The sequence below is a fragment of the Salvia miltiorrhiza genome, chromosome 8, assembly GCF_028751815.1.
Source record: "Salvia miltiorrhiza cultivar Shanhuang (shh) chromosome 8, IMPLAD_Smil_shh, whole genome shotgun sequence".
In the NCBI taxonomy this organism is placed as follows: Eukaryota; Viridiplantae; Streptophyta; class Magnoliopsida; order Lamiales; family Lamiaceae; genus Salvia; species Salvia miltiorrhiza.
Window position 1 is genome coordinate 57,353,646 of NC_080394.1, and position 129,576 is coordinate 57,483,221.

The 129,576-nt window shown below is 37.1% G+C and overlaps 14 protein-coding genes and 1 long non-coding RNA gene across 24 annotated transcripts; 7 read left to right on the forward strand and 8 right to left on the reverse strand.

Moving 5' to 3' along the window:
* Positions 1–8,707: 8,707 nt before the first annotated feature.
* On the reverse strand, positions 8,708–10,138 carry LOC130998811 (probable disease resistance protein At1g58390). The gene has a single exon (XM_057924218.1). It carries the CDS (start codon positions 10,136–10,138, stop codon positions 8,708–8,710), a length of 1,431 nt encoding a protein of 476 aa, XP_057780201.1.
* On the reverse strand, positions 9,641–12,197 carry LOC130999468 (putative disease resistance protein At1g50180). The gene is made up of 2 exons (XM_057924997.1): positions 10,912–12,197; positions 9,641–10,437 (listed from the first exon to the last, which is right to left on the reverse strand). Exons 1-2 carry the CDS (start codon positions 11,954–11,956, stop codon positions 10,265–10,267), a joined length of 1,218 nt encoding a protein of 405 aa, XP_057780980.1. The 5' UTR covers positions 11,957–12,197; the 3' UTR covers positions 9,641–10,264.
* Positions 12,198–29,586: 17,389 nt separating this feature from the next.
* On the forward strand, positions 29,587–37,392 carry LOC130998812 (protein Rf1, mitochondrial-like). Its single transcript, XM_057924219.1, has 2 exons — positions 29,587–31,497; positions 35,340–37,392. The coding sequence occupies exons 1-2, from the start codon at positions 29,666–29,668 to the stop codon at positions 37,282–37,284; spliced, it is 3,777 nt and encodes a 1,258-aa protein (XP_057780202.1). The 5' UTR covers positions 29,587–29,665; the 3' UTR covers positions 37,285–37,392.
* An 8,083-nt stretch (positions 37,393–45,475) lies between these two features.
* LOC130999470 (putative pentatricopeptide repeat-containing protein At1g12700, mitochondrial) lies at positions 45,476–47,929 on the forward strand. The gene has a single exon (XM_057925000.1). It carries the CDS (start codon positions 45,746–45,748, stop codon positions 47,771–47,773), a length of 2,028 nt encoding a protein of 675 aa, XP_057780983.1. The 5' UTR covers positions 45,476–45,745; the 3' UTR covers positions 47,774–47,929.
* A 491-nt stretch (positions 47,930–48,420) lies between these two features.
* LOC130999471 (4-hydroxy-tetrahydrodipicolinate synthase, chloroplastic-like) lies at positions 48,421–50,816 on the reverse strand. The gene is made up of 3 exons (XM_057925001.1): positions 50,493–50,816; positions 49,646–49,730; positions 48,421–49,547 (listed from the first exon to the last, which is right to left on the reverse strand). The coding sequence occupies exons 1-3, from the start codon at positions 50,536–50,538 to the stop codon at positions 48,620–48,622; spliced, it is 1,059 nt and encodes a 352-aa protein (XP_057780984.1). The 5' UTR covers positions 50,539–50,816; the 3' UTR covers positions 48,421–48,619.
* A 430-nt stretch (positions 50,817–51,246) lies between these two features.
* LOC130999472 (ras-related protein RABA5b-like) lies at positions 51,247–53,103 on the forward strand. The gene is made up of 2 exons (XM_057925002.1): positions 51,247–51,574; positions 52,634–53,103. Exons 1-2 carry the CDS (start codon positions 51,247–51,249, stop codon positions 52,936–52,938), a joined length of 633 nt encoding a protein of 210 aa, XP_057780985.1. The 3' UTR covers positions 52,939–53,103.
* Positions 53,104–53,351: 248 nt separating this feature from the next.
* Positions 53,352–59,998, reverse strand: LOC130999469 (uncharacterized). Of its 2 annotated transcripts, XM_057924998.1 has the most exons (14): positions 59,588–59,998; positions 58,946–59,055; positions 58,190–58,252; positions 57,906–58,089; positions 57,666–57,770; positions 57,451–57,569; positions 56,805–57,375; positions 56,498–56,563; positions 56,265–56,341; positions 55,645–55,923; positions 54,963–55,302; positions 54,724–54,876; positions 53,969–54,505; positions 53,352–53,685 (listed from the first exon to the last, which is right to left on the reverse strand). In XM_057924998.1, the coding sequence occupies exons 1-14, from the start codon at positions 59,849–59,851 to the stop codon at positions 53,497–53,499; spliced, it is 3,057 nt and encodes a 1,018-aa protein (XP_057780981.1). In that variant the 5' UTR covers positions 59,852–59,998; the 3' UTR covers positions 53,352–53,496. The 2 variants fall into 2 exon arrangements, with proteins under 2 accessions (XP_057780981.1, XP_057780982.1); XM_057924999.1 differs by lacking the exon at positions 59,588–59,998 and having other exon boundaries at positions 57,906–58,057; positions 58,946–59,021.
* A 6,938-nt stretch (positions 59,999–66,936) lies between these two features.
* Positions 66,937–70,448, forward strand: LOC130999474 (cytochrome b561 and DOMON domain-containing protein At3g25290-like). Its single transcript, XM_057925003.1, has 3 exons — positions 66,937–67,599; positions 68,583–68,837; positions 70,028–70,448. Exons 1-3 carry the CDS (start codon positions 66,970–66,972, stop codon positions 70,295–70,297), a joined length of 1,155 nt encoding a protein of 384 aa, XP_057780986.1. The 5' UTR covers positions 66,937–66,969; the 3' UTR covers positions 70,298–70,448.
* Positions 70,449–73,150: 2,702 nt separating this feature from the next.
* LOC130999475 (auxin-induced in root cultures protein 12-like) lies at positions 73,151–80,425 on the reverse strand. The gene is made up of 2 exons (XM_057925004.1): positions 80,260–80,425; positions 73,151–74,010 (listed from the first exon to the last, which is right to left on the reverse strand). The coding sequence occupies exons 1-2, from the start codon at positions 80,280–80,282 to the stop codon at positions 73,272–73,274; spliced, it is 762 nt and encodes a 253-aa protein (XP_057780987.1). The 5' UTR covers positions 80,283–80,425; the 3' UTR covers positions 73,151–73,271.
* A 4,388-nt stretch (positions 80,426–84,813) lies between these two features.
* On the forward strand, positions 84,814–86,572 carry LOC130999476 (60S ribosomal protein L32-1-like). Its single transcript, XM_057925005.1, has 4 exons — positions 84,814–85,004; positions 85,408–85,502; positions 85,970–86,151; positions 86,268–86,572. Exons 2-4 carry the CDS (start codon positions 85,413–85,415, stop codon positions 86,395–86,397), a joined length of 402 nt encoding a protein of 133 aa, XP_057780988.1. The 5' UTR covers positions 84,814–85,004; positions 85,408–85,412; the 3' UTR covers positions 86,398–86,572.
* Positions 86,573–89,880: 3,308 nt separating this feature from the next.
* LOC130999477 (serine/threonine-protein kinase OXI1-like) lies at positions 89,881–91,232 on the reverse strand. Its single transcript, XM_057925007.1, has 2 exons — positions 90,724–91,232; positions 89,881–90,636 (listed from the first exon to the last, which is right to left on the reverse strand). The coding sequence occupies exons 1-2, from the start codon at positions 91,086–91,088 to the stop codon at positions 90,009–90,011; spliced, it is 993 nt and encodes a 330-aa protein (XP_057780990.1). The 5' UTR covers positions 91,089–91,232; the 3' UTR covers positions 89,881–90,008.
* A 1,070-nt stretch (positions 91,233–92,302) lies between these two features.
* Positions 92,303–104,032, forward strand: LOC130999478 (adenylylsulfatase HINT3). Of its 3 annotated transcripts, none has more exons than XM_057925008.1 (7): positions 92,303–92,740; positions 93,815–93,870; positions 93,993–94,050; positions 102,633–102,699; positions 103,214–103,269; positions 103,409–103,462; positions 103,551–104,032. In XM_057925008.1, the coding sequence occupies exons 1-7, from the start codon at positions 92,540–92,542 to the stop codon at positions 103,680–103,682; spliced, it is 624 nt and encodes a 207-aa protein (XP_057780991.1). In that variant the 5' UTR covers positions 92,303–92,539; the 3' UTR covers positions 103,683–104,032. The 3 variants fall into 3 exon arrangements, with proteins under 3 accessions (XP_057780991.1, XP_057780992.1, XP_057780993.1); XM_057925009.1 differs by having other exon boundaries at positions 92,349–92,740; positions 103,404–103,462; positions 103,551–103,641; XM_057925010.1 differs by having other exon boundaries at positions 92,349–92,740; positions 103,382–104,032.
* Positions 94,625–102,412, reverse strand: LOC130999479 (uncharacterized). Of its 2 annotated transcripts, none has more exons than XR_009093524.1 (5): positions 101,781–102,412; positions 100,715–100,795; positions 96,293–100,354; positions 94,960–95,307; positions 94,625–94,866 (listed from the first exon to the last, which is right to left on the reverse strand). It is a non-coding gene; the product is annotated as an uncharacterized LOC130999479 (long non-coding RNA). The 2 variants fall into 2 exon arrangements; XR_009093523.1 differs by having other exon boundaries at positions 96,275–100,354.
* Positions 104,033–107,157: 3,125 nt separating the features above from the next.
* On the forward strand, positions 107,158–111,572 carry LOC130999480 (E3 ubiquitin-protein ligase CHIP). 6 transcript variants are annotated; one of them, XM_057925013.1, is made up of 9 exons: positions 107,738–108,077; positions 108,155–108,222; positions 108,344–108,407; positions 109,554–109,625; positions 109,984–110,117; positions 110,283–110,436; positions 110,514–110,624; positions 110,707–110,860; positions 111,275–111,572. In XM_057925013.1, exons 1-8 carry the CDS (start codon positions 107,973–107,975, stop codon positions 110,830–110,832), a joined length of 834 nt encoding a protein of 277 aa, XP_057780996.1. In that variant the 5' UTR covers positions 107,738–107,972; the 3' UTR covers positions 110,833–110,860; positions 111,275–111,572. The 6 variants fall into 6 exon arrangements, with proteins under 6 accessions (XP_057780998.1, XP_057780996.1, XP_057780995.1 ...); XM_057925012.1 differs by having other exon boundaries at positions 111,297–111,572; XM_057925011.1 differs by lacking the exon at positions 111,275–111,572 and adding an exon at positions 111,068–111,195.
* Positions 111,573–120,629: 9,057 nt separating this feature from the next.
* Positions 120,630–123,645, reverse strand: LOC130999481 (U-box domain-containing protein 9). Its single transcript, XM_057925018.1, has 2 exons — positions 123,002–123,645; positions 120,630–122,028 (listed from the first exon to the last, which is right to left on the reverse strand). Exons 1-2 carry the CDS (start codon positions 123,302–123,304, stop codon positions 120,940–120,942), a joined length of 1,392 nt encoding a protein of 463 aa, XP_057781001.1. The 5' UTR covers positions 123,305–123,645; the 3' UTR covers positions 120,630–120,939.
* Between the last annotated feature and the right edge of the window lie 5,931 nt (positions 123,646–129,576).

Genomic DNA, 129,576 nt, shown 5'->3' on the forward strand with positions numbered 1-129,576 from the left:
ACCTTCCCGCTGTTGTTGTACTTGTTCTTGTTCTTCTTCCAAGTTGTCTTCTTGCTGGGGCAATTTGCTTTGAAATGCCCAAGTTCCCCGCACTTAAAACATGGTCTCTCTGCAAGAGGTTTTGAACTGGATCTAGCCTTTACTCCCTTGCCTTTCTCTCGATCACTTGTCTTGCCCCTTGTATACAATCTCTGTGCCTGCTCTTTGCTCCCACTAGTAGCCATGCCACTAGTTGCAATCTTTCGAAGATCATCCGACAGGAGTGAAGTCCTAGTCTCATCCATCGTCAGAGTGTCGCCCATGAGCATCAAGGTTTGTACAAGATTTTCATACGATTTTGGCAATGAGAGTAATAGCATGAGAGCTTGATCCTCATCTTCCACCTTCACATCAATATCCTTCAAGTCCGATATGCACCTATCAAACTTGTTTAAATGTTCCTGGATAGGTGTACCTTCCTCCATCTTGCAAGTGTACAATTTTGATTTCAAGTAGATCCGATTCGTTAGAGTCTTCGTCATGAAGTTCGCCTCTAACTTCAACCATACTCCCGCGGCGGTTACCTCATTGTCCACCAAGAAAGCAACATCCCTCTCTAGGCAGAGAATGATCGACGCTCGTGCTTCAAGATCTAACTCTTCCCAATCCTCATTCGACATGTCTTCGTGCTTCTTTTCTTTTCCCGCCAAAGCTTTGTGTAGCTTTTGTGAAATTAGCAAATTCTTCATTTGCATCCTCCAATAGGAAAAATCATTCTTCCCATTGAACCTTGCTATCTCATACTTTCTTATCTTGACCGCACCACTCGTAGACGTCATTTTTCAGCTTGTTTCAGATTTTCGTTTCTCTCAGGAATTTCGTCGAACACCTGGTATGCGCCTCTGCTAGGACCAGCTCAATACCCCTCAAATCTGAGCTCAACCACCCGAATTTGATATCAAGCTCTGATACCAATTGTTGGTATCAAATGCAAATCCATACAATAATACCAATGCAGCGGAAACAATTTATAACGCACATACAACCGAGAAACGTCCCCAATCTTAGCAAACAAGAATATCTCCACAAGTAATCAAGATAATATGCAAGACGATAAATGAGACAAGAGATTTACGTGGTTCGGCAAATGCCTACGTCCACGGGAGCAACACCAATCGTAATATTGAAGAACTCCGACGATTTGCACAACCCGCGAACTCGTCACACAATGAATCAAGAATTACACCCAAGATGAGATCAACCTCTCACTCTCGTACACTCTCAAACCCACGCTGGAAAAACCCTCTTCAAATACCTCACGATCTCTCGTGTATATCACACCCCAGTCTCTCTGTAAGAGTTTTTCTCTCACAGCTCTCTCTGCTCTTTTTTCTTCTCTCGTCTCAATTTTCTCAAGGAATGAATAATTCACCACACACCCCCCTAACAACTACGACAAAGAAGTCAATAAAGAGAAAAGCAAATAGTAAAAGCAGAAAAAGTGATGTCTCCCACTTAATGAGTTTTGTCTGCCACCAACAGCATGGCTCCTGCATCCATTCTCCACTCTCTCAAGTTTGGTAATTCAGATAGAATAAGCTTTTTGAGGCGAGGAAAACTGTTTGAAGGACACGTCATCTCCTCCCCCACGAATGATTTCATCAGTAAATACAAATCTGTCAAGCAAGGGAGCTTCCCCAGTATCCCCATTGGATCATCCTCAATCTCACATTCCGACAGGGCCAAAATCATAAGTTTAGAGCTGATAAAGTCACGCCCGCACTCAAATAGCACATTTCCCAACTTAACTTGAATCAACAAGGAATGAAGATTGGGACATGTGAATGCCTTTTTCAACACTCCCTCATTTGTTCCTAACTCACAATCACCTGTGATATCAACCACACAATACACTAACTTGTTCCAGTTGGTAGCAATGGCATTCATGATAGCTGACAAGCTTTCATTGTCGTGTATGCTTGCTGAAAAACATTGCAGATTCTTCATTCTGTTCATACATTTTAATTCATGCACTCTACTATTCAACTCCCATAGGGTCTCCAACTCAACCACTTCCTCGTCCAATGTTAATCTATAACTTCCAATATTTTCCTCATCATAATCGGAAAGAAACAAGTGTTTTAAACGTAGCATCTCCTTAAAAATATTTGCAGCTCGAATATCTTCTTCCAGTTGTGACACCATCGTCCACTACAAAAAAATGCCGGAATACCGGCGAAATTACCGGCGGCGAACTTCCCGCCGGTAATTACCGGCGGCCCAACGACGGCAAAACAAGACATGTCGTTTTTTTGTTTACCGGCGGCATTGTCGCCGCCGCTAATTACCGGCGGCTCGCCGCCGGTATTTACAAAATAATTTAATTTAACTTTAAATTTAAATTCACTGCAGATTACTGGCGGCATTGCCGCCGGTAATTCTGCAATTAAATTAACGTCCAGATCCCCTTTTCACGCAGACTTCCTCTCAAACCCTTCAACCCCCTCCCTGCCGCGCCTCCCCCCGCACAGTCGCCGCCGTCAGTCCACCGCCGCCGGCCAGCCACCCCTGCAGGTATTATTTCTCTCTCTTTCTCTTTATCTCTCACTTTCACATCTCATTTTATTAATTTCTTTAACATTTCAGTTGAACGACGCCGCGCCGCTGCCGACACCGCCATCGCCACCGCTCCGCCGCCGACCACTACCGTACGCTTTCGTTCTCGTTATTTGATTTATTTATTAATTATTTTGTTAGATTAAAATTAATTTTAATTAGATTAATTTTAATTAATTTATAATATTTGAAGTATGATTAATTAATTTAAAATTTGTTTTTTAATATTATTTTGTTAGAATCTAATTAATGTTAATTTGATTAATTTTAATTAATTTATAATATGTGAAGTATGATTAATAGTAATTAGTTAAATTAATTTTAAATTAGTTTTTACAATCTAATTAATAATTTGTTGGAGTTTGATTAATTTTAAATTAAAGTTTGATTAATTATAAAGCATGATTAATTTTAAGTATGAATTTGTTAGAGATTTATTTATGTTAAATAATTTTGTTAAATGAAGTATGATTAATTGAATTTTAAGTATGCTAGTATGTGTTTATCATGAAATGATATAATATTATATATTGTGGGATAGATTTAATCAATTTCTTAAGGATCTTCTCCCAACAAATGATTGTTTTAAATTTTATTACTTTATTTTTTATTGTTTTATATGTATTGTATTATTGCTTCGACATTGGGGGGCCGGGTAGACCTAGTATAGGCTTAGTAAATTAGGACCACTATGGTCACTATAGCTGCTGGTAGAGTCGAGCACTTGGTAGTTAGGATAGTGGGGTTATGCTGTCAAAATTTCGTTTGATTCAAGAAATTTATGATATTTTATTTTATTTTTTCAATTAGAATTTGCAAGAATGAGTGATAATCGCATGTGGATGTATGCGAGATACAATGATCGTTCTGCATTTGAAATGGGGCTGGAGAGTTTCCTTGATTATGCGATAAATCAAACGGTGTATACAGATGGAGTAGGTAACATTAGGTGCCCGTGTAAAAAGTGTAGCAATGAAGTCTTTTTATCTGTACCTACAGTCAGAAAATATGTTACTAGGCGTGGATTTGTCCACAATTACACAACTTGGGTTTATCACGGGGAAGCACCGATGTGTATGGCGACAGAACATGCTGGACCTAGTAATTACCAAGTAATGGATGAGGATGATGGGTCATACAATAACTACGAAAGGATGGTGCATGATCATGCTGGATCTAGTAATTATCAAGATGTGTCAAATCTGGAGGAGCCGCCCAATCCTGATGCTCAACAGATTTACGACATGTTGAACGCGGCCGATAATCCATTGTACCCATCTTGTGACACTTACTCACAGTTATCCTGGATGACTGAATTCATGAGCATAAAGGTTGAAAGTCACATGTCAGAGAGAACTTACAATCAGTTGTCTTCGATGTTTTGAAATGCTTTACCGAAGGATAACAACTATCCAGAAGACTTCTATAGTACGAAGAGAAATCTGCACAGTTTGGGTTTGCCCGTGGAAAAGATCGATTGTTGTGTTAATAATTGTATGTTGTATTGGGGGGAAACTAGTGAGCTACATAGTTGTATGTTCTGTGACCAATCACGATATAAGGAGAATTTGCGTGCATCTGGAAGTCATCGAAAGAAACAGGTGCCCGCCAAACAGATGCACTACTTTCCTTTGACGCCCCGACTGCAGAGGTTGTTTGCATCTGCAGCAACAGCCGAGAATATGCGTTGGCATGCGACTTCAACAGACGATGGGGTTATGCGCCACCCGGCAGACTCTCCGGCTTGGAAACACTTGAATTCAGTTTATCCTGAATTTGCTCAAGAGACCAGAAATATGAGATTAGGTCTATCTACAGATGGTTTTGCCCCCTTTGCACAATCAGGACGTCAATATTCTTCTTGGCCGGTCATTGTCACACCATATAACTTGCCTCCATGGTTGTGCATGAAAGAACAATTCATGTTCCTCACAGTTCTCGTACCAGTTCAAGTGTTTTACTACCCCTATCCCAGTATGAACCAATCAAAGAAAAACTGGTGGTCAGCATGCAAGGTCAACGCAAGATCAAAGGTTCAGGTCTCTACTGACGCATCTAATTCTACATTAGATCAACCATTCCAAGAAGAGGTTGTTACTATTATGTCTACCCACACAAGTATAGACATTGACCAGCCACTTCTTCTTCATCCCCTCGATGGAATCATCGACATTGACGATGACGATGAACCAGAATCAGATGATCAACCGTTGACATCTGATGACGACGATAGTGATGATGACAGTAGTGTTGGTTAGGGAACATATTGATGATAGACATAATTGTATTTCTAACGTCGACATTGATAATGTATTTGTTTGTACCCAGTATTTGATAATGTATTTGTTTGTACACAGTATTTGACAATGTATTTGTTTGTTTGGTTGATGGATAGTGGGGGTTATGCTGTCGAAATTTCGTTAGATTCAAGTAATTCATGATATTTTATGTGTGTCAATGCTTATATAAATCAATTTGAAACAGGTAACATGTCTCGTCGTAGAAGTATATTTTCGTTTGGTCGATCTGGTCGGTCTGATCGAGATGAGCAGCCGACTGATGACACATCTGATGGGTCCGGTACAGGGATTTCTGCGACTCCTGAGACTCCCCAGGCGTCTAGTAGTTCACGGGCTAGAAGGCCCAGCGGCCCTACAGCTGCCACCATCAGGGCCAACTCGACTAGGGAAGCACATGGGAGGATTGTCTTTCAGAGGATGCCTAATGGGTAAGTATTTTAATTTAAATCATTATTTTTTGTATAGCAAACAAATCCTTAAATTAGTTTTACACAGTGCTTTGATGGAGCCAGTGGGCCTGGCCAAAGCCTGCACTAAAGCATTTAAGAGGGTGGATAACCCAGGCGGGTACACTTGGAGGTTGTGACTCCCCCGGATGTGAAGGATTCGTACTTTGCCGAATTACAGGTATAATTGAATTTATAGTGCATATAAATTTATCATTATCTATTGTAAAATGTTATATATTAAATTAACTATTTCTTTCAACAGAAAGAGTTTGCTTGGTCGCCTGAGGACGAGCTTGAGGTCAGGGGCATGTGGGAACAGAAAGCCAGCAAGAGGTACAGTGACATGATGAGCGACTACAAGAGGAAGCTCAGGGCTAGTACCGATGAAGGTCGAGAGATGAATAGACCCCTCTGGATGTCTGCCGAATTCTGGACAGGACTCCAGGCATACTGGAGTCAGGAGGCTGTTCAGGTTGTTTCCCAGCGAACACGTGCGAACCGGATGTCTGAGCCCGATGGACCCGGTACAGGGATCAGCAGGCACGTGGGAGGGTCTCAGTCCACTCGTATCCTGCAGCAGAGTCTGGTTAGTAATTATCAAATAAATTCATAAGTAATATATATATATATATATATATATATATGTATATATAATATCGCAAATAATAACTTATTTATCTTATATGCATGCATGGACAGAGCTTGGAGACTGGACTCCCCCCGACTGCACAGAACTATAGCACCTTCCTCCGCCTCCACATGCGCGAGGATGGAACTTTTCTGTCACCGAGGGATGAGTTAATTGATGTAAGCGTTAAGTTTAATCAAATATTAGTAATTCATAGTGAAATGTATTTATTTTAATACAATTTTCAATTGTTATGTCTGAATTAGGCGGAGATTCGTCGCATTGCTGTTGAGACTGGGCGAGAGGACCGGCTGCCTGAGATCTACTTGGAGGTCGTACGGCCCGACAGGTCCCGGCTCTACGGCACTGGAAGTGCCGGTAGGAGCCAAGTTAGTAGGGGGTCTTCTCAAAGCACAGGCACTTCCATGATGTCTCAGCAGCTGTATGAGACACGGATCTCCACGCTGGAAGAGCGCCTTCAGGCCGAACATGCAGCACGTGAGGCCGAACGAGAGGCTTCTCGAGCAGAACGTGAGGCCCTCGAGCAGCGTATGGCTTAATTCGAGGAGTTCATGAGGTGGTCGGGTCAGCTACCTTGAGCAGCACTTCATGTTTTGGAACTATTAATTTCATGTTTTGGACTATTTAATTAATTCATGTTTTGGAACTATTTGTTTGAACTATGTTTAGGAACAAAATTACACTTGCACTTTCTTTTTACATTTATGTTATGTTGAGCAACTATTAATTTCATGTTTTCAAACAACATTACAATTACTTCGTAACAAAGTAATAAATTCAAAATAACGACGAATGGAAATAAATTCAAATTACTTATCTTATAACAAATTATCTCCCTTGTTTTTTATAAAAATAAGGACGTATGAAAATAAATTTAAAATACAATTATCATGATAAAATACTTATGGTGTATAAACTAGATTGATTAAAAAAATTATAATAATAATAATAAAAATAAATACTTTTGCGACATAAAAATAAAGACAAAAACGAGTTCGATCCGTAATTAACAGCAACTCATCGATACCATCTCGATATATTATAAGGTTATGAATATATGATTTTGTATATTGAATTAGACTTTAAATGAATTAATAAGTACTATATATATCAATAATACGAGTATTCTGTACTGGTGACCATTCGAAAGGAACTTCAAAGTTAAGCGTGCTTGACTTAGAGCACAACTAAGATGGGTGACCGACTAGGAAGTTCGTCTAACTTATAAATAAATAAATAAATAAAAATAATAAATAAATAAATAAAAATAATTAATTAATTAATTAAATTACAAAAAAATTACCGGCGGCATTATGCCGCCGGCAATTAGCGACGGCATTTTACCGCCGGTAATGAAATAATCTCCGGCAGGATTCACCGCCGTCGTCCGGTGAATATTACCGGCGGCAAAATCGCCGTCGGTAATGTGCCGGCAGGTCTCCGCCGTTCACCGAGGAAATATGACGGCGTGACCTATCGCCGTTAATTACCGGCGGCGTGTTTTGCCGCCGGTAATTGTGTTACCGACGAGAAATTTACCGGCGGCGAGACCAATTTCCAGCGGCCGCCTCGCCATTACCGACGGCAAACGCCGCCGGTAATCAACTGTTTTTTTGTATTGGTCAATTTCAACTTGGACGATGGATCTGGAGGCCAACTCACCCAAGTAGAGCTCCGCGATTTCAGTCAAAGTTTTGTCCCTGTCTTGAATATTCTCATATGAAACCATGCCCTGTGCTATCCACATCCTATATAGCTCTATAGGATGTATGGTTTCGTCCTCTTGAAATAATCTCATATAGCGAAAGCAAGGCTTCAAATAATAGGGTAGACTTTCATAGCTTAAATTCAACAGTCCATCAATCTCGCTTTCATCTCTATATATGAAATCTTTGATATCCTCATTTACTAACTCCCACTCCTTTATGGAATTTTTCATTCTCATAACCCCACCGAGTAAAGAAATTGCCAATGGCAAATTCCCACATTTCTTCACCATTTCTTTCCCAATTTTCTCAAAATTTTCTTCCAATGGCAACATTTTCTCGATATCATCATATTATGTGATTTTTTTCAAATGGATTAAATTTGCATAAGCTAAGTTAATCAGATTGGGGCTTTTGAGTTTGATTTTGTAATTGGACTCATCTTTGCAATTGGGCCAATAAATGAAAGTATGAATAATTCTATTTGTAGAACCTATTTTATTCAGTATAGTTCATTTTTAAAATATATGTTTACAGAGGTATATTTGGGGCATTTTCGTTAATCTTTTGGACCTTAAATCATTATTATTCTGAGCTTAGTACAGTATAATATTTATTTATTTTATAATAAATATTATTAAATTAGTAAATTAGTAAAATTAATAGGGAATGGAATATATATGGCCACCACGCCCATGTACAAAAGAAATATACACATTTATTTGAAAGAAAGTGATTAAAGCGAGACAAGGTTGCAGAGAAAAGAATGCAAATAATTAAAGAGAAACACTTGGGACATGGAACAACAAGACTGTAGCTCGAAGGGGGGGAGAAAAGTACCCTGCAACCAAAACCAAGACGATACAAGTTTAGAATGCGTCGAGCTTTATAGTTAAAACCTTATCGAGATACCTATCTTTTAGAGAAAAACGACAATTGAAGAAACATAATTGGGAATTGAGAATGAGATTTGTACAAGCATTACCCGGTGGAGACTAGACTAGTTAGTCATCGATTGTCTCGGATGATAATTGAAGGGATATGGCTGACTTTGTGGAAATCCTCTCCTGATGGCGATACCCTTTTTCCCAATTCCAGCATATCAATAATTTCTAGTTCCCGAAGAGTATAAATGCCACTCAATCCATCTGGAAGCATCTTCAGACTTAAACACTCATCTATCTCTAAATGAGAGAGAAGGGGCATGGCTCCTGCCTCCACTCTCCACTCTCTCAGGTTCGGTAATTGCAATAGCGAAAGCATCACGAGGCGAGGAAAACTGTTTGATAGACACGTCATCTCCTCCCCCACAAATGATTTCATCAATAAATACAAATGTATCAAGCAAGGAAGGTTCCCCAGTATCCCCATTGGATCATCCTCAATCTCACATTCTGACAGGGACAAAGTTATAAGTTTTGAACTGATGAAGTCACTCCCGCACTCTGCCAGCGCCTTCCCTAACTTAACTTGAATCCACAAGGAATGAAGATTGGGACATGTGATTACCTTCTTCAGCGTTAACACTCCCTTATTTGTTCCTAACTCGCAACCATTTTTGATTTCAACAAAACAAAACAGTAACTTTTCCATGAGAGCAATGGCGTCGATGTTGACTGACAAGCTTTCATTGTCGTGTATTTTTGTTCTGAAACTTCGCAGATTCATCATTCTATTTGGAAATTTTAATTCATGCACTCTACTATCCAAATTCCACAGGGTCTCCAACTTAATCACTCCCTCGTCCAATGTCAATCGATAACTTCCAATTTTTTCCTCATCATAATCGGGAAGAAACAAGTGCTTTAAACGTAGCATCTCCTTAAAAACATTTGGAACTTCAACATTCATCGAATCACGTAAATCAAGGTTATCCAGGTATACCAAATTCCTTATGGACAACAGTAGCTTATCAAATTCACAATTTTCTAAATGCAAACGTCTAAGGTGAACCAGATTAGTGATCCCTTTTGGTAACTTTCTTCCTTCAAATTTGAATCCCACCATACCTAGATCTCTCAGCAATTTGAATTTCTGAAAATCAACAATACCTTGCGGGGGAAACTCAACAACACCCGAATTTATGTGACTGAACATTTGAAGAGACCTTAAATGTTCACTACTATCTTCTCCCCAAGTGAGTGTAAGCTCGTCAGGTTCCACTTGAACTTCCTTCCTGAAATGTATAGCCAAATGCCGTATTTTCCTATTCGAGGAAGCTTTCCCACTTTGATACTCCAAACTCTGCGCACCAAAATCCTCACTTCTCCCCAATTTCAAACATAGTTCTCTTACTACATCATGAAGTTTGCAGATTGTGACACCATCGTAATTAATTTGAAGTTGGACGATGGACCTGGAGGCCAACTCACCCAAGTACAGCTCGGCAATTTCCATCAAAGTTTTGTCCTTGTCTCCAATATTCTCATATGAAATCATGCCTTGTGCTATCCACATCAAATATAGTTGCCTACCATATATGGTTTGGTCCTCTTGAAATATACCCATATAGAGAAAGCAAGGCTTCAAATAATAGGGTAAACTTTCATAGCTTAAATTTAGCACTCAATCAATCTCCTTTTCATCTCTATATATGATTTCTTTGACTAACTCCCACTCCATCATCGATTTTTTCTTTCTCAAGACCCCACTGAGTAAAGAAATTGCCAACGGCAAATACCCACATTTCTGCACCATTTCTTTTCCAATTTTCTCAAGATTTTCTTCCAATGCAAATTCTGCATTGAAAAAACAAATGACAATTAATTGAATAGTAACTTGATAACTTAATCAGATCCTCTCATCTGAGAGTTCGAGGGTTTTTTAGGACAGTAATTTAGATTGATTTGGAAATTAGGACAATAACTTTCGAACTTGTAAAAATAGGACACTAATTTTTTTTTAGAGTAAAACAGGACACTAATTAATAAGTGTTGCATCCGCAGGACATTTTTTAGCCAATTATCGGCTGAGAAATGTCCTATTTTTACGACGCTTATTAATTAGTGTCCTATTTTACTCTAAAAAATAATTAGTGTCCTATTTTTACAAGTCCGAAAGTTATTGTCCTAATTTTCAAATCAATCTAAGTTAATGTCCTAAAACATCCCCTGACTCTCTCATCTGATTTGGAATCGATGATGCAAGAATAGAAACTACCAACAGGTAAGTCTAGAATATTATTTGTAGACTAGAAGTCAAATCCAACTAACCTGGAATGTTGGTGTGGGGAAATGCTTTCTTCTTGAGTAATTCCAAAGCATCTTCCTCTTTTAGAAACCCAAGTTTCACAGGGCATCCAATCTCTGCAACTTCACGTTCGCGCGTGGTGATCAAGATTTTGCTCTGCAAATCTTGGACAAGGAAGGGATGCTTAAAGTCATCCCAATCAGAAATTTTCCAAAGATCGTCAAAAACAATGAGACATCGCTTCTCTCTTTGTATCTTGCATAGTCGCTCCTTCAACTCCCACTCGCTCAAACTTGTAACATCCTTCCTTATTTTTGGCCCATCCTTCGTGTTTTGATGCTGTAGCTGCATGAGAACATCATTCCAAACTGATTGAAAACTCTGACATTGCTGACTAATGCAAACCCATGCGCAAAGATCAAAGCTGGTGTTGGTCTCGTTGTAGAGCTTTTTGGCAATGGTGGTCTTGCCTGATCCCCCCATTCCCCACACTGAAATTACTCGATGCTTTTCGTCTTCCAATAGGAGATGAAGAAGCTGCTTGAGCTCGTCCTTCATCCCCACAAAACACTCTCCGATCTCGAATTCGGGGAAGCTCTTCCTTGCTCTGTTGTTGGCGGACGAGCTTTCCCCTTCATCTGTATTGTTGATGATGCTCTTCTTTATGCCACTCTCTAACATTTCCTTGTTTATCCTTTCAAGTCGTGATTTGATCGGTGAAATCTCGGAGCCTAATTGGTGGATCGACTTGTATTCTTCTAAACTACAACTACATTTGCGGACGAGCTGTCTGAGGCCTCGTCTTCTCCTTGAAGTCACTTGATGAGCTGCGTGTCTTTCAATGGCAGCTTCTGCTATGTACACAAGATCTTTGATCTCTGAGATCCAATTGAAAATGGTTTCATTTTCATGTCGTCTTCTTTCGGCATCTTTGAGAAGACACTTCATCTCTTTGAGCTGGATCTCGAGCTCTTTCACTTGGTCACCCACACCAGATAAAAACCTTGCTTCATCCACCAACAAATCGCGCAAGGTTTCCAGAGCAGTCGACACAACAGCTTCTGCCATCGCAACAATTCCAAACTCGAATTTCTTTGGTCAAACTGATTTAGTATTGGTGAGAGTATATAGAGAGGAATAAGGATATGGAACTCGTTGTTGTGAATACAAATTCTTCAATGGAGATTGCGAAGAATTTGGATTTTCTGGAACAGAGAAATTAGTTCTTGGAGAGTTGTATGAGGAAGAAGGGAGAGGTTTGACTTTCGTTTGCGGGCAAAAGTGTGAAAGTAGTTTAGCTTATGAGAAAGCACATTATCTTATCTTAATTAACTCCACTTGTTTTTGGTTTCTACCTTGTCTTCTTCTTCTTCTTCATTCAATAATTCTCCCTCATTATTTCACTCATTCAACCACTCCGGCGGCCAAAGCTGAATTAATTTTTTTAAAAAGTATACCATCACTTTGAATTTATCAACCTATTATTATTATTAGCTAATAAAAGTGAAATTAAATGATAAAAAATAATTATATACCCTAGATTGATGGAATAAACCCTACTTAATAATCACAAAATTAAACTAAAGCATATAAAATTGAAACTGAAGAAAAAATATATAAGAAATTAAACAAAATTAAAAGTGGAACATAAAATATGGTACACTGAATCTCATTCCATATATCTATATCTATACCTATTATAAAATAGCCTTGTTTTACAAAATTTGATTTGCCTAATATGTCCCTATTTCTTAATCTATTTTAAGGACAATAGTGTAATATCATATTATTATTATTATTATTATTATTATTATTATTATTATTATTATTATTATTATTATTATTATTATTATTATTATCTTTTTTATTTAGTTGATTATTGTCATAATAATGAACATAAAAGAATTCAACTCCAATCACAATTCTAAATAAGTTTGATTTTATCTATATTTATCACATATAAATCTATTATTTAAATCCAAGACTTATTAATTTTTTTAAACAAATTTACTATATAAATTCAATAAATTTATAAAGAAAAACTCAACGAAGTATGTTATTAAGTCCTACTAAAATCTAAATCTATATACACAAAAAGATTCGAAAAATACATAAACACATCGAGGAAATATTTTTTAGTTAGATAAGTATCAAATAATAGTATTGTTATCCTTCTACGGAAATAAAATTAGTAAAGTTAAATTACGTAAATAATTTGATTGGATAAAAAGGCAAAAACATGGATGAGACTGATCGAGTGTATGGATGAGAGGGTCGGGGAAGGGTTGGAGCGCGGGTCAGCGGGGTCTGGGCGCAGGTCGCGGGTCTCAGGCCGGTTGAAAAATACGGATAATTCAAAGTAATTATTGTTGTGATGAAAAAGTAAATTTTTTTCCGCTATGATTGCCATTTTTACCCACGAGAACTTGTACTTTTCATTTATTTGGTCAAGTAATTATTATTCGTAAGATAAGGTAACCATTGATATGAAGAAATGTAATGTTTCAATAAATATCATAATATATATAAAAAAAGCAAAAAAATATTGTTGCAACTAAGAATTGAACCAACGAGAGATGATAGATGAAGGAGCGTACCACTGAGCTAACAAATGTTATTTGTAGAGTAGCAGATACTTTTTATTTATTCGCTCCTGGTAAGAATCAGTCTCATGTAAGACCAACTCATATAGAAAAGTTACACATCAATATAAAGGATATTTCATTTAATTCTATTCATCTAATTAATTCGCAATTTGGATTTGAAGTTTTTATACTGACTTCTAGGGTGTTAATTTAAGTTCTATTTTTATTCCTACAAAAATTCTATTATTATTATTATCGATATTATTTTAATTTAATACATTACATTAGTATATATTAAAAGTTTTGAATATGATTACATTACTATATATTAAAAGAAAAAATAATTTAAACCCTCAAAATAAAGATTTAAAAAAAATGTAAATACTTAAGGATATGATTATTAATATATAGGATAACATATCTTCAGAATGTGCACTTAAAAAATTATTATGGATAAATAATATAACACACAACTTTATGCGATATTTCTCTAAGTTCGACGTAGATGCTAATTAGTAATTACCATTGGAAGAAGATATGGAAAATAATTCATTAGTTTGACATAAAATAATGCACGATTGTTATGATATATTCAAAAATTACTTTAAGCAACATTTGTACATTAATTCATCAAGTAATCGTACTAATTTTTTTGTTCAACTTTCAACTTTCAACTTTCAATTTTCAAATTAAATTAATTCATTAGTTTGACAATCTTTTATGTGGAGTTATGTATTCATTTATAGCCTACATACCTAATTCTTTCAAAATAATTTAGAGCTTCTATAAATATTACTCTTAGGAGGCCCTTGCTACCTTATAGATCCATCAAATTATAAAAATATGCATGGCATTAGTTAGGAATGAGACTTTGGGAAGAAGACATAATTTTGATAGTGTAAGGGAGCGTTTACTATTGAGGGTTAACTTAATAGGAAAGATAGCATATACTCCCTCCGTCCCGGCCAAGACGATACATTTGTTTTCCGGCACAGAATTTAAGGAGTTGTAGATTAGTCTTTTAAGTGTGTAATAATAAAGTGATAAAGTAGGAGATATAATGTAATAAAGTGATAAAATAAGAAAGAGAATGTAATAAAGTGATAAAATAAGAAAGAAAATGTAATAAACTGATAAAGTAGGTGAGAGAAGGTATTAAGAGAATACTTAATTAGTGTTAATTAAGTGTTTAAAATTTCTTATTAATTTTTGCCAAATATAGAAATGTATCATCTTCGTTGGGATGACCCGAAAAGGAATATGTAGCATCTTGGACGGGACGGAGGGAGTATATGTTAACTCATTATTTATTAAGATGAATTCAAATTTTAAGATATCTCAATACCCTTGATAATTTCTATAGTTTAAGATAACCGGCTTGTGTTTTATCCAATTGAAAGGGGATTGGAGAAATCCCATTAATATGGATAAAAATTCTCAATTATGTATATTTTAAATCATGAAAAGTAAATGCATCTTAAGTTATCTACAAATATTAAAATAACCATTTTACTTAAGCAAATATTGATTCTAATAACAAAAATAAAAATATAATAATGCTAACCACTACTACCCAAAATATTATTCATGACATTTTTTTTATTTTTATTTTGACTTGGGGGAGTCGGGGAGGGGGAGCAGTGGGGTTTGAACCCAAGACCTCACTGTTCACACACAAGAGGTCGCACTGCTTGGTGTCCCCTTGGGGACATTCATGACATTTTCTAAGCCAAATATTGAGCACATATCAACAGTAACGAACTCTAGATAACTATGCTGAGGTATGTTTTTACTTTTTGGTTTTTTAGCTTAATTAGAGATGGCAGATACAATAAGAATTATTTATGAGCAGACTTAGATGGTGTTCGGTTCCTTAAAGAAGATAATAGTGAGATATCGTAATATGAGGATTGAATCTTGGCCAAGAAATGGTGGTTTTTTGGATAGTTAACTTTTATATAATTGAACATACGTGGTTCGTCGTTTTACACAAAAAATATCCGACAAACAACCGGTGTGCCCTTACTGCGTAGACAGTAGCAAGCAAAATCATCTTCCAAGGGATCGGCGAGAATTCTAAATAGCAAAGCAACAAAAGTGACAATTCAAGAAAAGAAATAAAGTTTAAAATCTCCTTAGAAATTACAAATAAATTAAAGAATCGGGGGCAAACCTCATTAATTAAAACAATGTAAAGAAATCTCTAGTAGAAAAAAGATTCCTTATCAAAACTCTAGATCTTAAACTCATAATATTATCATATACTATCAATTATCCATAAATATAATAAGAGATGTCATAATAAAAGTCAAAGACAAAAGAGTATCTTAATTCACACGAATACATTATTGTAAGTCCTGAATTCATCATTAATGTAAAACGACATTAAAATACCTTGAAAGAAGTACTGTAATATCAATTTATTTGATAATTTTGATGAACACAAAGGCTTCAAACTAAACAAATAATGAACACAAAGTCATGCCTCGTGATATCATGAACAAATAAGAAGTACTAATGCTTCAAATATAAGTTTATTTAACATTTAGTCATCATCGTCATTAATTGGAAGGGGTTTTAAAGAACATATTGTGTATTTGATTAGTGGAGAAGGGCCTCCACTATTTAGAAAAAAAGTTGAGATAGTTAAGGTTTTAAGTGAGTCCATTAGTGACTATGTGTAAATATGTGGGAAATTTAAGGGTGATGGTTTATGAGATTATTTTCCTCGACTATATTTAATTTCTTGAAATCATCATATTACGTGATTATTTTTCAAATGGATTACATTAGATTGCGCTTTTGAGTTTGATTTTGTAACATGAAATTGAAGTGTTGTTGAGCCTGGTATGTTTTGGGCCGAATTTATGTTTGTTGGATCTCTTAATTAAGAAAAGGGTCCATTTTAGAGGGAGTGGAAGAGAGAGAAAGAAATTGGGCTGGACTCATCTTTGCAATTGGGCTAATAAATGAAAGTATGAATAATTCTATTTGTAGAACCTATTTTATTCAGTATAGTTCATTTTTAAAGGCAGCAGCCCAACAATGAAAGTATGAATAATTTCTTGCCAAGGTGGAGATTGTTGTGATAGGTGGCTTTGAATTTGGCTGCATTTGAGTTTTGCAGATGAAGTTTTATAAGTCGTGTTTCTTATTAACTTCACGTATTACGTCTCTGTTGAACGGTGTCGTTTCTAGCTCAATATTGAGTGAGTTAGTTAGGGTTTTAAATTCGATTCTTTCACAGTTAGTTGACTACTGTAGCAAGAATGAAAAGAGTGTAGTTGGTGCGTGAGCTGTGTAATTTCTTGAGCTGCGTTTCTCAAGATTTGCCGATCACATTTAGTAACTCCAGCGAGCTCTCAAATTTGTCAATAAAATTTTTCTTCACCCTCCCTCCGTGGATGTAGGTCGTTAGTGGCCGAACCACGTACATTGTCTTCTTCGTTGCATTCTGTTTTTCCTTTTGTTTTGTGATCTTACAAAAACCCATGCCCACTCCTCACACTAGATAAATCCTCCACGCAGAAAGAGATGTAGCACACTAGCTATAGGTATCAGATAATGAGATTGTTGCTCTCTCAAAGAATAGCATCAACCACCTAAACAAAGAAGACAATGGTTAGGTGGTTGAGCTGGATCGGTTTGAGGACAATGGTTAGGCCGGAGTTCTTGAAATTGATCTTCCCGCTCAACTATCTTGTCTTTTATGTTTTCGTTTTAGACGAGTACTCTTTTTCCCTTTAACGGTTTTTCCCACTTAGTTTTCTGTAAAAGGATTTTAATGAGGCTCGGCCCTTAGTCTGCTTTTTTGTGCTCTCAAGGGATTTCTTAGGTTCTTTCTTTTCTTTTTATATATAATCGCATTTTAATAATATTTCGTTTCGAAACGAAAAATATGAAATATAAATATTACCTATAAAATATTTAAGAAATTAAAAATAACTAATGCAATATATTATAGTATAATATTTATGTTATAATTAATTTGTCAAGATTATAATTGATACAAAATCATAATGACTGATTAATCTTTTAAATGTTTTACATATGTTGATTAAATATTCAAGAAAGAATAAATAAATAAATATTTAAAGTCTATTTTTAATCATAAATTTTATCAAAATAAATATTTTAATAATATTATAAATATTTATTGAATGAGTTTATTTACATTTTATCTGTATGACTTACAAATACTATCTCCGTCCTATTACAAATGTCTCACTTTCCATAATGGGATTTCTCATTATAAATGTCTCATTCTTTTTTTGGCAATATATTCTCTCTCTATACCTAATATTTAAATAATTTCCACCAATCCATTTTATCTACTTTTTACACATTTCTTAATCTTTATGCCCAAAAGTAATGAGACATTTGTAATGAGATGGGGGAATATAAAATATTTAAAAGATAAAAAAAAAATTAACTAAAACTTTAATTGGAGCAATATGAAAAATTACAACAAAAAAAATCATATAATTTGAAGTAGACGAAATTAGGAACAAACCAAAAAATTTAAAAATAAAAGTTATTTCAAAAAATTGTAAGGTGATTTTGGCGGGAAAACACAACTCACTTTATGTAAGTGGTTGTGCTTTTATATATAGATATATAGATTTCCAACTTTTATCCTCATTTTTAAAAGATTTCATGGTAAAGAAATAACTAGATCTAGAGATGTGTCATGATTCAAGAGGTTAAAGCAGATGGAGCGGGAAATGATAGCGAGTTCGGTATTTTAACAGAACTCGAGTCGGCATGCATCGCGGACCGTACACGTGGCTGAAGGAGGCTTGAACGGATAAGTGGAGTCGCGCTTCCCTTTTGTAAAAGCGTTGTATCGTTTTTTTAATTAGTTTAATTAATTTCCAGTTAGTTATTGTTGTAGCATGGAGTGCGTGAGTTGTTGGGACCACTCGGGTATAAGGCCCTCGGATAGGCATGAAACATGCATTCAGAAATGAAATCTCAATTCCTCCTCTCAAATTCTCACTCTCTCTGCAACTTCTCTTCTTCTTCTTAATATCCTTGTTTACGATTTATTCATATCAGAAAATCACAAAAATAGTTGGGTTCACTACAATTGGTATCAGAGCCAAGGTCCTGCTTTCTGCGAGCGGAATTCTGGGCTAAGAGATGGCGGAGGCAACACGCATGAAGGATTTACAGGAGGCACAAAAGAAGCTCGATCAAATTCTGCAAGCTGAAACTATGAAACGAGCAGCGGCAGAAGAGAAGATTCACGAGCAAATCTTGGTTGTGGACCACAAGGTGGAACAGAGGATATCGGGTATTGATCATAAGTGTGATCATCTGTCCAAATTGCTAGCGGAAATTCAACTACAGTTGCTGAACATGAGTAAGGATAAAGGTAAGGCTGATTCACCTATCTTGGGCAAAACTCCATTTCATCTGCAATCGGGTGCGGGGTCTAAATCTGCTTTTACTCCTTACTCTTCCAAGTTTAAGTCAGATCAATCACAAGGCAGTTCAGGAAACTCGTTTCATAGGGTGGATTTTCCTAGATTTGATGGATCTAATCCTAGATCTTGGATAATCAAATGTAATACCTATTTTAAACTCACATCTGCCCTTAGTGATGAGCATATGATCCATGGATAATCAAATGTAATACCTATTTTAAACTCACATCTGCCCTTAGTGATGAGCATATGATCCAGTTGGCGGTGCACAATTTCGAGGGAAAGGCCTTACAATGGTTTCAAAATTTTGGGTATGAAAACATATTGGATATTACGTGGGCACAGTTTTTAGAGGTGGTAGCTTCTAGATTTGATGATATCAGTGATGTGAAGATTATTATGGAATTTAAAAATCTGAAGCAAACCAATTCTTATACCCAATACGTGGAGCGGTTTGAAGAGTTGAGATCTTGTTTACTGCTGAGTAATCACATGGAGTACTCTGAGGAGTACTTTGTAGCCTGCTTTATAAGTGGTTTAACGGAGGAGATGCAGAGCTTCTTGATGTTGTTTAAGCCACAAACCTTACAAGATGCTATAGAGATTGGACAGAAGCAGGTCCTTACCTTGGATGCCTTATCCAAGAGAGTGAAGCCTATCTCCAAGTTCACCAATGGCCAGAACAATAACTATAAGAGGTCAGAGGGGTTAGTGGTGCAGAAACCCCATAATACCAACAGTACTAAGGTTCCCATTAAGCTGCTTACCAGTGCTGAAATGGCAGCTAGAAGAGAGAAGGGCTTATGTTATAATTGTGATGATCCCTATGTTTATGGCCATAAGTGCAAACCTAAAGTGTTCTACATGGCCATGTCCGAGGAACAAGAATTGGCTCACATCCAGCATGAGCCAGAATATGTGGAGCTACTGCTAAATGATCACGAGGCAACCCCAGAAACTGAACCAGTAGCAGAAATTGAGGTCTCTGTTAATGCAATCACTGGTATTAATGGCACCAAAACTATGAGGATTATTGGTGAAGTAACAGGGAAACGAGTGCATTTGTTGATAGACACTGGTAGCTCTTTGAGTTTCATTAAGAAGAGTACAGCTGAAGCCTTGAATAGTGTAGTAAGTAATGAGTCTCCTGTTTTGGTGAGGGTTGCAAATGGGCAACAACTTTTAAGTACCCAAGTAGTAAAGGATTTCACATGGGTAGTACAGGGTCATGAGTTCAAGTACCCACTTAGATTGTTGGAGCATGAGGGCTATGACATTATCTTGGGTAGTGACTGGCTTGAGCATTGCACACCCATTGTTCTTGACTATAAGAAAATCACTTGTACAGTTCAGGTTGGCGGTAAAAGAGTCAAATTGCAAGCTGTGAATCAAGCTACTGAGTGTCAAGTGGATACAGGTCCAGCACTCAATTCCTTAATTCATAAGAATCTTTTGGAGGTTGAGGAAGTATACCTCATCTACTCCTCCAGCTATTCCTTACTGGAGCAGGAATTGAAGCCCGAATCTGAGGCTATGTCAGCTATTTTGGAAGAGTATGCAGATGTGTTCGCAGAGCCTCAAGGTCTTCCCCCAAGTAGAGGAGTTGAACACCATATTACTCTTAAACCCAACAGTATTCCCAAAAAGGTACATCTGTACCGATCATCTCATCACCATAAAGAAGAGATAGAACGGATAGTTGGGGAGCTGCTCAGAGATGGTGTAATTCAACACAGCAAAAGCCCATTTGCTGCACCAGTTATTTTGGTAAAAAAGAAAGACAACACATGGCGTATGTGTATTGACTACAGGTATCTAAACTCACTTACTATTAAGAATGATTACCCTATACCTGTTATTGACGAATTGTTGGATGAGCTTAATGGAGCTCAGTTTTTCTCTAAAATGGATTTGAGATCCGGCTACTTCCAAATTCTAGTAAACCCTGCGGATAGATTCCTCACAGCTTTTAACACCCATCAAGGGCACTATGAATTCCTAGTGATGCCCTTCGGGCTATGTAATGCCCCTGCGACATTTCAGTCCCTGATGAACAGGGTTTTCAGTGATTATCTACGAAAAACAGTATTGGTATTTTTCGACGACATACTAGTTTACAGCAAGACTTATGATGAACATCTGGTTCACCTCAAAGAGGTTCTGGATTTGTTGAGGAAGCATTCTTTGTATGCTAAGAAGAGCAAATGCAGTTTTGGCCAGACAAGTATAGAGTACTTGGGGCATATTATTCATAGAGATGGGGTTTCTACTGACCCTAGCAAAATCACTTGTATGGTCAATTGGCCCATCCCAAAAAATGTAAAACAGCTAAGAGGGTTCTTAAGTTTAACTGGTTATTACAGGAAATTCATTAAGGGATATGGGCAAATTAGCAGACCGCTAACATTGCTGTTGCAGAAGGATGGATTTAAGTGGAACTTAGAGGCTGAAGCTGCTTTTAACAAGCTTAAGGAAGCCATGACAACTGCCCTTGTGTTGTCCTTACCTGATTTCACTCAACCTTTTGTGGTTGAAACTGATGCCAGTGGTTATGGGGTTGGAGCAGTTCTCATGCAGAACAATAAGCCAATTGCCTTTATGAGCAAAACTCTGTGCCCTAAGAATCAAGCCCTTTCCATAAATGAAAGGGAGTTCTTAGCAGTGGTAATAGCTGTGCAGAAGTGGAAGTCCTATTTACAAGGCCAGAAGTTCATTATCAAAACCGATCAGCAAGCCCTTAAACATCTATTAGATCAAAAATCTGTTAATCCTGTGCAACAAAGATGGCTCACCAAGTTGTTGGGTTTTACTTATGAAATTCAATACACTAAAGGGGTGGATAACAAGGTTGCAGATGCCTTGTCTAGATGTGTTCCTGAAGTTGATTCTTGTTCTGCTATTTCCACTGTCACACCACTTTGGATACAGCAGGTAATGATGAGTTACAAGGATGATGATCACGTTATTAAGATTTTGTCTGCTCTAACTACTGATCCTTTTATGTATGCGAGCTATAAATTCGAGTCCGGTCTCCTTCGATATAAGGGGCGGATTGTGGTGGGGTCTGATCAAAATTTCAGAGAGTCACTAGTAGCTGAGATGCATAATACTCCGTGTGGGGGTCACTCGGGCATTCTGGGTACTTATATGCGACTGAAAAGTCACTTTTTCTGGCCAAAGATGAAGCAAGATGTTCAAGCAATGGTACAGGGCTGCGACATCTGCCAGCGACATAAGTCAGATAATGGTTCTTACCCGGGGTTACTCCAGCCACTCCCTATTCCCACTAGAGCTTGGGCCGAGATTTCTTTGGACTTTGTGGAAGGGCTACCCAAATCCCTTGGCAAGAATGTTATCCTAGTGGTGATTGATAGGCTTACTAAATATGGTCATTTTATCGGCCTTGCTCATCCTTTTACGGCGCAAGGGGTTGCAAAGTTATTTTTGGATTCTGTGTTCAGACTTCATGGCCCTCCAGAGGCCATAATTTCAGATAGGGATAAGGTGTTTACTAGTTCCTTTTGGACGGAGTTATTCAAGTTGATGGGCACGACCCTGGCCCTCTCAACTGCTTACCATCCTCAGACGGATGGCCAAACCGAGAGATTGAATCAGTGCGTGGAAAACTACTTGCGATGTATGACGAGCTCAAGCCCTAAGCAATGGTTCAAATGGCTTCCTCTTGCCGAATACTGGTATAATACCAACTATCACTCTGGATTAAAGTGTACCCCTTTTCAAGCACTTTATGGTTACTCACCGAGTCAGTTGGGCGTGGGTTCCTCTTCTGATACACTGAATATGGAAGCTAAGGAAGTTCTTGAGGAGCGTAAGAAGTTCACTCTTCAACTTAAAGAAAATTTGATTGCAGCGCAGCATAGGATGAAATTTTACGCAGACTTGAAGCGGCAAGATCGTTGTTTTGAGGTAGGTGATCGTGTTTATCTCAAGCTCCAGCCTTACCGTCAGAACTCTCTGTCCCTCCGCCGCAATCTCAAACTCTCTGCCCGTTACTATGGTCCTTATACCATACTGCAAAAAGTGGGAGCAGTGGCATATAAGTTAGATTTACCCGAGTCTTCTAAAATTCATCCTCTTTTCCATGTTTCACTTCTCAAGAGATGTTTGGGAAGAGTAATATGCTGTCACCAGAATTACCTGCTGTTGATGATGAAGGTTGCTGCATTGTTAGTCCTATTGCTGTTCTTGATCGTCGTGTTCAGACACGGAAGGGGGTAGACTGTCCCCAAGTTTTGGTCCAATGGCAGAACCAGAATCCACAACTTGCAACATGGGAAGATATCGCTTTTATTCGGCGTAAGTTTCCCACCTTCGATCCTTGTGGACAAGGATCAACTCAAGCGGGGAGTATTGTCATGATTCAAGAGGTTAAAGCAGATGGAGCGGGAAATGATAGTGAGTTCGGTATTTTAACAGAACTCGAGTCGGCATGCATCGTGGACCGTACACGTGGCTGAAGGAGGCTTGAACGGATAAGTGGAGTCGCGCTTCCCTTTTGTAAAAGCGCTGTATCGTTTTTTTAATTAGTTTAATTAATTTCCAGTTAGTTATTGCTGTAGCATGGAGTGCGTGAGTTGTTGGGACCACTCGGGTATAAGGCCCTCGGATAGGCATGAAACATGCATTCAGAAATGAAATCTCAATTCCTCCTCTCAAATTCTCACTCTCTCTGCAACTTCTCTTCTTCTTCTTAATATCCTTGTTTACGATTTATTCATATCAGAAAATCACAAAAATAGTTGGGTTCACTACAAGACGCTTTGACAATCTAGTGTTAAGAAACACCTCACTTCATACAAAGTTTTGAGACTCCATATGTTGCCTAATATATACTAGGTGTTTGGTTAAGCTTATAGGCTTTTAAAAATAATTTATAAATAATAGGATTAATTGCATATAATATTACGAACTTTGCCCGAAATTCATTTTTTCCACGATCTTTAAAAATTCCATTTTTTATCGAATACTTTGACATTTGTTCAATTTTCCCACTATTTTAATTTTACCCTCAAATTGGAATCGACGTGGTGCTGACGTGGCTCGCCAGCACACGCCATTCCAATAAATTAAACGATGTGTTTCAGTTTAAACATTAAAACTCTCGTTTCAGCAATCAGTGCCACCAATGGACGAAGCATCGGCGCCAACAATCGGCGCACTGGTTTGGAAGACTGTAAATACGAGGCAATCAGCGCCAGTAATTAGCGAGCAATTGACGCCACTGGTTTGGAAGACCTCGACACGAAGACTTCCACACTGGTCTGGAGAGGAACTCTTCAAAAGAGGTGGCGGAAAGGATAGCAATCATTTTTTTCTAGCGCCAAAAGCAATCATTGATTTCCTTTTGCCCGATAAAAACGAGAAATTAAAAGAAATTAGGGCTTTTTATTATGATTTAATATTATATGTGTAATTTAAAATTCATATATATTCTACGTCAATGTTACATGTAAAATTAAATCCACGTCACTGCTATATCATTTTTCCAATCATCAGGGAAAAAAACATGGGGAAATTAAACAAATGTCAAAGTATTTGATAGAAAATGAAATTTTTAAAGATCGTGGGGAAAATGGATTTCGAGCAAAGTTCGTGATATTATATGCAATTAACCATAAATAAGTAAGACTAATTCATGTTTATTAAGATAGATTGAAACTTTGAAATAATGCAAAAATTTTAATAATATATATCTTTTAAATTAGTTTTGCTCGATAACTAAATTTTGATAAAAACTTTCAACCAAGATTAACCCGATTGAAAATAATTGAAGGTTATGACCCAAGTTTAAATTGGATTGAACCCACAAAAGTCCTCGGGCCCAACTCTCCAAATATATGGGCTTTGGGTTCGACTTAGGCCCAATTGGATACAGGCTTTTATCATAGATTAGTATTTGAGGGTTGAATTGTGGAGATTGATCAAGATAAACTCATACTTACATATTTGAAAAAATAATTACATAGCTCTAAACAAAGATTTCTTATTCTATTTTTTTGTTCACATTCTTTCGCAAAGCGATTATCTCACTACTATTTATAGGTTGGGGTACTAGCTATTAGCAAACATGGCAAAACTTTGATCAACTTTGGAAAAAGAAATGGAGTAACGAATTTGTACAACTGAGCCTATAATAAATAAATGTATTTTACAAAATAATATTATTAAAAAAATACTTTCTTAAACAATTTAATAGCATGTTCTCATAAGAGCATCCGCATTGGTGCCTACTCGATAGCCTACTTGATAGGAGGCGACCACATTGAGTAAGGAGGCCGCATTGAGATTACTTGATAGCTTACTTGATTTTTTTAGTTTTGATTTTTATATTTTTTATTTAATTTTAATTGCTCAAATTTAAATAACACAATTTATTTCAAATTAAATAATTGTCCGAGGCTATTCCAATTTCCAATTCCCCAAATAATTTTTTTAAAAATAGAAGAACATGAAATTTTAGATTAAAATACAAAAACAATCATAAAATAAGGGAAATAGGTTTAATATAAAAACAATCATACAAAAACAATCATTTATCTAAAATATTCCACCACCGCCTCATTTTACAAAAACAATCATTTTTCGAATTTAATATAAAAACAATCATACAAAAATAGTCATCATCATTAAATGGAACAAGTTTTTCGATATATTTTTTTTAATTCAAAGCGTGCATGCACGCGCTTAACAATTCATCAAATGAGACCTACTCAATAGATCGAGTAATACTCGAGTAGACAAAGGCTGCATTGGGCTACTCGATCGCCACCTTACTCGAGTAGGGGCTATTGAGTAGCCCAATGCGGATGCTCTAACCATCTAGTTTTGATTGAAATCAATTTATTTTGTAATATAAATCGTGCTGCTCTAAACAAAGTATTTTTCACACTTCACCGGTAATTGTTTGAGTGCGGGAAATATAGTCACTTTGCTTTTTTATTTGTTTGGAGTAAGGGCATTATAGTCAATTTGCTTTTTTATTGAATTTTTTATACTTTATTCAAGGCAATTTACGCATCCGACTTTATATGCCAAATATATATATATATATATATATATATATATATATAAGAGTAGTGCTATTTATACCTAATATGTATATACATAATAGGACATTTTAGTAATTTTCATTAATTAATTATTAATACCTAATTAGTGCTAATTAACTAATATAGTATTTTACGTATCTAACCTCAGTCGATATATAGTTTATGTAAATGAGTAAAAGTCAAAGTTGTATATTTCCATAATAATTAAGGAACTTTTTTCCATAAATATATTGTCCTAATTAATTAAATAACTCACTAAGTTGGATTGAAAGGTTTCGATCAGAAAATTATATTTTACTTATTTTGATTATTTCAAATTTTTTTAGTTACATTTATTTGATTAAAAAATTGAAAAATAAAATAAAAGAAAGATAAAAGTTGGCAAAAACCATAATATAAGACTAAAGTTAAAAGTTAAGGAAAAAAAATAAAGTAATGACAATGTTGGAAAAAAAAATTAAACTAATTCAATCGTGTATGATTAATCTATTTTCTTCTTTTTCTACGAGCTTCTATATTGGTTTTGGTCCTAAAGTCAAAATGATTTAGATATTTTTTATGTTAAATAATAAATCATATGATTTTATTATACAAATAACAGTTTATTCATATAAATTATATAATTTTATGTAAGACATATTATGTTTGAATTGTTATTAAATTTTTTTTACTGAATTTCATTATCATCTATATTTAACTACTTTTAATTCGAGATTTTTAACATTATATAAAAATTTCCATAAATTTATTAATTTATCAATTAACAACAACAACAACAGCAGCAGCAGCAGCAGCAACAACAACAACAACAACAACAACAACAACAACAACAACAACAATAATAATAATAGGACATTTTAGTAATTTTCATTAATTAATTATTAATACTTAATTAGTGATAATTAACTATAAAATACAAAACTATAGTTGAAACGAAAAATATAACTATAAAAAAATAAATTATAAAGTATTAGAGACATTGTAAGTTTGTAACTTATCCGCATAGTGATATATATATATATATATATATATATATATATATATATATATATATTTAAAATATATGGCAATTGATTTCTAAAAATTCTTATAATGATTTAACAATATAAATATAAAGATAAAGTTTTAAAACTTTATCCTTATATTTAAAACTTCATCTATGTTTAACTAGTTTTAATTGAAGAATTTTAATATTATATATAAGATTTAAACGTTTATAAACTAAAATTGTTATTTCATAAATTTACTAATTTATCAATAAAAAATTGTAATAATGCAAATTACATTATTCTAAAAAACATTAAATTATATAAAATATTAGGAACACTATAACTTATCCATATAGTGATATTTAAAAAAAAACTATATGACAATTGAGTCCTAAAAATTCGATATATACTACAATTTATATTTGAGTATATCAACGCTGACAATGAACATATTTACTAATTTATACTATCATTCTTGTGAAATAGTGTTATAATATTAACATGATGTGAGGGCTGTGTCAGGCGTTGGGCGTTCCTTGCTGGATGTCAAACATCAGACATTCAAATTTATTAATTGAACAACGTATTTAATTAACAATGTTGTTAATGTGTGAGACTACTATCTCCGTTATATGGACTCCTGTTATTTTTCTGATCTTTATTTTTAATTTTAATGATACTTTAAAAAATATTGCACTATATTGCAACTTTTTGAAACAATTGAACAAATGTTGTTGATGTGTGACATTAACAGCATTATATCAATTTCTATGTATGACATTATTCTCACAACATAAATAAGTGATTATTTACACATAGTACTATATTTTTAGTTGTATTTGTAACATATAACTATTACGTAAATATAGATTTACATAGAAATTATAATATAATTATATTGTAAAACAATGATAATGTTTCTAACATACATATGTAGTACATGTTGATTTTAACTTATTTATATATATATATTTTATTATTGTATGCATATCGAATGTATATAATTACTTAAGAATATTACATAAGATTAAAGCATATTTGATAAAGAGAGGTTATATAATGACATTTCAACATGGCGCATGCGGCCTGTCCCCCGGGACCCCTAATCTGACACTAGAATGTAAATGAAACGAATTTTATTTGTGCTTTGAATTCGATTTGTATAATAATTCATGAATATTCGAATCAAAATGATATTCGTTTATATTTTTTAAGTGTATTTTTTTTTTACTTGGGGAGCTGGGGAGGGGGAGCAGTGGGGTTTGAACCCGAGACCTCACTGTTCACAGACAGGAGGTCGCACCGCTTGGTGTCTCATTGGGGACATTTTTTAAGTGTATTTTAAATAATAAAATTCAAATATTCAATTTGGATTTTTCTATTATTCGATTCAATTCACAATTTTGATAGAGAAATTTATAAAATAATATTTTAAATAATACTATTTAAAAATTTAAATAATCTTAAAAAATATACTCCCTCCGTCCGCGATATCGTTTCCACATTTGCCATTTCGGTCCGTCCGCGATATCGTTTCCACTTCCATTTATAGAAGTAGGGTCCACAAACTTCCACTCACAACAATAGTGGGACTCAAACTCCACTCACTACATATCCACTACTATCCACCACTTTTCTTAAAACCCGTGCCATCCACAATGTGGAAACGATATCGCGGACGGAGGGAGTATATGACAATTAACACTAGAAAAAAAAAACTTCTTCTTCTTCTTTTTTGCGATGGAATTGCAGATTGACTCATAACATGGGTCGTTATTTATGATGGACTTTACGACATAAAGATGAATTCAGTCGGCGCATGATCTTGAGACGAATTTTAAGACGGAATTTCAGTCTTAAAAGTCTAACGACGGAAAAATTTCATCTCAAATTTTAATTTAAAATTAATAATAATAAAATTTAAAAATAACGATAAAAATATTCCGTCTCAAAATTTAATTCAAAATTAATAATAATAAAAAAAATAAACGACTTGCAAAAAAAAAATTCCAATTTTGCCAATACATTACAAAGTATTGCACTACATTATAATTTTTTTTTTCAATAATTAAACAATGTTGTGAATGTGTGATACTATTCTTACTATTACATATTTACATCCAATTTTATTATTTGTTTTTATTCTTTCAATTTCAATAATACCTTATAGTTTTGTTGCGCTATACTATATTTTTATAAATTAACCAAACAAACGTAATCAATCTGTTATAATTTTGGATACTCTAGCTAATATATTATAGTCTAAATGTTTATGAATTAATAATTAGTTTTGATCTAGAAAATAGTATAATTAATTAATAATTTCCATCATCCAAAAATTATATACGATTAGTTCATAAAAAAATTGTTGCATATCTATTAATGTTAGTTAGATTTTTAAGGAATAAATCAACGGTTTATATATTTTTGTAAACAATAGAAATAGTAAAATAAAATCCACTGCCATATATATTTGCCAAAGATTAGGAGGGGTAAATTAGCCTTTGAGTTAGATAATTAATGCTTGAATATGTCTAAAAATAACTCAGCGGATTTTATGAAAATTTGAAGGGTATTATGTATATCCACATTATGTATGGATAGATTAATTGTATATATAAAACCGAAAATAGAAACCCCAAAACTCTGAGTAGAATTTAAGCTAAGAGAGTGAGAAAACCTACTAAAACATTCTATCCCAAAAATGAGGTCGAACCACGCCGCCATGTTTTTCGGTAGAATTTTGTCTAATTCTTCATTTAAATTCTCCACTTTTGCCATCGCTTCCCCACATTATCAATCATTTCTTGTCAAACCCAGATTCAATTTTGATAATCTCACCCACCAAATTAGATACTTCTCCCCCTATCCCAGATTCGATTTTGGATCTATACGTGAGCCCAACGATGCCGTCGCTCTATTTCGGGAGATGGTGAGGACGCAGCCGCTCCCTTATGCTTCTGTTTTCAGTACATTGTTGAGTACTGTGGTGAAGATGAAGCAATACTCTCTTGCCCTTCATCTGATCGACGAAATGCTTCAGAGGGATGTTCCTGTAAATCACTACATATTGACTATTGCGATTGATTGCTACTGCCGACAGAAAAGACCTGATTTTGGGTTTGCGATCTTAGGCATTTTTTTCAAGCGTGGGTACGAGCCTACTGTTGTAACCTTTACCACTCTCATCAAAGGGCTATTGTTGGTTGGAAGGGTCCCAGAGGCAGCTAAAGTGTTGAAGAAGCTGTTGGTCTTGCAATTATGCGAGCCCGATGAACGTACGTATAATACTATGATTAATGGGGTTTGCAAAGCTGTAGGTAGTCTCCATGCGCTGGAATTGCTCTGCTTATTGGAAAAAGAAAAGGGAATCTGCAAACCCGATGTCTATTCTTACACTGCAGTCATTGATCGTCTATGCAAGGAAGGAAAGGTAAACGATGCTCTCCAACTCTTCTCTTCTTTGGGTGATAAGGGGATTTCACCCAATGTTGTGACATATAATTCAATAATTGAGGGGTTATGCAAGAGGAGAAGAATGGATGAGGCTGAAGACATTTTGAAGAAGATGATTGCTGATAAGGTGTGTCCGAATGTGGTGACATGTAATATCTTTGTGACTGCTTGGTGCAAAGATGGAAAGGTGCAAGAGGCCGAGCATATGTTGGTATCTATGAAGGAGATTGATGTACAACCTAACATTTTCATTTACGCTACATTGATAAATGGGTATTGTATGCAAGGAAAAATGGATGAAGCCAGACGCATTTTCCGATTGGCAGTAAATTCTGGAATCAAGCCTAATATCAATTGTTACAATAGCTTGATGGTCGGGTATTGCAAAAAGGGCCAAGTCGATGAAGTTTCACGGCTTTTTACCATAATTCCCTACCAAAGGTTAGAGCGCAATGTGGTTTCTTATAACATAATGCTAGAGGCCTTATTTTGTGATGGCAAATGTGAAGACGGCTTAAAGCTGTTCAAAGAGATGGAAGCTCTACAAGTGTCTCCTGATATAAGGACTTACAATGTTCTCATTGAGGGACTGTGCATTAATAATCAAGTTAGACAAGCGAAGGATCATTTCGACGATCTTTCCTCCAAAGGTATGCAGCCCAACGTTATAACATATACAATCCTTATTGGTGCACTTTGCGAAGCAGGGCAGATAGAGGAGGCTAAGGATCTTTTCGACGAGCTTTCCTCCAAAGGTATGCAGCCTGACGTCATAACATATACAATCCTTATCGGTGCACTTTGCGAAGCAGGACAGATAGAGGAGTCTAAGGATTTGATGATGCAAATGGTAAACAATGGTTGCTTGCCGGATAGTGTGACATACAATGTTTTTGTTCAAGGTCTTCTGAAAAGGAACAAGATGCATGATGCAATGCCACTGTTGGAAGAGATGGATTCAAAGGGATTCACACTCGACGAAACTACTTTTTCAATGTTGATTGAACATGTGGTAAGGGAAGGTAGAGATAGCGTTTTATTTGATAAGATTAAGAAACTTGTACCAAATGACCTCTTTTCTAAATAGGTGTTATTGTTTGCTTAATCTCTATGTTTTGATTATTTTAAATGCTTCAATTGTTTCTCGACTCCATCTACACTATGAGGCTGTGATGATGATTCTTCCATCTCTATCTCAATCTGCTGTTGATTTTGGGAGGAAATGTTCCTTCTTTGAATTCGCAGCCAATTTCTAGTTTCAATATTTTTTGGGGTTAAAGTTTATGTCTTTTGCTTTGCTTGGACGTTTTTTGCTTTGTGTCTTTTATTTCCTTCCGCTTGTAATAGATGAGGATTCTTTTTCCTTTACCTGTGTTTTTCCATATGAATTTTTGCTCTAATAATTAGGTATATATTTTTTTTCAATAGAAATGTCATGTAATTTAAAATACTCCACTTCGACTTGACATGACAGACATCAGCCAAAATTATAATTTCGATGTTGATTGAACCTGTGCAAAGTGAAGGTAGACATAGTTGTTATGTAACTTATGTTGTCTTAGAAGGTGAATAATTATTTTAACATAAATTAAGGGGAAAGTACATGTGCTTGTTTGTTTGTGGAGATTGATCAAGATAAACTCATACTTAGACATAATTAAATATATCTATATAATATATTAAATTCTAATTTTTAGATATATAACTAATTTTTTATTAACAAATTAATATTAAAACTAATACACATCTCCTTCTCATCCCTTTGTAGTCCAGCCCAATAGGTGTACAATACTCCAACCAATCACTCCCTAAAATGAGATCATACACCTCATTTCCCAAAATTCTGGGTGAGAAGGTAAATTGGTGTCCCTGCACCTCCCAAGTGAAGTATGGAGCTATTTTAGTACTAGTTAGATTCTGTCCATTAGCTACCTTAACCAGAATAGGCCGTTCATTCTCCACTGGAACACCTAGCTCATTAGCTACTCCCTCTTGTAGGAAGCTTAGGGTGCTACCTGTATCCAAGAGAATCCTCAACTTCCTTCCTCCAGTTTCACCAATCACCCTCATTGTTTTTTAGTTGGTAGTTCCTATTATAGCATTCAAAGTCATGCGGATTTCTTCTACAGGTTCATGCTTCCCGTTAATAAACTCCACTTCATCATCATTGTTTTGGATATGGCATAGCTCCTGATCTTCATCCATAGTGGCATAAAAAACCCTGTGTTTGCACTTATGCCCCACAACATAAGGCTCATCACAATTATAGCACAGGCCCTTCTCCCTCCGGGCTGCCATCTCAGCACTAGTTAATAGCTTCACATGTGTTCTAGTGTTAGTGGAAGGATTTGGCTTATGTAACACAGTACCCTCTGGCCTCTTGTACCCAGTGCCCTGATTTTGGAAGACTTTAGGGGCAGGTCTGACCCTCTTAGCTAATACTTCCAAGGTAAAGAGTTGCCTCTGCCCAATCTCAATAGCTTCCTGTAATGACTTGGGTTTGAATAACAGCATAAAGCCTTGCATCTCATCAGTAAGGCCACTTATGAAGTTTGCTACAAAGTATTCCTCCGAATAATTCATATCATTGCTGAGCAGTAAACAAGATCTTAATTCCTCAAACTTCTCCACATAGTCCATATAGGCATTGCTTGAGATTTTTAAATTCCATAAAAATCTTTTACCCTCATTCAAATCCTCAAACCTAGCCGAAACCACCTGTAGAAATTGATCCCAAGAGACATCCATAATGTTTTCATTACCAAAGTTTTGAAACCATTGTAGGGCTTTTCCCTCGAAATTGTGTATAGCCATTTGAACCATATGTTCATCACTCAAAGCAGATGTAAGTTTGAAATAGCTATTACACTTGATAATCCATGATCTAGGATTAGATCCATCGAATTTGGGAAAATCAACCTTGTGTAAAGAATTTCCAGACCCATTTTGTGAATAATCATTCTTAAATTTGGAAGTGAAAGAGGAGGATTTAGGTCCGCTACCTGTTGTTTTTTCAGAGAAGGGAAATCCACCCAATATAGACCGATCACCGCCTCCCTTATTCAGATTCAACAACTGTAGTTTAATTTTTGCAAGAGTATTTGATAGATGCTTCCATTTTTTATCTATTCCCAGCATCTTGTTTTCCACCTTTTGATCGATATTGGAGATCTGTTCATGGATCCTTTCCTCAGCAGCTGTTCTCTTCATTGTTTCTGTGTGCAGGATCTGATCCATTCTTTTCTGCGCTTCCTGTAATTCCTTCAGTCGAGTGTCGTCTTCCATGATAGCCCAAGAATTGCTAAGATGAAGCAAAACCTGTGCTCTGGATACCAATTGTAATGGGCCCACTTGAATGTAAATATTTTTTGGTATTTTTCTTGGTACTTGTGTAAGCAACAAGATTAATAGCAAGAATATAGATTTGAATGAGGAGAGAAGAGAAGAGAGAAAAGAGAGACGAGAATTAGATGATTCATTACTTGCCCTCCTCCCCAAGTTTCAGCAATACAAATACTAAGTTTTTTCCTTCCCAAGAAACAATAAAAGAAAAAATGGAAATAAAGTGGAAAGTAAAAACACGCCTAACACACTAGGGAAACACGTCTTCTTTAGCCACTCAAAATAACCTCCAAGCCTTCTTCTCCATTCACAGCAGAATCCTCTTGTTTACAACCTACAGCAGAATCGTCCAAATCAATTCCCATTACACCTTATTTCCTAAAGGCAAGTGCGAAGACAATTGGAATCTGTTCAAAGAGATGGAAACTTAATAAGTATTTCTCATGATTTACAATATCATGATTCATGTTGGATGGCTTGAATATTGCAAGCATTTTCCATGTTGAATACTATGGAAGATAAAGGTATGCAATCCCACCACCTTCTAACATATATGCACACATTAAATAAGATTATTTTAATAAAATAAAATTTTAATATAGTATAAATTCAAAAAATAGACTATATTTTCAAATATCTAAAAACAATAGGAGATCGGAGAAAATATTAAGCATGCTAAATGAGAGGTTACACGTGTACATATCTTCCTCTATTTTACTAAACAATTTCCAACTTTTATCCTCATTTGTTTCATGGTGAAGAAATAATTAGATCTAGAGACTGTCTCAAGTTTCAAGATTCCATATGTTGTCTAAACGGTTAAGTTTATAAGCTTTTAAAAATAATTTATAATAAGGCTAATTCATGTTTATTAAGATAGATTGAAACTTTGAAATAAAACAAATATTAATAATTTTTATCATTTAAATTTGCTCGATAACTAAATTTTGATAAAAACTTTCGAGCAAGAATAGTCCTACGTACCAAAAAATTATTGAAGGTTGTGGCCCATTTTTAAAATGGGCTAAACCTATAGAAGTGCTCGAGCCCAACTCTCCAAATATACGGGCTTTGGGTTCGAGTTAGGCCCAAATATGCGATAATCTCACTATTTTTATAGGTTGAGGCACTAGCTATGAGCAAACATTTTGATCAATTTTGGAAGATGAAAACATGAATTTGTACAACTGAGCCTATACTGAAGAAATGTATTTTACAAAATAATATTATTAAAAGAAAAATACTTTCTTAAACAATTCAATAGCATGCTCTCATAACCATCTAGTTTTGATTGAAAATCAATTTATTTTAGTGTATGTTCCACGAAATATAAGCACGCATGTTTTTTGTGTATTTATTTGGAGTAAGGGCATTATAGTCACTTTGCTTTTTAATTGAATTTTTTATATATTTTTTTGAGAGGGAAATTTTTATATTTTATTCAAGAAATTTACGCTTCCTTATTTATTTGCCAAAAATATATATAGAGCAAAAAATAAAATGAAAATAAAACCCTGATATATTTTCATAGACCAAAATTGAGCTTAAGAGAGTGAGAAGCCCTACTAAACTCTCCCAAGAATGAGGTCGAACCACGCCGCCATGTTTCTGGCTAGAATTTTGTCGAATTCTTCATCTAAATTCTCCACTTTTGCCATCGCCTCTCCACATTATCAATCATTTCTTCTACCCATTTTTCATTTTGATAATGCCAGCTGCCAAATGAAGAGACGCTTCTCCGCCTATCCCAGATTCGATTTTGGATCTATACGTGAGCCCGATGATGCCGTCGCTCTATTCCGGGAGATGATGAGAACGCGGCCGCTCCCTTTTGATATTCTTTTCAATAAATTGTTGGGTGCTGTGGTCAAGATGAAACAATACTCTCTTGCCCTTCATCTATTCGACGAAATGCTTCAAAGGGATGTTCCTGTAGATCACTACACCTTGAATATTGCAATTGATTGCTACTGCCGACACAAAAGACCTGATTTTGGGTTTGCGATCTTAGGCATTTTTTTCAAGCGTGGGTACGATCCTAATGTTGTAACCTTTAACACTCTCGTGAAAGGTCTTTTGTTGGTTGGAAGGGTCCCAGAGGCAGCTAAAGTGTTATGGAAGATGTCTGTCTACCGATTATGCGAGCCCGATGAACGTACGTATAATACTATGATTAATGGGTTATGCAAAGCTGGAGGTACTCTAGAGGCGATTGATTTGCTCTGCACATTGGAAAAAGAAAAGGGAATCTGCAAACCCAATGTATATGCTTACACTGCAGTCATTGATGGTCTATGCAAGGATGGAAAGGTGGACGATGCTCTCCAACTCTTCTCCACTTTGGGTGATAAGGGGATTTCACCAAATGTTGTGACATATAATTCAATATTTGAGGGGTTGTGCAATAGGAGAAGAATGGACGAGGCTCAAGACATTTTAAAGAAGATGATTGCTAACAAGGTCAGTCCAAGTGTGGTGACGTGTAATATCTTTGTAGATGCTTGGTGCAGAGATGGAAAGGTGGAAGAGGCCGAGCATATGTTGGTATCTATGAGGGAGATTGATGTACAACCTGACATTATCACATATACTTCATTAATTAATGGTTATTGTATGCAAGGAAAAATGGATGAAGCTATAAACATTTTCCTATTGACAGTGAATTCTGGAATCAAGCCCAATATCATAAGCTACAATTGCTTGATGAACGGGTATTGCAAAAAAGGGCAAGTCGATGAAGTTTCACATCTATTTAGCATAATTCCCTACCAAAGGTTAGAGCGCGATGTGGTTTCTTATAGCATAATGTTGGAGGCCTTATTTCGTGACGGCAGATGTGAAGACGGCTTAAAGTTGTTCAAAGAGATGGAAGCTCGACAAGTGTCTCCTGATATAAGGACTTACAATGTTCTCATTGAGGGATTGTGCATTAATAATAAAGTTAGACAAGCGAAGGATCTTTTCGACGAGCTTTCCTCCAAAGGTATGCAGCCCAACGTTATGACATATACAATCCTTATCGGTGCACTTTGCGAAGCAGGGCAGATAGAGGAGGCTAAGGATCTTTTCGACGAGCTTTCCTCCAAAGGTATTGAGCCCAACGTTATAACATATACAATCCTTATCGGTGCACTTTGCGAAACAGGGCAGATAGAGGAGGCTAAGGATCTTTTCGATGAGCTTTCCTCCAAAGGTATTGAGCCCAACGTCATAACATATACAATCCTTATCGGTGCACTTTGCACCGAAGGTCAGATAGGGGAGGCTAAGGATTTGATGACGCAAATGGTAAACAACGGTTGCTTCCCTGATAGTGTGACATACAATGTTTTTGTTCAAGGTCTTCTCAAAAGGAACAAGATGCTTGATGCAATGCCCGTGTTGGAAGAGATGGATTCAAAGGGATTCACACTTGACGTAACTACTTTTTCAATGTTCATTGAACCTGTGGTAAAGGAAGGTAGAGATAGTGTTTTATTTGATAAGATTAAGAAACTTGTACCGAAGGACCTTTTTTCTAGATAGGTGTTGTGTTTTGTTAGAAGTTGAAGTATTATTTTGCCAGAAAGTAGGGGTAAATTTATTAGTTTAATCTCTATGATTTGATGATTTTAAATGCTTCAATTTTTTCTCGACTCCTACACTATGAGGCCGTGATGATGATTCTTCCATCTCGATCTGCAGTTGATTTTAGGAGGAAATGTTTCTTCCTTGAATTTGTGTAATAGATCTAGCTGGATTTATGTTTCACGGTAGTGGATCTGTAAGGATAGTGTATAAAGTTAAAAACTTGATGAGGAAGAAGAAGAATAGATGGGAGAAATAGAGAAAGAATCCGAGGAGGAGGCAGAAGCATGGGAGATAGGATATTTCATTTCTTAGGTCAAAACTTTTACATGCAAAGCATATATATATGCTGGTCCCCTCACGTAACTAACTGGCTTGGAAAAGTAAACAAATAACAATTAAATAGATAACATAAACACGCTTCTTCAAATAACAACCATCTTCTTCCTTAGCCACTTTTTGAGAGGAAATCCTCCCCTGTTTTGCCAACGAAATTTCTTTCTTCAGCCAGCTCAGCACCTTTTTCAGCCAATAGCCCAGAACTCATTTGCTTCTCCTCCTCCATTATCGTAACAATACCCCCCCCATTTTGAGATCCTTGCCCTCGAGGATCCAGATCTGGAAACTTACGAAGCAAGGGCTTCGAATCTTCCCAACTTGAGAAATCAACACCATCTTTAGACCACTGTACAAGGAATTGCAGAATCTCCTTACCATTTCGAGTAATCAGCCGCTTCCCCCACAATTGCAAAAGGAACGAGCTTGAAATGCCCAGCAGCATCGACATCCGGAAGCTCCTGAGAAGGTATGATGTCTCGACCAAGGCACTTCTTTAAGAGGGAAACATGAAACACTGGGTGAATTCGAGATGAATCCGGTAATTCCAATCTGTAAGCAACTGACCCAATTTTTTCTATGATTTCATAGGGTCCATAATATTTCGCCGCCAATTTCAGATTCTTGCGCAAAGCCACAGAGTTCTGTCGGAAAGGTTGCAGCTTGAGGTAAACAAACTCACCCACTTCAAAACTACGCTCACTTCTCTTCTGATCTGCAAAAAATTTCATTCTTGCCTGTGCCTGCTTAAGATTCTGTTTCAAAACATGTACTGCTGATTGTCTCTGAATCATCCACTCCTTAACCTCTTGATTAGTTGAGTGTAAATAGGCTCCCAAACCAGTATGAGGGGGTGGGCATCCATATAGAGCTTGGTATGGGGAACACTTTAGGCTGCTATGGTAGTTAGTGTTGTACCAATACTCTGCTAAAGACAACCATTTAACCCATTGCTTAGGGTTTGATCCAGTCATACACCTCAAATAGTTTTCCAGACACTGATTCACTCGTTCAGTCTGCCCATCGGATTGTGGGTGGTAAGCAGTGGACATCTCTAGCTTAGTACCCATTGTTTTGAACAGCTCTCTCCAGAAATTACTTATGAAGACCTTATCTCTATCAGATACAATACTGACAGGGGGACCATGCAATTTATATACTTGATCTAAGAACAGCCTAGCTACACTTTGGGCAGTAAATGGATGAGCCAGGGCAATGAAATGAGAGTACTTGCTCAACCTATCGACCACCACCAATATGACATCTTTTCCTGCTGACTTAGGTAACCCCTCTATAAAATCCATAGAAATGTGAGTCCAAAACTTATCAGGTATGGTTAGAGGTTGGAGCAGGCCGGGGTAACTGGATAAATCTGATTTGCTCCTCTGACAAATATCACATTCCCTCACCCATACTTCAACATCCTTCTTCATTAGAGGCCAGAAGAAAAAGGTTTTGAGTCTAGAATAAGTACCCTGGACTCCTGAATGCCCACCAAACGCAGAGCTGTGGACCTCAGTCAGGATAGTTTTCCTCAAGTCTGATGATGATCCAACAACAATCCTGCCCTTGTATTTGATGATACCGGCCTCTACCTGAAACTCAGGATATATTTGTGGATCCACCAGCTTAGCAGCAATAATTTGAGTAAAGTGTGAATCTCCTTCATAACTTTGCTTCACCTGCAATAGCCAAGTAGGTGATACAGTAGAGAGTTCAAATACATGATCTACTGTATCTGGGTATCTAGATAGTGCATCGGCTGCTTTATTTTCCACTCCTTTGTTGTACTGTATCTCATAATCCAACCCAAGCAATTTAGTTATCCATTTTTGTTGAACTGGATTCATAACTTTTTGATCCAGCAAATGCCTAAGAGCTTGTTGATCAGTTCGAATTATGAACTTGTGACCTTGTAAATAAGACCTCCACTTTTGGACTGCCAAGATTACAGCCAAGAATTCCCTCTCATACACAGATAAGGCTTGATTTTTAGGACAAAGTGACTTACTCAGAAAAGCAATAGGCCTTTTCTCCTGGAGTAGCACAGCTCCCACCCCAGTGCCACTAGCATCAGTCTCTAGAACAAACTTTTTAGTAAAGTCAGGCAATGCTAGAACAGGTGCTGTAGTCATAGCAGCCTTGAGGGCAGAAAATGCTTGTCCTGCTTCTGGTGACCATCTGAAACAGTCCTTCTTAAGGAGATCAGTTAATGGTTTACTAATCATTCCGTAGTGCTTGATAAACTTCCTGTAGTACCCTGTAAGCCCCAAAAACCCTCTTAGCTGTTTAACATTAACTGGTACAGGCCAATTTATCATGCATTCAATTTTACTCGGATCAGTGGCCACTCCACTCCCAGATATAATATGTCCTAGGTACTCAATTTCCTCCTGTAGAAATTGACACTTACTTTTCTTAGCAAATAGAGTGTGTTTCCTCAGTATATTTAAGACAAATCTCAAGTGTAACAAATGTTCCTCTTGTGACTTGCTGTAAACAAGTATATCATCAAAGAATACCAAAACAAACCTCCTCAAATAAGGTTGAAACACCTGGTTCATGAGAGATTGGAAGGTAGCTGGAGCATTGCACAATCCAAAAGGCATAACCAAGAATTCAAAATGACCATGATGTGTACTAAAAGCTGTGAGATACCTGTCTGCCTCCTTTACTTGTATTTGGAAATACCCAGACCTTAGATCAAGTTTTGAGAAATATTGAGCACCATGCAACTCATCCAGTAGTTCATCAATTAAGGGAATAGGGAAATCATGTTTCACAGTGAGAGAATTAAGGTATCTATAATCAACACACATCCTCCAAGAACCATCTTTTTTCTTCACTAGTATGACAGGAGATGCAAAAGGGCTTTTACTGTGCTGTATGATCCCTGCTTCAAACATATCCTGAACAATTTTCTCAATCTCATCCTTATTGCTATGTGATGTTCTATAAGGATATTGATGTTTTGGAACACTCCCTGCCTTAAGGGTAATCTGATGCTCAATGCCCCTTGTAGGTGGAAGACCTTGAGGATCCGCGAAGACGTCTTGGAATTCATCCAAGAGCAGCTCCAGATCAGAACCAGTGGTCTGCTCTCTTTCCTGAATTAGCTGGCAGTCCACCAGGTAAAGTTCATCCACTTCCTCTAAATGATAGTGCACCATATGGTATAGACTCTGAACTGAGACCTCTTGAAATCTGGAATGATCAGTTTCTGCCTTTAGTTTGATTTTCTGTGTGTCCTCATGTACTGTAAAGGTCATTTTCTTGTAATCCAATATAATAGGGGAACAAAACTCTAGCCAATCACTCCCTAATATCAAATCATATCCCTCACTGGCCAATATCCTCGGAGAATAAGTGAATTTGTGCCCCTGTACTACCCAAGATAAATCCACAGCTCTCATTCTACTTACTAACTTCTGCCCATTGGCCACTTTGATTAAGATAGGTGCATCGGGTTCTAACTCAATGCCAACTTCCTTAGCAAACTTTTCTCGAAGGAAACTGAGTGTACTCCCCGTATCAATGAGGATCCTGATAGGATTGTCTCCAACCTTTCCCATAACCCTCATGGTTCTAGAATTGGCCTTTCCCATCATAGAGTGCATATTAATGTGAACTTCCTCCATAGGCTCTTTCTCGGGTAGAACTAGCTCCACATCCTCATCTTCATGTTGTAAGTAAGCTAGCTCCTGTGACTCGGTCATTTCCATGTAAAAAACCTTGTGTTTACACTTGTGACCCACAAAAAACTTCTCATCACAGTTGAAACATAGCCCCTTTTCCTTCCTAGCTGCCATTTCAGTAGCAGTGAGTAACTTGATAGGGGTTCTGTTAGTAACCAGCTGATTTGGCTTAGTAGCAGTTCCTCCTTCAGGCCTCTTATAGCCAAGACCTTGGCTCTGGAAATTCCTAGGAGGTGGTTTCACCCTTTTAGCAATAGCCTCGAGTGTTGTTATCTGTTTATGCCCCATCTCTATTGCCTCAATCAGAGATTTGGGTTTAAAGAGTAACATGAAGCCCTGCAACTCCTCAGTCAGTCCACTAATAAAGCTTGCCACAAAGTACTCCTCAGAATAATTCATGCTGTTGCTGAGTAGTAAACAAGCTCTTAGTTCTTCAAATTTTTCCACATACTCATCATAAGAACCATTTTGTTTAAGATTCTTGAATTCCATTACTATTTTTCCCTCATTCAAATCCTCAAACCTAGCAGCCACCACATCCATGAATTGCTCCCAGGTAATAGAAAATAAATTCTCACACCCAAAATTCTGTAACCACTGCAGTGCTTTCCCCTCAAAATTATGAACAGCAAGTTGAACCATATTCTCATCAGACATAGCAGCAGTCAATTTGAAATAGGTATTGCACTTAAGAATCCATCCTCTAGGGTTGGTGCCATCAAATTTTGGGAAATCGATTCTATGCACAGAATTTCCAGAATTGAAACTAGACTGAGATGAGTAATCATTCCTGATTTTAGATGTAAAAACATGATTTCTATTAGAATTACCTTCTTTCTTGCCTGAGTTCGGAGGTGGACCCAAAATAGATCCCATATCCTCCCTGTTCTGGCCCAAAAACAGGAGTTGTTGTTTGATTTCCCCCAAGATGACAGATAACTGATCATATTTTGCATCCACCTTCTGATCTAGCCCTGCTATCTGCTCTTTAAACCTTTCTTCAGTAGCTGTTCTTTTTAATGATTCAGCTTGCAATAACTGATCCATTTTCTTTTGTGCTTCCTGCAGTTCCTTCAAACGCGTACCGTCGGCCATGATCGAACAAGCTTTGCTAAATAAAAGCAAAGAAACCTTGCTCTGATATACCAAATGTAATAGATCTAGCTGGATTTATGTTTCACGGTAGTGGATCTGTAAGGATAGTGTATAAAGTTAAAAACTTGATGAGGAAGAAGAAGAATAGATGGGAGAAATAGAGAAAGAATCCGAGGAGGAGGCAGAAGCATGGGAGATAGGATATTTCATTTCTTAGGTCAAAACTTTTACATGCAAAGCATATATATATGCTGGTCCCCTCACGTAACTAACTGGCTTGGAAAAGTAAACAAATAACAATTAAATAGATAACATAAACACGCTTCTTCAAATAACAACCATCTTCTTCCTTAGCCACTTTTTGAGAGGAAATCCTCCCCTGTTTTGCCAACGAAATTTCTTTCTTCAGCCAGCTCAGCACCTTTTTCAGCCAATAGCCCAGAACTCATTTGCTTCTCCTCCTCCATTATCGTAACAATTTGCAGCCAATTTCATAATCTGATCTTTACTTTTTCCCCTTTCTAGTTTCAATCTTTTTTGGGGTTGAAGTTTGAGGTTTTAACGACTTTCATTCTTTATCTTTTAGTCAGCAGCTGAGCTCCAAAGTTGTTGGAGATCGGCTGTTGTTACGACAGTTTGAGCTCTTTGAAAATTTCGAGTGTTTCTCTCGCGATTATGGTTAAGGCTTTGCTTGGACGTTTCTTGCGTTGTGTCTCTTCTTTCCTTGGGCTTGTAACAGATGAGTTTTTTTCATTTGTCTGTGTTTTTTCATACCTCTAATAATTAGGTATTTCTTTCAACAAAAATGTCATGTAATACTCCACTTCGGATTGTGTTCTATTTGATAAGGTTAAGAAACTTATATCGAAGGGCCACTTTTGTAGTTAGGTGCTATGTTGTGTTAGAAGTTGAAGTTTATTTTACCAAAACCTAAGTGGATAGAGATTCTTTGTTTAATCTCTTTGTTTTGATGATTTTAAATGCTTCAATTGTGTGGTTGTCTTTGGGAGGCTGTGATGATGATTCTTCCATCTCTCTCTGTAGTTGATTTTGGGAGGAATGATTTCTTCCTTCCAATTTCCAAATATGAGCCTCACGGAAGAGTGCCTTTCCCGAGAATATGATTGCTTTATTCATTTTTTGTTTTAAATATTTTGATTTAAACATATTTTTATTGAATTAATCACATACTCTCTCCGTCCCAATAATGAAGACACACTTCATTTGGGCACGGAGGTTAAGGTGAGGTAATTTAGAGAATAAAGTGTAGTGGCCCACATCATTAGTGTATTTGATTAAGGAGTTAATTAGGGGCTTTATTTACTTTACTCTCAACTCTCAACTCTCTCTCCTCATCTTCTCCGACCACCACCGCCACCGCCGACCATCACCACCGCCACCTCTGAAAATCAAACCCAGAAAATCAAAACTAGACCACCACCGCCACCGCCGACCATCACCACCACCACCTCCGAAAATCAAACCCAGAAAATCAAAACTAGAAATCACAAATTATCCAAAAAATTTAGCACCAAAAACTGATTCAAAATTAGCATCAAAATTGCAAATCTGTGACTGCAAAATAAAAATTGGCAAAGAACAAACAATTCTCATACCAAACAAAACCATTCCCATTCTAAAACAAAAATTGGCAGAAAGTGGGAGAATGTCGGCGGAGATGGAGGGTTTCAGAAGGAGAGATGTGGCCTCACCGCTGTTGTGCCGTCGAAAGGAAAAGAGAGAGGGATGGGTGGCGGCTGTTCGGCCGGATATGGAGAAGCAGGCGATGGCTGGAAAAGGAGAACAGAGGGAGATGGGCGGCGGTTTCAGAAGGAGAGGGGCGCTCGCCCTGTTTCCAAATGAGAGAGAAAGAGAGAGGGCGAGAAGAGGGTGGATACCGCCGGTCTTCGTGGGGCGGCACCGTGGTCAGGGCAGCGATGGCGCTGTGGTCAGGGCGGCGACGGCTCCAAGAGAGCCGAACTCAAAATCGGAGAGAAAGAGGGGTGTCCGGCGGCCCTCTGCCCCCGTCAGTGTGTGTGTGAGCGGTCGGAGGCTCACCGGCGAGGGGCGTTCGAAGGTCGGAGGATGGTGGCGCAAGATCTGGGGCGGCGAGAGAGTTGGAGAGAGGGTTTCTGAAATTAGAGTGGAGAGAGTTTGAGAGAGAAGATCAGAAATTAGGGGTTTTAAGTTATGTCTAATTATTTCTATTTTAGGAAGTGTGTCTTTATTATTGGGACAACCCAATAAGGAAAGTGTGTCTTTAATATTGGGACGGAGGGTAAATATTGGGACAACCCAATTAGAGTACTTCGCAAGCTCAGACATAATTTGTTTAGGGTAAATATCATGAAAATCCCTGAACTATACCCACTTTATCAAAAATACCCAAAAACTTTTGAAATGTTCTCTAAACCCTCAAATTATCAGATTTTTATCAAATATATCCCGCATTTATTTTTCGGTTACCTAAAGTGTGATGTGGCTCGTCGGATGCCATAATGTAATTTATATTCTATTTCTTGAAAAATGACATGGAAAAACAACTTCATTTTTAACCATATTCTATCATGTTTATCCATAATTCTAGGTTATTAGAGTAAATTTCAAACACGATAGGAGTGAATTTTAAATTTCAAAGTGGATTTTTTTAAAATGATATGGTACGAAACGACGTCGTTTTTGTCATTGCATTTAAAAATATATATATAATATAAATTACATTGTAGCATCCGGTGAGCCACAACACATTTTTGGTGACCGAAAAATAGATGCATGATATATTTGATAAAAATCTGATAGTTTGAGGGTTTAGAGAATATTTTGAAAGTTTCGGGGTATTTTTGATAAAGCATGTATACTTCAGGGGTTTTCATGATATTTACCCATTTGTTGTTTAAGTTAGTATATTATTTATTTGCAAACCAAACTCAGTCCACGTGCAAACGTTCATGTTTTAATTTGAGTCAAACTGAGAAATTAATTATGGAAGTTCATAATCATATTTTAGAGGAGCTAAATGTGATTGCAAAAAGTAATCCGAAAAATTCAACACTAAAGACTAAAAACAATTCTTAAGAATGTTTTAAATTGGATAAAAATGCGTTTTCCTCTTCACTGACTCCTCAAACGCGATTTCTCCTTCAACGGCTGAGATTTGATCGACAACATCCAACACTACCATTTCCGATTCCCCAAAACTCGATTTTCATCTTTCATCTCAGATAACCCTATCTCTCTATCTTCAACAGCAACCTTCCACAATTCTTCAGCTTCCAACTTCAGCATACGCCGCCATGTTTCTGGGTAGAATTTTGTCAAATTCTTCATCTAAATTCTCTACTTTTGCCATCGCTTCTCTACATTCTCAATCATTTCTTGTAAAACCCAGATTCAATTTTGATAATGTCAGCTGCCAAATGAGACACTTATCCTCCTATCCCAGATTCGATTTTGAATCTATACGTGAGCCCAACGATGCCGTCGCTCTATTTCGGGATATGATGAGAACGGAGCCGCTTCCTTCTGTTATTCTTTTCACCAAATTGCTGAGTGCTGTGGTCAAGCTGAAACAATACTCTGCTGCACTTCATCTGTTCGACAAAATGCTTCAAAGGGATGCTCCTGTAGATCACTACACCTTGGGTATTGCAATTGATTGTTGTTGCCGACTGAAAAGACCAGATTTTGGGTTTGCAATCTTAGGCATTTTTTTCAAGCGTGGGTACGAGCCTACTGTGGTGACTTTTAATACTCTAATCAAGGGGCTATTGTTGGTTGGAAGGATCCCAGAGGCAGCTAAAGTGTTATGCAAGCTGTCAGCCTATCAACTGTGCGAGCCTGATGAATATACGTATAGTACTATAATTAATGGGTTATGCAAAGCTGGAGATATTCTCCAGGCGATTGATTTGCTCTGCTCATTGGAAAAAGGAAAAGGGAGCTGCAAACCCAATGTCTATGCTTACAACATAGTCATTGATGGTCTATGCAAAGATGGAAAGGTGGACGAAGCTCTCCAACTCTTCTCCACTTTGGGTGATAAGGGAATTTCACCAAATGTCGTGACATATAGTTCAATAATTGAGGGGTTATGCAAAACGAGAAGAATGGACGAGGCTGAAGATATTTTAAAGAAGATGATTGCTGATAAGGTCTGCCCAGATGTGTGGATATGTAATATCTTTGTGGATGCTTGGTGCAGAGAAGGAATGGTGGAAGAGGCCGAGCTTATGTTGGTATCTATGAAGGAGATTGATGTTCAACCCGACATTGTCACTTACAGCACTTTGATAAATGGATATTGTTTGCAAGGGAAAATTGACGAAGCTAGGCACATTTTCCAATTGGCATTGAATTCTGGAATCAAGCCTGATATCATAAGTTATAATAGCTTGATGAATGGGTATTGCAAAATGGGGCGACTCGATGAAGTTTCACGTCTTTTTACCATAATTCCCTACAAAAGGTTAGAGCGCGATGTGGTTTCTTATAACATAATGCTACATGCTTTATTTCGTGAAGGCAAATGTGAAGACGGTTTGAAGATGTTCAAAGAGATGGAAGCTCTACAAGTGTCTCCGGATATAAAGACTTACAATATCTTATTGGATGGTCTGTGCGGAGCCCATCGTATTGATGATGCATTTTCGGTGTTGCATACCATGGAAAATAAAGGCATCATTCCCAACATAGTAACATACAATGTTCTCATTGAGGGATTGTGCGGTAATAATAAAGTTAGAGAAGCAAAAGATCTGTTCGACGAGCTTCCATCCAAAGGTTTGCAGCCTGACATCATAACATATAATATTCTCATTGGTGCACTTTGCGAAGAAAGGCAGATAGAGGAGGCTAAAGATCTGTTCCATGGGCTCACATCCGAAGGTTTGCAGCCTGATGTCGTAACATATAGTATTCTCATTGGTGCATTTTGCAAAGAAGGGCAGATCGAGGAGGCTAAGAATCTGTTCCATGAGCTTCCATCCAAAGGTTTGCAGCCTGACGTCATAACATATACAATCCTTATCGGTGCACTTTGTGAGGAAGGGCAGATAGTGGAGGCTAAGGATTTGATGATACAAATGGTAAACAATGGTTGCTTGCCTAATAGTGTGACATACAATATTTTTGTTCAAGGTCTTCTCAAAAGGAACAAGATCAATGATGCAGTGCCACTTTTGGAAGAGATGGATTCAAGGGGATTCACACTTGACAAAACTGCATATTCGATGTTGATTGAACGTATGAAAAGGGAAGATAGAGACCGTGTTCTATTTGATAAGGTTAAGAAGCTCGCACCAAAGGACTTCTATTATAGTTAGGTGGTAAGTTGTGTTTGAAGGTCAAGATTTATTTCAATAGAAATTAAGGGGAAAGTACAATTGCTTATTTGTTTATTTAATCTCTATGTTATGATGATTTAAAATGCTTCAATTGTGTAGTTGTGATCTTATTTATTTAATCTCTATGTTTTACTACATTAATGTTCATCACCACTAGAATACATATAATAAAGTGCCTCTCTCTCTTTCATTTAATTTGGTTTCACAATGTAAGAATTATGTATATGAATTCTTGACTGAAATCAAGATCTCTGCTTTGTCTTACCTTGTACATCGATGTGTGGTATCAAAATCTGATGTTCATTAGGTGTGCGTGTGATGGCCAAGCGGTAAGAGGTTAATGCCTAAGGTTAAAGGTCTTGAGTTCGAGTCCCATGTGGCGCGGCCATTTAATTTCTTTATCTAATATTGTAAATTTATCAAAAAAAATAAAAATCTGATGTTCATTGTAATCATTGAAAACTGAGCATCGAAAATAATAAGCAATTAGTTTTCTTGGGGAGAAAAAAAAAAAAAAAAAAAAAAAAGGAAACATAGAAAAAGCACCAGTTTGGACAAGAACTGCTGCAAGAAACAGTATGAGTAGGAACAAGTGATGGAAGAGAGAGAGAGAGATATGTTACTGCTGATGAGGAAATATTAATTGTTTTCGACTTGTCAATAGTTTTTAACTGCCTCTTGTTAGGGAAGTATGAACTCAGAGCACAAGATTGAATTTCAACTAACCACACAAAACATGGTTGAAAGATCAATACAAACTCGGGCCGGCTTCCTCAGTAGGCACAACGGGCTCGGGCCGGGCCGGGTCGAGTGACTCGAACAGCTCTAATAACGATCGATCAAAATGAAGTCATCATCATCAAGCACCTGCACATCTTTTTTCCCAGCAAAATTCTCCCTTCCAATTTCATTGACTATATTCACAAACTCCACCCTCTTTGCTAAAGGAAGGGGCACATATGGCAACCGGAAAACTGGCCTCACCACCCCGAGCTGAGCGAGGGCCGTGTTTAGCCCGATCGGGTTCGGTTCGACGAAGAGCCACTCGATCAGAGGCGTAAGTTTTGCATTCAGAGCAGAGTTCTTCCCACCAAACATGAGCTCCCTCATCAGGCCGGGAACCAAGTTGCTCGCGACTGAGATTACTCCGGTAGCCCCGTGATCCCACCTCGAGTCATGGCATTGATCGTCGTTGCCACTCCACACAACCACCCCGCTGCTCATGTACTGCTCCACCCTCCCGTGCCCGACACACTCCTTCACACCGGCCAAGTTGGGGCTCTTTGCTATCTTCTTGATCACATCGGGGGGAATGTCTTGGCCCGTTCGGGATGGCACGTTGTACACAATCGTGGGGCCCATCGGAAGCACGCTGTTGAAGTGAGCGATCAAGCCCTCCAAGGAGGTCTTACCGTAGTAGGGATTGATGTGAAGGGCTGCGTGCATTCCAACGGCGAAGCCCTGCTCCGTAGCGTGGATTGCTTCCCGAGTCGAGTTGCTTCCTGTGTTGCCGATAACCTTGATGGATCCGCCATAACAGTTCACCGTGTGGCCAATGAGCATGATGTGCTCATCCCAGCTCATCAACTGGCCTTCGCCAGTCGTGCCTCCAACGATCACACCCTCCACACCGTCGTTGATCTGCACGTTCATCAGGGCATCGTAGGCCTCAAGGTCGAATCTACCATCCGGCAAATAAGGTGTTTTGATGGCTGTAATCAACCTAAGCGACTTTATGTCATCAACATTAGTCCTGCAAATAGAAAGTTCACATCTTGGGTTAGTTTTCACATCGATATACTAATTTTCAGAGAGAAAAGACATTGATGAACAAGTAGATTAAAGAGTAACCTGTTTTTAACTTCATAACTACGCATTGGAAGATGAAAAGTGGGGATTACAGCTGCCCTAGGTGACCTCCATTTTGGGATCCCTCCTGCATCATAGTAGTAAAAACCGGCATCAATACCACCATGCGACATCATTCTTCCTCAGAGAAATCGAGCAGAGCTACAATATGATCCACATTATCTATCTAGGTAAATCACATCTACATCTAAAAGTATCAACTTCTGGGAGATTGTATCTTTGTGCTTTTTGGTATAGAATGTGCCATTTCACAAGCTGCATTTGTAAGTTGTAACCAAGCAAAAACAAATCTCTTCCAAAGCAAGAAGCTACACGAGAAACCGTATCTACGCAAAGAAAACCACCTTAACATGATATGAACCTTGAACACTACTTCCCCAACATGATTCCATAATCCATTTCCTTCAACTAGCCCAAATTATGTATGGAAACATTAGTTTTTCCAGTTCAATCAATGATCAATAATCTTGAGTTATTAATTTTTGTATTTATCACAAAAGATCAACAAATACATGCCAAAAGAAACAGGATGATAAGTTAAGAAAGCTTGCAAACTTGATATGATGACAAAAGAAGATATACAATGCTGCCTACTATAAACAACAATATTAGATTCAGTAAATGAATCTTCATACTAAAAATGGCTTTTTGAGTCTAGAAAACTATATACATTAATGCATCCTTCATCTTTCAAGCTACAGCTGCAAAACTAACACAGCTTGTTTCAACGTCGAAATTACAGAGTACGGATCGCGCCATTACCGAGCAGGATAGCAAATTTGCGTAGTGAAAACGCTAAATTATAATGTAAATCAGATACATGGCGTACCTCGATGGCTACCATTGAGAGAATAGCATCCGATAGCCGACGCCATTGCAGGAAATTTGTGAGAACAGAATGATTCAAACGGAGAAATAATGCGATCGATTTGAGGAATAAAACGCGATTTCACTTAATTCGCCGGCAACGTGCGGTGGCTGTGGCTCCGCATCCGCCGGAATGACTGGCGCTTTGAGAGGAGCAGCACAGCTGCATTACACTTTATTTGTTCAACTCCAACAGTCGCTAGCTTAATTTGCGTGAGCGCGGCGGCGGAAAGGCGGAGGAGCGGCGGAGGTGGCGGCGGCGAGATTTTGATTGGTAGGCGGGGGAGTGGTAGGGTTTTAGTGGTTTTATATTATTATTTAATTTCAAAACGGATAAGTATTTTATTTGTTTGGCACAACAACCTATATAACTGGGGAAATAATGTCTTTATTTTATACTATAGATGATAGTAATTTTTATCTTCTTTTTTGTCGATTTTTTATTTTTTTAAAAATCCCACTATTATCGGATTCGATTCCTCTTTGCATGCGGCTCATTTTTTTTTATTTTTTTTTATTGTTTCTTAAAATAGAAATAAGAAAACAGAGAAAAAGAGTTGAATTTATGAAAGCTAGAATTAAGCAGCACGCCGCGAAAGTCCACTACAGTCCACACGCCGCTAAAATCGCAAATCAATCGCAGCACCTTTTCGTCTCTCTCTCTCTATAACCGACTGCGATTCTGCAAGTAAAGAGAAAGCACGATCACTAGGAGAATGGCGGAAGAGAGTGGCGAAGAGTACCTGTTTAAGATAGTGGTGATCGGCGATTCCGCCGTGGGGAAATCGAATTTGCTGTCGCGGTTTGCGCGGGATGAGTTCGACCACAACTCGAAGGCGACGATCGGGGTGGAATTCCAGACGCAGGTGCTGGAGGTCGACGGCAAGGAGGTGAAGGCGCAGGTGTGGGACACCGCTGGCCAGGAGCGGTTCCGCGCCGTCACCTCCGCCTATTACCGCGGCGCCGTCGGAGCTCTCGTCGTCTATGATATTACTCGGAGGACTACCTTCGACAGCGTCAGGCGTTGGCTCGATGAGCTCAACAGTAAGCTCTCTCTCTTCAATTTCCCCTCTTGTTTGTTGATGATCGATTTGTTTGTTCAAAATTATTACGAGATTTAATTGAATCTAGTTAGAATTCTAGTTCAGATGAAGGAGACTGTTGAAGTTTAATCAATTTGCTCTATGAAACATCCTATCATACAATGATTCATGTCTGTATATGCCAATTTATTAATACATAGTATGTTCGTGTCTATATGTGCAAATTTATAACTATCCAAAATTCATTATAATTGCGCATAGTTACGGCTAATGAAGAATATTCAATCGTTGAATCTACAATATATACGTTCTTTATTACCTTGCATCGTGCATGTGATAGTGAGGAGGGTGTTCATTTGTATAATTAGAATATTGAAGCTGAGATTGAAAGATTGTTACATACTATTTATACGTCATAACAGTTTGAAAGGTTTAATTATGCTGATTTTACTGCTAATTAGAGTGATCTTGCACTAGAATATTGCAGTTTGCTTTATCTGGTTTGCATAATTAGAACATTGAAGCTGAGATTGAAAGATTGTTACATAGTATTTATGCGTCTAAACAGTGTAAATACAGCCGATTTACTTACCGTTCTAGCTGAACTAATGCCGTGTAGACCGCATAGGTTTCCTTCTTCCCTCCATAGATAGGAAGGTAGTCTGCAATCATTCTCGATGTTCAAGCTGTTTATGAATTATTATTGCAATGAGCTTTAGCTTGTCTGCATTATTGGAATATTGAAGTTGGGATTGGTAGTGGTCATAATTTGTTGCTCTGTTTTGGAGATCATAGATTGTCACACATTATTTATACATCGAACATTACATACACCCGATTCACATCCATTTCTATTCGAACTTATGCCTTGTAGACCACCTAGATTTCCTTGTTTGCTACATAGATACTAAGTTAGTCTGCTGCACTAGCGACTCACCTCTCCCCTCCCACCATTCTCGACGTTCATGCAGTTTATGTGATTGACTTGATAGTTTTGGTGTCTTGTAACTATCTTTTCTGTGTTAAGTGACATTCCGATTTCTTCGCAACCAAAATGCAGCTCACTGTGATACTGCAGTCGCGCGGATGCTTGTGGGGAACAAGCGCGACTTAGAGAACATTAGAGAGGTGAGCGTGGAGGAGGGCACGACGTTGGCTGAAGAAGAAGGAATGTTCTTCATCGAGACATCTGCGTTGGATTCGACGAATGTGAGCAAGGCGTTTGAGATTGTTATCCGTGACATCTACGAGAAAGTGAGCCGGAAAATCCTCAGCTCCGACTCGTATAAAGCAGAGTTATCCGTCAATCGTGTTAGCCTCGATTTATCAAAGCAAAAAAGCTATCTTTCATGTTGTTCAAGGTAAGTTGCTAGTGTGGGAAATGCCTCTTGTTTATTCCCTATTTGTTGTTGGCTTATTATATGAAAGGGAGAAATTGTATACTACTTACATATATACACTGTTTTCGGTCGTGTTAATCCACAAAACCACCCAAAAAATACTCTTTTGATCTCAAAAAAGAAAAGAAAAGTTACTCTTTTGTATGTTTGTTGGAATTCCAATTTCTATCAACATTTGGAGATTACCTCGTCCAAACAAATAGTTAATCTCGGAAACAAGATACCATTCTTTATTTTCCAATATTCTTGTTTTTAGATAAATGTGACGATGGACTCGAACCTAAAATAATTTCCTCGTATATTAGTTACTTCTACCATTAGACCAACATATGCAAACTCTAATCTTTCTTCTCCAAAAAAATCACAAAGCTCCCCTACTTTTGCGGAAAGAAAGGCTGCTCATTCAAGAATTGAAGAATAACTTGAAATAAGATTTTACATGGATTATTCGTGTCTAAATATCTGTACAGGGGTTATATAGCATCTACAAAAATAAAATAAAAAAACCTGGAACTAGAATTTCTCATGGCTTCCTCAAGGCCGAGGCTGCTCCCATGACGACTGCCAATAAGATCCCGACTCCGGCCCCAACAGAAGCGCCAACAGTCGCTGCACCTAAAGAGTTCGATTTAGCTGCTGCATCTCGATCTGCTCTTCCAGCAGCTGCACGCTCTCGCGCTAGTTCCAATAAAATCCTATCTCTAGCAAGTTCCTATTGAGTACAATGGGATCGGGCGGGGGGTGGGGAGTGGGACAGGGTGGGGTGATCAGTACAAAAATGATGCATTGAGTCATGGCAGAAAGAAATTACAGCAAAAAATAGGAGAAGACATAATTGAGTAACTATACTTCTATAGCTTTTTGAATTAAGTTATCATACTTTAGTTTGTAAAATTGAGCTCCTTAATTAGATCCTATGATGTATTTATTTCAAGTATGAAAAAACTCAGATGAAATTTACATTTCTTTAAAAAAAAAAAAAATCATAGTTTTACCTGTAAGGCAGCTTCCTCATCATTTCGGAGCACACGGTGGACGAGCTGACAAAGAGATGATACACCTTCTACGGGAAGAACAGATGGCTTCTTTCGGAAAGGTCTCCGAACAAGATTGAGTGGAGCAAAAATGAGCCTTCGACCGACAGATGCCCTATTAGGGACTGTGTCTTCAGCACGCCATGATAGTTCGTCCCCCACTGAGCTGGGCATAACATACGGGCATGAATTGACGACCTCAGTTAGCATAGGAGATGCTTGATATGCCTGCAATACATCATTAATAGCTGTCTTTTGCTGATGTGCACTAACAGAGAACTTGTTTGTTATTGCAAGGACCCAAGGGATGCCAACAGATTTAGCCTCGTCTAATAGTAGTGTCAGAGCTGGTGGTGGTGGTGATGCATTTGACTGACCATAACGGGGTATCCTATGAGACAAGTTATGCACGAGAACAACTAGATCCGTTTTGTGGCTAAGATCGCGGATTCCCTTCCACAATTCATCCCTGAAATTAGAGGCTTCCAGATTTAGATTCTGTATCAGACAGAGAAGGCGGAGTCAATAAACAAAAATAATAAGAAAACCGTACAGCTAGAAAGTTGGCTTAAATACTTTTACTTGAAATGTAAAGTAACTACTTAGTAAAAGAATAGTCCAGCACAAACAACGAATTATTATACAAACTACTTAGTCAGCTCAGATAATGAATTAATTCCAACTTAATCATGATAGAGCTAGTTATAGGTAAAAACCTGCAAGTTCACTCCAGTGGAATCTGAATAGAGCAAGCCACCAGCAATACCTTCCCGAACATCAATATCCATAGGAAAATCGTCAAGGCTTGTTGTGGTAGTTGTTCTACCTTGATTCAAAATGGCCTTGATAAGAGAGGTTTTCCCGGCACCCTACAAGATACACAAGCTTCAATGATAAAAATGATGCGAGAAAAAAAAAATGCTTCTCAATGCACACAAGACATAGTTTATATTACCTCAATGCCAATTAGTCGCACCCTGCGGGTTCTTACATGAACCTCTTTGGTAACAGTTGAAAAATCTGTTGTACAAAATACAACAAACTCACTTAGACCATCAGGATGTACGAAGTTTTCCTCCATTTCCAGAGACCTACTCTGCTTCAACTTCAGATCAACAGAGTTTGGATCAATAGAAAGAAAAGCAGGCATCAATGTGTCGTCATATATTTGATGTTTTGGTGGTCGTTTCAATGGAGCTCCTATAGTTATTCGCAGCCTCTGCATCTCTGGTTGCAATTCATATTGTGAAGAATATGCCGGTGGAGAAGGAAAAGATTCCACAGTAGTCGAACACCTGCCACAGTTCAATCATGGATGAGTAGAATATTCCAGTGTGTTAAATTGACTTGAAAAGAGAGTTTACAGTGCAGATAAGTTATAAACACTCTAGCTCTTCACTCACTGAAACCTAAAATTAGCCATGAACGGGGAAAAGATTGCTCTCTATGAGGAGGTTAACAGCTGAGGTTCAGGGATTCATATATAAATGCTATATGGTATAAAGTTATTAGTAGTCATGTGACACTTATTATACATTGAGAGAGGGGTAAACACAGAAAAAAGATAAGACTGAGAAGTAAACTACAAATAAGACTTCATATGAATAATAAGGCAGCTAATAGTTCAAGAAAAATACCATTTACCATTCACTCGAGCTTGAATCAATGTACATTGATGTAATCCAAAACCAGATATGTCTACTTTCAGTGGATCTCCATTCTTCTCGCTTGGAATACCAGTCCATCCCAGAGGAACCAAAGAAGTAGCCGCACGGATCATTGGGGAATCAACAATATGCCCAAGTTCAACCGTGCCAGCAACTGAAATTCCTAGCCATTTTTGCAATTGTGGAAATTGCAGGTCTTGCTCCCCCAAGAATGAAAATGCATTTTCATTCATGTACTGTTCATAGATTCTGCAAGAAAAAACAAGTTCATAGCAAATAATGAGGATTCCATGAGAGAATGTTTGGTACATGCAAATATGAAACAATGTGTCAAAACAAAACATAGGGTCTCAAATGTTTTGAAACATGCATAGTATATCAAGAGTATCAATACTTGTTTTTCTTTTTGGCAGAGATACAATTGCCAATTTTCAGATGAACAAACCTTTTAGGCAAGGTGAGATTATGAAAAGATAACCCGAGCAATACAGAACGTTCCTAAACCTTTTTAAATCTTTAGAGTTGAGAAACATGATTGGAAAACAACGGCTAACAGTGGGGAAAAGGAAAACCAAGGATCAAGGTATTACCTTTGAAAGCGGGACCTGTATGATCTCATGGAATGTGACTGAAAACGCTCTTTTACTTCAGCAAGTACAGATCTCACCTGAAAATGACGATATTAGAATTAAGTCAAGAGATAGGATGACTATAGACACTGTATATGATACATAATTGCAAGGTCTAAAAACTTCTGCACAAGGAAGGAGAACAAAGAGACACCAATAAGGCAGATATGAACAAGCAGCCATCTTGTTCTTACCGATGTCAATTTTGAGTATTCTGAACCCGATAGTGATTCCACAGATGAATTTCCCAAAAGATAAAGCTGTTACAAAAGAATGTAACGCGAATGGATGAGAAATCATATTTTATTAACAGTATCTGATATTCAGCAACATGTGGTTTCAAAAACATGTCCAAAATTTATCACCATTTGATATCAATCAAAGTAATAAATCAGATTTACAAAGTTGCATTTTTCAACAATCGTAGTTGAGTTGCCATAATATACAAAATTAGCAAACAAGTGAACAACAGCGTTAAGAGTAATCAACTGATAATCTTACTTGACCAAATGGTACATATGAAGGTAAGGAAGGTATCCTGCGCCATCTTCTCTTATCCCCGTTGCTACTACTAGCACCAGATGATTTGTCATTTTTCAATCCTCCAGTGATGTCTTCCCTTTTATTGGGTAAAGGACGAAGGGATATGCCGTCTGAACCCTCTTCAATTTCAAGAGATTGTGGAGTAGTGACTAAGTCATCAATAGTTGATGTTGCAGCAGAATCAGTAGCAGCTGTTTCAATTGGTTCAACTCTATTTCCTTTATTGTAAAACTGCCTCCGAAGACCTTCTATAGGAACAAGTCTAGAAAGTCTCCAGAAGGGATTCTGCACAGGACCCAAACCCAGAACCAATTGCTCCCCTTCATTCTCTTTCAATCTATTTGCCTTCTGCTTCTCAAATCCTTCACCATATTTTGACACTGATGGTGAAGTTTCAGTCACGTCTGGCCCCGTGGGGTTCTGTGAGTTATAATGATGAAAATATGCCGGAGATAAGATTCGAGGCACCAAGTCTTCAGGAATGCAATATGTCTTAAAATAATGATGCCATCCTTTTCCGTTAACATAGCTGAAAGAAAACATGTCAGAAATCTTGAAGCACAAATCGGTTATAAGAGAACAGCATATAAAATGGTAGACATACTCTCTAAGAGCAGCATTTCCTACTGGAGGCTGGGAGAATGTGATGCACTTCACCTGTATCTTTTCAGTAGATGTAACAGCGATAACTCTCAAAATTGCAAGGGTTGCCAAAACAGCTACCTGAAAATGTTATCAACAGAGAAAGTTAAATTCCCGCCATTAAAGCAAAAAAGTAAACGTAAAACAAGCTTACTTTTACAGTAATGAGAAACTTACTGCTCCACCAAGTGAATGCCCACATAACACCAGTTTTCGTCTCTTTTTCTGGGCTAGCCTGTATAATTCCAATGCCGGAATTCCTTTAGCACGAGCCATGAATCCCTAGTGATGGATAAAGAATATTAACCACAATTGGAACATAAAAGAAAAGCTAGCTCCAGCAGTAAATAAAGGAGCATCCTGTGTGCATCACAGATGTTACATATCAGTATGGAAAATGTAACGTAACAGGAGTACCCGATGAACAGCAGGCTTTGGAGTAGAATTTGTTGGTTTATGGTTGGTTTCTATATGAATCGTGCTGCTCTTCCCATTACTCATTTGACCATCAGTTTCTATATAATCAATCCTATTTATGTCTTCCGTTGCACTATCATGGAATATGGCACCTTGAAATATATTTGCATCAGCCATGATATCCCTTTATAACAGGTAGGGGCAAAGAGAAAGTAAAGCACAATTTAAGCAATGATTTCGGAAAGAAGATAAATAACTAGCCAAAGTATATGCACCACACTTACTTGTACCGCTTAGTCCCAATGAAGGAAGCAAATAAAGTGTCTCCTGCTTCAGCTAATAGATACCTAAGAAGTAAGATATCAAAAGAAGCTAAGCATAAAGTGAGCATGTGCAATGCAGCAATAGCATGCAGTAGTTTGAAACAACAAAAACAACAAGAATGCACAAACATGAGGCAGTAAAAGGTCGTAGACAATGAAATAGCAATGAACAAGATGCAGACATCTTAGTTCCAGATAAGAACTTAAAGGAGAAACAAATGACAAACAACAAGTAAACCTAGAAAAAAACACTCTCTAGGCCTCCTTAGTAATGTTCACTTGTTCAGTTTACACCAAGAGTAAACAAAATGCTCTTACCTCTCAAACAAATTGAGCTAGCTTTCACTACATTAAACATGACACCAACTATTCCAGAGTTTATTTCTTGCGGTTTTAAAAAGAAAATCCAATTTTATGTGAGAAACAGTGTTGTATACAAGAATATATGTTCCTCTTCTCTAACCAACTAATTTTCTTTACAAATTTGTATACCTTCATAAACAATTTCTAATAAAATAATTTTAAGCATAATTACAACCCATTTCTATGAATCTTCTTGTACGTTCTCAGATAGCCATTACCATAAGTAGGAGAATATATATTCACCAAAAGAACAATCAGATGGAGCATATTAACTATAAATACAAACTTAATAGTTGAAATTAATTCTCAACAAGAACGATGGAGAATAATAAAATAGCATGTGTATTTACACACCTGTGAGGAACATGATCTGAACATGGTTGTACACGCTCTAAAGAAACTAAATGCCCTCCAAAGTCAGCCTTAAATTTGTTTACTGCTCGAAGCATCTCAGTAGCAGGTCTCTATCAAGAAAGAATATCAATGTCAGGAATTAGAAAGTACAATCCCAATCCACATAATGAAGATAGGCACAGAAAACTGTTTCAATGCTTTATAATCCAAATCTGGAACTAATATGGGATGTTCCCTCAACACAATCTATAAACAACATCAATAAAACTTGATCCAGATTCACGACATATATCACAACCGAAAGCTTCAGATAATTATGTTATCGTGTAATGTTTGGTAGGACGGAACAAGTTCCAAATTATCATGGACCCCGCGCTTCATACCAATGAATTTCAAGTGTTCAAACAAAAATGCAGTTCCGGTAACAGTTGCCGGAGGGATATACCTCGAGACGCAAACCAAATTAAATGCAAATAAAACTAAAACCCTCCTATTCATTTCAAAACGGAAAAACGAAACCAAAGCATCACTCCTAGTCCTAGTTCACCAAAGAGAAGCTCGCGGAGCTCAAATAAGACAAAAATCAAAGCAATCACGGTTTCAAAATCGACAATGCCTGCTGCAGATCAAAGAGCGAAGCACCTTGTAGACACATTCGGAGAGGACCATGCAGCACAAGATTTCCTGCAAATCGGAGAGCGTCTCCGCCTTGACGGCACAGCAGAGCTCCTGCCATTGCTTTTTGCGGCGTTCGAGCTCCTCCTGGAGCCTCCTCTGCTGCTCGCGGCGGCCGTCCTGCCACGGCCACTTCACGGAGATCCTCCACGGCGGAGGCCACGTCACCTTGAGGATTTTGGTGCTCTGATCCTTGATCCAAGTCTCCACCCGTCTCTGCAGCGTATCCATCACCCCATCAATCAATCAGTAAACCCTAATTAGATTTAATTAGGGTAGAGAGAGAGAGAGAGGAATGAGAGAGATGGGGAAATGTGGCGGTTATTTGGTAGAAAGCAGGGGATTTGGCTCTACGCAGTAGGAATAATGCCCGAATCAGAATCTATAATTCTGTATAACTAACCTATATTAAAAAAAAAAAACGAATAAAAAATTAATTTAAACTATTGGTGTAATATTTTCTCTTTTATTTTTAATTAATTTTCTATTTTTTACGTGAAAAAAGCAAAACCTTTTTAATCAATTTAAATGAAATCAGAAGATACATACCGAAATTTAATATTGGGTTTGTTGAAAATAATTAAGTAAAGAAACCAAAATGCATGAATTTTGTTATCTATATGTGAATCCGAACCACTTAATATCAAAGTTTTATTTTAAATAATATAATGCATAAATAATAAAGAGTACAATTTTGGAATAGCCAAAATGAATCATAAAACACAAATTATGGTTACTCATTGAAAAAACATAAATTTTGGCCATTTTTATAACTTTGGGGCGTTTTTGCCTTTAATTGGGCGGACTGGGTAGGGTCAGGAGCGCGGGTCGCGTGCCGGGTAGGATCACGCACGCGGGTCGGGTTAGGCACTTATGGCACTATTAGTGCCATAAGTGCCAACGAAATTTTTTTTTTACTTCCCCTGCCCTGTCTACCCCCCAGACCCCCGACCCCACCCACCCCAAGCCAAAAAAAAAAAAAAAAAAATTACTCCACCTAGATAAAAATAAATCAAATTTTACTTTTGTTATTTTATTTTATGGCACTAATAATGCCATAAGTGCCAACGAAAATCCAAAATAAAATAAAGTAAAATGGTCTTTTTAGCACTTATGGCACTAATAGTGTCATAAGTGCCAAATATGCAGAACAAATATAGAAACAACAACATCATCTAAACCCAAAATGGAACATTTAAACCCTAAATGGATAATCTAAACCCTAAATGAAAAATCTAAACCCTAGAGGAAGTGTTTAAAAAGTTCATTTTGGCTTGGGGGTGGGTGGGGTCGGGGGTCTGGGGGTAGACATGGCAGGGGGAGTAAAAAAAATTTCGTTGACACTTATGGCACTATTAGTGTCATAAGTGCCTAACCCGACCCACGTGCCTGATCCTACCCGGCACGCGACTCGCGCTCCTGACCCTACCCAGTCCGCCCAATTAGGGGTATATTAGGCATATTGCCTAATTAATGGCCATAATTTGTGTTTTTTCAATTAGTGGCCAAATATTGTGTTTGCATGTTCAATATGGTCATTTGACACCATTGTTTCAATAATAAATTTGAATATAATCAATAGCTTGCAGAAATTGGATTTTTCTTCTTGTTGCCGAAAAAATAATAATAAAAATCAGGGTTCACTATGAGTGGGAGTGGCCATAGAAAATAAAATTGCAGAAACCATATTTATCATAATTTATTTAACGTTAACTTTATATAATACGAATATTTATATGATTTTCGCACCTTACAATAGTTGTGCACAACATAATTTCTTCGATAATTAATTAGCCCCAAATTTGCTTCGCCGTAGATCGTCGCCATTGTTGACAGAGAGTTCGAATTCATATTAAATTTATTTTTCATTTAATTACAAATTTATTAAGAGTTTATATATTTTGATTGGGCGAGCTGGAATTTCAAGGGCTTAGATTATTTAATTTATTTTTCATTTACAAATTTATTAAGAGTATACATATTTTGATTGGGCGAGCTGGAATTTCATGGGCTTAGGTTTTTAGTTATGTTGATGGATTCGACTAAATCTCGTGGGCTCGTAATATTTTGTTTTAAAAGTCCAAACTAAAATTTTTTAGTTTTGACTAATTTGGAAATCAATTAGTAACACAATTTTAATTCTAAAATACTTGGAATTTAGGAATGCGTGAAGATAAATTATGGATGAGCTCATGATAAAATTTCAGATTTTGTTATATCTTTTATAATAATGTACTCTTTAATAGGAAGGATGTTATTATAACATTAAAATTCCTAGAAGTTTAACTCGGAATATTTAGCGTGAGGGGTATATAATATTTAATTTGCATTAAAGTGTGGTGGATATAAAACTATGTTACATTATACCTATTATTAAATTAGCTTATTGTTAATGTCTATATAAGGGGGCTCTCTACTCTGCATAAATTGAAGAAACATTAATGGATTTAGGTGTCTCCTCTAAATCCCTTTCATTTTTGTTTTATGTAGCAATTTTTTTTATTTTTTATTTTTAGAGAAAATAGGAGTATATTATTAAGTCATATCGAAAGCAGCAATATCTAGAAGTGTTAGGTCCTGAAGGTCTCGAATAGGTGTATGGGGGGGGAATACACCTATAGGCTATTTTCAAATTAATCTACCGACCTCAATCAGAGGGATCTCAATCAGAGATCAAAACGAAACTTTTCATGCAAACAAAGACGCCTGTTTTACTGAAATCAGTTTTGACCAAACAGGGTTGACGACTGATACTGAAAGCTCTTCAGTAAAGAGTTATCAGTTAAGTTGCTGGAACTTAACTGATGCAAGTAAGGGCTTCAGTCGTGTTTGCTAAAACAGAGATGATATCACTCTTCCTGACTATCAGAGGATAGTTCAGTCAGACCGATATCATACGCAACGGAATTTAAACTTAGTTTCGAAATAGCCTCGGTAGAGCAAGTTGTTGGTTATGGTTTCTCTTTGCAGTTAGTCAGTGTTCAGTTTTATCAATTGAAATAACACAAGTAAGAATGTAAAACTGAAAGCTGTAAACAACACAGAGACTTTTACGTGGTTCGGAAAAACCCTTTCCTACATCCACGGTTGGTTGATCAGACCAACAATCCACTCCGCAAGTGCTTAACAGGTGCACTGCAAACCGAACCGTGTGCTTGCCGGGTGCACACAACCGTACACTGAAGAAAACCCTTCTCCAGTACCCGTTCTTCACTCGCGTAGGATTTCCCTTGCTTAACACAACCCGTGCTAAGACTCTCAGAGTCAGAAAACCCTTCTGACCTCCGAATCACTCAAAACACTCTTATGGGGGGAGGTTTGAACGAGTGCCAACTATACTTACAAAGAACAAGTTCTTTGAAGCAAGTTTGACCTTTGGCTTCTGGGTAAACAGATATATGCCTAGGGTCTAAGAGAATGTATGTAATCAGCAGTGACTGATTTTGGCTTTGGAATTCTCTTCTTCGATTCAAGCTTTGGGGAGTTTAAGCTTAAGGCTGAGTAGCAATTTCGGCAGAGCTTCAGCTTATGTTGTTGAATCGGTGAAGGTTGAAGTGATCCTCGAGCGCTATTTGTAGGAGAACTCTTGAATAGATCCGTTGGCGTAGATCATCCTCAAGATTTCTTCCGTTGGAGAGCAATTCGAATTTGGGCTGAGGCTTCAATCTTCGAGGTTCCTTATTTGGGTGGAAACGGCTCTCTTTGATGGACAGGAGATGTGACGTCTCTGAAAAGTAACCACCAGATAGGAATGACCTCTGCAGAGATAAGATCCTGAGATCTCTGCATTTAATGCGGCTATACTTTGTGAGTACGTGGCTTCCTCTGAATGTTGGAAGATCAGTCCGAGGAGGAATATTCAACTGATACTTGACTTTAGTATCAGTCCTTTGCGCGCATTAAGTAATCAGTCTTCAACTGATTCTTCAACTAATACTTCAGTTGGTATCTGCAGTCTTCAGTCTTCAGTCCTTCGTTCTTCAGTCTTCAGTCTTCAGTCTTCGACACCGCAAACTAAACTAGAAACGAACTCTAACACTTGAGTTCAAAACAATTCTAGTCTATTACAATTAAGTCCTATGATTTTTGGTATCATCAAAATAAGGGTTAGGATATTCAACAAGGTTCCCAACAAGAAGTCAACTAGGAAAATCGATCTTCCAGATAATTAAGTACATCAATAGAAGAAAAGAAAAGCGAGCTAGCTCGTGAGCTGCTCTATTGACTTCACGTTGGGCGTGAAGAAAATCAAGAACAATAAATTGACGTACATGAACAAAGACCTCCCAAAATTCATCATAAAGAGACTCGGAACTATGATGTGTATCTTGTAGAACATAGCATTGAACTAATTGTATTACTCCCTCCGTCCACCAACTCAAGGCCTATCTATTTTTAGTAAGTTTTATTCATATTTTAATTGGTGGGTCCCAATAAACAATACATTTTTTCTCTACTCAACTAATAAATAATACACTTTGTGGGCCCCTTTCTCCACTCAACCAATAAACAATATATTTTGTGGGACCCTTTCTCCACTTAACTAATAAAAATACTCTTTTTCTTAAAACTCGTATTTTTTCATGTAGGCCTTGAATTAGTGGACGGAGGGAGTACAATTTACCAGCACTCTCTACATACATAATATATATACAATTAATAATATATACTCCCTCCGTCCCATTAATCTTGTCTCGTGTTTCTTTTTTGTTCTTCCCAGTGATCTTGTCTCATTTCTATAAACAGTAACAATTAGCTAAACAATAAGAATTCTTAATTACATTCTCTCTTCTACTTTGTCACTTTATCACATTCTCTTTCCTATTTTATCATCTTCTTTATCATAATTTATCACTTTATTACATTATATCTCTTACTTTATCACCTTCCATCTCCTACTTAGGGGTGAGCATCGGCTCGGTTCGGTGCAAAATCGAACCAAAAACTCAAAACCGAAAACAGAACCGATGCTCAAATTTGGCACCGAACCGCACCAATCATAGGTGCCAAACCGAACCGAAAAAACCGTCGGTTTCGGTGAACCGAACCGATGGCAATTTTCACGTATGAAGAGGGTCGCCGGGAAACTAGAAACTGGAAGAGGGACGCCGCGACGACATGGACTGGCGGAGGCAGGCGGGGACAGCTGGTCTGGGCTGGAGTCGGCGACGAGCGAACGGTCGGACGCCGGGCTAGAACGGGAGAGTGGGAGGAGCCGAAAATAACTACATAATCCATTTTCAACAATAACACCACTAAATCAACAATAACACCACTAAATCAACAATATTTCAAAGTTCACTAAATAGATCTGCAATAACAATATTGAAGCTAAAAAAGGGAAGCCGAAAAAACTTACCGTGAGGGTAGGCCGCACCGGAAGGGGAGTCTGGGCTGTTGGCGACACGGAGGAGTGGCGGATGGCAAGCTGCAGCGGACGACGACGGCAGCGGGACGGGGACGGCACCGGGCAGTCGCGCGACTCGCGCCTGGGCAGGGGCTATCGGACTCGCCTGGGTAGGGGACGACTGACGCGGACGGGGACGGCAGCGGGCCTTGCGCCGACGATCGTCGGACTGCCGGAGCCGGAGGGCAGGCTGCAGAGATGGCGTGAAGAGCGGCAGAAAGAAACAGAGGCCGCAGAGCGGCGGGTAGCTGCTGGGAGGAGAAATTGAGAGTGAATTAGGGTTTATTTTTAGGTTATATATTATAAAATAATTATATATAATAAAATATTATATGTATCGGTTCGGTTCGGTTCGGTTTAAAACCGAACAAAAAAATCAAAACGACACCGAACCGAAAATTTTCGGTTTTTGGTTTTCAAAACTGAACCGAAAACCGAACCAATAGAATTGGAACCGAACCGCACCAACTCGGTTCGGTTCGGTTTTCAGTGTCGGTTCGGTTTCTGCTCACCCCTACTCCTACTTTATCAATTTTATACTTTATTACCTACACACTTAAAACACTAATAATACTCTCCTTAATAACCGTGTCGAAATCAAATAGAACAAGTCCAATGGGACAGAGGGAGTAGTACGCAATTTGTTACTATAAATGAATATAAAATAAAATCATCCTAAACTTGATAGCTAACAAGTTAGAGGGGGATTCATAGCTACAAGTATTAAACACATGCAAAGTTAATTTCTATGGTTTGCAAGGCGTAACAAACTAACAATATCTCGAAACAAACTCATACATATGTATAGAGAGAATATTCAAGGAGTACTTTTGTGTGAGAGTGTGATATGAGCCAATATTCAAATTCAAATATAACGTCGATTGAACAAAATCACAAATATTGTCATTGAATAAAATATAGTTCAAACATTTGTGCTAAAAATTCGTTAGTATTTGATTATATATATCAACTTGAGATTCAGCGTACTGCAGTTACTATCTCATTTAATTTTGTGTTCCACTTTTAAATTTTTATATCTATTTATATTTTTTCTTTGATTTCAATTTTGTATATACTTTAATTCAATTTTATGATTATTAACTATGATTTATTCCATCCAATTAGAATATATAATTATTTTATATAATTTAAATTCACATTTATTAATTAATAACAGGTTGATAAATTCAAAACCATAGTATATAATTTTTTAAAAAGTTATATTTTGTAATAAAAATTAAGTATAATTCATGATATTATGGAACACTGAATATCATCCAAATTAAATCTGTATTTGAAATCCATGTCTCGTATACTACCTGCAAAGAAGCATTTATTTTGTATAAATGGTAAGATGCACGATTTAATTATTATTTTTATCCTCAATAACATGATTTTTTGAATTTCGTCATTTCAATGGAATATAAATAAAGCAAAACTAGCTTAAATGATAGAAATAATCAAGGACTTTATGATATCCCAAAATTATAATTCATCAAAATAAGTAAAGAATTAACCTTATTATTTTTATTCATAAAAAATAATTCTAAAAGATAAACAACTTAGAAAAGAAAATTATAATATATCATTCCTTCAAATTACTACACCACCTCAATGATCGCAAACTTAACATCTTAATTAATTTGCATTTAACGTATCGAGCAAACGAATGTACAAAGATACATCAAGTCAAACGACGTCGTTTCTACTAAAAAAAACCAAATTTACGTTCCACCACCATAGCCGCCCCTCGACGAAGCTTTCGATCATCTAATACACTAAAACGGCATCCAACACCGCACACGCCATCGCCATCTCCGCCGCGCCAGCCCTCTCTCTCTCTCTCTCTATATATATATATATATATATATATATATATATATATATATATACGACTCCGCCACCAACAACCGCCATGCATGCCTTCCTCCGCCCATGACCAATGGCTTCTCTCCCCCACACTCTCATCTTCCTCCTCGCGCTAGCTTCGCTACTCTCACCGTCACAGCCGGCGGCGCCGTGCGCGTCGCGGCGCTTCTCCAACGGCAAAACCTACGCCCTCTGCGCCGACCTCCCCGCCCTCGGCGCCTCCCTCCACTGGGCCTACGACGAGGCCCGCTCGGCCCTCGCGGTCGCCTTCGTGGCCGCCCCGGCCCGGCCCGACGGCTGGATCTCGTGGGCCATCAACCCCACGGGCTCCGGCATGAGGGGCTCGCAGGCCCTCGTCGCCTTCCGGGGCGCCGGGGGCGGGATGACGGTTAAGACCTTCAACGTCTCCGCCTACGCGCTGGATGCGGCGGCCGACAAGGTGTGGTTCGAGGTGGAGGAGTCGGCGGCGGAGTCCTCCGGCGGCGTGATGACGCTGTTCGCCTCCTTGGTGCTGCCGGAGAAGGGGATCACGGTGGTGAACCACGTGTGGCAGGTGGGGGGAGCCGTTGACGGCGGCGAGAAGCCGGAGGGGCACGGGTTCGAGCCGGATAATATGAACGCCGAAGGTAGCCTTGATTTGTTGAGCGGCATCGCCGGCGGTGGCCCCGGCGCCGGCGGGGATTATAGGACCAAAAGAAGAAATGTGAGTTTATTTAATTTTTATTCTTTCTTGAATTCTTTGAGTTTAACTGTGGTAATTCTAATTTTAATAATTTTATTTTATTTCTTGAAGTGTATATGCAAATGATATTAAAAATTATTTTTTAAAAAAATATATTGTTAAGGGAGCATGAATGGAATGGAATGATAATCTTTGTTTGATTTTTGTTATCTTATATTGTTGATAGGTCTTAAATTCTAAATTTTAAATTGATGGAGTAGTTTTTTATTCCCTCCGTCCCACTAGAATTGACACATTTGCCTTTTCTTATTTGTCCCATTAGAATTGACATTTTCCTAAAATAATATGTGGTCCTTATATTCTCTACACACATAAAATAAGTGGATCATACCTACTTTACACTTTTAACCATTTATTCTTAATCTCCGTGCCCAAAATACTCATTCTAGTGGGACGGAGGGAGTGCTAAATAAATAGTAATTTTTAAGATGGTGTGACCGCGGACTCAAATCTGAAACTGTTGACCAATATATGCACACACTAAAATGATTTTTTTTTTTTATATATATATAAAATTATCAAATAGTTTTTAGAGATCGCCATGTTAACTACATTACTAATTTATCACTAGATCAATACATACACACACTAAATAATAATTATTTATTAATTTTTAATGAAATAGACAAATAATTTTGAAGATTGTAAGACCATCGACTCAAATACAAGACTTTTGATCTTAAGCATTAATCACACCATCACTAAACCAACACATATTAAAAACAATGATGATTTTTATTGTGAATTATTGTCACATGTGTTTTTAAACTCATCGTTTGTTTATAGTTACTTTTGATTGGAATAGGTTGGGAATTATGAAAAAAATCAAAATAAACATGACTACGCTCATTTTTGGAGTAGAAAATGGAACATCGTGACCAAATATTAAGATCAATTGGAGAATTCATATGACTAATATATACCATTGTGATTGATGGCCTCAGATCCATGGATTGCTGAATGTTATCAGTTGGGGCTTCATGTTTCCGGCGGGCGCGATGATCGCGAGGTATTTGAGAGTATTTCCCTCGGCCGATCCGGCGTGGTTTTACCTTCACGTGTCTTGCCAACTCTCCGCCTACGCCATCGGGGTTGCCGGCTGGGGCACGGGCCTCAAGCTCGGCAGTGAGTCCGTCGGCATCACGCATACATATCATCGCTACATTGGCATTACTCTGTTTGCCCTAGCAACTCTTCAGGTGAATTTTCGAACGCTCGTAACTCAATTATTTTTATTTTAAGGTTGCGTTTACTTTGATGGATAAATTTATCCATGGAAAATTATGAATAATACAAATAATTATGCCTTTAAATGTCTCGTTTTGACACAAAAAGAGATGCTCACCATTTTTACTTCCTTATTTTCACTTCAAGGATGGATAATATTATCACATCAAAATGAAGGGATAATATTATCCATCCTTAAAGTGAAAATAAGGAAGGAAAAATGGTGATCATATCTTTTTGTGTCAAATGTTGAAAAAAGAAAGGAGACATTTAAAGGCATAAATTTGTGTTATCCATCATTTTCCATAGATAAATTTATCCATTAAAGTAAACGCAGCCTAATAGTGTTGATTTTAGTGACCTAAAATTATTTCATACAAGCATACATAAATATAATTACTAGTTAGGCCCTTTAGACCATGCTGAGTAGGGGCCATAAAGGTATTCCAAACCGAATAATCAAATACATACCAAACCAAAATATTATGGTTCGATTTTTTTTTAGTTTTTCAATTTGGTTCAGTTTTATTATTCAAAACAATTCGGTTTTTCGGTTCGAATTTTAAAAACCAAATTATATTTATATAGTAATATATTAATATAATATAGTCTATAATATTGAATACAATTAAATTTCCCTTTTTCTCATTTTTCATTTTTTTTAGTTTTTTTTATTTGATTATGTTGATTTGGTTCATTTTGATTTTTTTATATAATTTCATTTTTTATACTCCCTCCGTCCCACGAATCTTGAGTCACTTTCCTTTTTCGGTCTTCCCACAAATCTTGAGTCATTTCCTTATATGACAAAAAAAAATCTCTATTCATTCACATATAAGGATTGCCTCAAGATTTGTGGAATTGCCTCAAGATTCGTGGGACGGAGGGGTAATATATACTAAAACAAGGATTTTTTTTTCTTTCATTCGTTGTTGTTATTATTATTATTGTTATTATTATTAAACACGTGTATAATTGTTTCTTTGTTTTTTTTTTTTTACTCTTATTCCTTATTTTTTCTTTCATTTTCAATGATTTTTCTTAATCCTTGTAAAAATCTCAATCAGCTTATATATATATATATATGAGGGAGTATTAAAAACAATGTATATTAATAGCTTCAATATCTAAAAATCCCTTTAAAAATAATGTTTCATTGTAGATATTTGCATTGGTTTTGAGGCCGGGGAAGAACCACAAATTCCGACAGTATTGGAACGTGTATCATCGTACCATCGGAGACGCGATTATTGGGCTCGGAATCATTAACGTGTTCAAAGGCTTCGCGATATTGAAGCCTCAACAAAAGTGGAGAACTACATATATTGTAGTGATTGCCGCTTTGGGATGCATTGCTATATTCTTGGAAGCAATCACTTGGGCTATTGTTTTACGTAGGAAAAGGCAAAACAAGCCAATGAGCCATAATTAATCCATGCAAGGATCTTATTATATTCATTGTTATGAATATTGGAAAAAAAAATTCCGCGATATTAATTATTTATATTCCGATTTTTAGCTAGGGCGGTAAACAAACTAAGTAGCTTGCAAACCAAACTTCAGATTGGTAGTATTCGGCTAGTTAGCTCGTCAACATGTTCGTTAAGTGATTATTCAGCTTGAAAATAGTATAAATTATTAATGATATTAATAATTAAATCTCTAATTAGCTCTGTTTGTTATAGGAAAATTATTAATATATTTATTATTTTGAATAAAATAATTTATTAATATAATCAATATTTTGAATATAAATATAGAAAATTCATATATGCTCGATTAAGTTCGTGAGCCTCAAAGTATTCGATAAACAAAGTTCAGAATTCAACTCGATACTAAACAAATCAAACTTCAACACCAACTCAATTTTACAAGTGATTCGTGAGAATCGTGACTAATATAACTTTTTGTTTTACTTGATTTTATCCCCCACGTTTCACAATATATGCAAATTGGCTATTGACATGTTGTACAAGTAGGGGTGGGAAGATAGGGTTTGGGTATAGGGTACCCGATTACTCGACCCAAAAAAATCGAGTATCGGATACCCTATACCCGAAAAATTAGGGGTCGGGGTCGGATTCGGGTAGTTAGGGTGTAAAAAAATCGGGCATCGGGTATACTCGATCGGGTATCGGGTATACCCGAAATACCCGATTTTAAATTAGAATATATTTTAAATTATTGAATTAAATTTAATTTTTTAAGTTTGAATCAATTAAGTTTGAAACCCTATTCCCTGCGTACTGCCCCCTAACTTCCGCCGAATCCGCCCCCATTCCCTGCCTCCCCGTCCCGCCTCCGGCCTCCCACCCAGCGGTGCGCCGACGCCTCTCACCTGGCCGTCGTCGCCCTCCTGCGCCACCAATCGGCCTCCCCCTGTTCCAGTTCCAGTCCACCGGCCTCCAGTTCACAGCGGCGCGCCTCCCACTCCCCGTCGAACCCACCCACAGCCGACGTAGCAGTTAGCACTCCAGGCCTCCACCGGCCACCGCCCCGCCTCCGAGCTCCGACAGCACAGCAGTCGCCAGTTAGCAGGTATGCTTATTCATTTTTCTTTTTGCGGATTTCTCTTGAATTTTTTTTTGACTTTGAGGAGACTAATTTCAATTCATTTTAGTCGGGTAATTTAGGGTACCCGAATACCCGACTCGGGTATTAGGGTACCCGATTTCAGAATCGGGTTCGGGATCGGGTAGGAGTTTTGGTCAATTTTCGGGTTCGGGTACCCGATTTTTTCGGATAGGGTACCCGAACCCGACCCGATTCCCACTCCTATGTACAAGATTCTTGATGTGTATCATGTTATGAGAAATAAAAAGAGTAGAGGATTCTTTTCTTTTAATTCGATAGAAAAGATAACGACAAATATTCTTTAAAGCCTTTTTCAAAGACAGTTGAATGGTACAATCATAACGAAAATAAATTATTTATGAATGAATTAGGTAGGAATTTTGAGAGTTAAGTTAAGTCGCCACCATACTTAATTCCATGTATCTTGAAATAACACATACACTATGAAACTTGTCATGATGCAACCCACCAGTCCTTATGTATAAATTTTCAATCTGAAAATTGGTAAATTATAATTTCATTAATTAGATATACACACACATATATATATTTATATATTTAAACTTTGTCATCGATTAAATGACATGATAATAAATCATCGTATGAGGTTTTGTTTTGAATCCATTTTTTTAAGGTTTTCGTTTTGAATCATAGATTTAATAAATGGTTCAATTATGCATTGGTATTGTTTTTTTTTTTTTTTACATCCTCTTATCTCTTTCTTTCTATTTTCTTTCGTCAGAAAGTAATATTCCAGTTTGAGTTTAGCTACTTTAGCTAGAAAAGTGGCACCAATTGGGCATGGCTTTTTAGCGAATCAATATTGATCAATAATAATTGGATAAAGAAGATTAAGAAAAAAAAAATTTCTTCGAGATTACAAGATGTATCTGAATACCGCACGCAGGCGAAAACGCACTGCGTATGGGACCTCAACACCGAACAATACAACACTGCACGCAAGCGGAAAAATATCATCGCACTCATGCGAGATTGAACCCAAGACCTTTCATAAAGGAGAGTCTTTGGATATCTCAGTTTTACCATTAGAGGAAGGCCTCATTGGCAAATTAATTAAGAAGATTAATTAATGTTTAAGAGTGAAAAGATTATAGCTTTTTTTTCTTTAATCGCGTGACACATTACAATACCAAATCAAATAGGGGTATGCTCATACCATAATATTCCATTTACCAAATAAAGCTTACCAAACTTTAGTTTTATGTCACTTTCAAAAAAAAAAAAATAGTTTTATGTTTTATCTCAAAAAGGCATACCACGTTATATTTAATTTCAACAATGTGCGTTCACTTTGATGGATGAGAAAATGAGGGATAATAAAAGTTTATGCCTTTAAATAACTCCTTTCTTAACCCATATTTTATATAAAAGAGAAGTTCACCATTTTTCCTTCCTTATTTTTACTTCAATGAGGGATAATATTATCCCACCAATTTGATGGGATAATAATTGATGGAATAATATTATCTCTCCTTGAAGTGAAAATAAGGAAGGAAAAATGGTACTATGTGGGATAAAAAATGAGTAATTTAAAGACATAAAATTTTATTATCTCTCCATTAGAAGCATAAAAAGCAAACACACGTCTTTACACACCTATACATATTATTATATCTCATATTATCATGAAATCTAATGTTCCACGTTGATCAAAAAAAAAAAAAAACACTAAAATACACTAAGAATCTCGTACCAACAAAAGTTAGTTGAATACTAAAAAAATCTTGCAGTAATCAGTAATCACCAACAATTTCGTCCAAACTAATAATTTCTCTAACAACAATGGTAAATTGAAATTAAATTCGAGATTTTCAAAAACCCAAAAATACACATAGTAGCACCAAAACTCCATACACCCCAAAAAAGCCACCACCATAATTCCTCCCACTACCACCCAAGTTATTCCCTCTCGGAATGCTGGGGGTATTCCCGCCGCCGCCGCTCTCCGGCGCCGGCGCCGGACTACCATCCTCCGCCGACGTCAGCAGCAAAGAGCCCATCGACTTCAGATTCTCCGGCAAGAAATCATGCTTCACCGGCACGCCGCCCCTCACCGCCGCACCGACCTGCCACACCTGATTGACCGCCGCCGCGCCGGAGCTCCCCGCCGGCAGCGCCAGCGTGGCGAACAGCCTGATGACGCCGCCGGAGCGCTCCGCCCGCCTGCCCGTGACGGCGTAGGCGATCTCCGACTCGGCGATGGGGCCATAGGAGGAGATGTTGTACGTCTTCACGGCGACGGCCCCGGCGCCGTCGCCATCGCCGAAGGCGACGAGCGCCTGGGCGCCGAGCATGCCGGAGCTCGTGGGGTTGAGGGCCCACGCGATCCAGCCGTCGGGCCGGGCCGGAGGGGCGACGTACGCGATGCTCAGCTTCGGGCCGGGCCTCGCGGCGGCGTCGTAGGTCCAGTGGAGGGAGGCGTTGAGGGTGGGGAGGTCCGTGCAGTTGGCGAATTTGGCGGTGGAGAATGTTTGGGATTTGCATGCTTGGGAGGCCGCTGCGGGGAGGTGGAGGGCGACGGCGGCGGCGAGGAGGAGGAGGGAGGCGGAGGTTGTTGGAAATATGGTTTTAATGTCATATCTGGAAATTATTATTTAATTAAATATTTATTATTTAATTAAAATAATGATTGGATGTTAATCTACATCTCGAGTAGATCAACGTGATATACTTGAAGTCTCAAAACCGATTTCCGGTGAGTGAGATATTGTATGTCAAAGTTTGGATGTTGAAGAGGGAAAATCAGTTTCAACTTCTGCGTTCAACGATTGCGGCCACCTACCGCGTTCAACGATTGCGGCCACCTACCGCACCCGCCGGAATTGACTGACGTTCCGTTCACACCGGCCGTTCACACCGGCCGTTCACACTAGGTTTAACACCTATAAATACGGGTGTGTTGTGAACTCATAACTTACAACTTAGAATTCACAACTCAGAACTAACGACTCTGAGAACTCACAACTCACATCAAATTCTGCATTCCACCTCAACCTCTAGCTCAGTTCTTGATCCTATTCAGTTCGCCGGAGCTCGCCGGATTGTGGTGCTACATCCGACGAGACGAAGTCGTTTTACCTTTGGGGAAGATACGCCAAACCGAAGAGCACTACCGGGGCGATAATCTTCTTGCGGGAAGAGATTCATCTCGACTCGACTTGATTTATTTTTATACGTATAATTTATTTATACTGTATATTTCAGTTGTATAAAATTATTTGAGTTGTAATTTCTCAAATTATTTTCTTTGTAATATTTTCAATTATTTTGAGTTGTAATATCTCAAAATATTTATTTTGTAATATCTCGATCGTGTACCCGGTTCTAACAATCGCAAGAAGATTATATTTCTCTGCCGTTGATACACGTTCGAGAAATGGCTCACACCGACGTCAATATGGATGGCTCCACCACCTCTGCAACCATCGGTTCAACCACGTCGTCAATTTTTTCTTCGTTTGCATCAACGGGGGCTTCTTCGTCAACATCTAGAACTATTGGTCTTGCCGAGAAACCATCAACGTTCTCAGGCAAGAACTTCAAATATTGGCAAGAGAAGATGCTATTCTACCTCACAACCGTGGGGTTTGCCGGATTCTTAATGGAGGATAAACCTCCAACCCCGAGTGAAAAGGAAGGGGAGACAAGCCAAGAAATTCGTGCCGGATATTTGAACTGGTGTCGCGGCGACTACTTGTGTCGTAACACCGTTCTCATGTCTCTGGACGAACGGCTCTACCGTGTTTTCAAGGTTCATGAAACCGCGAAACAATTGTGGGAGGCCCTTGATCTAAAGTATCAAGTGGACAAGGCGAATACTACCAAGTATGTCGTTGCCAAATGGTTGGAATATAAAATGGTTGACTCCCGACCATTGATGGACCAAGTGGAAGAGTTCCAAAATCTTTCACATGAGGTTCAAGCCGAAGGGATGCCCTTGGCGGATGCATTGCTCGTTGCAATCATCATAGAGAAATTACCTCCTAGTTGGAGGAAATTTCAAAACCTTTTGAAGCATGAGCGCTCGGAGATGTCCGTGCCGATATTGTTATCCAAGCTTCAAATGGAGGATCACGTGAGAAGTCGTGATCAAAAGGGAAAAGCTCCGATGGAGGCAAAGGCCAATCTCGCCGAGAAAGGTGGTCCCTACAACAAACGTGGTCGCCCTAACCCTAATAATAAGGGTAAAGGGAAGCAAAGCGGTAGTCAACCATCAAAGTTTGATGGTGTATGTTATAATTGTGACAAAAAAGGTCACATGGCTAAGGATTGCCGCAAGCCAAAGCGGAAGAAAGCAAATGGCAACGTGAACAACGTCGAGAAGGACTTCGACGATTGGAACCACGATGACTTTGCTGCCATGATCTCCGAGGTGAATCATGTGGACAACCCGAACGCTTGGTTCGTGGACACCGGCGCTACCGTCCATATATGCATAAATCGTGAGTTGTTCCACAACTACAAAGAAGTGGAAAACAAAACGATAATGGAGGCTAGCGAACGGACATCCCAAGTCCTCGGCATGGGAGATGTGATTCTTCAACTCACGTCGGGCGTGGAGATCACATTGAAAGACGTATTACACGTTCCAACTGTCCGAAAGAATTTAATTTCGGGCTTTAGGCTTACGAATAAGGATTTTGAATTGTTTTTCAAATCTGACTATGTTGTAATACGCAAGTGGGGAAAGTTCCTAGGGAAAGGCTATGCCTCCGAAGGACTTTTCAAACTTGGTGTAAGAGCTTGTAAGCCTGCCAAGGCTAAGATCAATAAAGATGCATCAACCTCTTCTGCTTACTTGATTGAGTGTTCTGATTTATGGCATTGTAGACTTGGACATGTTAATCTAAATGCTATAAAGAGATTAGTAAAAATGAATTTACTAAAAGTTGATGAATACAACTCACAAGAAAAATGTGAAGTTTGTGTTGAAGCCAAAATGGCTAAGTTACCGTTTAAATCGGTAAAAAGGAGCACTCAACCTTTGGAACTTATTCACACCGATGTTTGTGATTTAAAGTTCGTGCAAACTAGAGGTGGCAAGAAGTACTTTATCACCTTTATAGACGATTGCACAAAGTATTGTTACCTTTACTTATTGAAAAGTAAAGATGAGGCTATTGAAGCTTTTATAAACTTCAAAAATGAAGCCGAGAATCAACTTGGATGTCGAATTAAGATGGTTCGAAGTGATAGAGGTGGAGAGTATGTAGCTCCGTTTGCTGAATTATGCAACGAAAGTGGTATAATCCATCAAACGACGGCTCCTTATTCACCACAATCTAACGGCGTTGCTGAACGCAAGAATCGAACTCTTAAGGAGATGATGAATGCCTTATTCATTAGTTCAGGATTACCCCAGAACATGTGGGGGGAAGCTGTCTTAACGGCCAACTATATCTTGAACAAGATTCCACTCAAAGGGAAAGATGTAACTCCCTATGAGCTATGGAAAGGAAGGAAACCTTCGTATAAATACCTCAAAGTGTGGGGGTGTTTAGCCAAGGTAGAAGTGCCTTTACCAAAGCAAGTTACAATAGGACCTAAAACGGTGGATTGTATCTTCATTGGTCATGCACTTAATAGCAGTGCCTATCGTTTTATAGTGCACAGATCGGAGATACCTGATATACATGTTGGGACAACGATAGAATCAAGGAATGCTATATTCTTTGAAAATATCTATCCTAACAAGGATAAAGGTACATCGAACTCTAATGATGGAGTTGATGGTGATGCTACAGGTTCTAAACCTATGGAAGTAGCTAGTAATTCTACTCAAGTAGATGATGCCACGGGTTCTAATCATGTACCACCTAATAGGAAAAGACCAAGGTCTAAACCTATGGATGTAGAACCGAGACGTGGGGAACGAGTTAGAAAAGCTAATGTCTATGGACCGGATTATGTTGTCTTGATGCTAGATGGCGAACCGGTGACGATTAAAGAAGCTATGTCTGGCTCAGATGCAGCTCTCTGGAAAGAAGCCATCGATATTGAGATTGATTCCATTATGCAGAATCATACTTGGGTGTTAGTGGATCTACCACCTGGAAGTAAAGCTTTAGGATGCAAATGGATCCTAAAGAAGAAGTACAAATCTGATGGTACTATAGATAAGTACAAAGCCCGACTTGTCGTTCAAGGTTTCAGGCAGAAAGAAGGGTACGATTTCTTCGATACCTATTCACCTGTGACCAGACTAACATCTATTCGGATGCTTCTCGCTATTGCTGCCTTGCACAATCTCGAGATTCACCAAATGGATGTGAAAACTGCATTCTTGTATGGCGAGTTGGAAGATGAAATATATATGAAGCAACCTGAAGGGTTTGTAGTACCTGGGCAAGAGCACAAAGTATGCAAACTTCAAAGGTCTTTATATGGGTTGAAGCAAGCACCGCTTCAATGGCATTTAAAATTTGACAGTGTAATGTTGTCAAATGGATTCAGAATCAATGAGTGCGATAAATGTGTCTACATTAAGAATTCTAATAACGGATATGTTATTGTTTGTCTTTATGTAGATGACATGCTCATCATGGGAAGTAATTCCCGAGTGATTCAAGAAACCAAAGGCATGCTAAGTAAAATTTTAGCATGAAAGATATGGGCTTAGCTGATGTTATCCTTGGAATTAAAATTCTAAGAAGACCTGATGGTATTACTATAACACAATCTCACTACGTTGAGAAAGTGTTAAAGAAATTCAACGCTTTTGACAAGCCAATAGCTAAGACACCATGGGAACCTAGTGTGCATTTGAGTGTACACAAGGGAGAACCTGTTGACGCGATAGAATATGCGAAGATTATTGGGAGCTTGTTGTATCTAACAAATTGCACTCGTCCCGATATAGCATGCTCGGTCAACAAGTTGGGCAGCTTTACAGCTAACCCTAGTAATGAACATTGGAAAGCTCTTGAAAGGGTTTTGAGATATTTGAAATATACTCAAAACTATGCGATTCATTATACTAGGGAACCCTCTGTACTTGAAGGGTACTGTGATGCAAATTGGATATCTGATGCCAAAGACTCGTTTTCAACGAGCGGTTATGTATTCACTGTGGGGGGTGGTGCTGTGTCTTGGAAATCCAAGAAGCAAACATGTATTGCTAGATCGACCATGGAATCAGAATTCATAGCTTTGGATAAAGCTGGTGAAGAAGCCGAGTGGCTTAAAAATTTCCTCGAGGATATTCCATGTTGGTCGAAACCTGTGTCGTCCGTAATAATTCATTGTGATAGTCAAGCTGCTATCGGACGAGCACAAAACCATTTGTATAACGGTAAGTCGAGACATATTCGTCGACGTCATAATACCGTGAGACATTTGATCACTAGTGGAGTTATCTCAATTGATTATATAAGATCAATTGATAACATAGCGGATCCTTTGACAAAAAGTATCCATCGAGATCAGATGTATAAACTGTTAGGGGGAATGGGTTTGAAGTCCACAAATTAAGGATAATCATAGTGGCAACCCAACCATGATGACTGGAGGATCCCAAGAACTTGGTTCAATGGGACAACTAAGCTATGAAAATCCGTGTGTTGAACACTCGAATTGCCTATTCCTTGTAGAACAGTGAGTGTTCGGAAACCTGCACGTGGTGAGGTTAAGTCTTTGACTTTTAATGACTCTAGAACTCCTCGAAGAGGACAAGTATAGCAGGATACTTGAGTTAAGAGTCACCTATGTAAGTGTGAAGTGGGGCCGCTTCGATTGAACACTTATGAATCCAAAGAGGTGTTCCAAGGCCTGTAATGGACACAAACGTGAGAACGAATAAGGATTGAAGCAATATTGTGTCAATATTGTTGACTCAGTATACACCGAGGAGGACTAGTTCAAGGAACACAATCCACTAGGCCGCCGGTATACTCGATAATATTGACTATGGCAGGTTCAAAGCCACAAGCTACCTTTCCAAATGCAATGTTGTATCTTAAGAGGACTGAGCTAAGTGTTTGCATACTTTCGCATACTGATTTCTCACTCATGTGGGGGATTGTTGGAAATATGGTTTTAATGCCATATCTGGAAATTATTATTTAATTAAATATTTATTATTTAATTAAAATAATGATTGGATGTTAATCTACATCTCGAGTAGATCAACGTGATATACTTGAAGTCTCAAAACCGATTTCCGGTGAGTGAGATATTGTATGTCAAAGTTTGGATGTTGAAGAGGGAAAATCAGTTTCAACTTCTGCGTTCAACGATTGCGGCCACCTACCGCGTTCAACGATTGCGGCCACCTACCGCACCCGCCGGAATTGACTGACGTTCCGTTCACACCGGCCGTTCACACCGGCCGTTCACACTAGGTTTAACACCTATAAATACGGGTGTGTTGTGAACTCATAACTTACAACTTAGAATTCACAACTCAGAACTAACGACTCTGAGAACTCACAACTCACATCAAATTCTGCATTCCACCTCAACCTCTAGCTCAGTTCTTGATCCTATTCAGTTCGCCGGAGCTCGCCGGATTGTGGTGCTACATCCGACGAGACGAAGTCGTTTTACCTTTGGGGAAGATACGCCAAACCGAAGAGCACTACCGGGGCGATAATCTTCTTGCGGGAAGAGATTCATCTCGACTCGACTTGATTTATTTTTATACGTATAATTTATTTATATTGTATATTTCAGTTGTATAAAATTATTTGAGTTGTAATTTCTCAAATTATTTTCTTTGTAATATTTTCAATTATTTTGAGTTGTAATATCTCAAAATATTTATTTTGTAATATCTCGATCGTGTACCCGGTTCTAACAGAGGTGAGCGGCGGAGAGGAGGCCATGATTGGTGGTGGTGGTGGTGGTGGGGTGTGTGTATAGTTATGAGGTTTAACTATCAGTTGGGGAAATTCTTCTTGATTTATACCCCACTGCTATTAATATGTGTCTTTGTGGTTAACATATTGCCCACGCTTCCCATTGATCAAAGATTCAACACTAATACTCTCGGCCACAATAACCACTAGGTGGGGTGTGTGTGGTTTGTATTATTTATAATGTAATTTTATTAAAAAAAAAAGATTCAACACTACTCCCTCCGTCTCATTTCAGTTGACCTAATTTTTTTTTAATATGATTATTAATTAAAGCGAGTAAGATTGTAATGTAAAATAAAGTATATTGACACATATTTATAGTAATACAAGTTTATTATTAAAACAAAAAACAAATCAAGTTGAATAAAAAAATTTTAAAAAAAAGACAAGTAAAATAGGATGGAGGGAGTAGAACATTTTGTAAATTTCTCGATTTCCTTAACACGCGACAATTATTTGGAATTTTGTAGTATAAATTGTTGTATACGTATGTAATATAGAAATCGATATGCAGCCTAACCGACTAAGTGGCTTTTCATGCAGTTCATTTTAGGTGCTACACAATTCATGCTATATTAATGTGTATTGTGTGAAATACAACACAAAATGTATATTCTCGTAAATTAAATTAGGGTATGTTCTCTTTAGTTACATATTCATCATATAAAATAGGGATATGTAAAAATGGAAAAAATGTAGCACTCACCCCGTTCCATTACAAATATCTCATTTCTTTTTTTGCAATATATTCTCTCTCTATACTGAATATTTAAATAATTTTCACCAACTTTTTTATCTACTTTCTGGATATTTCTTAATCTTTGTGCCCAAAAATAATGAATATTTGTAATGAGACGGAGGAAATATTACATTTTTAGTGTTCGCTATATTTTTATTCAACGATCAACATAGTCAAAAATATAAAAAAAATATTATTACTAAGTATTATATGATAATACAATCATATATTAAAATGACAATGAACTATCTATTTGTGTTTTATGTTTTTATCCTACTCATATAAAATTATTTTCTCTATACAACATGTGAAAAGAATAGAAAAACTGATTAATAGTGAATTTGAATAATGTTACTCGTGAGCTAACGAGCCAATAATATAGTGTTTATTCCTGTTCATTCTACAACCTATATATTAATTATATATTCATTTATAATATACTTATCATCTTGTAACCAAAATTTCAATTTTAGCTGCTAACTTTTATTGACAATATGAATCTGGACCTCACATTGTCAGAGACAGAGTGGCGTGATTTAAATTTTAAGACGTACGTTCACAGTTGAGAGAACGACCATTAATAAATATGGCTTCAAATATTTTTCATATTTATTTAGACATTTACACAAATTCGGCATATTTAATTCCACCCACCGCTTTAAAATAAATCGATCCAAACTGAAAATATTACTACCCTAAATTATTATAATTTTCACTGGATATTACAAATTTATATTTGGACTTATTTGATTGTCAATTATATTAGGTGTTTAAGATTTTTTTTTTACTTGTATGAGTTTTATTTATACATTATATAAGATAGGTAATTATGTAAAATATACTTTATGTACTGATCATTGATCAACCCTAACTGGGCTGTATATTTCGGCCCAATTCATAATCCCATCACTAGACTGATAATTATAATAACTTGGCCCGCAAAACCCTACCAAATAGAGTCACTTTATGTTTATCTTTATCTTTATATATATAAAGAGCAAAGTAAATGTAAATAAATTCAATTAGAAGGATATAATTGGAATTGGAGTGAAAATATATATATAAACCATGTTGACAAAACTACCGAAAATTAGCCTAAAAAAAAAGAACTACCGAAAATTGTGATTAAGCAAAAAAACTACCCAACTTTAATCTTAGTAACTTTAATCTTAGTATTTTTGTTAATTCAGTTTTAAATTTTAATTTCATCCTTTTTTTTTCTCATTTTGTTGATAAAACATATTTTTCTCATTTTCATGAAATTATATTTTAGATAAAATATGCAATATGCATCTTAAATAAAAGGTCATGAAATTACCTTTAATTTGATATATAGTATGTAGAAAAGAAAAATTAAATGAGCAAGTTGTAATAATTTAAAGTTTTAACATATTAAAAGTTTATATTTAAGAAGAGATATTTTCCTTAAAATGAGGAACCGTATTTTAACTCTTTTAAGTTTTTTTAGAATTAATATTTTAAAATTTCAAATTACATATTTAAATTTTATTGGGTAAATATCATGAAAACCCCTGAAGTATACCCGCTTTATCAAAAATACCCTGAAACTTTCAAAATGTTCTCTAAACCCTTAAACTATCAGATTTTTATCAAATATATCCCACATCTATTTTTCGGTCACCAAAAACGTGATTTGGCTCATCGGATGCCACAACGTAATTTATATTCTATTTTTTTAAAATGCAATGGCAAAAACGACGTCGTTTCGTACCATGTCATTTTAAAAAATCCAGTCTGAAATTTAAAATTTACTTCTATCGTGTTTGAAATTCACGCTAATAACCTAGAATTAGGGATAAACACGATAGAATATGGTACGAAACGAAGTCGTTTTTGCCATGTCATTTAAAAAAAAATATAATATAAATTACATTGTGGCATCCGGTGAGCCACATCACATTTCTGGTGACCGGAAAATATATGCAGGATATATTTGATAAAAATTTAATAGTTTTAGGGTTTAAATAACATTTCGAAAGTTTCAGGTTATTTTTGATAAAGTGAGTATAGTTCAAGGGTTTTCATGATATTTACCCAATTTTATTTATATTAAAAATATATTATTAATATTACATTATGTAATTATTATAAAATCGTATCATATTATATATTACAATTATTTTAAGAAACACTAAGTAAATAGTCTTATCCAACTAATTGAAAATTAAATTATTTTTAAAATTACAATCTATGTACACGTACTTTCTCAAAGTCTCAGCCAATTAATTTTTTATATAAATCTTTCTTAAAATTGTATACAATTAATTGTTTATATAAATCATTTTTAAACCATACTCCGCATAAAAATAGAAAAGTGGATATTTTTTACACCAAATTCATAATGTTACATAGCAACTTCATACACAACTTATTTTATGCGATAAATCTAGTTCAATTTTTGTAACTATAGAAACTCACTATATAAGTGATACAATATCTATACATAGACACATGTTATATTTTTGTATAATTACATTGGTAACATTAAAATATTAGATCATTTAGCAAAAACTGATTTTGGCATCGAATTTTAATTATATTAATATTATAAAACATATATATGCAGATTTTGCGATAGTCTAAATTCACCGCGCATAGCGCGGAAGATACACTAGTTTAACTAAAGCCCTAACTTCAATTAAATTCCAATCGAAAATAGGAAATAAAATCAAGATTGAGATGTTAAAATAAGTCTTAAACGACGTCGTTTTAATCCACCGTTCGACGAGTCCACAGTGTCAATTCCGGCTCCACAATGTAATTTTCCGATGGCACGTATGATTAAAATTGGGAAAAATCGTTCACCGGCCTTAAATTAGACTAAAATGAAATGTTATGGATCGTGTGGTACATTTTGAAGAATATGTGCATTTTTTAAATCCAAATATACGTTATGGATTTACATGCTATTCGACCCGACTTCATACTATTTAATTCGAATTGAATATATGCAATTCAAAATTTTGAAAGAGAAAAATATTAAAATAATATTTTCAATAATATGGAGCTCACATACAATATGCTAAAATTATATTTTATTGTTCCAACTCTCAAATCATACTACAAGTCTCACACACACACACACACACACACACACACACATATAGGGGCGCGCTCCAGTGAGACCCCCTATTTTTCGTGTAACATGAGTACAATGAATAAGACATATAATACTAATGAACAAAACGTATATCTAATGAACAAGATGTATATACTGATGAAAAATAAAATCTAAAAAATTCGTAATGAATAAAACATATATACTGATGAACAAGGCCGTATATACTGATGAACAATGCAATATATACTGATGAATAACAAAATTTAAAATATTCTGCTCCCTCCAGGATTCGAACCCTGCGAAAAAAATCACCATCTAGATACAATATCAGCCATAGGATTGATAAAATAAACGCATAAAATTGTGCCCTAGATCTCACTAAAATTAGAGCGGCTCCCTATATATATATAAATAAATTAACTAATTGAATCAATATATATATATATATATATATATATGTATGTATTCAAATATCAAAATTTCGAATGAAATACCGAATCGAACCAAAAATAATTGATTAATTATTTACATCGCTAGGCAAAAACAGATTTTGTTTTTTTTGGATACAGAATATTTATATTTTAAATAGATACAAAGACCAATTCTAAAAAAAAAAAAATACAAAGACCGCAAATAGAATTTCCCTATATATATATAAAACCCTACAAAAATATAGTGAAAGACTAAGCAACCAACCAGAAATAAAATTCAGCCCAATTATGATATCGGCCCAATTCACTTTCCCCAATTACATACAGCCCTATATCCACTATAAATGCTCAAAACCCTAGAAAATATCCTCATCGTCTCCTCACAGAACTTCAGACACCAGTAGTAGGAGAGCCCTGCGCCGCTGCATCGCCACAAGGTTCGCCGCCGTCCACTATCATTCGTTGATTATTCATGTCTGTTTGCACATCTGTCTCTCATTTTCATTCTTGATTGTTAGCTAAATCTATTTCTAAGTTTAGTTCCTTGGTTGAATCTGGAATTTATGACAATTTTTTCTACTCGGTATACTAATTGAGCTGTTTTGGTATGTGTATGGATGGTTTATTTTCCTCGATAGTCTCAATTCGATTACTCTGCCTTCACTTTTGAGAAGTAGTTCAGTAGCAGAGGCATTCTGTATTTTGTCTAGTTGTTGACGGATATTTATTCGATTCACGTTATGTGCAAATGCTATAAAAAACTGCTATGCTGGAAATTTGGGGAAGTTGCAGTATTAGGTTTGATTTGTGTGTTGCTTATTTCAAGTTTTTTGTTTGCAGAAGCCATGGCTGTTCCTTTGCTAGACAAGAAGGTTGTGAAGAAGCGTGTCACGAAGTTTAAGAGGCACCACAGTGACAGATATGCCTGTCTGAAGGTTTGCTGCTATTCATTGATTGTATTCGTTGTTTTTGTAATGCAAAGTTTGTCACAAGGTGAATCGACAGAGCGTAAAATTCGAAAAAAGGGGGCCAATTTCCATTCTGTGTCCTCTAAAATTATATAAATGCTATTAAATTGTCTCTGAGCTAAGGATAGTGGATGCAATTTTTTAGCTGAAATTTCTACTTGCGCGATGCTATTGCTTTAGTTTTAGACTGTATTCTGATGTTGCTTGTTCGTAATAGTGATAAGTGGGAGTGACAGTGAGCTTGTCCTCTCTTTTATTTGGTTTCCTGTGGAGATGGAAACTGGTGATGAGTCTGTTCATTGACTTTTGTCTTTTCAGTTTAGTTTAAGTTGTAGTAGAATTTGCTCATGAATTCTGTTTGGAATAATTTCAGTTGCTTCATGTTCATGATGGCCTGTTGTCAACCTAATTGACCGTGTTTTTTCGTGTGATAGACCAACTGGCGCAGGCCCAAGGGTATTGATTCCCGAGTCAGAAGAAAGTTCAAGGGAGTCACCTTGATGCCAAATATCGGTTATGGATCGGACAAGAAGACCCGCCACTACCTTCCCAACGGCTTCAAGAAGTTCCTTGTCCACAACGTGAAGGAGCTGGAAGTGCTCATGATGCACAACAGGTTCACATGTGTTCTCTATGCCAATACTTTTAATGTTTAACGACTGCATTTATTCATAGTCTCGATTTCCAGTGCAGCTGTGTCCTAACGTACTATTTTGATTCCTACGTTGCCAGGAAATACTGTGCTGAGATTGCACACAATGTCTCTACCAGGAAAAGGAAGGAGATCGTTGAGCGGGCAGCTCAGTTGGATATCGTCGTGACCAACAAATTGGCTAGGCTGCGTAGCCAGGAAGACGAGTAAGCTGTTGCACAGCTCCTGTTTTGTTTTCTGTTGGAATGTTTTACTTGATAGTATTCAGACTATTGAATGGAGACTCAAGTTGCTCAATTTTGTTTGGATTTTAATAGTGTTGGAGTCAGATGTGTTCATCATGCTACTTCTATTAAACATGCAGTAATCTTTTTCAGGCTTTAAATGCTCTTCGATTACACTATGTTAAATAATTCTGTTGTTCTTGACGCCGCCACTGTTTTGATATTCGAATGCATTTCGATTGAAGGTCTTGTGAGATCTGAATTGATCTTGCTTCATACATGGCTCCATATTTAAACTCCAATCTTGTTACATATATTTCATGATTTTTGGTGAATATTCTGTTTTAAATTAATTGTGTGTTTGCTTTGTTTTCCAGTGGTAAAGTGAGCTTTATCATCAATATATATGGTTTTTTTTATACAAAATTTAAAAATTCTCTTGCTCTTGGATCCATGTAGTTTCTTTATAATTATTTTTTTCAACCTATATAGCACGTTTGCGCAGGCTCCTAGCTTGGTATGTCAAAATCAAATGTGGTGTCAATCTATTTGTGGTCCATTTCAGTCGAGAATTAAATAAATAGCACTCGTAAATTTGGGTAATTCTTCATGAACGAAGATAAGGAAAATTTAACGTCTCTCATTTCATTTTACGACTTTCGTCAATTTATTAAATACTCGATTCAGACAGATCATTGAAATCTGGTTGTAAATATCATATAGTAACACTATTTGCATTTGTACGCGGGCAATGCATAATAATATTTTTATATTCTCTTCATCCTGTAATAGATTATCACATGGATTTTAAGAAAACTAGTACATTCACCCGTGCGATGCACTTCGAAAATAGTTTTGCATTAAAATTAGCGAAAATAGTTTTGCATTAAAATTAAATGATGTAGCGTGTGTATTGGTTAAGCGATTAGAGGTTAATGTCTAAAACTGAAGGTCTTGGGTTCGAGCCCCTGTGGCGCAGCCTTTAAATTTCTTTATTTAATTATGTTAATTTATCAAAAATAAATAAATTAAATGATGTATCAAATAAATAAAAAAATAAATATTAAATATAGTTAGAATATAAGTAAATGTAAATTATTTTTTCTTAAAAAATAAAATAATCTATATCGATTACTCAGCAAAGATACCTAATTTTATTTTATAATTTTGAAAATTATCATTTTTAATTTTCCATCTATTTGATGAAAAACTTTATTTTCTTCCTTAAAATTATAGAATAAACACATCATTCAAATTAAAAGAAACGAAGAAACAATAGAAAAAGAGTTTTCACATCACAATATATAATTTTAAAACATAAGCTAATCATGCATAAAATTAATTTTTTCTAAGTTAGCTCATTACCTATGTCATCTTATTAGAAAAGCTTCAATTGATAAGTAGGAAAATAAATTATATTATTAGAATATAAATTATATTATTAGAATACTGATAAAAGAGTTGAATAATTATTTGATACCAAATCAAAGATCTTGTATTCATCTTTAATTTAAGATATATATAGAATATTTTTTATAAATAAAATTTGATTTTTAAAAAAAGTCATCAAAATATGAAAAAGAGAATATGAGAGAGAGAGAATAGAAAATTGAAGAATACATATGATGAAAGAGAGGAGAGAGGAAAGAGAAAATATATGGGATATTAGATTTGTTGAGTTTTATAAATACCCTTTGATTGATTCTTTAATTACAATTTTGCCACAAACTGTGTTTTCATATAATAAATAGATAAATAGATATTAGTAGATAATATTTGAGGTTAATGTTAAATTGATTGTGTCCAGTAATAGAGTATCACATGGATTTTAACAAAATATTAGTAAATAATATGTGAGGTTAATGTTAAATTGATTGTGAGGCTATGAAGAAATATTAACTCAATTATTATATAAAAAAATATAAATAAAATGAAATATACTTTTTTTGTCCCATTAGTAATATTTTGCTATTTTTGGGCATGAAGATTAAGAAGAGTTTAGTTAGTTGAGCTCATTGTTAATAACATATGAAATGAATAACTTTATACTATGGAGATTAAGAAGAGTGTAGTTAGTTGGGCTTGCTGTTAATAGTATTATTTTAAATGATTTTTTTTTATTATTAAAAATGGTAAATGGGAATATGGGATATTGTTAGTGGGATATATTTTATTTTTTAAATACATCTATTTTTTTTCTCGTCTTTCATAATACTACCAATATTATTGTGAATTTTTCTTTAATTTTTTTGTTATTTAATATATAACTCAAATATATTAAGTTAAAATTAATTTTTTATTATACATATAAATATAATAATCGAGATGGTATCAATTTTATATAAATATAAAAATATTTTATGTGCATTGCATGAGTAGAAGGGCAAGTATCGAAAGATTTGTCACTTTATTTGCTTGTAATTATTTAAACTGTCTTTCCAATTCCTGAGTTAAACCCCAAATTGCTAAATTGAGTTATTTTTCCTTAATTAATACTTAATAGTCTCGTACAAAATAAAATTTGCCTTTTCCACATAATGGAAGGCTAGGGAAGGAAACAAATACATCAATCTTACTTGACTAAGAATTTAATATGGTAATTATGTATGATTTGGGAAAATTTCCACAATGTGGTTTAAATCATGTTTCATTATGTATTGTAAGATAAAATGATGTACTACCTATTTTATACTTCCTCCATCCCACGAAACATGACCTAGTTTCATTTTTGGTTTGTCCCACGAAGCTTGACCTATTTCTAAAAATGACAAAAAAATTACCATTTATTCACCTTTTCATTTTTCCATCCACCACACTTAACACACAAAATACCAATTTTTTAATTCTCGTGCCGAAAAAAATTGGGTCATATTTCATGGGACGGAGGGAGTATTGTTTGTGAATATTCCTCTAAAATAGACTAAATAGTCATGATTTTTCTTGTATATTGTTTTATTCAAATTATGTTTAATTCTCTAATAATACTTTCAAATAAATCATATATTTTGTCACATTTCTATTGCTCATTTCCAAATTTTATGCCTTAGTTTTAAATCAAATCCAACCCCTATTTTTTATTTTTTCTTCCAAATAAAGAAAAGTTGATGCGTGTACTCACCGAAACAGCACTGTTGGCCGCAGTTATTCATTTATAGTTTGATATACATATTAAATATTTTAATAATTAGTCAAATTACACGATTTTTAGAAAGATAACAAAAAAAGAATAAGATTGAGGTGCGAAGACAGACATTACTCTTTCCTCATTTTAGAATGTCCCATTAAAATTGACTCATTTACACAAAAAACAATATTTAACTCATCAAAGATTATGAGTCTTATTATTTTGATCCAATTTACACATTTTCCTTAATTTCATGTCCAAGAGAACTGAGTCAATTTTAATTGGAGGGGAGGAGTATTAATTAATGAAATTAACTTCTAAAAAGAAAATAAAGTTTCCATAAAATTTATTTGAAATTAATTTAAAATTAAAATTATTCCTTAAATATATTATAGATTATAGATCATAGATTATAGGTGTAGTACAATATCAAAAATAGACTTTCAAGGATGTTAATTGTGGACTAAAAGAATTTATGTCGTGTCAAACACTCGTTGGACGTATTCCTCCAAATTAATCTGTTCATTTATATTTACCTCAACGTCCGTCAAGTCGGGAATAAACGGCGGCCGGGGCAACTCCAATATCCCCTCCCAATCCACGGCCTTGAAAAAATCATGCACCTTAATTTCCCGACGGCAAATCCTCTTCTTCGGATCTTTCACGAGCAATTTCCCGATCAAGTCCTTTAACGGCGTCAACTCGCCCGTTAACTCCGGCTCCTCGGTTACAATCCGGCGGTACGTCTTCCTCCGATCGGGCCCCCGGAACGGCGTCGTTCCGTAGCGCATTTCGTAGAGCACGACGCCGAAGCACCACCAGTCGACGGCGAAGCTGTGGCCGCTGCCTAGGACGATCTCCGGCGCGATGTAATCCTCCGTTCCGACGAACGAGTTGGATCTCTCTCTCTCCACCGATTCGCCGCCGAGGGGAAAGGTTTCCGGTCTCGATCTGGCGGTGAGCTTTGTGGAGAGATCGAAGTCTACTAGCATTAAGTGGCCGTTGCTCTGGATCATCACGTTTTCCGGCTTCAAATCTCGGTAAACGATGCGTAATCCGTGGAGATATTCCAACGCCAGCACCAATTCCGCCGCGTAAAATCTGAATTGAAATCAAAATTGAAATTTCATGTTTTTCAGCTAGTAGAGGCGCGACTTAATTCATCTCTCTAACCTTCGGATTACGTACCTAATGATGTCGTCGGAGAAGATTTTCTCCGTTTGCTTCTTCCTCAAGGAATTGAGGTCGCGTCCAGGGCAGAAATCGATGGCGTAGCCGACGATTTTATCGGTGATCACCACTCCATGAAGCTTCGGCAGCAGCGGATGATCGAAGGAGCTCAGAAATTCTCTCTCTAGCCGAGTTCTCCTGCAATCCTCGCCGCCTTCGACCTTCGTTTTCCGATTTGAAGATTCTAAGATCGCTTTGAGCGCGAGCAGCTCCCCCTCGTCCGTCCGCACGAGGAAAACCACGCCGTTGGCGCCGCGGCCAATGGCTGATATGACCTGGAGGCTAGACAGCTGTAGAGAAGGCGTAGCATCGCCGCCGTGCATGGCGGAGATGGCTGGATTTGAGTGAGAGAGAGAGGGGGAGAGAGAAGGAGATTTGATAATATGATATTAATAAAGTGAGTAGTGTTTGTCAAAGTATATATGCATGGATAAGATACACTGCGTAATGCGTTACACTTACCTAGCTCAGGGGCAATTCACTTCCAAAAATTTAATATTTATTACTACAAATTGAAGAATAGTGAATTATTTCATCTGGCTCACAAAAATATGAATATTTGAAAGTGACACGAATTTTAAAAAATATTAAATAAAATTGTATTGTAAGTAGAAAAAAAGTTTCACCTTATGAAAAATAGAGATAAAAAGGAAATGGATTGTGGTGAGGCAATTTGTAAAAATAGAAATGTTTGTATTTTTGTGAGAATGAAGAGTATTTGTTTTGTTTTGAGAAATTTGTGGGTATATTGGATTAAAAAGATCTGTTAACTATAGTATTTTAAGGAAAGTTTTGTGTGAGATCGTCTCTGAGAGTAGTCGAGACTCGGACCTAAATCTACATATTTTATCAGCATATTTTTAAGTTCACACAAGTTTTTGCGTCCGATCAATGTTCATGTTTAATTCTGCAAGTGATAGTTGTGATGTATTTTTAATAATATTTCTAATTATCTAATTTAAATACTCATGTAATTTTTATATCTCATTTAAAGTGTGTGTTTTATGATTTTTTTTTTAAAGTTTGATATATTATCCTTAAAAAAAGCTTCACATATTGTTGTCTTAACATAGTTGAAATTTGAAGAAAGTGGTTTATACACATAATTATTATTAAGTGTGTGCTATTATGTGGTGATTAAATTCTCAATGAAGTACCTAAAAAACAATCAGTGAAGTATTCAATTGTTTTCTTAAAAAAAAAAGGTACTCATCTGTTAGGATCCAGCCCATACATACCCAGGATTTGGGCCTAATTTAAACGGCCCAATACAAATTGCCGATTTACCTTTAAAAGGCCCAATAAAATAAATACAAAATTGGAGTATTGTTTTCTCCAAGACTTCAAAAATGAAAAAGTTAAAATGTTGAATAAAAATACTTAAAACGAGTTTTGTGTTTTTTTTTTTTTTTTTAAATTTGTTGGGAAAATCTAATATTTTCCACCCCTAAAAAACGCCACGAATCATGTTATTGTGGATAACGTAGAGCCAACTACTTCCCTCTCCAATATATAGCAACTCTTAATTCTAACCAACGAAAAAAAAAACATTTAATAACACAAATAAAAATACAAAAGAAAAAAAAAATAGTATACAGAAACAAACAGTTATCAACAATATTATCTGAATCAAACAAAATAAACACACAATTTTTTTTAAAAAAATCTCTAAAATTCTTTCTCTATTTTGTCAGAAGCTTTTCGACGCAGAAATCCATGGCGCACACACTCTCGTAGCCAACCCCTTTACTGTTTTCACGTTTGCTTTCTCACAATGGAGGCTCGTGCACGACGTCGTTTAGCTCTGCTTTCCTCCCACGTGAACCCACTCGCAGAAACCCCGGGCACGGCGTCGTTTAGCTCGCTGATGGCTTCCACTTGCGCTAGCGGCCATGACGGAGAGAAGGAGATGAAGAAGGGAGGAAATGATTGTGTATTTTGCAGGATTATTCTCGGCGAAGCTCCTTCTTTAAAAGTAAAGTTTCGAATTCAGTGGAAGTGTTTGGATTTTTTTTTGTTGGTGACTATTTTTTGGGAATTTATGCTTCCGTTGTTTGATTGTTTCTTTTATTTATTTATTTATTTATTGGCTTTTATGTGTAGCATTTGAATTTATTTTGTTTGATCAGTTTGGTTAGAAACTAGAATTATGGAATTTGTATTTGTTTAGGCTTATGTAAGAATTTAATTAGGGGAAATCCATTACAATTCTTGTTTTTAGAGGGAACATGCCACATTTTCCAGGAAAAATGTGATGGAATGTGTAGAAAGGATGTGAGAATTGATGTACAAAGTATTAGCTATGGAATTCTTCAAGGTGATGCTATGGGTTTGGGGATTGGGTTCAACATGGAACTGGAAAATTCATCACAGTCGTGGTCTTTGTTGTTAGGGTTCTCGAGTGCATTCTAGGATGGACGTCGCGAAGGTACTAGCATTGGCCGACTATGATTGGTTCCGGCCAAGCTAAAGTGTGTTGAGGCGATTGGGCTGTTTTCTCAATCTATCTTTGGGAGTGAGTGAGTTGGAGAGATCAATTGACCCGTGTTTTGAGGTAGGTTGTGAGATCAACATATACGGGGAGGTTGTGGTTGTGAAGTTTAGATGACAGATGCATCTTTACGGCACGTAGTGTTGTTGTTTCAATAATATTTATAGAGGAGCTGTGTAATCTAGCCATCAATTGGATTTGAGGTTAGACGCTTTTCAAGTTGTTTCGAAAGATGGCATTTCGCTGCAGATGAGTATGATTTAGAACAAATAAGGTAGCGAGATGAGTGGATTATAAAATTGTTTGTTCAGTATCAAAATCTGTATAGTTTTGGTTCTGAAATGCTGTCTTTTCTATAGCCCGTTGTGTTTATTCACATTCCATCAACTGAACCACGTCTGTGTGGATTTGTTTCTCAGAACTTGTAACTGTGAAACTGCTGAATTTACTCGACTTACATTTTTATTAAGTAAAAGAAGTACAACTAGACTAACATTCTGATGACTGCAGTCTGCCTTTCGAAGTCTGATTATCTGTAACATTGCATTTTGGCTACAGTTATATGAAGATGATGAGTGCCTGTGCATTTTGGATACATATCCTCTATGTCATGGGTAAGGTATCATCTCCTGGAACTCCTCGTATTTTTCTGGTCTCATTATTTTGTAGGCCGGGACTGCGATTTGTTCGTCTGAAATTCCCATTTAAATGGAAAACTATTTTACACTTTTTCTAGGCACTCTCTTATTATTCCAAAGAGTCATTATCCTTCGTTGGACGCAACTCCTCCATCGGTAAGTTTTCCTATGTTGTCGTACTAAAATTTCTCATTATCTAGGTTTAATTTCCACACTTCCTAATCTACAGCACATTCAAAGTTTTCATTATTTCCGGACAAATATGGATAAATTTTATTCATTTTTACCTGCCCCTATGTGAACCTATTCTAATTGTCGATTATAAGGCTTATACACGAGTATCTATACAAGAGATTTATGACTTAAATTTTCAAGTGTAATTGTCAAGCCATATTAGTCCTCGAACTATGGCATGATTCCTCTTGCTGTTTCTATTCTGTGCGAAGCTAATTCATCATTCATCCTCAATTTTTATAGCCTCCTTTCTTGATCCTTTTCCAAACAGTGAGGATTTATACTTCAGTGCGTCTCTACCTCAATAAAATATTCTCTTTTCCAGTTTAAGTGAGTAGCTTTTTTGTAACATCCTAATCTAATTAACGTATTAAATATGAATGTAAATAATTTTTGACAGCGGAAATATCATAAAATAAAGATATGGATTTATTATCAAATAAATAAATTTTTAAATAAAATATTTTGAAAACACTTCAAAGGGAGAAAACCCTAAAAAAAATTAAACTTTTAAATAATGTACTCAAAGGCTAACTTTGATTTAAAAATCGACAATCAACCTCTTATTTCAAAGCATGACATAAAGATGTCATCAAAATATCCAAGTATTAGGTAAAACTTGTGCTAAGCAAAACTTTAAATACTTAAATTAGTTGAAAATCAAATCAACTACTTGATAAATGTCTTGAATCTCGATGCGCCCATTCGACCTTCCACGCGTCTCCAACGTCAAAATACCTGAAATGTTTAATATGGGATGAGCATACAGAATATACTCAGTGTGGGAAACATGCAATAATTGTCCACGTTAATAAAATGGTCAACACATACGCACTGCACTGTACTGATAACTGAAATTCGCACGGTGGCATACCAAGGACTTTAAAGTCCTGGACCCATTGAGCAGGCCCCTGGCGAATAGGTTGCAACCCTAACTGTAACATGAAATCGCATTGTGGCATACCAAGGACGGTGAAGTCCTGGACCCATTGAGCGGGCCCCTAGCGATATAATTTAATGCAACTCACATATGGTAAACACATGATATTAAAATGGACAAGAATTAACCACGGGCATGTACTGAAATAAATCCCACACCTGAATTTTTTAACTTGAACTTCAACTTGAAAGCTAACTTTGAGAAATTCAATCAAAAGTAACGTCCTAGTCGCGCCGCACCTAGTCAGATAAATTCAAATAATAAACATAAGGGCCTAATTAAAATATCTTAAATATAATAATAGTTTAAATCTTAAGAATTCATTATCATAAAATCATTTGGAAATAGTTGGTCTAATGAATCAAAATATAAAATGCATGCTCTTATTAAAATTTGAGTTGGGATTTAATAAAAATAATCAGGCCCAACTTAATAATGCAATTTAAAATATGAAGTCCAGCCCATTTAAAATAAGAGCCCAACAATTAAATAAAAACCAACCCTAGGCCCAAGCCCAAACTTCCAACTCTTGCCCTAACTTAAATCCTACAACTTCAACACACACTCCACACTCACGCAGCTCACGCCCCCCTCCTCACTCCCTCTCTCTCCCTCTCGGCCTCCTGCCTGCCGCCACCACCGGACGACACGCCGCCGCCGGAGACCGGCGGCTCCGCCTCCTCTCCTCTTCTTCCTATCTCCCTTCTTCCCTCATCTCTCGCCCCCTTCGACCTCTCTCCCTTTCTGTCGTTCTCCCTCTGTTTCTCCTCCCACAACCGCGCCCAGTCGCGGCCGCCTCCTTCTCCGACGTCAATCTCCGCCAGCCGCCGCCTGTTCCTACCCGACACCGCCCTCACCTTCTCCCTCTTCAGCTGACAGCGTGGCCACCCTCGCCGCCCCGAGACGGAGAGCAGCGGTTGGTCAGGCCGCCTCCCACCATCCCAGATCCGGCGCTGCTGCTGTACTTCTTCTTCATCGCCGGCCGCCAACCCGGCTTCTCACCGCCGGCCGCCGTGTGCGCATGCAGCGCATGGCGCCGACTGCCCTCTTCTATATCCCTATTCCTCTTTCCACCTCTTCTATTTTTCTAAATTTGTTGTAAATTAATGAAAATGCTATTCTTCCATTGTAGGGCTTTTGATTCTTTTGAAAATTGGGGAATTTACAAAGAAAACAGAAATCATTGCATATGAGTATTAAACTTACAGAAAATATTAAAAGTACCGATTGATGATGTGCAGTGAGAAATGGCAGATTGAGTTTATATGGTGAAGTGAACAAATGAGGAGTGAATTGCTGGTATACAAATTTGGGTAATTTGAGTTTAAATAGGACTAAATTCTTGGGCTGCACGAAATAGTTTTCTACTTTGAAAATATGTGGCTGCAGAAATGTGAGTGTTCTTCAAGGCCAAGTTAAAAATTTGTGGCTGAAAATGAATATAGAATTATGGCTGAGGAAAGAAACACGTAAATGCAGTAAAATTTCTGATCAATAATGAAAAGAGAGTAAAGGCTGATCATTAGCTAGATGTGATGGGCTTTATATTAATATAGCCCAATGAAAAATAAATAAGGCCCAAAAGTAAAAAAAAAAAAATATATATATATATATAAACATGGCCCAATAAGGAGAAATTTACAAATATTTATTCAGGCCCAATTATGTAAATATTTATTGCTAAGTAAAAATCATTAATCTAAAATTAATGATCTATCTAGGGGCGCGACTAAACAAAAACATAAATATTATATATCATAAAATTTTCAATGATTTCACCATTTAAATGCATTACAATAACTGAAATTTGAAATAATTTAAAATAAAATAATTTTGAATAAATCATTTGGTTTCGGGCTGTCACAACCCTACCTACTTAAAGAAAATTTCGTCCTCGAAATTTAACTTAATAGGTTCTAAATGGGAATAATGAGCTAGGATTTCTCTTCTCATTCTCATGTAGTTTCTTGGGGTCCGTGCCTAGTTCACTCTATATTTGACTATCGGTGCTTCTTGACTTCGTAAAGCTTGTACTTTTGATCTAGTATACTGATTGACTTCTCTTTTTTACGCTGATGAATGATGTGGCTGAAATCGTGCAAGTATTTCGCAATCCTCGAGAAACACATTTGTACAGCTGACCATTGTAGCGTGAAAGCTAGACGATAGGCTACGTCACCCTATTCGTTCTCGAATTTTAAACGAACCTATAAATCGAGGTCTCAATTTTCGTTTCTTTCTGAACCACGGGACTCTATTTATCGGTGCTACTTAAGGAGAATACTTCCGCCAACCTTGAAATAGAACGTCGAAATAGAACTTCTTTCTTCTATCGTTCCCGTGCCATTTTGATCCTTTTGTCTCGCAATCACTTCGATGGTTGCTTTCACGATTTTTTGGGCCTAACACTTATCGTTTGCCAAATACATCCCTAATGTAAAGATGACCTACACTTTTTCCTATATAATGCCTCGTATAGAGCCTATGTTGATAGTAGTTGGAAAACTGCTATTATTCGTGAATTCTATCGACGGTAAATGAGATTCCTAACAAACTCAACTATCGTTTTCTTCTTTCATCTTTAACATCTTGTGAAGGTCTTGGTGTTTCCAGGGCGTGCCGTATAACTCGTGCGATGCTCTTGAAAAATTTTCTCCATCAGTTTATTGTCCTTGGGGACCCAAATTCTGTCTACCTACTAAACATTCTATCACTTGCCAATATGAATATCCATATTATCGTCTCTTAAATCTCTATTCGTCATTCGGTGGAGAAAAGTCGTTGATTTCCTGAGCTTCCTTAAGTTAATCTTGTATCGTGAACACTAATGTTGCTAACTTAACTTTCTGAGTATTCGAAGTTACTACGTCGAGTTTCTACCTTTTGAATTCTCTTATCAAGGTCTCTTGTTGAGTTATCATCCAAGCGAGTTGTCTTTTATCTTTTCCTGCTAAGTGCCACGCCACCACATTAGCTTTTTCTTGGTAATGTTGTATGGTGTAATCGTAGTCTAACACAAGCTCTAGCCATCTTTTCTGTCTCCTGTCCAGCTCCTTGCTTCAATGTGTCAGTGTAGATACGGAGTTGTCTAATCCAGCTGGTATGGTCAACACTGGTACTGTCGTCAATCTTCTCTTCAATTCTTGAAATCATGCCCGCACTTGTCAGTCATTTGAACGTGACTGATCTCCTTGTTAATCGTGCCTTGATGAATCTTCTACAATAACCTGCGAGTCCTAAGACACATTTTACTCACTAGCATTTGTAAGCGTCCTCCAATTATTGATAGCTTCTGCTTTAGCTGGGTCCACTTCGATTCCTTGAGCAATTACTACGCGAGCGAGAAAGACTACTCGATTTAACGAAAACTCGCACTTCTTAAATCTGCGTAAAGTTTCGCGTTCCATAAAGTTAATAAGACGATCTTGAAATATTCATCACGTCACACATCGTTACTTAAGTATATCAAAATATTGTTGATGAAAACTATGACTAACTTATCTGGAAAGTCGTCTTCGATATATCACTCTATTTTATCCTAATTTGATGGCAACCCAATCTCAAGTCGATCTTCGAGATCACGTCTACTTCTTTCAATTGGTTGAGTAAATCTTCTACCCGTGGCAAATGGTACTTTCTCTTGATGGTGAGTCGATCTAGCCCAAACAATAAACACACACATCATTCGTTCCGTCTTTCTTCTTGACCATTAAGAATGGCATTTCCCAGGACGACATGCTTGGACAATAAACCTTATATCTAAACGCTCTCGCAATTGCGTATTTAATTCTTCAATTCTTTTGGCGCCATCATATGATGCTTTGAAATAGGTGCAACTCTAGGTACTAGATCGATCGTGAACTATACTTGTCTATCTAGCAGCGATATTCAAGCGAGATCCGTAAGGTGACGCTGAGGAAAAAATCATGTACCACTAGCACACTCTCGAGGGGAAGTTCTTCGTCTTCTTTTCCTTCAATGTTTACTACACGGCGCTTCCTAGAATATTGATCTAATATCTCCATTGCTTTCATCACAGATATCGTCGTTTCAGAGTTCCTCCACAAGTTGAAAGATAACATATGATGTTTTCTGTCCGTTGGTACAATTGAGATGAGTGAAAACTCGTTCTAGTTCCTCTAACCCTTCTTCAACTGCTAATTACCTATCAGGTCTATCGAATCATTGCGGGTTGTAGTTCATTCGACAGCACTATCCATCGCGTTAAGCATTGGAGTTGACTTTAAGTCGCGTAGCCTGAGCTTGGGTTTGTTGTTTGGACAAATCCTCGTAATGCACTCAAAATTGATTCTTGAAATCTCATCCACTAGTTTGACGAGTTTGTTTTGCTTAGCTTCGTCCTTGTAGTTCGTGCTAGTGTTCTCGACACTAGCTACGAGAATAGGCATGCGTACTTCTTATGGATCTATATTCAGGGACATTTTATATAGGTTTCTACGCACTTACGAATTGAGAGGATATAGATCAAAGCTTTTCTAGGAAAATTTCTAGGTTATTCCTATTTCGAGGACGATGTTCAAAATAAATATTTCAAAACCCGTAATTCAATATCATGAACTGAAATATTCCGAAATAAAATCATAGCTGCAATAATCTTCAACATGATGAATTGTATACTGAACTTTCTCATAATAACTTGCATAATGAACTTGAACTTTCTGATAACAACTTCAATTATTGCAGCAAGTTTAACATAAATTCGGAATATAAACAGTTTATACTCATCCCCTTGAAAACTTTTAAAATAACTTTTACCTTGACGTCAGAGCGCGTAGTGGTCGAATGGCCTTGTCACACTTGACTTGAAACATTTTAAGAAAAATTTTATTTTGCAGAGTCTACAGGAAAGTAGACCTGCTCTGATACCATGCTGTAACATCCTAATCTAATTAACGTATTAAATATGAATGTAAATAATTTTTGACAGCGGAAATATCATAAAATAAAGATATGGATTTATTATCAAATAAATAAATTTTTAAATAAAATATTTTGAAAACACTTCAAAGGGAGAAAACCCTAAAAAAAATTAAACTTTTAAATAATGTACTCAAAGGCTAACTTTGATTTAAAAATCGACAATCAACCTCTTATTTCAAAGCATGACATAAAGATGTCATCAAAATATCCAAGTATTAGGTAAAACTTGTGCTAAGCAAAACTTTAAATACTTAAATTAGTTGAAAATCAAATCAACTACTTGATAAATGTCTTGAATCTCGATGCGCCCATTCGACCTTCCACGCGTCTCCAACGTCAAAATACCTGAAATGTTTAATATGGGATGAGCATACAGAATATACTCAGTGTGGGAAACATGCAATAATTGTCCACGTTAATAAAATGGTCAACACATACGCACTGCACTGTACTGATAACTGAAATTCGCACGGTGGCATACCAAGGACTTTAAAGTCCTGGACCCATTGAGCAGGCCCCTGGCGAATAGGTTGCAACCCTAACTGTAACATGAAATCGCATTGTGGCATACCAAGGACGGTGAAGTCCTGGACCCATTGAGCGGGCCCCTAGCGATATAATTTAATGCAACTCACATATGGTAAACACATGATATTAAAATGGACAAGAATTAACCACGGGCATGTACTGAAATAAATCCCACACCTGAATTTTTTAACTTGAACTTCAACTTGAAAGCTAACTTTGAGAAATTCAATCAAAAGTAACGTCCTAGTCGCGCCGCACCTAGTCAGATAAATTCAAATAATAAACATAAGGGCCTAATTAAAATATCTTAAATATAATAATAGTTTAAATCTTAAGAATTCATTATCATAAAATCATTTGGAAATAGTTGGTCTAATGAATCAAAATATAAAATGCATGCTCTTATTAAAATTTGAGTTGGGATTTAATAAAAATAATCAGGCCCAACTTAATAATGCAATTTAAAATATGAAGTCCAGCCCATTTAAAATAAGAGCCCAACAATTAAATAAAAACCAACCCTAGGCCCAAGCCCAAACTTCCAACTCTTGCCCTAACTTAAATCCTACAACTTCAACACACACTCCACACTCACGCAGCTCACGCCCCCCTCCTCACTCCCTCTCTCTCCCTCTCGGCCTCCTGCCTGCCGCCACCACCGGACGACACGCCGCCGCCGGAGACCGGCGGCTCCGCCTCCTCTCCTCTTCTTCCTATCTCCCTTCTTCCCTCATCTCTCGCCCCCTTCGACCTCTCTCCCTTTCTGTCGTTCTCCCTCTGTTTCTCCTCCCACAACCGCGCCCAGTCGCGGCCGCCTCCTTCTCCGACGTCAATCTCCGCCAGCCGCCGCCTGTTCCTACCCGACACCGCCCTCACCTTCTCCCTCTTCAGCTGACAGCGTGGCCACCCTCGCCGCCCCGAGACGGAGAGCAGCGGTTGGTCAGGCCGCCTCCCACCATCCCAGATCCGGCGCTGCTGCTGTACTTCTTCTTCATCGCCGGCCGCCAACCCGGCTTCTCACCGCCGGCCGCCGTGTGCGCATGCAGCGCATGGCGCCGACTGCCCTCTTCTATATCCCTATTCCTCTTTCCACCTCTTCTATTTTTCTAAATTTGTTGTAAATTAATGAAAATGCTATTCTTCCATTGTAGGGCTTTTGATTCTTTTGAAAATTGGGGAATTTACAAAGAAAACAGAAATCATTGCATATGAGTATTAAACTTACAGAAAATATTAAAAGTACCGATTGATGATGTGCAGTGAGAAATGGCAGATTGAGTTTATATGGTGAAGTGAACAAATGAGGAGTGAATTGCTGGTATACAAATTTGGGTAATTTGAGTTTAAATAGGACTAAATTCTTGGGCTGCACGAAATAGTTTTCTACTTTGAAAATATGTGGCTGCAGAAATGTGAGTGTTCTTCAAGGCCAAGTTAAAAATTTGTGGCTGAAAATGAATATAGAATTATGGCTGAGGAAAGAAACACGTAAATGCAGTAAAATTTCTGATCAATAATGAAAAGAGAGTAAAGGCTGATCATTAGCTAGATGTGATGGGCTTTATATTAATATAGCCCAATGAAAAATAAATAAGGCCCAAAAGTAAAAAAAAAAAAATATATATATATATATAAACATGGCCCAATAAGGAGAAATTTACAAATATTTATTCAGGCCCAATTATGTAAATATTTATTGCTAAGTAAAAATCATTAATCTAAAATTAATGATCTATCTAGGGGCGCGACTAAACAAAAACATAAATATTATATATCATAAAATTTTCAATGATTTCACCATTTAAATGCATTACAATAACTGAAATTTGAAATAATTTAAAATAAAATAATTTTGAATAAATCATTTGGTTTCGGGCTGTCACATTTTTGAACCAACATATGTTCATCTTTACAATGTGAGTAGTCAGATTTGATCTTTATTCTTGCCTAGCTGTGCAATTCTGTTCTCAACTCAATAGATTATAGGAAACAAGATGATTTTAGGATCTCACTAAGAATGCACCAAGACTAAACATGAATTTCACACTGTCTCATGGCAACAATGCTTAATTCTGTTTATTGGCTCACTTCACAGATTATAGGGGCCATGTGTTCAAAAGTGCCTCTAATTAGCAATGCTGTCATGAAAGTTACCGGTTGTGGTACGTTTTCTGCTATATCTTTTGCTCTGCTCCTCCCTCTCCATGTTGTCATTGTTGTTGTTGTTGGTGTTTTGGTTGTGGTATGGCGTCTACATGGGCATGCACTTTGATGGCCTTGGACATACTATCTGTTTTCTGCTACTCTATGTCGAACCTACTGTTGATTTTTCGTAATATATCTGCCACAATCGGGTAGTTTACCACTTCGACATATAAAAGATTATGACCATATACAATTTGATCAATAATGGGTGTTCACAGCATGTCTTTTAGGGAGGTATTTACTTTCAGTATTAGATGATACTGACAATACATATGATTGAGTATTTGAAGGATTAGGCTCTCAAGAAAGCTCAAAATTGTTCGATCCATCAAAATATGTATTGATGCCTTCTTTGTCTTGCTTGTGTCGGATGTGGTCCTACTCGGCTCGTTGAAGTTGATGCCTCGAACTTATTTATGCTTTACAAAAACTATACATGGCTGCTACCTCAGAAGATTTTTTACCCTACAGATTCATTCAACTTGCTGGTCAACAACGGTGCAGCTGCCGGCCAAGTTATATATCATGTAAGCTCTAATTCCCTTTTTCGAGCCCTCAATCTCATCCGTTGTCGAAGAAGATCCTACCCGTTCCTCGCCACATGATATTTATTAGATCAGGATTTACTGATGCTTTTAGTAATTTTCTGTTGCATGCCAAGTTCAGACTCACATCCACATAATACCCCGTAAAGCAAACGACTGCTTGTGGACTTCTGAGGTACTCTCTCTCTCCCTCTCTTTCTCTCTCTTCCTCTCTCTCTCATATCTGGTGAGTCAGTTGATGGTGAAGATGGCCACTCTTGCAGTCCCTACGGAGGCGCCCAATGAAGGTGGACCAAGAAGTCTCGCGGCTAGCAGACCGTATCCGTGAAAGTTTGATGTTTGTGAACAGCTACGAAGATAGCAAAGGTCAAGGATCGACCCTTGTGGCGAACTAGGTACACGTTCGCCCCCTGTTCTATATGTACACTATGTGCATTGTGTTTTTTCTTTTCCGAGCCTTACGCCATCAGATACGAGCCATTGATCTCACGAGCTCGGTGGGATCGGAACCTGTGAAAACGAACTGCATCAATGTTGGAAATGGTTTTAACTTATATAGTGTCATTTGTTGCTATGGCTGGTCAGAGAGAGAAACTTCTATTGTAGTTCAGTCGGTTCGACTTCTCTGTTACATTTTTTGTTACATTGTTTTTTTTTTATCGTCGTTACGTCTCGTTTGGTCGAGAATCCTTCGAAATCTTCGTCTCCGACCTTCATAATCGATATGGTTTCCTTATTTTTTCTTCGCGATGACTCGATCCCTTAACTTAGTGCTCTACTTTTCTTCTTTCTTTCTTTCTATAACTTTTTGCAATTTTGTTTGATTTTCTACTTTTCCGTGGATGAATTAGAGGGTGTTTGGCTGAGCTTATAAGCTCCTCAAAACAGCTTATAAGTTGTTTAAGAGTTTATAAGCTCCTTCAAAGTGTTTGGCAAAATAAGCTCCTAAACAGCTTATAAGCTCCAAAAAATAAGTTCATCTACCCCAACTTATTTTTTTATAATCTTATATGCAACAATCTTTTTACAAATATTTTTTAATTATAATTTATTATTTTCATTATATATCATTCAAGTTCATTTTTCTTTGATTTTCTCTCTCTAGCAAAAAAAATCTCTCTCTACCTTATAAGCTCAATTATCCAAACACTTTGACAACTTATAAGTTCTTAAAAAATACAACATTTTATAAGTTCTTGAAACATCTTATAAATTTCAATAGCTTATAAGCTCTTTAAAATAAGTTTAGCCAAACGCCCTCTTAGTTGAAATCCCCTATGATGGGCCGCCACGTGTTCATTCAGCATATAATATAGTAATAAATACTTTTATTACTTTTTCTTACTTAATTACTAATTTTTTTTACCGACGAATGTAAACATGTCGCATTATTGTGCCATATGGCCATAATGGGCACAAAATTGAATGAGCTTAATCCTAAATGTGACAGAATTGCTAACCTCTATTAATCTAGTCACATCGTTACACAAGTAACTTGACCGAAAAAAGGAGTTATAATCTATTTTGGATTTGAGGTGGTATTGGATACGATCGAGTGTATCGTACAATTGGGTTGCACTCTCACTTAGACCTTAACCCGTACCCTGATTTGAATTTGTATTTCGATTCGAACCTTATAAATAATATTATTTTAAATGCAGGTCAACCCGATTGTACGATACACTAGATTGTACCCAAATTTTTGTGTTTGGATTTTGACATATGCTAATACAAAATAATAATTTATCTAGTTTGAGCATCTAGAAAATTCCTTCTATAATTTGTAATATCAAAATGAAACTCGATATCAAGTTTCTATTACTTAATAAAGAAAATATGAATTATTATATTAAACAATTACTGAATACAAAAATCATCATTACTAAATAGGTAAATAACCATCTAATGGAGAAAAAATCGAAGATATGAGCACGTACTAATCTAGTGGTACTGATTAAATGTTAAGAATAAATATATTTCATTTGAATCCACGGCACGACTTTAAAAAAAATATTTATTTAAAAAAATTAGTAGAAGATATATTTCCACATCAAAATGTAAAGTCCTTATTTGGTCAACGTCAACTCTGATATACTCCATTCGTCCCATGAAGCATAACACACTTCTTTTTGACACAAGAATTAATAAATTACTCCCTCCGTCCCAATAATCTTGTCCCACTTTCCTTTTTGGGTTGTCCCAATAATCTTGTCTCATTTCCTTTTTAGGAAAATTTTAGGAACTAATTAATTTCTAATTAAACACTATCCTAATTAATTCCCCCTCTAAACCCTAATTTATCTCTCTCTCTCTCTCTACACTCTCTCGCCTCTTCCTCTTCTCTACCCTTCGCCGCCCCCCCTCACCTCCGTCCTCTCTGCCGGCGTCGCCACCTTCCCACTAACCTTCGTCGCCCTCCCACCTCCGTCCTCTCTGCCGGCGTCGCCACCTTCCCACCGGCGCCCCCTCCCCCTTCCCTCTCTGTAACTCCACCAGTACCGCCTCCTCTTCCTCCTCTGTTCCACCGGCGCCCCCTCCCCCTTCCCTCTCTGTGAATTGAGGCTATTTGCACAGATCTAGTGATGAAAAGCCCTTGAGAGGTCGACGGAGCCCCAATCAGCACCGTAGAGGACGGAGGTAGGGCAGATGTAGTGGTGGACGACCCACGACGGTGACTTTGCCGAAAACATCTGAAGAGACATGGGTGGATGTAGTTGTGGGAGAGACATGGTTCAGTATGGCAGTGCAAGGGACCGATTGGGGCTCTCAGCCGAGGAAGGAGAAGAGAAGAGAGAGAAGGAGGTGCCGGCCTCCACTGCTCGCGGCGGCGGCGATTCACTGGAGGAGGAGCTAGGGCACGAAATTGTGAGTGAGTTTGGAGCCTTGCGTCTTCTTCACACGAATTGGGAGATAGGACGATAATCTCGCCGGCCCTCAGCAGTGCCGAGGCCGAGAAGACCGGCGACTCGCCGGAGTTCCAGTATGATGCGGCGGCTCTGGGAATTGAGAGTTAGACGATAGGTTGTAGGCGGTGGTTGAAGGAGTTAATTAAGCTATACTTACTTTTGTTAAACATGTGGGACCTTCTTTTTTACAACAATAATTTCACACTCCTTAATCTCCGTGCCCAAAAGAAAGGGGACAACATTAATGGGACGGAGGGAGTAGTATTTTGTGTGTTAAGTATGGTAGGTGAAAAAGTGAAAATGTGAATAAAGGGTAAACTTTTTGTCATTTTTAAAAACGTGTCATGCTTCGTAGGACAGACCAAAAAGAAAACTGTGTCATGCTTCGTGGGACGGAGGGAGTAATTCCTTATTTTCTGGGCTGATATCCACGGCATGACTTTAAAAAAGATATTTATTTAAAAAAATTAGTAGAAGATATATTTCCACATCAAAATGTAAAGTCCTCATATGGTCAACGTCAACTCTGATATAATTCCTTATTTTCTGGGCTTGGACACAAATGTCCTTATCCAATAATGCAATGCAACTATTCATAGCATTTCTTATTAACAATTATCTTTAAATCATCCAATCAAATTTAAAATTCGAGGCATGTCATGTCAGCTTCTTATATTTAAGGAATTATTTAAATGTGAATATGAATATTGACCAACCTGATAGACTAATTTAACTAAAGTAGAAAATTATAGAGCTAATTTCTTTCTAATAGTAACTCAAATATCGTTCCGATTCTGGGTCCAATTAATGGAATTTTATTAATTCTAGATTAATCAGCTCATTTCGTTTTCGGTTTTGTCGCAATTGATTTTGTTGTCATGTCTTGAATTTCTCAACGGTGTACAGTTTTAGGCTTTAGACCTAATTTGAGTGTTTTATCTGAGCATTATATATATAGTTGATATCTGTAATATGTAATCCTAGCCGTCACGTAAATCTGTGTCTTTTTTAAGTTTCTGTTTGATTGTGCTCTTTAATCCTATTCCGTCACAACAGATTTTATCTTGTAATCAAAATGTCTCTTATACGAACAAAAGAAAAAGGAAAATGTTTTACAAAACACAACAATGATTCTTCACGTGAGACATAACTCAGAAATACGTAACGTCAATAAATTATTAGCAATTTAGCATGTTCAAGCTTTCTTTGATCGAGATATAAATTTTGTAAAATTATGTTTCGTTAAATTCGAATTTGAGATCATTAATCACTCACACACACACACAATTTTTGTGTTTATTTTATTCCGCCATGGCTCCTTGTGATTTTTGAAATTATGCACCTAGTAATTTCATTCTTCCATATTTTTTTTTGTCATTTTATAAAAAAGTGGGAGTAAAAGTAAACAAAATCCCAAAAAAATTGACGGGAACGGGAAAGTATAGATTTGAATTTAAATAAAATAAATAAACATTTATGAAGCAAAAAAACTTATTCCTACTAATTTATTTTACTACTTCCACACCCAACTCCTCTATTACCCAGAGAATTGGCAATAGCAAAATCAGGAAATCTCTCGATCCACGCAATTTCCTTCCTCTTCAATACAGCGCCAATTCCTTCACATTTCCTCTCTCCTTCATTTTCCCAAATTCCCCTCCGTTTCTTCTTTTTCAATTTCCCCCAATTTTCTGATAGCGCACATTCACTTGTAGAGAGAGAGAGAGAGTGAGAGAGAGAGAGAGAGGAGAGGCGGAGAGGATAGGGAAGAAGAGGAAAATGTCGCCAACAATGGTGGCTAAACAAGCCGAGCAACTCAGACAAGACGGTAACACGTACTTTAAGAAAGATCGGTTGGGTGCCGCCATTGATGCTTATACTGAGGTAGGTTTTGTTGATTGATAAGCTGATTACTCTTTTTGTGTGTGTGTGTGGTAGCTAAAAACATTGATTCTTCTTAGGCTATTGCGTTGTGCCCTAATGTTCCGGTGTATTGGACGAATCGGGCTCTTTGTCATCGCAAGCGGAAGTATGTACGATCACTGAACTCATTTCTGAGTTCCTTTTTTCGTTTTGTTTCCACCTTACCGGTTTCTATTTGGAGAAGATTTCGTTTTGTTTCTTTTCTTTATTCAGTTTTTTTGGTGCAGTGAATGGGCACGCGTGGAGGAGGATTGCAGGAGAGCGATTCAGCTCGATCACCACTCTGTAAAGGTATGATATTAGGTAAACACTGTGGAACATTCTTATTGGTTTCGTCGCCTTTTTTTTCCTTGTCATCGTATGATCTGTTTCTGTTGCGTAGCTTGTAATTTCTATTGGGGGATTTATCTGATATTTACTATTTATGCTAAGGTTTATGTGAATCATTGAAATTGAATTAGTAAGTGTGAGAAAACGTGAAAGAGTGTGTCTGATTACAGATGATTGGATGTTGATGGCCAAGTAGCATTGAATTTAGTTATTTGATATTCCAACGTGTTTCTGTTGCGTTGAATGACTGGGAATGCTAAAGAGATTCTCTATGATATTAGTCAATCTCAGCTATAGTATTGCTAGAGATACGTGGAATAGAATTCATTCCCGATGAAGTGTTGCTGGAACCTTACCATTTTCTTTTCCTTAAGGCATTATGGTTTGTTCCCTTTCGAATGTTGATGTTTTCTAGTAGAAATAGTTTACATGGTCTTTCACTCTATATGCTTGTTTTGATTGGAGTGTATTAGTCCAACTTGTAAGTGGTAAAATTGTTGAGCGATTCCGTTGTCTTTTAGTTGCCGGCCTATAGTTGAATGTATTAACCCTCATAAGCTTTGGATGCTAAAGTGTATGTACGCATGCTGTTTTCTTATTTTGTTAACTTTGTTATCATCCAGCAAACATAATTGCTCTCATCTGTCTTTGGATGTTATGGAAACCTTTCTTTGTCGTTTTGGATTATAGTCGTTGCAAACCTGAAATGTAATGAAACGTGATTGCTTAAATGAAATTTGAAGTATTTCACAGAACTTCTATAGTGATGCAACTATTGAAAAATTTAATCTTGATCTGGATGTATTTGACATTCCTGAGATGTCATGTGCATATTCAGTACTTCAAGTTACATGTTATTGATGATTTGATCTATATGTTAGGTTGCAACTTGCAAGCTAGAACTTTTAACAATGAGCTTGCAAGTGCTTCCTTTCACAATATTTGTCTTCGTTCAAGCACGAGTTTTTTTAAAATGTCTTGGATGAATATCAGCCATAAGTTGAGATATATTTGCTGCTAAAAATGTATAGATACTATTCTATATTTTTCTATTAAAAAACTCACTAACTATAATTACAACTAACTTTGGATGCCTTTGCATTTCAGGCACACTATATGCTTGGTCTTGCTCTGCTGCAAAAGAAAGAATATGCAAAAGGTGTGAAGGCATTAGAGAAGGTATGAGGGCTTTGCTTTCTGAGTTTTCTTTATTTCAGTTCCCTTAAATCTGCACAAATAAGTGAGAACTCTCTTTTCTTGAAGTCCAAGCTGGACAAGGTGACTGGTGTTAGTTTGTTGTTACGTGTTCTCTAAATTGTGCTATGAATTGTGTGGAAAAATCTGTATTCGTATGCTTGCATGTGTTTCATGTTCACTAGTAAATCTTGTTCACAAGTGTTTAGATATTACATCATCAAGATATGTCAAGATGAAATGATGTGACCAATATACGCCATTATGATTATTGTTATTTGGATTGTTGGGCTTTTGTTGAAAATGATGTTTGGTTGTTCATGATGCATGATGTAACTCTCAGGCATTGGACCTTGGCAGGGGTGCGAACCCCCAAGGATACATGGTAGAAGAAATATGGCAAGAGCTCGCAAAAGCAAAATACTTGGTTTGGGAGCATGAGTCTACCAAGCGGTCTTGGGAACTTCGGAACTTAAAGTAAGTTCGATCTTTGTCTTTCCCTTTTTTTTTTCTTTCCATTCTTAAAATTTCTCTATGTTGTGTTTACTGTATATCATGATGTCTGTTTCCTATGATGACATTGATTAGCTTACCACATGTTGTCTTTAAGTGCATTTCTTACTGTGCATATATGTTGAACAGACAAGCTTGTGAAGCAGCCTTGATAGAGAAACGAAATCGTGATGCTTCTGAAAAAGAAGGTTTTGTCGATGAAATTGACCAGTCTTTTTTAGATCAATTGAAAGCCTTGAACCTAGTATTCAAGAAAGCTGCAGAAGATGATACCCCAACGGAGGTGAGCATTCAGTGTCTTTGTATGTTCATATGATTACTTTTTTCTTGATTTTTCATGACACCAGTTACATATTTCAGGTGCCAGACTACCTGTGCTGTAACATCACTTTGGACATTTTTCGTGATCCTGTAATTACTCCAAGTGGGGTGACATACGAAAGAGCAGTAATCCTAGATCATCTACAAAAGGTGACTTATCGCATCTCTCGGTTCACCTGATCGTATTTGCCATCGTACACATGATTTTGACTTCAAATTTTCCATGTATTAGGTGGGAAAATTTGATCCCGTTACCCGTGAGACACTACATCCGTCTCAGTTGGTACCAAATCTGGCCATAAAAGAAGCTGTGAGAGCATACCTGGAGTTGCACGGCTGGGCCTATCGGATGGATTGAAGCTGTTTTGGTTCTTCGATTTGTTCATGTAAGTATTTGTTGCGTCTCTCCAGCAGTACGGGGATAACAGATTCGTAATTCTTACTTTAGTTGAGCACGTTAGAACAACCTAAAGTCTATCAATCATTGTGTCCGTTGCATAACATAGATATCCAATTTCATTAGTGGCAGATTAGAGGCTTACATAGTTTTCATCATTTTCGAATGTATAGTCACCAGAACCGAACTTGTACAGTGTTTTGTCGCAGACTTTTCCTTGGAGACGAAAATCTTGTTTTGTTGCCTCCTCGAGCTATTCCTACTCTCAGATGTTCTCCTGTTGCGGCTAAAGTTTGAAATGAAAATCTTGCATCTTATCTTGAATTATGCTATTTTTGGTGTGAAACATAGTATGTCTTTTCGATTTTACTTGTTTCGCCTCTTATTTATGGGTGCTCACTAGCTAGCTCGACTTTGAATTGAAGGCGTTGGTGAGATTCGAACTTGTGACCTTCGTCGGGAGCTATTCCCTCACTCAGATGGCATTTCTGTTATTTGGCTCTAGTTTGAAGAAATATTCCATCTGATCTTGAGTTAGGCTATTATGTGACTCTACTTTACAAATATATTTTAGTGGCAATTTTGCTGGTGTTTGTAATTATAAATATGCCATTGATATTAGTTTTAAGTCGAATCTTGACATCCTCAACTTTAGGTGATTCCATAATGTCGATATCAATGATGATTCATTTTTGTTGATATGTCAATAGTGACACATTATGTCAATGATGCTATTGTAGGAAGACAAATAAAGTGTAGCCATAAGTTTGAAATTTTGGGTTTTAGTGGATGGATAAAGAGAGGATTTTAAATTATTTAACATGACTTAAAGCTGTCATGGACAACTTTATTTTGGCTGCATTTGATTCATACGATTGTCAATTATAATTCCACTATATTCCAAGATTTTATACTAAATAAATGTCTTGTAAGTATATAATTTTAAGACTAGTGACTGAATAGAGATGTCTAATGTTATGATCAGATCAAATTAATTTGTTTGTTTGAATTCGGACCAAAATATTTGTTCATACGGTACATTAATTTGATCATAAAAAGTTTATTTGTTATTTTCTCACACATTTTTCATCCTCTAATTATTTAGCATTTTTCATGGAGCATTTCTCTCTTTTAATGAATAGAAATAAATGTTAGTAGACTACTGCCTAAATTTGTTAATACATATTCTACACTTCATTATCTCTCTTTTAATGAATAGAAATAAATGTTAGTAGACTACTGTCTAAATTTGTTAATACATATTCTACACTTCATTATCTCCTCCAAAATTATTTATTTTACGTAAAATAGACGCCACACGTTCAATCTATAAAGGTATTTTTTTTTGGGCAAATGGTTTTTAATACCCACTTTTATAATACATCTATCAAATCTACCCACCTATATAAAACATCTATGAAAAATACCCACTTCATAGTGAAATACCATTTCTACCCTTATACTTAATTTCTCTTTATCTCACATCTTTTGCCTAATTAAGCTTGACGAGTATATCGGCTGGAAACTTTCCTCGTGCCCGATAGGTTACTTCGGTAATCTGGGTCTGGACTGTGAGACAACGCCACGTACTGTTAAGCAAAAAATGATTAAATGGGTAATTGTTCAAATTGATGGTAATTGTTCAAATTGATCCCGCGCTTCTCAAAATGGTATCAGAGCGGGTTTTTATAGAGGAATTATATTATTTTTAATTTATTTTATGATTAACCCATGTGGGAGGAGACTCCATTAAAAGTTTATGGATCCAGACGAGTGTCCGAGATGTGTACACTATAGGAACTCTCTCCAAAATCTGGAGATAGAAACCAGTCGCCTATTAGGCGATCTCAAATGGAACAATCGAGCCCTCGTTTCCAACCTGCGACGAGGAGGAGATATCGAGCTTATTCGCGATATTATCGCGAGTATCCAATTCTATCATGAGAATCTCATGAGAATGGCCGCAGCCAGAGCGGCGATTGAACGAAACATGGAGGAAGCTCATTGGTCTCACGACTAATGGAACCAAAAGACAAAGCAGGAGTAGTCTATCCAGGCTACCAAAAGATCGAGCCAAGCTCTTCCGACAACGTCAACTTGCGGGAGATCCAAAAGACGGTGGAATATTATGGCGTCAAGCTGTACGATCTACCGATGGAGATAAGCAGAATATCACTCAAACAAGAGGAAATACTAACCCTCTTGCGTGATATCCAGAAAAGAATGGAGGAGATCGAAAGGAGAAAACCATGTTCCGGAAAAATTCGGAATCAATGGTCCAAAGACCCGACGAATCCATCTCTATTTGAGGCAACACCCAAGGAGTTGCAGCCAAAGGACATAATCCGAATCATGAAAGGCAAATATCATGAATAGCCTTGACAGAATCGGATTAGAAGATTTACAGGAGTTAGCAGAATCTTTTGCTAACCTCAATATGGTGGATCTAAAGATGAACCAAGGTGATGAGGTTCCCAAAACCGAGCCTCAAGAAGGAGAATCGTCAAAGAAAGGGTCAGCTCAAGACGATGCAAGCCAGTTCCAAAGAACCAGGCGACGGAGGCCTCAGATGCAGGATACTCCTGTAGGAAAGGTCACTCTAGAACCAATCCATCCATACGGATTGATTCTCAACCTAGATGAAGCCAGTTTCAAAGAATGGGAGGGTCTCATCGACGAATGGGCTTCATCATTAAAAGTCGTGGTTGCCACAATTGATTACGACAAAAAAGAATTTGCCAGAGTCTTCGAAGCTAGCTTGGCAGGCATGGCAAAACAATACTGGGAAAAACTTGAAGTTATTGCCAGGGAAGAATTGTTTAGTAGTTCGTCATTATATGACATCATCAAATAAACTACTAGACAGATTAAAATCCATTTCTTGGGAATGGGTTTTTTCGAAGGATCCGCAGAGGAGAAGCGCAAGAAATATCAACAGGCACTCTACAATCTAAGATTGATGGTGCTGGAGCCAAAAGCTCTAGATGAATTTCTGCGTCTGTACACCCTATATGTCCATATGGGGGAGGTGGAAGATCAGAAGGCCATGGACCTCTTCTTTCCAAAGTTTCCAAGTCCATGGAGGGAGATGCTCATCAATGAGTATATTTCACCAGGAGGATATCCACTTGATAGCGCTTCAAGAAGGATGTCTTATGTCCATAAGAAGCTGTCCGAATGGTGCCAGAAGGCGGCGGACCTGAGGAATCTCAAGAGATTGAGGAGACTCAACAAGATATCTCCATTGATGTGCGACAACATTGATCTTCCAACAGAGATTGGTGCTGAGTTGCTGTATCAAAGGAGGAACAGAAAGAAACATAGGTATCAACCCTATGAAAGAAAGTCCAGAAGGAGTTCTTGGAAGCCAAGAACTATGTGGACTAGACAGAAGGCACGCTCCTACAAATCAGGCCAGCGGAGCGGACCATCCAGGAACCGTTTTCAAAAGAAGAATCCGGTGAGAAAAACTTTCAGGCGTACTCAAGCCAAAATAAATTAAAGTTTTAAGGATTGCAACTGCTGGACGTGCGGTGCAAAAGGGCATATTTCAACCAGTTGCCCAGACAACAAGAAAAAGATGTTACGATTCGAATCCATACCGGATATCGAAGATGCCATCTACCATCAGGAATTGATACCCGTGTATCAGTTCGAAGATATATCCTCTGATGAGAGTATATATGAGCAGGAAGAAGTCTTTAGTTCTGAAGATTCGGAGATGACCGATGGATCAACCGGAGACGAGTCAGACTAAAGAAGAACACGAGGTCCACCACAACCAGGAGGAGGACCAAAAGGGATTCACCAGCCATTTTTTGATTCCACAAAAGGAGGTGGTGAATAAACTTGTGAAAAAACTCAAGAGGGAAACCGAGGAGGTACAAACATACCAAGGGTTTTCCAATGGGAGATTGAATCAAGTCTTATACAGCTTGATTCCAACTAAAAGGAAGCATCATGTCTATTTTGGTGTCACAAGCCAGGAGACGGCGCTTCCAATTGAAATGACAAGTAATCGGGTGGAGATCCAGATGGTTCCGGCCGAAGACATAAGGCGAGACCTTAAGAGAATGAAGCCAGAAGTCGCAAAAACGATGAAATGGATTCATATTGGAGCAATTCAATTGGTGATTAAATCTTCCCTTCTTCCAGGGACAGACCAACCAATTGATGTTGCACTCTGCGACAAGAGGATCAGAGAGGCCAGAGAATCCGTTATCGGAGCTTTTCAGGCAATCTCTATGCCAAGAAGATTATAACCGAGTTCTATCCTCAGATCGCTTATAATCTACAGGATTCATCCTTCAGCCGTGCCCTGACTCTCTATCAGGACTACAAAAAGAAAGAGTATTTGATAGATGGAAATAGGCCATACTCACTGACTTATCAAGTCTCGTATGCCTTATCAAATTCCCATCACACGGAATTATTTCTGGGAAAGGAGTTTATTGAAATTCCAGAAATATTCAAGGAGGTTGTCAAGGCGGTCAATCAAAACCAAGTGGAGATTCCTCATATTAGAGAAATCGACATCGACATCGGAGACAAGCCGGTGCTCAGCCATACCCAGAGTCTCAGACTGGGAGCACCAAGACTTTCATTTCAAGGAAATAGGCTAACCTCAGGGCCTATTACAAGAAGTTTTTCTCATTCGTATGAGAGAAGGGCGATTCAGGAAACACTAGTTCAGGACATGAGAACTAAACTCAAATGTCCAGAAGGATGGAGACAAGTTTCCACAAGATTTGATACAACAAGCAGGGAAAACAAGTTTCCTTGTAGTTCGTTGTATTATTTGGCGAATCCAGGAGACAACCGATACATCGGAACTCTGGAGGTTGGAGGTTTTGAAATCCAAACCGAAGGCCAAGCCGGACAAGAAGCGGATGTCCTGATCTTAGGACGAGATTTCCTTGACAAATATAAACCATGGTCATGGAAATCAGGAGGAATGGAGATCACCATTGGACGACAAAGAGTGATGATCCAATGACCAGCCCATTCTCGATATACATCTCTGTAGGGATGTTATATGAGAATTTCAAAGCAGAATATTTTGCTGCTTATGTAGATTCGGGAGCAGGAATCTGTACAGCAAAACGAGGAGTCTTCCCAGCAGAAGTGGAAGAAGATCTACCTCGAATTGCAGGAAGGGATTTCTCCAAAAAGATTTTGCTCCTATCAAAAGGAGTAAAGCAAACGGAAATATTGATCGGCGGAGCAGGACAGACACCTTGGTACAAGGTCAAGACTCCACCAATTTATTTCCATGATACCGGAGCAGATATATTATTCGGAAATAATTTTCTGCAAAGCTTCAAGAGGTACATACAGGACAATGAAGCCAGGAGGCTAGTGTTCACAACCAATTGTGATCACAAAATCATTGTGCAAAGGCTCAATGGAGCTTTTCATCGTTCAATGCCAATCAAATTCCGCAGCAAGCGTGGTGATGATGGCAGACTCCGGAGACCCCAAATGAAGGATCAAAGGAGATTCGGAGAAGTTTTGCTCAAATGCAGAACTGAGGGATTCCCAGATCTCTCCGAGGAAGAAACTCAAATCCTCAAAGTATCCCTGATATCACACAAAGATATCAAGGAAGAAGAGCAGGTGTCCATTGCCGACGTCAAAAGGAGAATTCAGAAGTGTTATCATGAGAATCCTTTGGCATGGTGGGACAAGAACCAGCTCAAAGCTACCTTGAAAGTTAAAACTGGAAAGGAGCATGAGTTCGTAAGGTTCAGACCTATCCTGATGAATACTCAAGATCAACAGGATATGAGAAGTATAATCAAGGAACACCTTGATTTGAAGCTGATCGAACCAGGGAAATCGCCCTACAGCAGTCCTGGATTTCTGGTAAGAAATCATGGGGAGATCAAGCGAGGAAAACCAAGATTGGTCATTAATTATAAAGGGATTAATGACATTCTTGAGTTTGATGGATACTTCATCCCAAGCAGAGAACACCTTATCAACTGCATCAGAAGTGCAAGGGTATTCTCAAAATTTGATTGCAAATCAGGATTCTACCAGATTCGCATGGAAGAAGGGAGTAAGAAGTTCACAGCCTTCTCAACTCCACAGGGACACTATGTCTGGAATGTCATGCCAATGTGGTTAGCCAACGCGCCTCAGATATTCCAAAGAAAGATGGATAATCTCTTCAAAGATTATTCTTCGTTTATGTTTGTTTACATTGATGACATCCTTATTGCATCAAAAAACATTCATGAACATGTCAGACATCTGAAGATCTTTGCGGATGTTTGTCAACAAGAAGGACTAGTGCTGTCAGAAAAGAAGGCAGTCATAGCCACCCAGAAGATGGAGTTTCTGGGAATCGAGATCGATGAATCTGGGATAATTCTGCAAGATCATATTGTGGAAAAAGTCCAGGGATTTCCAGAAGATCTTAAAGAAAAGAAGCAGCTCCAAAGCTTTCTCGGAGTTGTTAACTTTGCAGGAATGTTTATCAAAAATCTTGCAGAGCACCGGAAAATCTTCAGCCCTTTACTGAAGAAAGATGTTCCATTCGTATGGAAGGAGGAACATCGGGAGGGTATGAAAAGGTTGAAAGAGATTTGCAAAAATCTCCCGAAACTTTCAATACCACAAGACGAGGATGATCTGGTCCTCTACACCGACGCGAGTGATTTCTGGTGGGCAGCAGTGCTTACAAAGATCACCCCATTTGGAGAAGAACCTTGCAGATATTGTAGCGGTCTTTTCTCCGACGACGAAGCTGTGCGATGGCACATCAACGAGAAGGAATTCTTTGCAGTGCGAAAGGCGTTTAAAAAATGGCCGCTTTTCTTACTTGCTAAAAAATTCGTTTTGAAAGTAGATAACACTAACGTTAAAGCTTTCTTAACAAAAAAGATTGAATCTAAACCTGAAAAGGCTAGATTATTAAGATGGCAAGCAGAATGCCAATATTATGATTATGATATTGTCATTTTGAAATCTGATCAGAATGTTCTTGCAGATTTCCTTACAAGGGATGGAGCTCCCTGAAGTGGAGGCCATCGAGGCATTACAGGGGCAGCTCTTTGAAAGCCTAGAGCTGCTACAACAAGAGTGGCACAAGTGTGTGCTACATACCAAACAAGCAGGAAAGATACAAGCGGCTGACGAAGCCAAAGTATCTAGCCAAATCGATGCCTGTTTCATGAAGATGTTCAATCTTCAGGAAGCAACCAACAAGCCGCTCTTGCGCGCTGTCCGTGAAAATCGGACTAAAGCAATGCTTTCCGTACAGGGCGGATTACCTGTAGCAGGGGATTCGAGTACCCCTAGCACAAGTCCTGAGACAATGGTTTCACAGCCAGACTCTCGAGGAAAAGATGTTGTTAAGGGGTCACACCCTGACTCAACATGTCAACCCTCCACCTCTGGGGTAAAAGAGGGAGAGATCAATCTTAGGCCCATGACAGGCCAAGTTAAGGTTGATACTGACTTTATTGAAATTTCTCCTTCTTGGCAGATGTACCAGGACAGGTGGGAGAAACTTCTCACAAGGAAGGGCATTAATCCGGGAAATTGCCGGGTTGATGTAGCCGGAAAATATCCAAGGGTTTGGACGACTCCAGGAGCCAATCCAAACGATGTCAAGGAATGGTATGAGTTTGGGGCTTTGGCCTCAGTTTATACCACCGCTCCAGCCTTCACCGAAATCAAGGGTCTACCCAAATGGATCCAGAAAACGGTGTTTGATACATGGGAGAACAACGAGTCCCTTAAAAGGGGAGATGTTCTGGAATTGTACTGTTTCAGTGCAGCGCCAGAGCCAGTTGGAAAAGGAATCCGTGAAGCTTTCCACTTTATTAAGCTTCGGAGACCTGATACGGGAGCCCTTAACCGGATCAAAGTTTCCGACTTCCAGGCCGCAATCGTCTCAACATGCACGGAGGATCAAATCTCCACTAGACGAGCATGGGGTCTATGGGTCTGTCTCACAGAGATGGACAAAATGAAGTCCAGATTCAAGTTCTACCAAAGCTCGGATCTGGGAACGTTCCTAGTTAATACTATGACAGGAACAACCACTCCTTTTGCCGAACAATCCTTCGAGAAGAAACGGCTAATGTTGTGGGAAAACAAGATTGCGGGGAGCCAGGAGACTCGTCGCAAGTTTTGCAATATGGCTCATTTGGGCCATTGGATCGAGAAAGTCTGCGATCAATGCTCATCGCAGAAGGAACCGGAATTCGGCAAAGGATTTTTTCCAAAGCCGGACAAAAGGAGGTTCCGGTCTGATGAACATGACAAGCATCAGACCCCAAAGGGAAGAACACCGCGGGCACCAAAAAAGTAAGGTGGCCGACAAAGCTAAGTGAATCATGTGATTCACAGCAAGGATCGCACCCACAAAAGAAACGACAAAAGTGGGTGGAATGACAGGAGGACCACTCACCAAACACTCCAGGACAAAAGTGAGTGGAAGGAAAAGCAGCCGGCCCCTACCAGCATTATCACAAGACGATAAAGCAAGGGGTCCAGCGCCATGTGATGCCACTAACAAGTGTCGACAATCAAGGCCGACAAAAGAAGGTGGATGTCATAATCAAGCAAGCTGGCCACAAAGATGAGATCCGAGGCCACCAACCAAGTAATTATAGAGGGGATCAAACCTCTATATAAACACAAACCCTGGAGAGAAGAAAGGCATCCGAAAATCACAACACATTTTCACACACTACTTCCTCTCTCTAGAAATTATCTTTGTAATTTTAATTTTGTTTTCAAAGTTTTTGTTTTAGTTTTAGTTTTCTTTTTATTTTATGTACACAAGGATTAGCTACTATGAGTAGCTAAAACAAGTTAGTCTCCTCCTTTGTGGAATATTTATGAAATAAAATTAATTATTATATAATTCCTCTATAAACACTTAGTTTTTGCCCAACTATTCCGGTTTAGTAAAAATATTTTCTTTTTATTTTTCAACAAAATATTTGGCGTCGAGACACAGTGAATGAGGGAAACTGATTCCTGAAGGTGACCATTCGGCGAAAGCCGGAACACAGTGAAGGAAGAAGGTTGCAACCATCACTTGCGAGTGGGTGGTTGGACGAAGGCCGTGGAGGCAAGAAGTCCGTAAAACGCGATAAAGCTCCGGAAGGTGACCAGTCGACAAAAGGTATACTGTTGATTTATAATTTGAATTATTTCGAAGTTGTACGGAAGCATGTTGGGCCTGATTATGTCTTAATTGAATTGATAATTTGAACATGAAATGGTTTAATGATGGATTGGTAGAGGATTTGTTGAGGGGTAGTTTTGGCATTAATAATGAGTTGGATATGGTTGATATGTGTTTTGTGAAAGTGGGTATTTTTGATAGATAAGTTATGAAGATGGGTATTTTAAATTTTGACCCTTTTTTTTTTTTAATATTATGATAGCTCAAATTGAGCTGTTTATGTATGAAGTAAGCCACGTGAAAATATTTCAACGGTATGTGATTTGATTCCTTTAACTCACAGACAAATCCAAAACAACCTTTTTTCATGATTCACATAAAATTCACGCAACTACTAAATTCCCATGTGCTCAATTACAAATCACACAATCCACAATAATAATAATAATAATAATAATAATAATAATAATAATAATAATAATAATAATAATAATTTCCTTCTATTACAAATGTTTCATTATTTTGGGCTCGAGGATTAAGAAATGTGCACTTAATAGATAAAGTGAGTTGATAAAAATTATTTAAATATTAGGTATAGAGAAAGAATATGTAGCCAAAAAATGAATGAGACATTTATAATGGAATATAAGAGTAATAATTTACCAAAATTTACGTCTAACCATGATATTCGAGTTTGAACCTAGAACTAGACCACTCTTTATTATACAGAAGAAAGCAAACAAATTCGGAAAAGGCCCTCAAAGCAAGATCATTACTATTTACCAAGAACTAACTAGTGCTAACACTAAGATCAAATCTCTTCCTAGAAGCATAATATAAACAATAATTCAATATATTTGTATGGAAAAGATAGGTGGTGAAGAATTTACAGAAATTTGCTGCAGAGCTCAATCGATCAATCACGAGGTGTAGGTGAGATTCGAACTTCGTCTCATTCTCTCAAGAATGCCACTGGCTTTCCTCTTAGCTCTAGACGTGCCATCCTCGGCGAGCTGCGATATCGTGCGATGAGTCGCCTCCTCGTCCCTCATCGCCTTCAGCTTGGACCGATCGCTGCAACAGACGTTGTAGAGAATGGCCGCGCAGTTCTCCTTGTTGCGCGCACAAGACGTCTCCCTCATTATGCCGAGCAGGCAGGGGACTGCCCCGAGCTCGCCCATCTCCTCGATCGCCCTCTGGCTGGTCGAGAGCATAGCGAGGATCGACAGCAGCTCGTCCACGTGGATCCTGCTCTCGAGCTTCTTCAAGATCACGGGCACCGCCCCGTTCTTAACGGCCCTCGCCTTGTTCTCGAGGATGATGCAGAGGTTGAAGATTGCCGAGGCGACGTCTTTCATCGTCGACGGATGCCCCTCGTCCAATAGGTCGATGAGGGGCATCAACGCGCCGGATTTCCCGATCAGGGCCTTGTTTGAGTCGAGGGCCGATAATGTGAAGAGGGTCGCAGCCGCATTGCTCCTTGTCTCGATGGTTCCCGACCTCAACGCGTCCATGAGGAGAGGTATGACTGTTGGTGTCTCCGCAACGAGCTTCTTGTTGTTGTCGTGGATGGAGAGGTTCAAGAGAGTCGTGATCAGGTCCTCTTGGAGGTCCGGGTGAGGCTCCCCGTCGTGCTTCGTCTGGGAGAGCGGAGACAGCAGCTGAGGTATTGCATCGAGAGATTCGCCAAAGAGGGCGCGGAAGGAAGGGGTTCGCTTTGTCAGGAGACGAAACTCCTTGGCCGCTTCCCTCTGATCCAACCGCGAAGCAGACGACATTTTCTTGAGCAACGAGAGGAAACGAGCCCGATCAACCTCTGCCAATGGCTCCTCGTTGGTGTAATCGACGGATTCTGGCAACTTGATGCCGTGCATTTTGCACCATTGCACGATCATGCCCCGAATCAAGTGGTTCGGGGTGAGGATAGTGTGCGAAAGCACCTGCTGCGTTCGAGGGCAGGTTCGGTTCCCTGATTTCAACCATTTCTGAATGAATGGTCTATCAAATGTCTGCAAATTTTTGCAGGAAGAAATGTAAACAATGCCAGCAGAAACATTATCAAGTAAATTTAGACCAAAATAATAAGAATTTCTAGCGCTGCAGTTTATAAACAGATAAAATCAAAATGAAATCACTTTTAGCATTACATCAAACTTTTTACCAAATTACAGAACAATATCCACAAACACCATATGCAGGAGAGACAGAGAGAGACAGAGAGAGAGACTCAACAAGCAAGAAACCAAAATATAGCCTTTTAACAAATTACAGAACAATATCGCAACAATCACCATATGCAAGAGAGAGAGAGAGAGAGAGAGCATCAACAAGCAAGAAACCAAAACACAACTTTTTACCAATTTACAGAACAATGTCACTAACAAACACCATATGCATGAGAGAGAGAGAGAGACTCAACAAGCAAGAAACCAAAACATAGCCTTTTACCAAATTACAGCACAATATCCCCAAAAAACACCATATGCAAGGGGGGGGGGGGGGGGGGGGAGAGAGAGAACCCCAACAAGCAAAAAACCAAAACATAACTTTCTACCAATTTACAGAACAATATCACTAACAAACACCATATGCATGAGAGAGAGAGAGAGAGAGAGGCAAGAAACTAAAACATAAACATGGTCTTTATTATATTTAAGTAACTCAATCCCTTCATCAATATAAGCATTTCATCAATAAAATCCACATAACACACAACAACAACAACAACAAAAAAGGTTTGCATCAAGAAATCAACACTAAAAATAACTCTACTCTCAAACAGAGAAGAGCAATTCTGTCCTAATCGGTAGAGCAGCGAATTTATTGCTAAACAACTAATTAATTTGAAAAAAATAAAAAAAATAAAATATTGTTAACAAATAGCAAGTTCGAACTCCAACAAACAATATCAACTATCAACGCATCTATTTCAATTATAAAATACTAAAATAAATCAGACAGAAATTCAACGATCGATTTTACCTGACCCGAGGCGATAATGACGGGATCCCTCATGAGCTCCATAGACAGCGGGCACTTAAACTCCTCCGGCACCGCCCCCGCCGCCGTCTCGCCGTCGCACGCCGTCAAACCGCCGCTTCTCTTCAGCCTCAATTCCCTCATCGCGCGCAGCGTTTTCTGCGCTCTGTCAATCGCCTCGAGATTTATAACATCGTCGCCGTCATCTTCCGCGATCGACTTCACCAGCCTCTTCAGTTCTCTCTTAAGCTCCATGGCTCTCGCCGCCGCCGCCTGGTCCCCTTCTGCCGCGCCGCTCTTCGCCATCACCTTTCCTTTCTTCAATATTTTTTTCCTATGCTTTCAAAACCCACTTGCGCTGTATAGTTCCCGAAGGAATTCTCGGCCTTCTTTTTGCGATTCCTTGTTATCTCCTTTCCCCCATTCTTCGTCGCGTGGCTTTCGCTTTACGGCTCAGAATTTGAAGGTCTCTCTCTCTCTCTCTCTCTCTCTCTCCACACGGTGAGTGAGTGAGGTATGGAATACGAAATGGGAGTCTCGGTGGGGGTGATGCAATCAAGCGGGCAGCCGTGGCGCCACAGCTGGCACTCTACGCGGAGAGGACAAGAAACATCCGCTTCTCATCTCATCTTAAATACACACCTAAGTTTTTTTTCTTTTCTCTTTTTGTTTTTTCTAAAATACAGTACTCATAAAATGTACTCCTTCGGTCCCATTAAAAGCGATCTGTATTTCATTTTGGACCGTTCACTATAAGTAACTTGTTTTCATAAAAGAAAAAATTTAACCCTTCAAAATGCAGGCCTTATTACTTTTAATCAATTTACACTTTCTTCTTAATTCTCGTGCCGAAAAATATTGAGTCATTTATAGTGGGACAGAGATAGTACTAACTAATTTATCATTTTCGTTCGCTCTCATAAAATGTATCCAGTCTATTTTTGATAAGTTTTTCATTCATAATAAAGTGAGACCCTTACTCCATACACAACACATTCGACTACTTTATTAAAACACGCGTCATTTAGAAATTGATACTTTTTATGAGGACGTAGGGAGTAATTAATAATAATAATAATTTTTAAAAAATAAAATGATGAATAATACTTCATCCGTTTCACTTCAAGTGTTCCGTTTCTTTTCAATATGATTTTTTTCCGACACGATTATTTAAGAAGATGTTAATGTTAATTACATTAACTTCAAGTGTTTAGTTTTTTTTCAATATGATTTTTTTTTACACGATTATTTAAGAAGATGTTAATTAGATTATTAAAGTATAGTGTAGAATTGAAAAGGGAATGTGAACCTAAAAAAATTCTCATTTTTTCATTTTTAAAAATTATTTTTGTCCATAAAGAAAAACATGATATTTGAAGTGTGACGGATAAATCTTTTAAGGTGATTTAAATCTCAATTTAGTGATTATTGCAAATATGTTTTACTGAATTGTGCTTCGTGTATGATCATACCAAGTTTTGATTGTTTGTATATGGTTAATTACAAGATCTATCCCAACTTTTATTCATTTTGTTAATTTTTAAAATTTGTTTAACCTCTCTAAATTTTTTCACTTTATATCAATTTTAATCACCATTGATGGAGATGTTTATCTTCAACTATCGAATCGTGATGTAGTGCCTCTTTTTGGGGTGAAATAGTATATTATGCTATTGAGTTGTGAAAGAATAATTTTGATTCACAATTAACCCAATTGTACGTGCAACAGGTAGAAACAAATATATATGGGAGATAAATATTAATTGCATAGATTTTTCTATATGTACCATTTTATTATCGCATTTAGAGGATGGTTTGACGGATATTACTGGGGCTTGTTTGCTACGTGGTATGGGATAAGACGTGATATTTTTTATTGTGCTATCTATTAAATTTATTAGATATTAATAGCATATTTGGTAAGATATATATATAAAAAATTTACGTTATAAATTTTTTTTTTTACGTTATCACACCTCTCAGGTGTGATACAGAATTCAAAAGATATGGATAATAGGTAACGTGCCACTAATTTATAAATGGCTTTAAATTTTGAAGCAAATAAGTCCCAGTACGATACTATCCTATTTATGGACTATTATTATATTTGAATGCGGTAACATTGACTATATCTTTAAGTGTGGATAATATCTAATGAAGGCAATGGAACTGATACTTCAACCAATATTAGTAGTTTATAGACTTTGGATTGAGATTATTTTATGAGTCAAGAACACAATTAATCAAATACTAATAGCATTATAAATATATTATAGATTGAATATGGAGTTCAATTTACATGGTCAAGATCTATCTTCTAATTATTTCATGAAATTAGAGAAAATAACAACGAAATTATGACAAATATGTTTCGAAATGTATTAATATGATATGCTACACGAATATAATATAAATTGCCTAAAATATGAAAGGATGGCTCCCACTCCTAAAACCAAGGAAAAAATTAGTTTTGGAGAGGAGTTACCTATAAACAAGAATTTGGTAAATTTTCATTCATTTTGGAATAAGATTAAGAAGGGGGAATAATCTCATACTTGTCAATTGTCATATACTATATGAAAAATAAAGGATTTTTTTTGCAAATAAATGAATAAAATTTCGATTGTCATCAAAGTCTCATGTGACGACGTCCTCGCGTGAACGCGAGGACGTGTGGGGACTACACTCAATAAATTATAATTAAATATGATCCTCGTAAATCCTCACGTGGGGACGTCTTCACATGAAACCACTATATTAATTAATACGATTACACACAAAATTAATTACTATATCATTCAATTAATAGGCTAATAGCACAATTACATCAAAAATTGAGACTATGTGATCGTATAGTATAGTTTATAGACCATTTAGTAAAAGTATTTGCATAATTCTTATTCGGAAAGAGGAAGAAACTATACATTTTGAATATCATAAATAGCAAATTCGAAATTTCTAAATTGGTGAGGTGTTTTTCTTTGTAGTCTTCCTACGTGGACCCTACAGAGTCTCCTTGTGGGTCCCGCGTAAATAGTGACGTGGCATCTTAGGGTGCTGTCGGTTTGTCGTTCTCGTAGCAGACACAGCAAAGCCTAAATGGGTGGTGTCGGCGTCTGACACGTGGCTTTTCCTCGCTGGATTTCTTCTATTTGACTCTTTTTTTTTTTTTTTTTTTTTCTTTTTTCCTTCACATTATTAACAGAACCAGCATATTTTCAAATTTATTTTTATCTTTTTCAAATTTTCGGCATTTTTATTTCATATGTATGAATAAGTTGAATTATATTAGTGGTAAAAAGAGTGTATTGTTTTTTTATATATGAAACTTGAGAATTTCCGAGTGTTATGGTCCCTGATTTTTGCAAGTTTTTTTTTTTTTGTCAGAGAATAATTTTTGCAAGTTGATTTAGAATAAGTTGGATATTTTTAATATAAAAATGATTTTTGCTTTCGAGTGTCAATTATGAAATTCCAAAAAGGACAATGTAGAGCTTAAATAAAAAATTCAACCGAATATAGCAAATGTTAACGTTCCAACAAACAAAATCTTTGCTTTTGACCATTGCTTTGAAAAATTATGCGTATTCATCATTACCCTTTGAATTTCAACGTACCAATATACTATATGATAATATTAATATGTAGTAGTATCTACTTTTTAGTATACAAAGTTTTTTTTGAAAGGGAAGAAGAGCTTATATTATATCAATGTAAGCAATATCCGAGAGCCAAATCGGAAAGCTTGTCTTCCATATCATTACACCAGAATTAGAAGCAACGAAATTCGTCAAACAATGAGCTGCCTTATTGGCCTCTCTACAAATATGACAGAAATTCAACAAAAAAAATTTATTAGCATGAGCAAAGATCATCACTAAGAGAATCCATGCCCTTCAAATCATCATGCACAACATGCACCGCGAGAAGAGAGCCGGTGAACACCAAAATGGGGCCAATATATATACTTAACAATACACTTTTGGTTACATTAGAATACCTTAATTTTCAGATTTTATTGAGTATTATCCCAACACTTAATTAATGATTTTGCAGAGAAAAATAAAAGATTTTTGTATGCTTAAATCGTTATTGTAAGAAGATTCACAATATTTTGAAAATAAAATAATGAACTGAGAAGAATTATGATTTTTTTAAAAAAATATAAATACATTTGTAAAAAAATAACCCCGCAATCTCTTCCAAATTTATTGGGCTTGGAATTTTGGCCCATATTTTTGGAGTTGGCCCATTACTCAGGCCTACACAATAATATTATAGAACGATTTAAAATAAAATGAAACGCATACTTCTTAAACGTGACAATTGATGATACATCTGATTATATTTTATTTTACGTTAAAATTAGAAGCTCTCAATGAAAATTCAGCACTGGAAATTTTTCGATTTCTTCCCTTTTTTATTGTATAAAACGAAAATGGCATAAAGTCAAAGAAAATCCGACCTCATAGAAGTGATATTTTATTTTATTTTCTACATCCGAAAATTGTATGTATATTTACATTCAAAATAGGTGTCTTAGTGTACAATATGACGAGTTAAGATACGTATTCATATTAAATATCAATAAAATATAGAAATGTCAATGATAATACATTTAAATTCGAATATGAATAGTTGAATACTGTCTAATTGATGTCAACCATCAAATAACCTAACGTAACTCAAAATTTATAAATACAAAAGATACATACACTAATAAATTCAAAATTCCTCAAAGATACAAATATAATTAAAATCTATAATATACACAAGATATATAGATTAAACTCGTTATTCAAATTAAAGCTTAATAATTTTCACTCGTGAGATCCTCCATTGTCCATTGTCGACCACCTATCATGGGCGGATCCAACGATTGATATTAGGGGGTTGAATTTGTTGAAGTATAACATTTAAAAGTAAATTTTTTTGAGCATTCTGTACAGTTTATTTTTTATGTCCAAATAGAATTTTAATGGACTAATTAGGAGTATAACTCATTCATTTATTATAATTGTTCGCATTTTATTAATTCAACAACAATTACATTAAAAGCATATAAAGACCTACCTCTATGCATTTCTTTTAAAAAAATGTTTCATCTCTTAAAAAATAAAATAATATTCATTATTAATAGTTCATAATTTTACTTTAACTTGAAGACCGACTAAATTCAACATTGAAAATTAACTAAGAAACTAATAAAACAAATCACTATACAATGTTAAGCAATTACACTCTAGCATCCTTTCTTTGGGTATAACAATTTTATATATATAAAAAAAATTAATCAATTAACGTAAATATTACTATTATTAAACAATGTATTATATTCTCTGTTATATTTATATATATAACTCAAAATTTGAAAGGGGAGTTCAGCCCCCGAACCCCCGATCCGCCCCTGCCTACGATGCATATGCTTGGATTCAATTTGATTAGTTTTATATATATAAAAAAAACATTTGCTAAACACGAGAATAAGTTTTCACACTTGAAGATTAGTTTGTGATATCTAAGAGATACGATATTGTCATTTTCAGATCGTTAAGATAATGTAAAATAAAAATAAACACGTGTTCTTTTTTATTTTCACGAATAAACAATAATGTTCAAAATCGATTTCCGATCACACAAAGCAGATAATGATGTGTATATTTATGCCTTTTCTGTATATGCCCCCTTCTTGAGTTGGTTATATATATAATAAATAATAGTATATTTATTTGCAGATAAATCAAGCACCAATATATGTAATTATGTATCATCTTCTAACTAATTTATGAGTGTTGATTTAGAAAAATAATGGTTGAGTCAGAATTTTTAATCCTTTAGTTACAGGGTTGTCTCTCAGTTAAGTTTTTATTATTTATATATGTAAAATTATATTTAAGTTAGTGTAAATTGAATATGTACAAAAGCAATTATAAATGCTCGTGCAATCGTTTCATTTAGATCTATATGATTCACTTTCTTTTGTATTAAAATTTTAATATTATTATCTATATATATATGAACTCGAACCGATTTAACATTTTATACACACACACACTAACTTAAGCTGTTAATTTATTTCGGGTTAAATGTCTAAAAGAAGAAGATGATTTTTTTAGTCCCAAAATTTTCGTTTTATCTATTTTAATTTTAGCAAATTCGTAGATGAAGTGGTAGAATTAATAATTAAATCATGATTTTTTTTTAAAGTTTCAAATCATTCATGTGATAATCTCGCATGACGGTAGGATATACTTTGTTTTTAAGGGTGAAAGAACGCATATATATTATTTCAAATTAGAAAGAACAATATTTGAAAGCCAACTTGAAAAATCCGACTTTCAAATCATTACATCCGACAAAGATAAAGCAAATCTAGCTACTTCGTGAGCTGCTAAGTTAGCCTAACGACGAACATGAAAAACTCAAGAACCACAATATTCCGAGCATGGGAAAAAACGTCCATCAAATCATCACAAAGAGAATCAGACCCATGGTACTTATCATGCAGTAAATGAATCGCCAAAAGAGAGTCCTAGAAAAGGACAATCGGGCCAAGATCATTCGCTAAACAGAAACCC

Excerpts from the sequence above, each read along its gene's own strand:
- LOC130999481 (XM_057925018.1), bottom strand. The coding sequence starts at position 123,304 with ATGGCGAAGAGCGGCGCGGCAGAAGGGGACCAGGCGGCGGCGGCGAGA. Across the intron at positions 122,029-123,001 it reads TCATTATCGCCTCGGGTCAG|ACATTTGATAGACCATTCAT; the intron begins GTAAAATCGATC and ends AAAAATTTGCAG.
- LOC130999476 (XM_057925005.1), top strand. The coding sequence starts at position 85,413 with ATGGCTGTTCCTTTGCTAGACAAGAAGGTTGTGAAGAAGCGTGTCACG. Across the intron at positions 85,503-85,969 it reads ACAGATATGCCTGTCTGAAG|ACCAACTGGCGCAGGCCCAA; the intron begins GTTTGCTGCTAT and ends TTCGTGTGATAG. Across the intron at positions 86,152-86,267 it reads GTGCTCATGATGCACAACAG|GAAATACTGTGCTGAGATTG; the intron begins GTTCACATGTGT and ends CTACGTTGCCAG.
- LOC130998812 (XM_057924219.1), top strand. The coding sequence starts at position 29,666 with ATGAGGTCGAACCACGCCGCCATGTTTTTCGGTAGAATTTTGTCTAAT. Across the intron at positions 31,498-35,339 it reads GTACCAAATGACCTCTTTTC|AATGAGGTCGAACCACGCCG; the intron begins TAAATAGGTGTT and ends AACTCTCCCAAG.
- LOC130999480 (XM_057925015.1), top strand. The coding sequence starts at position 107,973 with ATGTCGCCAACAATGGTGGCTAAACAAGCCGAGCAACTCAGACAAGAC. Across the intron at positions 108,078-108,154 it reads CCATTGATGCTTATACTGAG|GCTATTGCGTTGTGCCCTAA; the intron begins GTAGGTTTTGTT and ends GATTCTTCTTAG. Across the intron at positions 109,626-109,983 it reads GTGTGAAGGCATTAGAGAAG|GCATTGGACCTTGGCAGGGG; the intron begins GTATGAGGGCTT and ends TGTAACTCTCAG.
- LOC130999470 (XM_057925000.1), top strand. The coding sequence starts at position 45,746 with ATGTTTCTGGGTAGAATTTTGTCAAATTCTTCATCTAAATTCTCTACT.
- LOC130999471 (XM_057925001.1), bottom strand. The coding sequence starts at position 50,538 with ATGGCGTCGGCTATCGGATGCTATTCTCTCAATGGTAGCCATCGAG. Across the intron at positions 49,731-50,492 it reads TCTCAATGGTAGCCATCGAG|GAGGGATCCCAAAATGGAGG; the intron begins GTACGCCATGTA and ends ACTATGATGCAG. Across the intron at positions 49,548-49,645 it reads AGTTATGAAGTTAAAAACAG|GACTAATGTTGATGACATAA; the intron begins GTTACTCTTTAA and ends TTCTATTTGCAG.
- LOC130999474 (XM_057925003.1), top strand. The coding sequence starts at position 66,970 with ATGGCTTCTCTCCCCCACACTCTCATCTTCCTCCTCGCGCTAGCTTCG. Across the intron at positions 67,600-68,582 it reads ATAGGACCAAAAGAAGAAAT|ATCCATGGATTGCTGAATGT; the intron begins GTGAGTTTATTT and ends TGATGGCCTCAG. Across the intron at positions 68,838-70,027 it reads TTGCCCTAGCAACTCTTCAG|ATATTTGCATTGGTTTTGAG; the intron begins GTGAATTTTCGA and ends GTTTCATTGTAG.
- LOC130998811 (XM_057924218.1), bottom strand. The coding sequence starts at position 10,138 with ATGATTTCATATGAGAATATTGGAGACAAGGACAAAACTTTGATGGAA.
- LOC130999475 (XM_057925004.1), bottom strand. The coding sequence starts at position 80,282 with ATGGCCTCCTCTCCGCCGCTCAC. Across the intron at positions 74,011-80,259 it reads GCCTCCTCTCCGCCGCTCAC|CTCCGCCTCCCTCCTCCTCC; the intron begins CTCTGTTAGAAC and ends ATTTCCAACAAC.
- LOC130999472 (XM_057925002.1), top strand. The coding sequence starts at position 51,247 with ATGGCGGAAGAGAGTGGCGAAGAGTACCTGTTTAAGATAGTGGTGATC. Across the intron at positions 51,575-52,633 it reads TTGGCTCGATGAGCTCAACA|CTCACTGTGATACTGCAGTC; the intron begins GTAAGCTCTCTC and ends ACCAAAATGCAG.
- LOC130999469 (XM_057924998.1), bottom strand. The coding sequence starts at position 59,851 with ATGGATACGCTGCAGAGACGGGTGGAGACTTGGATCAAGGATCAGAGC. Across the intron at positions 58,253-58,945 it reads TCAGATCATGTTCCTCACAG|GTATCTATTAGCTGAAGCAG; the intron begins GTGTGTAAATAC and ends CTTACTTCTTAG. Across the intron at positions 57,570-57,665 it reads GGCATTCACTTGGTGGAGCA|GTAGCTGTTTTGGCAACCCT; the intron begins GTAAGTTTCTCA and ends TAACATTTTCAG.
- LOC130999478 (XM_057925008.1), top strand. The coding sequence starts at position 92,540 with ATGGAGGCTCGTGCACGACGTCGTTTAGCTCTGCTTTCCTCCCACGTG. Across the intron at positions 93,871-93,992 it reads ACATATCCTCTATGTCATGG|GCACTCTCTTATTATTCCAA; the intron begins GTAAGGTATCAT and ends CACTTTTTCTAG. Across the intron at positions 94,051-102,632 it reads TGGACGCAACTCCTCCATCG|ATTATAGGGGCCATGTGTTC; the intron begins GTAAGTTTTCCT and ends CTCACTTCACAG.
- LOC130999477 (XM_057925007.1), bottom strand. The coding sequence starts at position 91,088 with ATGCACGGCGGCGATGCTACGCCTTCTCTACAGCTGTCTAGCCTCCAG. Across the intron at positions 90,637-90,723 it reads TTCTCCGACGACATCATTAG|ATTTTACGCGGCGGAATTGG; the intron begins GTACGTAATCCG and ends ATTTCAATTCAG.
- LOC130999468 (XM_057924997.1), bottom strand. The coding sequence starts at position 11,956 with ATGGCAGAAGCTGTTGTGTCGACTGCTCTGGAAACCTTGCGCGATTTG. Across the intron at positions 10,438-10,911 it reads TCCCCACACCAACATTCCAG|AATTTGCATTGGAAGAAAAT; the intron begins GTTAGTTGGATT and ends TTTTCAATGCAG.